The following is a 140,966-nucleotide window of genomic DNA, read 5'->3' as shown; positions in this document are numbered from 1 at the left end:
AACTTTCGTGCATAGTAAGACACGAAAAAATTTGTTTACATGCGAGAGTGGGAAAAATAATTCATCACTGCATAATATGGAACAACGTGGACATGGTGCATATCTATGTTTCTATACTCGAAGTCACAAGCTGTGACGCTGTCATTTGTAACTACATTGGAATACATTAATCAGGATATAGGGCTCACAGCGGGTGTGACCGGTCGACAGGGGATGCTTACTCCTCCTAGGCACCTGCTCCCACCTCTGGTGTGTCCAAGGGTCCGTGTTTGCCCAACTATCTATTCTGTGTTGATTTTAGGAGTTATGAGATTGATCACTGTTCGTTATCTTCACCTTTCATTGAACTACATTGAATGACTGTAACTTATCTGAAGTTCTTTATAATGTATATAAAATTCTTTTATCAGTATGGATACAATATGAAAAGATACATATGTGCAATAGTTATCGACGCGTTAAGTTGGACAAGCTGCTTTTTTTGGATTATTTACATGCACATCACGCATCACTTCTTATAAACATTATATTGCAATTAAAACATTGATCAATATATAAATGTAAAAATGTAACAATAACAATTAATTTTCGCCTAATTGTTGACTTGAAACATTTGACTCTGAAAGACAATAACATCTTTAGATTTCAGGAAACCATATGAATTTATCAAACATATGTATTCAAATTCAAGGTTTGTCGTGAAGAAAGTGATAATATTTTTGTAAAGTTTTCACTGCAGATAAAGGTGTCAGACAATGATATTGCTTGAATCCATTGTTGTTTAAATTGTACACTAAGGATTTACAATGTATTATTGAACACTACTAAATTGAATTCTTTATTGTATACAGATGATTTAATCACATTAAAATATCTACAATTTAGTCCAACTATATCTAAAACTAAAATTAATGGTGTTCAACAAAATCAGAAGGAAAACATATTCTAGATTAGCGAGAAATCGTACATAAATACACATATATGTATATTTGTGTTCTATTTTCATACAAGGGCAGTTTGAAACATGCCGCTAAGAGGCTCCATGGAGATAAAACCTACCTGAGCTCACTTTTATCTAAGTCTCACTTTTTGCTGTTGGTCTTTTTTATATATAAAAGTGAGACAGGTGTCAAAAGTAAACTCTTCTACAAGCTACTGTCCCGGAGCCCGATGTCTTTAAAAGCACTTAAACATTGTTCAGTTTGAAAACAAAAACAATTCTAGTCTACATTTTGATAATTCTAACTTAAAATTAAATCTCTTATAAAATATGGATCCCAAATGTGAATAGGTGATTTTCGTCAAAAAAGGGGAGGGACAAAGTAAATTATTTTTAAAGCTGTATGGTCCGATCTATTATTTTTTTCAAAGTGTACAGAATTACTTAAATGCAGCTTAATCAGTTTTCAAAGTGATTAACCTTCTCTTAATTACATGCTTGGAAACATTTGCAAGTAAAAGAAAACAGTATAAAGCTTATTTAAAAAGTAGATATAGTTGAAACCCATAAATACATTTGCCGCTCGTTAAGCCTTGTTAAGCATCTATGAATATAAGGAAGAACCCAGCATGATGTATAGAACTATGCAACTGTCTAGGTTTGAAAGAGCGTAAAACAACGAATTACTAGGAGGTATTTGATATTTTTATTTCTCTTAAACTTCTGACACGGTACTGTAGGAACAAAACACGAGGCTCCACACTGATTTAAGACCACCGTGAACTGGACACGTGACTGTCACTTGATTTATCTTCTGAGAATGCATTAGAAATAGCGAAGTTACAGTTGTTTGTAAACATCGATTTCTGGTTAAAACAGGTGAAATAGTGTATGACATACCGTACAACCGTAAATACGTACGTGCGATAATTTAATTGTTTTTTCAAGGTGGACAAAATTTATCGAAAGTCGGACCATACAACTTTAATGGTTTAAAAGTATTTACCTAGAGCACACAAAAAAATTCCTCTTTTGTGAATTGGGAAGATTCCATCTTATTGATTTTATGACTTACTTAGCGGTGAAATATTTTTAGACTAAGTCAACTTTCAACTCTCTGCTAGTTTTTGACTCAATATTAGATACGTTCTCACATTGTTACAAAAGATTTACAATACAAAACATTAAACGTTCAACCTCAATAGATAAGTAGTAAACAATTTAACAAAACTTATTAGTACATAAAAGTTTATTAATTGAAAAAGGGAGATTTTGTGAACTCACATTGAATTTTTTTATTACTATTTTGTTAAGAAAAATTATAGAACTAACTTGTTCTTAAGCAAGCTCGGAATTGTATCCTCCATTTTGATGGACTTAAATGCTCTTTGTGTTAATATTATGCATTCATTCAACTTTGTAAAGATGTACCCACTAATAATTATATCGGACTTTTTGTATGAAAGATATTGAATTTTTTTTATATTTCTGAAAAAAGGTCTTTATTTCTTCTTTTTATTATACTAGAATTTTTACATTGTTTTAGGGAAACTTTACAAAGCACATGTTTCTTTATTATCTAAAATATAATGATATACGAGTACTGATAGATGGTTAATGTCTCGAGTATCAACAATTTAATTGATGCGCGCTACAATTCACTTGAAATTATTGCTCTCTTAAATTATATTAATGTTAGCATCGATTCCATTAATGCGCGCAATAATTGAATTATTGCTCTACTCAGTTGAATTGTAACACGCATCCATTCAATTAACGTGCGCAAAAATTGAATTATTGCTCTTTTCAATTGAATTAATGATATCGTTAATCCAATTGATGCGCGCAGTAATTCTTTTAGGGAGAGCAACTATATAATTAGAAATATCTTCAATTCAACATACCCACAATTGAATTCATGATCTTTTTAATTGAATTGTTGCTCTCTTTAAAAGAATTTATGCTCGCATTCCTTGTACAAAAGCGTTCTAAATGATTAAAGTTATCTTCAATTGAATTAAAGAGATCATCAAATCATTTGTACCGAGCTCCAAATTATGTTTTCCGAGCAATAATTCCACCACATTAATGCGAGCATCAATTGAATTGATGAGAACAATAATTGAATTGATGAGAGCAATAATTGAATTGATGAGCGCATCAAATCAATAATTGAACTCATTAATTGAATTAATATGTATATGCATTAAATTAATTATTGATCTCATCAATTGAATTAATGCACGCATCAAAGCAATTAATGTTCTCATCAATTGAATTGATGCGCGCATTAATTCAATATTGTGCGCAATAATTGATTTGATGATAACTTCAAATAATTAGAAATATATTCAGTTCTTTGAATTTATATCAATTTTGCGCTCCGTAGAATGTTTCTACCACACAGACTAAATATTTCTGGTGAATGCTATAAATTGACTGTTAAAAAATTGAGATTAAAGCCGGTTCACATTGGGTTAAGTTAATTAAGTTAACTTGAACTAGATTAACTTGATTCACAATATCTGAGTCACATCGAGTTCGTACTGAAACAATTTAACCCTCAAGGGCTTAAAAGAAAAAAGTAGGTTACTAGTATCTTGAGTTGGCAGACATACACTGCTGAGAGGATCCGTAAATATTTCAGGTTTATCCTAACCGTGCTTAAAGAACCTTACAGATGTTAATATCCACTTCGCGTTCACATTGCACCTCATCCGTTCACATTGCACCTGATCCGTTCACATTGCACCTGATCCGAGTTATATCACCCCAATGCACACCCGAAACGGTTTAACTTAACCCATTATGGTAGCGACTTAACAACCCAGTGTGCGCATGTTGAAAGTTCACACATTTACTTCAGTTAATCTGAACTAACTTTGTAATATGAACCGGACCTAGAAATGAAAAACATATTGATATTCTATATGTTTGCTGATAATTGACTGTACAGGCACTTTGTCATTGATAATCGATGTTACACTTGCTATAAAAGTCAAATTCGACGTTACACCTGTTGTACTAGTCAGGGGCGCGTTTTACAAAAGAACTTACGACTTACGGCCAACTTTACATACTGGAATTTTCCAGTTTATTGTAAGTTCATTCACTCCAAATGCAAATATCTTTTTTACAATGTTGAAAATTAAGCCTAAAAAGGTTTTACTTCATTCACTCAAAGTAATAACAGTGTAATACAACTTAAGACTTGCGACTTTGCCGTAAGTTGTTTTGTAAAACGGGCCCCTGAATCGACTTTGCACATGCTGTAACAGTCCGAAATACATGTACCTAATACTAATAATCAATCTCACACATTACGTAAAAGACACTTCCATCGTTCTCGTCATCCCAACCATTCGATGAAATTCTGATTTTGAACTGGTTCAGCCACATATTGTCTGGTTGCTTTGGTGCCCATGGTCTGTAGCCGATCCTATATCCCGCCGCCCAGTAATATTCTCTGTGAGGCCAGAAAGTGTATTCTGCATAGCCAGATATCCAGTAAGAATGAACTGAAATTTCAAAACAAAAGCCCACTACTTCGATAGTCAGACTTAGAATTCCCCTTGTTTTTCACATAGAGATGATTTTCAAAGGGTCGTTCAGATTTTTCTGCGAGTAAAGAAACACTACCTCCTAATTATCAAAACAGCACAACTAGAAAATTTCATCCATGGTCAGTTTATAATAGATTTTTCTTTTGTTATTGTTTTTGGGTTTTGGTTGTTGTTTTTTTTTTTTTTTTTTTTTTTTTTTGTTTTTTTTAATTTTGGTCTGCTTTTTTGGGGGGGCGGGGGGCAGATGAGAAGGTTTTTTCGCTAGATTTTTATGGGAACATTCTAAATATAGAGTGGTCATAAAGCTATAAGGCTGATAAGTTCTAGCCAATCAGATTCTGGTTAGTTCCGATCATTTAGGGTTACTCATGATTACTCCTTCAAGTCCTCCATGACGTCATTTTCTACATCTTCTGATGAAGAATGCATATCAAAATTAATCAAGGTAAAGTGTTACTATTTATGTAAATATCTTATTAGATATTAAAAAGTATTTTGAATTGGTCACCATTTCTATAAAACAATTTCAAGGATTGAATAATTTAACGTGGGTTGAAACCAAAACTATGCCTCAGAACCAAATTATAGATAATTATTTTGTCGGCTAGAAGTTTACAATACCCGAAACCTAAAGCGACATGACCACGGGAATACAACTGGCTCTACCACATTTATTGCAGAGATCAGAGAAATGTCGCGTCCATTATTCTGCAACATACTGATTACGTCATCGAAAGATTATCATAACAGTAATACGTATTTTAACTTCTATAAGAAAGACAAATTAGGTTTAAAATATAGTACTTATCTATTGAAATCATACCAATGTTACGTTTTCGACCCGATTAGACGTTGTGCATTGCCTTCAAACGGCTGTTGAATGCCTACTTTATGACTGTTACATGTACTCGATCATATCTATTGTTTTAAACTTCATGCTTTGCTAATCAAAACAATCAAATCGATGGCCGATACTTTTACTTCATTATCATAACTAGAGGCCTCTAAGCCACAACGCTCACCTGGGTAACCTTGGCACTGTTGTTCTACATCAGAAGACTTTACCTTTTTAATCCCATGACAAATTTGACCCCATATCATGACCCCATCCTATCCCCATGGGGTTGTGACCTCGACACAACATGAAGATGTCTCAATATCAGTCTTACAGGGTATTCCTCTTCTGGCGAAGATTTTGTTTCAAAAGATCTATTTCCCATATGTAAAATTTAATCTTCTATTTTAGCCCCATCTTACCCCCAAGGTCCATAAAAAAAACAGAATTAAGAAAATTTCCATAGTGATATGATTTACTGGGACCCTCTTTAAAATATTACTTTTTTTTAATTTTCCAATATTCGCATGTAAAACTCAGATTCCCTATTTAAGTCAACACTAGTCAAAGATGAATCAACACTACATTGGATTGCTTACATAGTGATACATGTATACATATAATCAGTGGTTTTTGATCAGAAATCCTATGTAAAACTTTCATCCCCTATTGAGGCCCCATCTTTAATCTTCCTCTCCCTGGGCCATGATTTGGAGAAAATTGAATCTGCATTACTTGAAGATATTTGCAAATCATAAATATGCTGGTCTTGAGAAGAAGAGTTTTATTCTATTTTATTATTTTTCCTCTATGGTGATATTAAGAAGAAGAGTTTTATTCTATTTTATTATTTTTCCTCTATGGTGGCCCTGGTGATATTGAGAAGAAGATTTTTAAAAGATGTATCCTGTAAATTCCCATAAAAAAAACTTTGTTTCCCTATTGTGGCCCCACTACCCCCCCCCCCCCCCCCCCCGTGCCATGATTTGAATAAATTTGACTCTACACTACCTGGGGATACTTGCGTATTGACACTAATCATGGCCCTGTTGTTCTTAAGAAAATTTTAAAAGATGTTTCCTATATATCATAATGTAATTTTTCCGTATATTCCCATAAAAATATTTGTTTCCCTATCGTGGTCCCACACAAAGAATCTACACTACCTAAGGATGCATGCTTATTGGTATGACTAACCATGGTCATAGTGTTCTTGAGAAGATTCTTTGAGATTAAAAAATGAAACCAATTTTCATCAAAGGAAGAATAGTCTACCTTCATATTACTTTGAATTGACGTTACAATGTTTACTTAACATATTTCTCGATATATACAGCTTTTATTTAAAACTATAAATCATATTCATGTAAAACAAGCATTCTGAGAGTATTGCATGACAATACATAGTCCCCTACCGATTGCAAAAATTACTGTACCACAACATTATTCAAAGTTCATTATGTAGGTTATGGTAAAAGGGAAAATTGGAGAACCAGGATAGGAAATCAACCACTATTCTCGAGTAGAGACTAGATCAGAGGGGGGGGGGGAGAAAAATTTATAATTGGGTTTAATTAGGTCTTTAACCATGTCAATAAACTGTGACATGTAGGTGATCATGAATAATTTAGCTACATTGTTGTATTACTATGCTAGAAGTTTTAATGAGTGTAGTACTCTTATCTACAAAGATAAGAAACTTGGATGTAAACTAACAATTCATGCTATTTTTCTAAATCCAAGGGACATTACTTAATGAAAAAATCAACGGACAAAGACGGAATTCGAACTTGATCGGTAACTTGTTATGGCAAAGCAATGTACCAAATATCAAACAAATATCTGCAAGCGCAACCAAAGTCCGGAAAACTGATATTGATGCTATTTTCCTAAGTCCAAGGGCCATAACTTAATGAAAAATCAACGGACTGGGACGAAATTCGAGCTTAATTGGTAACTTGCTCTGGCAAAACAATGCACCAAATATCAAATAAATATTTGCAAGCACAACCAAACAAAGTCCGGAAAACTTATATTCGTGCTATTTTCCTACGTCCAAGGGCCATAACTAAGTGAAAAATCAACGGACCGGGACCAAATTCGAACTTCATCAGTAACTTGTTATGGCAAAGTAAAGTACCAAATATAGAATAAATATCTGCAAGAACAGAGAGAAAAGGTGCGGAAAACTGGACTGACGGACAGATGGACGGACGGAGCGCAAACCTAAAGTTCCCTTCGTCTTCGTCGGTAGGGGACTAAAAACAGCGTAGTAAAGACCGTAGTAACATTTTCTGTAAAAGGTCATCTAGAAGATGATGTACGCTTACGCAATGACATGTTCCGGTGAAATGGAAGCTGTAAATTAACAGCGAAATTCAAATTTGTATGTTAGTTCTCCCTTTAAGTTAATGAAATTACTGGTGATTGAACGCTAAACTGTGTGTAAGTTTTATTTGGCTACATTGCAAGTATATAAGATGCATTTCATTTCCAAAACAATATCCCTCGACCTCGGAAATTACCGTGCAACATCCATGAAAATCCGTACTTAATTTATTTTTTTTTTTATAAATACCTACCGAGATAAGGTTTTAAGGCAGACCATTCTGTAGAAGTCTCAATACGGGGCATGTACATTCCCCTGGCACTGCACATATCCTGCGATAAAAATGGAAAAATTACTGAAAATCAACTCCGAAATCAATGATAAAAATCAAAATGCAATGTATTGTCTCTTTTTGGGATCTTGTTTGTAAATTAGTTATGAATCAAAAAATAGTAAACCATTCAAATTACAACATTATTGTTTGTTAAGATTTTCTGTAGATCCTTACGGATGCCTGTTGATGGTTCCTTTGCACATTGGACAAGTAATAACACCAGCTGCCTATCCGACTGTTACCACTGACTATGCATTTGTCTGAAAGTAAGCGATAACCTCACTAGCATTAAGTAAGCGATAACCTCACTAGCATTAGTCAAGTTGGGGTGCGCTTTTAATGGTCCTGGTCATGAACCATGCCGGCATGAAGCGTCGTATTTCATACCCTCGTGTATTTTCAAACATGAAATTATTTCTTAAACATTCTGCAGGTGATATGCACGGATATGCCCACGACCTAAGTTGACATCTGAGTAAGATTCCTATGTTTCTCATATAAATCTTAGTGTATATCCCCCTATCTAGGCAATATTACTAACGAAAGGTAATCAATGCTTTTCAATAAAACAATTGTATTGCATCAAAAATATAATCTAGTTTGTATCAAAGACATATACATGCCTGTAATACTGTAAATTCCTAAATATACGCGAGAAAAATATTATCGCGCAATTTTGCGAGAAGCATCACTCGCGAATTACAGTTACTCACTTTTATTTTTACATTGCTAAATCATATGTAGAGACAACACTCGCGAATTTATGATCTCGCGATTTGACAGATACGAGTCTGCTCGCGATATTAAAGGGACTGGTTCACGTTTTTTCGAAATAAATGTTTTTAATTTATGATGTTAAGAATTAAGATTATAGCTCATTTAATGTTGACAGCCAAAATTTGGACCGTCTGAATGCAAGGATAAGAGCAATGTTTTAGCTTTGATTCTGTGTTATGTAAACAAAGACTCGAGTCTTTTTATGTAAACAAACAAACACTGAAACGTTTATTTTTGTAATTTAAGGCATCTTCATTTTGTACCGTCACAAAATTTTACTTTTAAATGACACATTTCACCTAAAGTATACTTGATATGTGATATATATGATATACTTGGATCAATATCCATTTATTTTGAAAACCCCGTAAACAATAACACACCTCAATCTTTGTTTTCAAAACAAATAAAAAACTCCCCATAATGAGCTTCTGTCATGATGAATAACCTTAATTTTTGGTGAAACCTTCTTAACATATTAGACTGTAGATTTTGATCATTTAAAGTGAAATACAAAATTTGGAGGAAAATCGTGAATCCGTCCCTTTAAGTACTCGCGTAAAATAAGGAATGTACAGCATATGTCTCTGATCGTGTTTAAGCAATACAATATGTTGATAGTGCACTACGTAATAAATATAAAGAATTAATTGCTGCTGTACCTAAGCATTGATAGACCACATCCGACCATCTCCCATCATCTTGACACGTGGTGTATGGTTCCCAGAACGGCACGTATCTTTGAGCGCACGGGCCATAGTTGTGTGTGTGTCCCACGGAAAAAGGGCCCAGCGGAATAGTCCCTTCGATGTTTGGAACGCCTGGGGGAGGTCCACATGTCTTTACTAGAATGTGAAAGTTGTCGTTCTTGATGGGTTGTTTTATCATTACAGGAATATGGACTATATCAATATGTCCTCATTTAATATTTTGATCCAAGCGGCATATTAGAATTCACCAAGTATCGACATCTTTAGAATTTTGTACCACTTGTGTATCATCTGCAAATCTTTTACAACTGGTAAACATTTTTTTTTCATGAATTTCTCATTATTTTAAAATCAGTATCAGATTTACTCAAAATATACAACTCTCTGCTTAACCATGTTCATTTTCGCCAGAAATATGAATATTTAATTGGCTGACATTTTGCACGTGGTGTATATTGTATGTATCCACGACATTCTATACTCCTGACAATGACACATATTTAGTACTGAGACACAACCTTTCTATACTCCTGACAATGACACATATTTAGTACTGAGACACAACCTTTCTATACTCCTGACAATGACACATATTTAGTACTGAGACACAACCTTTCTATACTCCTGACAATGACACATATTTAGTACTGAGACACAACCTTTCTATACTCCTGACAATGACACATATTTAGTACTGAGACACAACCTTTCTATACTCCTGACAATGACACATATTTAGTACTGAGACACAACCTTTCTATACTCCTGACAATGACACATATTTAGTACTGAGACACAACCTTTCTATACTCCTGACAATGACACATATTTAGTACTGAGACACAACCTTTCTATGCTCCTGACAATGACACATATTTAGTACTGAGACACAACCTTTCTATGCTCCTGACAATGACACATATTTAGTACTGAGACACAACCTTTCTATACTCCTGACAATGACACATATTTAGTACTGAGACACAACTTTTCTTTACCCCTGACAATGACATACCTAGTACGTGGACACAACCTGTATTTTCTATGTAGATCGAGGAGTTGTCACAGCTGTGGTTAAAGCAATCATTGGCCACCATCTGCAAGATCAGTTTTCATGGAATTTAAGTATAACCTTATGAATATCAAATCTAATCAAAAGTATTAAATCTTATAATCCATCACATTTATTATATGTTTTTCCTTTATCAACCCTAACATGCAAGTTGATCCTTGGTGAATACACCAAAAATTGTCTGGCCCTTGTAATTAGTTTGTTATTTAGTAGGGTTTTATCCATATTGATGTAATTTTACGTCCTAGAGAGAAAATGTCCTTCCTTGCATTCTACCGGGGTGACACCAGGGATAGACGTCACACATCCTGGGATAGACGTCACACATCAGGGGGTAGACGTCACACAACCGGGGGTAGACGTCACACAACCGGGGGTAGACGTCACAGATCTGAAGTGGGGTACTGAGGATTCCAATAACAAGAAAATGTAACAGGACAATAAAAATAAAATCTACCCTTCCTACAGAAAGTACCGGTAATGTATTACAGCATTTTAATTAAGGGCTCGAAATTAACATATGTCCGTCCGTCCGTGACTGGTTAAAAGTTTGACGGACTAACTGACATTTGTTTTAATCAGTCCGATGGAACTGGTCAATTTTCTAAAACGTCATTTTGGAAGACATACTTATGGAATCTTAAACACATATCTGGCATTCCTCTGTAGATATCAAATGAGCCCGATTAGTGAATATAAATCTCACATAAGTGTTGCAATATTGTCTGAGGCATATCAAGTTGAATTCTATTTATAACTATTCTAGTTATTTCATTTTAATAACATGAACGAAATATATTTAATTATTTCAAGTTTGCAAGTTGCGATGTCGTTACTACTGGAAGTAGACCCAATCAAGAGACCAGTAACAGCAGCATGGTTAGGCCTACAGGAAACCAGCAGACAAGCATCCTTGCAGAACATCGGCAGATACTCAGCAGCTGCAGCATGCACCGTCGCTTGGCCGTACACTGACACGTGTAATAAACATTTATCATCATTAGGTATAGGGTATATGATATTGAGCTCTAATATTTCTTCGTTTATAAATGATATTGTCCGCAGACTCCTCTCCCCCTCCCCAACACACACATTTTTTGCTGAAAGTTTACATTTATATCAGTTTTACCAAATTAAGATATGGGTTTCTTGGTGGAGTTTTTCGTCAAGGGTTTACGCTCTTTTGACTAGTAAAAATCAAACCAGAGATCTAATTTTAGAATTTAGATTGTATTGGGATAAAACAAGGAAGTTGGAAAATTGAAAAACAACAACTAAACACATATTCATATTGTTATTCTGTTTAGTTTAAGGTAGAACAGTTTTGCAGCTTCTGATCTGTTGGCGTTCTGAGAGGCCGACATGATTGGCGATTTCGCAGAATTACGTTTCAAAATATGTACACAATAAATGATTACGTTTATTATCTGTTGATTTTGTTTTTAGCTGGTTTGTTTTGTATTTCAGTATGTTTTTCAAAATTAATTGTTCTTTTTGCATTAACGTCTTTTTTACCCTTTCCGCCGCCAATACTTGGGAATATTGATACTTTTAACTAATACTCAGGTGACCGATAAAGCCTGTAAACCTCTTGTTGATATAATATATTATGATCACCACATATGATTCAGAGTCTGTTGATTTTAAGCTGGTTGGTGTTGTATTTCAGTATGTTTGTGAAATTAATTGTTCGTTTTTACATTAACGTCTTTTTTTACCCTTTCCGCCGCCCATACCCAAGGGCTTTGGAATATAGAAAAAGTCCTGTTCTGCATACTAATATTCAGCAACAGTATAAAACAAGATGTATTCTTAAAACTTAAATGCCCCCTAAACTGATGAAAGACTTTATTAACATAATATATGTAACATTAACACAATATGACTAATTTGGACCCGTGCTAAACTAAAAACCCTAGGGATGTGAAATCGCGATTTTGGTATATCATTTTCTGCTTTTCCTAAATAGGCATTTAGTTTTTATACTGCATCACCAAACTTAAAAGAAGTCTTTCAAATTATAAAGACAATGATCACTGTCTGTAATAAGTTTGGTTCCATCCCGGAACCAAAACCTTTACTCCGTGGGATCATGAAATTTACAATTATGGTCAAGGACTACCTACTCCTTCTAAATATCCATTTAGTTTCCATTCAATATCAACCTAAACTTCAAATACATGGACATGTCTTCAAGGATTCCATAATCCAGAACTTTGCTCTGCTTACCTTTGGGAAGTTGATCTTGTCTATGTGATAAGTGCTCTCTGCCGACACAAGAAGACCAGGCGCCTCAGCTGCTGATCGTACGTTTAATTTACACCTCTTTTGTCCTCGGTTCAAATCCACTGAGCGACACAATGAATATCTGCAACAGAACTCCATACACAACCATTTGTCGGATATTGACAAATCTTTAAAAGAATGACCTTTCCCCAAGGAGGATTTTGAATTGCCGTACATTTTGAAGTTTGGAATTTCATTTGAACAATGACAGGAACAGGGGCACACTAATTTCATTACTATGTAGAAAAGGTAGATTTTCCTAGTGCACATAGCCATTCAGATTTTGTAGGAATTTGCTATATGTTTGGTGGAAGTTTAGCAAGTTTTGGTTTTTTAAATATTGAATACATGTCACTTGAAATGAGAACCTGGGACCTGTTCGTAAACAAAAGAATAATAACAAGTAATTGAAAGTTGAAGTTCATCTGTGTCTAAATCTGCGTCCAGTATGCCTTGTATTCATGAATAAGTAACATTTCAATTTTGTATTTCCATCCTTATACAACGCTCCAATGATGTTTTTCGAAGTTTAATTGTATGAGAGAAGGATAAATGGTTCCCAGTCTCTTGAGATAACAATGCAGCGTTGATTGAGTTTTTCCTTCAGCACATCATCACTAATGACACGTGTTTGGTAGACTTGGTAGAGAGAATGTACGTTGTAGTCCGCCTAAGAATCATGTCATGTTAAAGTAATATTAACCCCCATTTTTGGTGTCGAAATTTTTTGTTGCAAAATTGTGATCCACTATTTCAATGACAGAAAAAAATAAGCTTTATAAACCTTTGTTATTAATTTTTGTGTTAATAAGCCTATCCAGAGGCTCTGAATGAAACAAAATTACATTATTGTCTTCCCATACAAAAATTATGTCTATAATACCCGTAATATTTTACATTCAATAGAACCGAAATCTTTATTTTGATAAAATCTTAAACTTAATTTTGATTTTATCAATGACTGTATGGTTAAAGTTACATACAAAACTATCGTAATTGCACATTTTTTAACAAAATAAAATTTTCAGATTGAGAGCTATTATAACTTCAAAAATAAGTAAATTATCCAAGAAAACATACAATTGATATTATTATCTAATCTACTATATAAATTGATATTACATATTTTTTTTCTATTTTCCAATTTAATCACGAAATGAGCAGGGTGAAACAGTTCATCATGTGACCTACTATTACCTGATCACATGGCGAAGTGTTTCCCGGTCACATGAGAAACTATTGCCCGATTAGCAGATTAGGTAATAAAACAATTATTATGCCTATAGGTAAACGGTTAAAACTATTGCCCCTCGGTAGTGGCGAAGACCCGGGAAACTGTTGTCCTCGTCCTACGGCCTCCCAGGTCTTCGCCACTCCCTCGGGACAATAGTTTTGACTGTTTCCCAAGTAGGTATGAAATAATTGTATAATTTAACATATTGTAAAGTAATAAAGGTGCACATCGAAACATCATCAATAAATCTGAAAGATTCTGATAATTATAAGCAGGTTTAGGGGTAAAATTTTGAGGACTTGGGGTCAATGATGTTTTAACTTGTAACCGGAAAGGAGAAAATGCAACAGACAAGATCAGGGTTCGAACCTGGGCCCTCTAAATCTCTAATCAGGTGCTCTACCAACTGAACAATCTGGGCACTGGCGATCTAACTCGGCTGACCGTTACATACCTCCTTCCTTAAATTGTCTTCGACCTCGAAGACACACAATCCAGATATTTTTGCCCCTGACAAAACTTTCATCTGCAAGTCTAGAGGTGATCAACGGCACCAAATGTAATCGGAACGAAGAAAATGCAACGGACCAGACCGGGATTCAAACCCGGTTCCCCTGAATCTTCAGACAGGTGCTCTACCAACTAAGTTACCTGGTTAATTAACATTAATTGTTAGAACTGACTGAAGCTGAAAGTAAATTTCCAGATATGAATTATAAAGGACTGCTCCGAGATTCGGTGAAGGCGTCAGTCCAAATATTCAGCCGAGCCTAATCTCAACCGAGATTAAGCCTATGCTCGGCGCTTACGACCTTTGAGCAGGGAGGAATCTTTAACGTGCCACGCCTGCTGTGACACATAGTCTCAGTTTCTACGGTCTCATCCGAAGGACCGCCCCATTTAGTCGCCTCTTACGACAAGCGAGGGGTATTGGGGACCTATTCTAACCCAGATCCCCACAGGATTGTATCGCAGATTGTGACAATAAATACTGAAAATAAAAAGCGAAAACTGACATCCGCTACATTAAAATTTCAAATAGGAGAGTTTAGAGTTTCTGCCGGAACACCGTTCTGAATTTACACACTGCAGTCACGTGATTTTGAGGTTTGGTATCTGTACGGTTACTCGTACAAGTTTTGGACTTCTGCGAGAAGGGCTGACTTTCACAGTCAACAGCTGACTTTGAGACGAGCATAATATACGGAAACCCTTTCGTGACATATCCCATGTACATGTGATGAACCGATACAACATTGAGTTGTAACTACGCAACTGATGCATAATGCACACACGAACGAGAATGGGAAACGATGTGACTTCAACAAATTCGCTTAAGTTTATTATCTTTTACATTTATTCATTGAATGAAATTGATAGTTTTAGAATTTGTGATATTTATACGAGATGTTGCATATGAAATGAACAAATGACAAAAGAGAACACAAAATAATCTAAAGTATCTATACTCACTTCTTAAACACGTCGTATTTCTACATATATATATGTTTATTGATATTGTTTGGTTGAATCCACGGGATGGATGCATATATCTACAATCGTATTTGTTTCCACTGTTCTTTTTTTTTTTTTTTTTTTTTTTTTAGTCGACTCGCGTAGCGAGTTAATCCTTGGCATCGGACCTGTCGTGCGAATTTACCTCTTCACTACAATCCTCATACGCAACTGAATGTAGTTTGAATGCCAGCGTATGTTAATTGATTTGTAGAATTATAACTCTCTTTATTGCTTAAGACATATGAATGAAATCATTGCCGTGCACATAAAATTCTTAATATCGGGTTTTATTGGAACTTAGTGCTTTTTTTTAGATAGATAGATAGATAAATACCATTGTTACTAAAAAGAAGATTTATACGTCTTAAAAAGTAGATAAATGGCAGTACACTACATAGAATCAAGACGCACTTTCGATACATTCAAAGGTATCAACGTGACAAAATCCTAAGAAGATGGGTGAACTTGACGAACAATAAGCCTATTCATGACTGGAGTCCCTCAAGGGTCCTTATTAGGTCCTCTTTTATTTTTGATATATGTCAATGATATTGCTGAAAATATGTCAAGTTTATGTAGGCTTTACGCTGATGATAATTCTTTGCAGAACTGTTCTACCAATATCTATGATATCCAATGCGTGCTGAATAATGATTTACTTCGGCTTGAACGATGGTCTAAACAATGGCTGTTAAATTTTAATCCTTCGAAAACAAAAGCCGTCTTCTTTTGTACAAAGAAAAATACATGTTTCCCTTGTCTACATTTTCAAAATTGCAATTTAGATTTTGTATCAACACATTAACACCTAGGTATCACTTTCTCACATGATCTCACAAGGTCAGCTTACATTGATTCGCTGTTAGCCAATGCTTATAAAATAAAACTTGGACTACTTAAAAAATTACAGTTCAAGGTCAGTTCGAAAACTTTAGCTATTTTATATACTATTTTCATTAGACCTCCTCTAGAATATGCATCTGAAGTATGGGGTGGGTGTTCAAATCAAGATTCTGAAAAACTACGGTTAGCAGCAGCAAGATTAGTTACTGGACTAACATCATTGGCATCACGGGAATCTCTATATTTCGAAACTGAGTGGGAACCACTTATTGTTAGAAGATTGACAAAATTAAGAATAACTATGTACAAAATTTATCACAATATGGTACCCGAGTACTTGAAAGAAATTTTACCAAATATTCGTTCACATGAATCAAATTACGTTACAAGACAATCGCAAAATTATGGCATTCCTAAATGCAGATTAAACATCTATAAATCTTCTTTTGTATCAAGAGGGGTACATGAATGGAATTCCTTGCCCCTAGGAACAAGGCAATCTACAACACTAAGCTTTATTAAAAAAAATTACGCCTCCAAAAATCGCACCTTCCATCCTTTTTTTCTTTCGGAGAACGCTATTGGAACGTAATTCATACGAGACTAAGACACAACTGTGTATTGAATATAGATTTATTTAGATGTAACATCATTGACAGTCCTTTGTGTACTTGTGGTAAAGTAGAAGATGCTTACCATTTCTATTTCTCATGTGCAAAATACACCGCCCAAAGAAATTACCTATTTAATGCTATTTTTAGAATGAATAATTTGCATATGGTAGACATGCATGTATTATTATGGGGAGATAACGCAATCAGTACCACAGAAAATGAAGAATTATTTTCCTGGTCGTTTTTAGTTGATGGAATTTACATTGCGATTACTTTGTACGTACTACATGCATATATTAATCAATTGTACATACATGTATATATTAATCAATTGTACTTATATATCTACAGATATAATTATTGATATAATTGCTTTATGAAAGCTAATCATTTTTTACCTTTGATATACCTTTGTGTTTCATTTCTTGAACATTATCATATATGTAATCAATTGTCATATAGGAGAGGGCGTTCTAAGTTTTAAGAACTTGTGCTCAAAATCCGTTTGTAATAACATCCAGACAATAAAATATGTTCAAATCATTCATGACGGGGGTGGGGGGTGGGGGGGGGGGCACCGGTCACGAATCGGGAGTTTAAAATCCGCATTGATGGTACCCGTAGTTACAATAGATACAGTACCGTATTAAAACGCTGTCCAAAATATTTAGAATTCAAAACAAATATATAAATCATACTTCAAAGAATGATATTTAATCAAAATCATCATCAGAATTTGTTTCACAGGCAGCATCATGTATATCAGACATTAAGCGATTTTTAACACACACATAATTACACTAATGCCTGGAGTACCTAAGATACCAAATGACATTACATATATGCTCGCAACATCCAACAGTATGTTCTCCGCATGCCCATTGACATATTAACTGATGTGAATGAGAAACCTCACATGTTTTGTAGTGTAAATCAATTGTGGAATAGCGTTTTCTGTATGGTGCAGTATTAATTAATGCTTTGATTTGGATTCAGGTTTCCCCCAACAAATGTTTTTGAACAGCATTTACAACCTACTGGTACAAATATGTCGAATATGATAAAGGCATCAGTTCTCGCCTCTTTTGGTACAACTCTGAGACCGGTTTTACAGTTACAGAACGTACATCTGCTGTTAGATTTCCCAGCAAATACAAATGGGACAGAAACAGACACTTGATTTGCATTTGTTTTTGTACTTAACTGTAGTTCACTGTGCCTTTTAGACAGTCTGCACCAGTTGGTTGCATATTTGGCTTTTGTCATGATCTCTTCAAGTAACTTCTTTAGCATTGTTGAAACTGTTCTCTTTAACTTTCCTTTAACGTGTCGTTTACATATTAATTGTAACTACGGGTACCATCAATGCGGATTTTATTAAACAACATCCATACTTCAAAGGAAGTCCCATTTTGTCGTATTATCAAGCAAATCTCTATGTCCGCGACGGGTGACTTTAGATAGCTTGAAATTCGATAACTTTTCATGGGATGGATAGCCGAAGTGGTATAGCGGCAGTTTACATTTATGCACCAGCTGCATGTTGGAATCTATAACTTGTGATCGTCATTAAGACTGCATAAAGTTAGCAGAAAATGCCAGAGACAAATAATAATAAGAAAATAAGTAGAAAAAAAATGGTATTCGAACCACATATATGCAATCTGGGCTTGTCCAAAACTTTTGTGAAACTGCCGCTATACCACCTCGGCTATCCATCCCATGAAAAGTTTCCGAATTTCAAGCTATCTAAAGTCACCCGTCGTGGACATAGAAATTTTCTTGATAATACGACAATAGTTATACACAAGAAGTTTTTTTTATAGAGTGGGTAAAGTCTCCATACTTCTATTTACAAAACTTATTACACTTGAACATGCACTAACATATTTTACTTCGTTCACAATGGAGACTTGGCCCCCTCCATATCAAAATCTGCTTGGAAAAGTAAAATTTACTGTTATTTTGTGCGTTTTTTGCGTATAGGTGTTTTTAAGTAGAATCTTTGAAATGGGCACATCAAAAAAGCAATTTTGGAAACTATGGATTGATTGTTTTAACTAGAATGCAAATCTTTCTTTTTCTGGAGAGTTTCAATTTTAACTTTGATATCTGTCTGTATCTGTCCCTCTGTGGGTTTTCGGCTCGATAAAGTAACCCATCTTCTTTAGCCTGTAAAAGAGGCCATGCAAGGGTTTTTTCAGTGATGTATTTTTATCATTTCTATTGAAAAGTATACACTGTAAGAATGCTTGTTTTCTTAGGTAGTAAAAAATCTCTATAAACACATTCTAAAGCTTCATTTCTGTAATATTCGAAGTGTGAATAATAAAATACCTTAATTCAATTATGAATTACATCCTTGAAATCCCCCTCAACCAAAATGCGCTTGTCAGCAAATTGTCAGCCCATTGTTACACAGCACGAGGCCGGGTATATATAAAAGGAGCGAGCGAGTGAGTGCGAGTACTTGAAGACAACAGGTGATTGAGATCGTATCAAAGAAGCTAAGCATGGAGTTCTTGAAAGTCCTCGTGGTTTTGTTAGTGGTATTTCACGGTAAGATATTTTGTAATTATATTTCCACAATTATATTTCCAGTAAGTGAAATGTATTCGAGTATCTTCGAGCTTTATATTTAGGGAAAATAAACCATTCGAACACGCACGAAATGTTGTGAACGTATTACCAGTATAGGGAAATTCAATCAGTAGAAGGAAGATTTTTGTGTTCAAATAAATTATTCTATTTTCAGATTCACTCTCGAAGCCTATTGGTTCTGAAGATGAGCTACGTGAGATTGTCGGGCAACTAGAGGGACTCGTATCAAGCTTACGACGGTATGTAGTTTATGGGGGTAAGCCCGAGTACTCGATGAATAGTATCGAACCATGGAGCGAGTCTACGCCAGAATCTCCAATCCCCGGTGCCAGAATGTTGGGAAAGCTACTAAGGCCATACTTCGGTAGTTTCCCAGATGGACCATACACATGTAAGGGCAAACTCTTTAATCCAAAATAAACATGCAAGACTTGAATGATAATTTATTCTTTATTGCATCCTTTTAATTCTTAGCGGAAATGACTTTAACACAACATAATATTGTGACAAAGTTGAGCGCATGGTACAGAACTGACCAAGTGATGTTCAGAGAACGGGCTTTTGTCATTATTGCGGGAGAGCTCTTGAATGCCCATTTCCAGTGCGCAACTACAAAACTCAACCAAGTAGTTTTCTGTAAGTATGGTATAAGTTACCTATTACTGATGCAAGTATTCCCTAAAATTAATTTACTGCATGAAAGTCACGTGGCGTACAGGTGAGAGAACGTGTATCTTACCTGCTCTATATGTCTTAGACGACTTCTAAATGATTTTTTAGCATTTCAATGAAAGATAAAAAAAAAAAAAATTACTGCATAATGCTCGTATAAAATTACGTTTTTCTGAATTGAAATCGCGCCAGTCTCATGGGACCAAAACATTGCCAACATTTCATTACACATTTTTCAGATATTCAAAAGTTGAATTGCTATCACGTGTGGAAATGCTTTACCTTTTCTTTTCAATTTTACCAAATCTAAAAGGAAAAATCATATGGAATAACGATAAAAAAAATTTAGAATCCCTACATGTACATAAAAACAATATAAAAACGGGGTATCGGTCGAAATTTTGGGATTAGTCGTGAGGTGAAATGTTTCGGGAATTTTAGATATACACTGTACATGTAAAACATAAAACTTCCCACCGATCCTAATTTTGAAGATAGTTATCGGAAACAAATTTTTTAAAGCCTAAATCATATTGCAATACTTTTCCATTCTAATGCTAAGTATCGGTCAAATCTACCTGAACATTGTATACATTTTTTATCTAGATGTTTTCAAGCACAAATTGCGTGAAATGACCAACAATGACCAGAACATGAACATTCGCGTGAGGGACATTCTACAGAGATGGGTAATGGATACGGCCACGGTGGATAATGTCGCCCAGGAAATTGTTTTGACAGCGCAGAGACATACCTACGGGGAGATCATTGATCATATTGTTTATTTCCAACTGGAAGGTACAGTGTATTTCTAAATCTTCGCAAATCTTGATATATATGAATATAAATATTGTACATGTATATTCAAATTAATATTTGAATGTAGTGTTATGTAAACCGGTCTCGTTACTAACAATGTTTCAGATATCGTGGAATTCCTTGGGAAAATGAAAATGTTCATGTGGAAGGCTGACCAGAATAAATGGTCTCCAGTCATTTTCGATGAGAAACTAAATCAACTTTTGACAGACAATGACTTTGTCTTTAAATGTCCGAGCATGAACGATCTACGGCGGTTCCACCAAGAAATTGCTAGCCGCTTTCATGAAAGGTATGCATGAATTTACACGCCCCTTTTTGGAATCGACTCCCCAACTATTACCAAATTTGTGATTCACGAGAAAATGGCTTTCTAATTATGTATACAATTGTCATGGAAAATACATTCAGGATGTACTCTACAGTCATAATGGCAGACTTCCTTTCAAAACATACGCGTAGATCAAAATATAAATATCAGCAATAGTTGTCTATACATTTTAATCACCTAGCTGAGTAGCTCACTAGGTTAACGCGATGACTACGAAAAATGTCAATGTATAATTTTTTTTATATCGCTCTGTAGATTTAGCATATTTAGACGAAGACAAATATTTCTAAAAGAAAACAAAGGTTGATATATCTCGCTATGCAAATACATTTTAAGACATTATATTTCATAAAATCATTATCAACATTGTGTTGCTGAAAACAATTTATATTCTACTATAAAATATTCTTGTACAAAAATCCTAGTCAAAGAAACAGATATTTGATTGTTTTAAATAATTTGTGTTTATTTACTATTATAAAGTATATATAGATATTGTATGAAGATTATCAATAAAAGAAAAAAACACGTTGACTACTGAACTGTAGATCGCGGGTTCGAATCCAGCAGGGGTTTTATATTTGCTTAATATTGCTTTCTACCAAAACTTACATTTTTTTTTTTTTTTACTAAAGTCAATTTGAAAGTTTTTAAGTTTCAAAAATAGTTGTACATATCCTTCTCTTTTCATCCATATCAAATTCTCTGGTGTGTCATACCTCAAATCTTCCAACAGGACTCGTGTTATCAAACCCTTAACGGAGATGGAGGCCTGGCTGAGGAAAACCCTACCTACCTACATGACTACAGACGCCACCCCCGCCATTACTGCCATCATTCAACTGTGCACGGACTACGTCAAATCGGCCATGTTCCGCTTCAAGGAGGTGGAGAACCACGTGACCACCGGAAAACCGGTTGACATCACAAACTTCATGTCTAGATATCTTGGTATGTATTTTGAAGGAACTTGTACAGGTAAATTTCTAACCATGGACCCAATAATGGGGAAATGCAAGTGATTGAAACAATAACTTTAAAAAATATGGTCCCAGCCAATTTTATAAAATTTCAACTACAATGTATATCTGTCGTCATTTGTTTCAATAAATGACATAATCACTTAACAATATTTCATCATAATAATAAGTCAGGTGTAAACCATTTGTATGTGCATATTTGTGCACTTATTGTTAATGAAAACTATTCCTGTGAAATATTTTACTTCGTAGCACACTGAGCATAATACTGACATATATTTGGAGTGAACTGGATTTTATTTCTCGTTAGACATTACTATAGTACTAATTTTAATGATTTTATGATTGCAGCACCACATCAACTCAAATATATGCAGTCCATCTTTGAATTCCTTAATACTGGAAATACAAACAATGGCATCAAAATGGAAGAATTTGGAAATCTCCGGCAATCCAACAGATGCACAGAATTAAACGGAAAATGTGAATAGACTCTGGGACATCGACAAGTGATGAAATACACAAACCGTGTGAAAAATAATGAACTATTTTGTAGTGCTTTCAAAAACTTGATTTCAAAAATAAAGTTTAAAAATGCCAAACGTGTTATTAAGTTTTAAGACGAATGCAGCATTGTCATTTCAACTACGGAGTGCGGGTGAAGAGGTAAATTTTTACTCCCAAAGAATGACCGTGAAAAAAATAAACATGGAATAAATTTGGTAAGAGGAGCAGCAGGAACGATAACTCTGGGTAAATGACCTAAAAACCTGTATCAATTCCTTTAAAATAAATCAATCTGCTAACAAAGGGAAGGGGTTCATTTTTCTACAGGGGTCATTATTTTTCAGGTATGACACGCAAAATGACCAGTTGCTTTATCTTGTCAACAAAATGTAGCAAAGATGTTAAGGAGGTATTATACATAGTCATAAAGGCTTACTTTTAAAACGCGTATGCAAATGTAGGCAATATTTCTAATAGTACCCAAATGTAGCTGGACTCGACCAATGCACATCTGCGATAGTAAATAGGAATGAGAATAAAATCACGTTTTAATGCATCATGCATTGCTCAAAATTACATTCTTTCAGAGTGGTGGGGCAAAATGTCCCCTTTCTGGTTCAACGTGCCCGAGTATATGAAATCGAGGATATCAAATGTGATTATCCAGTCAAACAACTTTTAGACTTCATCTCCCACAAAATTTATAAAGAGGAACATTTTAACAGATGGGATGCCCCTCATTGATTTTGGGAAAAACTGTTTCTACCGCAGTATTCTTTCAACCTTTTGACTTGCTCTGTGAAATGCAGTATCGCATGACTTCTGCACTTTTAATATTACATACACATACGCATAGGCGCCCTCGGGTGATAACCTTACTAAGACCTGATACTTTCTGATGTATCCCTGCTAAACAGTCCATAATTGTATATTAACAAATAACGTTTTCAATTTTCATAAATTTTTCTAAGAACATTTATATCTGAATCATTTAGACATGTTTTATGTAAGGGTTAATGTACGAGTATCGCTCCATTCCTTAAAAGTAATGGACCGAGGCCCCGAAGGGGCCGAGGTCCATTGCTTTTAAGGAATGGAGTGATACGAGTACATTGACCCACTTAAAATCCACTGTAAACATTAATAAAAACTAAATTTTAATTTAATTTTAATCATGTCTTACGTGTTTCATTCTTTTGTTGCATGCATTTATATCTACTTGTATAAAGGTTGACCTACTTTCCGAACTCTCCATTCCTGAAAAATAATGGAGTGTTCGAACAAAAGAATGACGTCATGGGTGGATTTTAATAGATATTCATATCGTGCACCAAATCTCAGCGAAATTTGGACTCCAGAATCCATTTTTTTATCATTCCGGGAAAAATCACAAAAAATGATATAAAATAATTGAGAGCTTGTTTCATTCTTTCGATGGTGAAATCATACTTCATAAGAGGTGTTTTAACGAGACATTAAATAAAATTTTAGTGTAATGAGCTACCTTAACCGGTGCAAAATAATTGTACTAAGATTTTAGATCCATACATATTAAACGTTATGCCCACATGTTTGTGCACATGCACAGTAAGAAATTATGTGCTGGTGTAAATTCATTCTTTGTAACCCTATGATTGTTGTACGTTATAATATATGTGTAAATCAGATCATTTTCTGTGTGTAATGTGAACCGTTGATACTGTGACACGCGTCGATTAGTCTTTTTATATAAAAACAAATTCGAGATGCACATGCGTTGTTAATTTTGGCGCGTGCGCAATAGCCTAATCCTAAAGATGGGGAAAGCTTTCGGTTTTCGGTAAAAGTCGTGGATTTCCGTTGTCTTTCCATATATGGTCATATCGAAATTCGTCAAACATGTAAACTTGATATTTGTTGATTTGTAACGTGTAAGATGCGATGTTGTAAGATACAACTATGTAAATACTAAGTCTACAAACAGAAATACTGTAGGGATGACCGCGTATAACTTGAGAAACAATGATGCATTTTATAAAGAGAAATGTCAGATAAGAAATCAAACGATTACATAAATGAAGAGTACAACACTGAGGTTTACATTTCTGAGAACCATAACTTACACCCCCTTAGTTGCACATATACATAGTTGAGCTGCAAAATGAGCACGGTTGCAAGCTTGGATTTTTTAACACGATTACCCTCCATATAGGTCTATGTGAATAATATTTCCCAAGGTATAATTTTCTAACATCAGACAGGTGGGTTTTTTTTCATTCTAAAATATAATGAAACTCATCTACAATTTGGTTATTATTACATAGTGAACAAAGTCTCTCACAGAGTGGTATTCCATGCCATCAAGTGAAGTGACGCGTTGTGATTGGAACCACAGTACATATGTAATCAAACTCTCTGGTAATGCTGCGACAGACCCATTTTTCCGGATGAGAGATGAGGTTTATTTTTTTATGTTGGTGTGGGGGTGGGTAGGTTGAATGTCTAGTCAGTATATAGAAACTTGCATGCATTATACATGTAAGCATGCATTTCACGAGACTTGCTTCACATACTACAAATGAGAAAAAACACTTCGATTTCAATCTCATGTGCGTCAAAAACTTCATGAATTAGTAATAATTTTATTGTGTGTCGCCACCCTTGTGCAACGTTTGGATAGTATTCAAAACATTGTACTTTTCACCAGTCGTTTATTGACTCCGGATATATCTCCTTGGGAATTTTCACAAAAGGTTCCCTATCTTATATTTATAGCCGCTTTATAATAGGACAGCGTTAATTGATATTTTTCGGACCGAAGTTTTTAGCATATAATCAATTTAATATCCCCAGGGGATATTGTTGGATAGGGTGCATCCAAGGGTCAACCTCCCCTTCTCTCCTTGACCCCCACCCCCTTACCCCCTCACCTTTTCTCTCTTTCCCAACCTCTTCACCTTCTCTCCCTTCTCTTGCCCCTTTCCCCCTCCACTCTTTCAGTCGACCCTTTTTTCCTTCTAACGTCCCTTTTTTGCCTCCCTTTTAACCGTCCGATCCTAAAAGGATTAAATTCCAGGCGCGGTTTTAGGATTTACACTTAGACAGCGTCAGTCCCGACTTGAGTAACTGTGGAGCTCCATTGAGCAGGAGGCGAGTCCAAAAGAATTTCGGATTCGGAGATCCATGTGGTGAAGTTAACAGATGATTCTCATATCTTCAAGTAATCATAAAATTCACTTCATTTGGAGGTCTTTAATTGACTATATGTACCAAATAGTCATTCACCAGGGGATGCCATGGTAACCCATAGCTCGGAAATATCTACACGCACACGTGCAGAATTAATCCAATGACTTTCAACAGATTTTTCATGACTACTACATTATCGTTTGAGTCTTCCATGATATTACATAACGAAAACAGTAACAGCCTTTACATTGTGTATCAAGATAAATGGTAAGATCAACCAAGTGTATCATTTCTTAGGGTTGAAACGATTCACCGAAATATCGGTACTGTTCAATATAAACCCTCGATTCAATTCATTGCCTCGATTTTCGGTTCGATAAGTTTATTAAAAACTGGTTCAGTAAAATACATCAGGCTTGGCCTGTAATGATTATTTTTACCTGCATGAGGGACAAAATAGCGTCAAATAACGTTCAAATTGTCGTTTACCAAAATAATAATAAACTTTATCAGTTTAAACAACAGAGCCAACATGCATGTTATCATTTGGCAATTTGGAAACATTCACACCTATGATAGACTTTCATACCAAAGATAGAAGTAAAGAGTAAGAAGATAGAGGGGAAAATTACTCTGGCTGCTGAATAAATATATAAAGATAAGGGGGGAATTGCCAATATAGGCTATGTTGTTTTGTTTACCCTGTGCACAATCTAAAAGTCTTAAACTTTTGGTATCAAAATGTATCTAAATGTATACATTTAGATACATATACATTCAGTAGAAATATATATTCATGCACAAATTATGCTGATGTAATGTAGCATATATTCCTTATATTCTTATACACAAAGTAATATAAAATCATTCATTCAGTTTTTTAAACAATTTCCATTTTTCCTCAAATTGTTCTATGCAAGGTGAAGATAACGAACAGTGATCAATCTCATAACTCCTACAAGCAATACAAAATAGATAGTTGGGCAAACACGGACCCCTGGACACACCAGAGGTGGGATCAGGTGCCTAGGAGGAGTAAGCATCCCCTGTTGACCGGTCACACCCGCCGTGAGCCCCATAGGTTTTAATGCTATTAATTTGGGAAAAATTCTGTGATTTCAAGTTTACTAAAAGTTCTTTAGAATTTTTTTAGAATCCACATTTGATTAACACCACTTCTAGCATATGTAGTGGCACAGTAAGTTTGAAGTTTCTCCTTCACAGCTGTTAACATTTTCGTGAGGAGCAAAGATAGGGGCTTGGTAGAGCACTTACTGGATCCAGCAATGTATCCAGTATGCAATTCTTTCTAGGAGCTATGTATCTTTCAATATGATATACATTTATCCAAATATTTTTAAATTTTACTAGAAGCAGTGGACTTTCTTTACATCGAGAAGAATATATATAATGTTTCAAATGAAAATTTATAATATTAATCAATTCATTCTCTGAACAGCCAAGTAAAAATGCTTTCTTATCTGTGACAATATCAAATGTAAAAGATTTTTTTAAAATCATGTATAAACAATACATAAAAAATCCTGCACTTTTTCACACTCATATAGAATATGTTCTAGTTTTTCTCTAAAACAAAAACTGCACATGTCATGATTGATTATTTTAAAAAAAAATTCAAGAAAGTATTTGAAGTTAATATTCTTTGGTTTATTCTATATTGTAACCACTGTATTTTTCTGTCAATTAAACATTTAAATTAATTTTTTTCCATTCTTGGTCTGTAATTGAAAATTTTCGTTCCATATTTTTGACCTGTTGGTGTTTCACCACTGTAATTGAAAATCTTGTATATTTTCTTATTTCCAGCATTAGCAAAGGCAAATGGTAAAATATGTAATGGCATAATAGGTTCATCTTCTTTGCTCAAATGATTAAGAGCAACATGTTTACAATGTGTCTTAACTGCTTGTAATACACTAAAAATTCTAAAAAGTTTGTATGCACCCCACCATAAATATTTGTAAATTGATCATATGATAAAAATGTTCCATTCTCATTTATCAATGAGTTTACCAAAAAAATTCCATGTTCATACCGTGATTTTAAAAAAATAGGTTTATTATCTATTTGTATATTGTCATTATACCATATTACTTACCACTTTTACATGCAAGGTGAAGAAAACGAACAGTGATCAATCTCATAACTCCTTTTAGCAATACAAAATAGATAGTTGGGCAAACACGGACCCCTGAACACACCAGAGGTGGGATCAGGTGCCTAGGAGGAGTAAGCATCCCCTGTTGACCGGTCGCACCCGCCGTGAGCCCTATATCCTGATCAGGTAAACGGAGTTATCCGCAGTCAAAATCAGTGTGCCAAGAACGGCTTAACAATGGGTATGAAATACGTCAGACAGCATTTGACCCAATGGTAGGTTGTATTGACGAACTACATCGTTATAACGACCATAGAATTTGCGAAATGCTGACTTCAATCGAGACTGTTGAAATCCCTGTACCATCAACTTGTTTGTCAGTAGCTTACCTCGATTTAAAAACTGACTATACACAGAACAAGTTCTTGCATATCGAATCAGTTGAGATATATAAACACCATATGCAGGTGATAATGGAATATTGCTACATAAATATGGAAAGTTGACGATGGAGAAGCTGAAATCATCCCGTTTGTCATACAGTTGAGTTGTCAGTTTGCCGTTAATGTCTATTTTCAATACATATTTCTTTAGTAGCATTGTTTTTATCAAAACATATGCAGAGTTTTTTCCAGGATTTAAAAACATTCATACATAAATGATTGTTAAAGGTTTTAATGTTTTTTAATGCAAAGTTTGGTCCTAATTTAATTATTTTGTAAATATCTATGCTTGGAGCAAGCAATCTTCTGCCACTTTGGTGTACTTGTAGTTTGTATCAGTTTTTTGACCCATGAAATCTTCATACTTGCATCGGGGTTTTCAATATCTACCATTTTTAAACCCCCATCTATATATTCTTGAGTAACTATTTTTTTCTTAATCGTAGCCACAGGGCTTTTCCATACAAAATCAAAAAATAATTTATTTAACTTTTCCATAATGTCTTTCGAAGGGGTTGGTAAAGAAATGAATAAATGTACTATTTTGGAGATTGCTAAGGACTTAACAACCGTTATTGGTCCTATTGGTGTTAAATTTTTCTTCTTTGAATGTGAATCTTGGTAATTAAACTTTTCTTCAATGTTATTATTGGTTTCTTCTGTAAATTGTATCGTATTGAAAGTATTGAATCGTGGCATAAGTATTGTAATATGTATCGTATCGTGAAGGGGGACTATCGTTTCAGCCCTAGCACTGTCATTTCTATAAATAGACCGGAAATTCTTGATTAAGAACTTCTGTCTCAACGGAACTTGCCGTCGTATTTCATGTTCAGTGGCAACAAAAAAATATGGGATTCTTTTGAAATAGTTCATATAGGTTTACTATTGAAAAAAAATATCCTGATAAATCTTCCTTCGTAGTTATGCCAATTCTTGCAGTTGAAATTCCTCGATCTCCCTCAAATAAATTTTCATGAAATTGACACACTCCCAAGTCCAGATCCAGAAAGGGGACCGGTAGTCAGGAAACACTCCCCCCCCCCCCCCATTAATGACAAATACGCATTTTTGACTATTGATATGCAATTTCGATTGTTTTCTGACTATCGGTGTTGTATAGTAGCCTTCCCCCATAGTACAATATAGCTTTTCCTCCGGTAAAAAAAAAATGCCATATAGCAGGCTTTCCCCCTAGGGGAAAAGGCTAATATATAGTAGATTTTCCCCTATAGCAGGGTTGCACCCCTAACATTTTTGGTTTGAATTTAAGAAAACAGATTATGGAAAGTCAGTCGGGCTTTCTACAACAAATAGATGTGTATGTTACCAATAGTTTGAATGTAGATACATGTATTTTTATAGAGACCTATTTTAGAGATATGCTATTCGGTATTACTCCACACACACACAAACGCGCGCGCACACACACAAACACACATATATACTAGTATACATGTATATACTAGTATATCTATATGAATGAAAGGTTTCCGAATGTGACTTAAAACAACAATTTAAGATATAAGATACATAACAGATGAAAATTTGAACTGGAAATGTTGGTAATTATCTCTGAATAAAACACTGAAAGCATAGCTCGATCAAGTGGAGAAGATTTTTGAGTTCAAGATCCTCATTCGGACCTCGATCACTTTGAATGGTGTTTAAGCACAAGCAATGACATATGCGATATCACCGTCTTTGAAAATGTTCTCCTTGCCGAGCGTATGACTAAAACAGCAGTGCCAGAAAATATAGATTTCTATGTTATAGTGAGAGCGTACAATCAAGTAGAACTATACAGTCAACGATGATCGAAAGAAATTCCGGGTAGATACCACATCACCAGTAGAAGGGACTTTCCAATTTTCACATAGATCAGATACACAATATGACAAGTCTGTAGTGAATGCGAGATGGAAGTTTACAGAAAAGGAAAGCTTCATCATATCCAATGAAGTTATTCTGAAGTCGCACAATAATGGAAAAACTATAAAAGACATATACATCCATGGGAATGAAAATAATATAACAATTAAACTGGAAGATAACGATGTTCTCAAAAGTGGCGACTCGTAATTCAGTGCATATATCAAGTTGCAATGCAGCTGGGTTCTGCACACATGAAATATCGAATTCTATTGTCATTGACTTGTATTTATACACACTGAATCTTTTCTCTGATGTTTGTTTTTAAATTGACATTGCTTTCATCATGCAATATACAATGTAAATACATGTTTGCTGCAAACTACCTCGTCCGGTTTTCTAGTACCACTTGTCTGCAAAATCATTACCAAATATGGATTGTCATCAAGGTCGAAGGGCGCATTGGCTGTTCCATTTAATGTAACAAATGGGTCAACCATATGATATTTTAGATTTTAATTCTAGTTTATATTTTTCATGATACATAAAAATATAAATATAAACAATAAAATGTCTTTCTTTGTTGGTTCATCGGGTAATGAAGGTAGCAATCATTGCAGAAAAAAATTGCATACTTAAATCTCCTCCGCAGCTTGGAGAACATATGACAATACTACAGAACTTCTGCTGCTTTTGTATGGTTTTACGGATATCCATACCGGAATAGAGAAGTATGGAATATCTGTCAGCAATTCGTATACTGGTTCGGAGGTAACCGATGGAATAGTTTACACAAATCATGTTGAAAGCGAAACCCAAGTACTATCTTTAAATCTAACACGTGAATTATCAGAAATAGAAGAAATAATTGTGTCGGACTGTGCACTGAACAAAGTGGGCTTAAGGAGTAAAATTTCGAAAACTATTGATTCAATGGTTGCGGATGATATGTCATATCCTAAAGGTTCAACGCTATTTATGTCGTACGCATACCTGTAATAACGACTGCACATGTTCTGTAACAGGACACAGATGTTATTCTGTTTCGATGTCTAATGCGTGTACAAGAGGTGAAAATTAACCGAAATAACTTCTGTCAGCTTTGGATATGTGAAATCTCCGCCAAGCGTGACCTTCTCGTCAGCGGGTTTGCTCAGTGGACAGTGGTGGGATAAGACAAAGATTCAACGTATTGAATGGAACATCGATGTTTATCATGAATATCTAGGAGCCGGTGTGTTTGATAGAAGGATAGAAAATGTTTGGCAAGAGAATGGACATCTAACAAACACAACGTTTTGTACGAAAAGGGGGAAACAATGTTTACATGGGGAATCCTATGTATTATACGTAGGCTACTGACAAACAAGTTGATGGTGCAGAGGTTTCAACAATCTCGTTTAAAGTCAGCATTTCACAAATTATATGGTCATTATAACGATCTAGTTTGCCAATACAACATATCTTTGGGTCAAATGCTGTCTGACGTGTTCATACCGATTGTTAGGCTGTTCTTGGTCCACTGATTTTCACTACGGATAACTCCGTCTACCTGGTCAAGATATAGGGCTCACGGCGGGTGTGACCTGTCGACAGGGGATGCTTACTCCTCCTAGGCACCTGAACCCACCTCTGGTGTGTCCAGGGGTTCATGTTTGCCCAACTCTCTATTGTGTATTGCATATAGGGGTTATGATATTGATCACTGTTCGTTATCTTCACCTTTCATGTTCGAGGTTGGCTATCAGTAAGTATGTAGACCTATATAGACAAACAATCAAGTCACTTACTTATCGACACAACGTCGCCAACTATTCGACAAGGAAAATCTATCCAAGAGACAGTTTTCGGAAAACCTCTAGTATACCGATTCCCAAAATATGGCGCTAGAATAAGTGCCACCAAATGCGGTTTAGTATTAAATGTAGATACAAGAGCTATCGGTGAAATCGTTAAAACGGCAAAAAATCGCAAAATTAAGCCAAAAATTGAATACCTGGTTTTTAAACAGTTTTTTAGATTCGAAATAAAAACGGAATGCAGAAAGACGTACATTTTATGTTCCAAAATAGATAGAATCCGTTGTTTAGGAAATTGTGACGTGTATGTTATCTTACGTAATTCTCCTGAATGTTGTCACTGATGTCATGTGGAAGCAAACTGAACTCATCTGGGATTGTGAAAGAATATTGATTCTTCCTATTTTACGAAAAATATTTTAGTAAGTACAACATTGGGGGAAAACTTTTTTTAAAAAACGTTTTAATTGACATTTTAGCCCACGGACACTTCTGAAATGGGGGCTGCCCCAACACCCTTGCTTAATCTTTTTAAAACCCTATATAATAGGACTCACATGATCAACTTGACTTATCGCCCCGCTTGATTACGCTCAAACGCCGCTGGGCTTTCTAATCAATTTTATTACACGAAATATTGGCGAGTTTCACGTCTCAGCATCCGAGGCGAAAATGATAATGGCGGTGTAGTTACAGTCCGCTTAACAACGGTAAGGGGAATATAACTGCTCATGCACAGTTGCGTGCTATTGGGGACCGGTACGCGAGAAACATCCCCAGTTTTCAAATGCAGTGTATATCGATATTCTTAATTCAACATCCAATTTCCTTGTGTGCTTGGATGCGTGTTTTCAGAAAGTGGAGGACAAATTGAGAAATATGTAATATCTGCAGGCTCATCTCCGTTTGGTATGCCAAATCATTTTTATAATTTGTATCATTTCAAATAAACGTTCTTTTGAATCTATATCACTCTTTTGAAAGGTAAAAATGCATAAGCTTTAGTATTACTTTTTTTTTGGAAGAAAACGACCTGTTTAATGCTCTCAACATAGGACTCTCAACCTCATTTCCCATAGAAAGCAATACACTAGCACCATCTGTCAGATTTTACAATTACTGCTACAAACAGTATTGGAATGAAGTCGTCCTTTGCTTCTGATGGGATTCTTGTTGACTTAGATATATCTTCCAAAACTCCCTTGTTCTCAGTTCCCCCCGTTATGACCTGGACTTCCGGCTTGCTGTGGACACATCGTGTCGCGGACTAGGGTATGTGTTATACATGTATTGAAGATGGGAGTACTAAGATCCATGGGACTGGAGCAATGGCAACGATCATACGGTCCAACTAAACTTGAACTGTTAGGAATGGTAATAGCAGTCTCAGATGGCTCGGTGTAAAACGCTGACTCTGGACACTTCAAAATTGGACCTCCAAAATGGAGAAAGGGTGGAGCCTCTTGTCATAAGAGATTGTCAGTGAGATCTATGAAAGACCCAAATTGTAGTTGTTCAATTTATGGGATTTTTCGTCTTTTCTCAGCACAAAGACGTTAATGTGGAATGACGCACCCAGTGATTTTTGTCTGTAGCAATTCCTCGTATATTTCATTTATAGAATCACAGTTATTTGTCTTCCATTTTTCACAGATGTTTATTCACTTTTTAAAGAAAATTAAATATCATCAATTTTTAATTGCATACTCTAAAATTCATCAATTTGTCTTTTGAGATATTCCTGTTTATCATGTTTGAATTAAAATACAACAAAATAATATTTTTAGCCACCATACTTTTATAATTGTTTCTGGAAAAGGGGATTTTATAGAACCAAACTTTAATTTCTTGAAAACTGGCGATTACGTCTGTACCAACACTTATCAATAGAAAATGCACATGTATATTAATAATATGCAAATTTCAAATTGAAAAAAAAAAATTCTATACACGCATATATAAAAACATAAAAGAATTTGGTTAAGAAATTCCGAATTGAAGAGTTGTCATTCCTAAAATAGCAAGACCCAAGAATCAAATGTGGATTCTGAGAAATTCTAAAGAACTTTTAGTAAATTTGAAATTGCTAGAATTTTCTCAAATCAATAACATCAAAACGTATGACTTTTAAACACTTTACATGACCATTCCTCACAATAAATTAAAGATTAGACTTTTTGACCTCATAGACAGTTGCTTCGTCAACAAAAATGGAAAAAGGAAGTATTCGTATCTACATATAGTAATCAGTCATCCTGAAAATTTGATTGTTAAACACCACTCTGATTCCACACACAAGCACTCTGAAGTTGAAATAAAAAATATGCTAGAGTTCCTCTTTGACAATATCTCAGTAGTCTTTGGTGATCAGGTCTTCCAACAGTCTGTTGGAATTCCCATAGACACGAAATGTGATCCTTTGTTAGCTGACCTGTTTTTATATTCCTATGAAGCAGAGTTTATTTAAAAGCTTCTACATGAGAAGAAAAAATCCTCTAGATGTTGCCTTCAACTCGACATTTAGATATATCGACCACGTTTCATCTATCAACAGTAAGAATTTTCATTCACATGTCCACTGTCATGATCGTGTGCAGAATTGGACAAAACAAGGTGGCAGACGGCAGTTCCAAACAAAGGTAGGCTCTTAAAACTCTTCATTTTACCGACTTATTAGACGACGAATTTATGAATTTTAAACACTGCCTGGCCAGGGAGGCTTCATTAAGTTGATTGGTTGTTGGAATTCTTACTCATATACACGTACAACTGTAAATTCATTGATCGAAGTTGACGATCTTTTCTCGATAGAACTCGAAGCGGGCGACGATGTTTCTAGCCATGTTTTAATGCATTTTAAGAAAGATCATTTCTGCAAAATAGACTCTGCAGATATCTTTTGATGAAAACTTGATAAAGTGTATGCGATTTTTCCATTAAATCGCCTTGGTTACATAAATATCTTGACTTGAACATTTGCTTATGTGAAGGATTGGAATATGTTCGTTCATGGCGGACGAGATCAGTGGACAAACTATGCTTACTCCTATTAGAAACTTGATCACACCTCTGGTGTGTCTAAGGGTTCGTGTTTGCCCTAATTTTAATTTTAATTTCCTAAGAGTTATGGGATTGATCACTTTTCATGTGAAATCCAATGTTTTCTTTTCCTGTGTATTTCTTTTTAAACACAATTTGGGCTCATACTGTCTTTTGATGAGTGTTTAAAAACTATTGGCTATGCTGTTAGATATATGTTTTTTTTATCAGTGATTATCTGATTTTCTACCTTCAAATGTTGATATTACGTACTTGCCAGAACCTTTTCCTTTTATTTTCATTATCTCATTCCAAACGTTATTAATAGGAATATGCGGATTTAGACTGGAAAGAAATTTTTTCCAGGATTTTTGTATATATTTATTTATGTTTCAATAAGCCTTTGCTTGATGCATGCGAAAGTTGCTTTTTTATTTTGAAAAAGGTCGAAATTTAAGGTATACATTAATTTGCTATATGTATATTGTAAAACAAATTTGGTAATTTTTGAATGGGGTCTGTGTGGTTTTCAAATTTTTCAACTGAGATATCTTGCAATCACAGAGTTTCGAGCATGACTAAGGTAGCAGGGGACAGTTTCGCACTATAGGCCCGGTCAACTTTTTAAAAAAAAATGGAAATACCTTAATTTTAGGTGCATGTCAAACGTAGCTGAGTGCTTGATAAAAATTTTGATGTACATCATGTAGGTGTCACCATGATTCCTAGCATATAGATGGGTGCAAATACGAAACTAAGACACGTGGTCAGTTGCCGAAGAAATTCCGGTGAAAATATGCATGGTCCAGCAAAAGGTCTGTAGCTGAGAGGGAAGGTGGATGGCCCCGTATGAAAGGTAGATTTTTGAAAAGGGCAGATAGGGTTCTTGATTGTGCACAGTGTCTAAATCCCCATGCTTGGTACTCTGATGGTGTGGGTGTGGTGCGAATTAGCCCAAATGAGAGAAAATCAAAGCAAAAAAGGGGCACCTGCTCAGAGCATGTTTTGTGCACCAGCACCAGTATTTATAGATTACATGTAATTTAGGGTCATAATTTATTCACTACACCAATATGAAATACAAGTATTGACATAAAAGGGAAATATGATTTTTCATTAGTCTGTCATAATCTGACTTTGATGTATACCCCCTACCCACATGTTTCAGAACCAAAGAAACTGTCCCCTGCCATCTAATCAATGTTGTCGAGTTTCCAGTTTACAACAGAATTGCTCTCTGGAGGATCATTTACAAGCACTTCAACAATAATTGGAAAATGATCGCTTCCGCACAAATAATCATATGCAGACCAGTTTAAATCAAAAGGTAAAGAGGGACCCACTACACTAATATCATTGAGGAATAAGAACTATTGCCTGGATGTAGAAGTGCTTAAGCCATCCTTTAAATTACACAGATTGCGGTAAGATATTACATCTTCGAGTTTTGGGACTAAAGATGGTATCAGGAGCCTAAGAGGAATGAGTATTTTCTGCCACTACCGCCGTTAGCTCTATATCTTAATCCAATAAAAGTTTTATATTTTCAGCCACCTAGTATTAAATTATTAAGGTAACAAAGGGAAAAAAGTACAAAAGGATAACACACATTTTCATTTAATGAATTTTAAATCAATGAAATGTAAAACACTTTCCATATCACTTCTGTACATGCATGATTGATTGACCTGTAAATGTGTTCAACACTTCTGTACATGCATGATTGATTGACCTGTAAATGTGTTCAACACTTCTGTACATGCATGATTGATTGACCTGTAAATGTGTTCAACATAATTCTTTCATCATATTCTCTGCAACCGATACCAGGGTTTTGGAATTTCTTTCTACAAAAGGATCATTTACGAACACAAGAAAATGTGCGTCGTTAATGGATTTTTGCAAGTTATAAAGCGTTTTTCTGCATTTTTTTTTCTTTCCCACCGCCAGATAGCTCAGGAAAATTAGAAACAATGCGTATGATTTATCATACATTGAGAAATCAGAAATTTCAAACTTGTTGACATACATTTCAATAGCTTTTGGGAGGAAACTGGATCCCCTATCTAAATACACAAGTCTGTACTCATAGTTTCTGATTAAATATGTGAAACTACATGACAGTCCCCGCCTAATCATACATGTATGTCTTGACGGATATATGACAGCAAGGAGTTCCTTGAGAACTTTTATAGACTGTTTGAATTTTCCTTCACAATACCATAATGTAGCTAAGTAAAGAATATTCGATGAAGATGAATGTTGCACCAAATTAAAAGCTGCTTCCGCTGTTAGTAAATACTTAGTGAAACCTGTCAGTACAAATTTTTCATATAAGATAAGTCCAACTCTTCTCATAACATCCGAGAACATGTGATTCAGCACCGCACGTTTTATATCGTTGTTTTCATTTTGCAAAAGGTTCATCAATTTCAAAATAGAAAACATACATTGATGATACGTTGTTTGATGTCCCTTCATATTTTTTAATGATCCAGACAGTGTAATGAACCTTTTCAGCTTTCCATGCAGCATACATGTACCTTGCAGCCCTAACATACCCGAGTCTCTGAAACCCAACTGGATAATAATAGACCACAGGTAAGGCGCTCCAGATTGAAGGACATGGAGGATTTTTTTCTCAATTTTGCCCTTTCTCGCCAACAGACCAGCCTTTAGGAAAAGGTTACTTTTGGGCAAAAAATAATTAGGACACATCCCTTTCTTGACAAATAATAAAAGTCGTGTTAAACAAATCCAAAAGCAGTACAAAATATTGCTTGGAATCCAGAAGTCTAGATGAATGTCTTCTAATACATGGAACAGAACTGTTTTCAAATGGTATGAACAAAGTGTGTCGTTAATTTCTTGATCTGCATCAATGCTGTAATGGAGTAGAATTTTCAACAATCCATAGCAGCAAAATTGCACGTGATTGAGTGAATGGACGATACGTTGTTCAAGGACTGCAAAAGACTTAAGCCATTGAAAGCCCTTGGTATCACCTTCAGGAGGACTTTTAGGAGCCACATGCATGACAGTAATATTTTTTTCTAAAACTTCTTCTTTGACATTATTCCAAAACTTTGTCTGAAATTCTTTTAAAAACTCATTGGAAGAAATCGGATCGATGGGCAGAGTATAACACATGTCGAATCCAATCGGACTATCTGATCTAATACATGGTCCATGAATTCTGGTATCGGGGTTTTTATTTGTACGATACTTTAATTTATCCTTTGTAAAGGAAATCCTAGAAAAACACATATCATCAACCTTGTTTATTGTGTACCGTCGCGAATATGGTATTAACTGGCAAAAGCCCGGTTGGCAGTCTGCATCACTTGCTACATGTATGACTTCACTTTTGGTGTTTTTGTGCTCTTTAGATTCGGTAATAACATTACATGTCAACACAGACACCATGCTATCAAGATCTCTCCATGGAAATGCAAATCCTTCACCAGTACTTCCCATAATATAGTCCCTTTCAAGTTGTGAAACCCATTTCACTTCCTCAACAAGTTTATGCACAACTCGTCGGATCTCAACATCATGTTCTGTGCCTATAACGAATTGTAAATAATCCCAAAGTCCCGTTATGTGTTTGATCTGCAAATTGTGATTTTCCGAAATCAATTCTGAAATATACATGTGGAGAAATATGCATGTAATTTCATTAAACAGTAACTAAATCATGCAATATAATGTATGGATATGATATGCATTCTCTTTAAATTAGAAGGTCACTACGGTCAACTGAGTTGTATCACTTTTGTCTATGCCATGGCTGATAACAGTAAGGCTACGTTTGCAAATTAGATGAATGATTCTAGCAATAACATTGAGGATGTAACATTCAATCATTAAAAAAATATGTTCAATTATATTCCTATGTAAAATTTTGATTAACTGTTGTTGTCCCACATTAACCTTCATATTAATGTTTGAACAAACTTGAATCAAAAGTGTACAAAAATTAAACTGTACAAAATGTATTAATTTTATATTGAAAGATTTGCTTTTTATTCCTTTGTGAAACTTTGAACCCCTGTAGCAGCCTCAATCTCATTCCAATAGCTATGGATTGAACACACCTGAATGCGCAAGAAAATGTGAAGATAACACAAATCCCATAAAAATAGAAAATTAAGAATAGGGTAAACATGGACACCTGGACACATTAGAGATGTGATTATGTGCTTAGAAGGAGTATGACTTTCCTATACACCGGTCACACCCACCACAAAGCCTTTGTCGTGATCAGGTAAACGGAGTAATTCATAGTGATAATCAATATGTAAAGATAGGTATGAAACATCTGACTTTGAGCAGAAATTGTCTTCGAATACCGTAATCTTATCTTATATTATCTTAAAATCATACCCTTTGACAATTGCGCTAACTTGAAGATTTCGGGGGACACAGTTTGAATGAATTAAGACCACATTATACACATTAAATTGAGAGTTTAACAGACAATGTAGATGATTTAAAACGATTTTGAAGTCGAATACTACAGCCTCAAATTTATCTAATCATTTTTAATCGCCAAAATTGGCTATCATGTAATAAGAGTTGCTTTCTCTTTTCTATGATACATTCTAAGGGAACCCAGAAGGTTCGGGGGCTGTGAGGGAGAATTCATCATGTCACCAATGCATGAACCTGTCTCTTCCCTATCGTCTCCATCTTGTTTTTGTTGAACACTATGTTTCGTCCTCTTCTTTTTCTTCACTTCCGGTTCCCTATTGTTCCTGTCTCTTCCTCCTTTCGTCTTAGAGCGTGTTGTTCTTCTTTCAGCAACTTTTCCTTCTTCCTGTTTTGGTTTCGGCATTTTATCTGTCACTGAAACAAACAACTACCAGCAACAATTAATATGATATTGGCAGGAAGTGTATCCTATTTCTTAGTATTAATTTTGCCCGTGATAATACAATTTTAAACATCACTCTGATTCCCCGTATAAGTAGTATTATAATGTTAACATTAAAAATATTCACAAGTTCTTCATTGGCAATATTTATTCTGTCTTTTGTGATTAGGTCTTCCAACGGACTGTTGGAATTCCCATGGGCACAGAACTGTGCTCATTTATTAGCTAACCTGTTGTTGTATCATTATGAGGTCAACTTTATTCAAAAGCTTCTACTTGAGAAGAAACAATATCTTACTGTGACATTTAACTCGATATTTTGATATGACAAGACTGATCTCTGTGATTATGGATGTTGCCAATCACAGAGGCTTTAAACCACCACGGGTCATGGATGATATTCCTTCCAAATCATGCCGCCAGTTCCCTAAGCTCAAATTTGCAAACAAAGGAACGTATGCCGTCAACATAAGCAACTTCGTCATAAAAAAGTTCAGTCGTGCATTCCAACTTATTTCAAGTTCAACTCTACACCCAGTATTTCCTACAAATATACTTCTACTATTGCATCCAAACTTTTTAATTATAAACCAACTTTGCAGTGCCTAGATATAGACCATATTTTACTTAATCCACCAACGTGTTCTTGTTCTCCATCTTCTCTCAACTATAGTCCAGCTCGACATGTTATTACTGGTGATGTTGATATACAAATGTAGTTGAAAATAATGACCTCAAATCATTTATTCTAAACGGTCCTTAATACATTGGCGAAAGAACTTCATTTCTATTATGAATTCCGTCGAAGATTATGCCAGACGAGGCTAAACATGAAAAAGAACTTGATACATTGTCAGAATGGATTAAAAGTATAGGAGGTATATTAAAAAATAAAAACAAAAGTATGTACCATCTATCCTTCTTTGTTTAGTAAACCAGAAGTAATAAAAGAATTAGATATGTTAAATGAGGAATATGTTTTGGTTCCAACTGACAGCTGACAAAGCTTGTAACAACATTGTCTTTGTTTGTAAGGCTCATTATTACAACTGTATTTTAAACAAACTTGGCATTACTTTCACTTTTGGTAATTGTACCTATACTCCAACTGCCCTCTCAAAAGACGAAATTCTTCAAATCCATGCTTCAGTTTTAAACACATTTAATATTCCAATCAATGGGTCGGATGAATATGAGTAACCATACCTATACTGGATTCCTAAACTTAATAAAACCCTTACAAACAAAGATACATTGCTGAATCCAGTAAATGTTCTACCAAGCCCCTATCTTTGCTCCTCACTAAAATATTAACAGCTGTGAAGGAGAAACTTCAAACGTACTGTGCGACTACATATGCCAGAAATGGTGTAAATCAAATGTGGATTCTAAAAAAAATTAAAGATCTTTTAGTAAATGTTAAATCGCTAAACCTTTATCAAATCAACAACATCAAAACGTATGACTAATCAACATTTTACATGACCATTCCTCACAATAAATTAGACTTTTAGAACTTTTAGTAAGCTTGAAATCACAAAACGTTTCTCAAATCACCAACACCAACACGTATGACTTTTCAACTCTTTACACGATCATTCCTCACGATAAATTAAAGACCAAACTTTTTGACTTCATAGACAGTTGCTTCTTCAACAAAAATGGAAAACGTAAATATTACTTTGTTAAACGCCACCCTGATTCCACGCATAAATACTCTGAGGTTGAAATACAAAATATTCTGAAATTCCTCATTAACAAATATCTTCGTGGTTTTTGGTGATCAGGTCTTCCAACAGTCTGTTTGAATTTCCATGGGCACGAATTGTGCTCCTTTGTTAGCTGACCTGTTTTTATATTCCTATGAAGCAGAATTTATTGTTTAAAAACTTCTACATGAGAAGAATTTCTTGCTGTGGCCTTCCATTGGACATTTAGATATATCGACGATGTATTATCTATTAACAATAATAATATACAAGAGATTGTTCTGTGTATAGCCAGTTTTTAAATTGGAGCAGGCTAGTGAGAAACAAGTTGATGATGCAGTTATTGTACAGTCTCGTTTAAATTCAGCATTTCACAAATTCTATGATCGTTATAACGATCTAGTTTGCCAATACAACCTATCATTGGGTCAAATGCTGTCTGACGTGTTTCATGCCGATTGTTAGGCTGTTCGTGGCACAATGATTTTGACTACGGATAACTCCATTTACCTGATCAAGATATAGGGCTCACGTCGGGTGTGACCGGTCTACAGGAGATGCGTATTCCTCCTAGGAACCTGATCCCACCTCTGGTATATCCAATGGTCTGTTATTTGCCCAGTTCTCTATTTTCTATTGCTTGTGGGAGTCATGAGATTGTTCACTGTTCGTTATCTTCACTTTTCATATCAACGACATTTCATCTACATGTATTAACAATATTATGTCCAATCGATAGTCAAGAAGGGGGGAGGGGGTATGACACACGATATTTGATTTATTTATTTTAAGTTATCTCATAAAGTTCATGGGCTATATTATAAAAAATTCGTTTATAAGATATAGCTTATGAATCATAAAAGATTTCGTTTAATACGTATATCTGAAATCTTTTTATAAAATATCTTATAGAAATAAATATATATGATATAAATATATATATATATATATATATATATATATATATATATATATATATTTTTTACTAGATCTGTCATAAACTGTATAAGCTATCGTGTTTAATATACAAGATATCTTTTAAACTTGATAAGATATCTTATATAAGATATTTTTCATATTTTATGAGATATCTTATAAACTGTAAATTATATGACATATCTTATAAAATTTATTAGATATCTTATAAACTTTCTTTTATAACGTATCTTATGAAGTTTAGAACATATCTTATAAAAGTTATAAGATAACATGTCTTATAAAAGTTCTAAGATATACTATAAAGTTCATGAGATATCTTATAACCTGTAAATTATGAGATTTCTTATAAAATTTAATATATATCTTATAAACTTTCTTTTTATAAGGTATTTTATAAACGTTATAAGATATCTTATAACAGTATACTATATAAGATTTTGTATAAAGTTTACAATATATTATCGAAAACGTTAATAAGATGTGCTATAAAGCGTGTCCTTTATGAGATATATTTTATACACTATAAGATATCTCATATATTTAATGAGATATCTTATAAAGAAAAAAGTTATAAGATAACTATGCAGTGCCACATTAACATAAGCTCAAATAATTGAAGATATCATCAATTTATTTGATGCGTACAACAATTACCGATCTCTGAATTATTGCGAACATTATTGTAATGGAGGAGAGTATCAATTATTCTGCTGAATTGATATGTGCTAAAATTCAATTGTTAATCCCATGAAATGAATTGACTATACAAACAATTGAATTTATACACCCATTAATTCAATTGTTGAGAGCAAGATAATTGATTTGATGCGAGTGTTAATTCAATAGATGAGAGCAATAATATTGAATTGATGATATCTTCAAATAATGAAAGACATATATAATTATTTGAGTTCATGTTAATTTGGCACTCCATAGATATATCTCGTATCTTTTATAAAAAAAATCTTATGAAGGATATAAGATATCTCATCAACTTTTTAAGATATCTTTTAACTTCATGAGATATCTTATAAAAGTTATGAAGGGGAGAGGAGGACTTACTATGTTTATTTAACAACAAAACGATATACCCTGCATTTCTGCACAAACAAAGGGACTTAAAGCAATTAGTATATCATTATAATATGGGAAATGAAAATTCGTTATTTTTTATTCAGAAGATGAAAATGTGAACTGTTTACAGCGACGACGACGACAGACAACGGACACATTTTGATCAGAAAAGCTCACTTGAGCCTGTGGCTCAAGTGAGCTAAAAATTCAGATTTATAGTAGATATGTAAGGAAGTTGTAGTCTCCAACAAATAATATGACAAATAAATACATCACTAATCTATTTGCATTGTAGGTTCATTAACATCAATTGCAGATTTCCTGGACGCACCCATGATTCTTACATTTCAACAATTCCAGTCTGCCTGAAATCTTGAAGATCTTAGCAAGAGGAGGGTGGTTACTGGGAGAGTCAGGTTACCCTCTTAATGATAACATGATGACTCCATTTAGCAACCCATTTAACATCCACACCTGCTGAGGAGCGTTACAATGTGGCACACAGCAAAACCAGAAATGTGGTGGAACGAGCCTATGGGGTGCTGAAGTCAAGGTTCAGGTAAATAAGGAATTACAACTGCATGTATCCTTAAAAGACACTATTAATACCGGTAAGTAAAAATAAAGTAAAATTAAAGTTTTGTTATAGATGTTTGAAAATCAGTGGAGGTTATCTTCCCTTTAAACCGAAGAGGTGATCCTTAATAATTGAGACATGCATGATAAAGCAATCAATGAAAAGATCCCTTTGCGACAAGGTGGAGTTGTGGCCAACCAGCAGAACAATGCTGTGTATCATGGAGCAGCTGCACAGACTGTACGGAATTTAAGACAACAGGTGGCCTCTAGACTTTAATTAGGCATAAAAAATAATGATATCAACCATGTATACATGTGTACGATTTACTTTTTCCCCTAGACCCAGCACTGATGAACATTATAAGTAAACACATTTCAGAAGTGACAATTTCTCTCATCTAATAAAAAGATAAAATAACTATCAGAGAGCTACGGCAACAAAATGTGTTAAGCTGTTAACAACATTTAATAATAGGAGAGACAGAAAGAGGAGAGAGAGAGAGAGAGAGAGAGAGAGAGAGAGAGAGAGAGAGAGAAAGAGAGAGAGAGATAGAAAGAGAGAGTCTGGTGAACGGTGAATCCGTCTTTCTAGGGTCATCGCAATTCTCTCCAGTGTCATTACTTTTCTCTCTTTCTGTTCCAATATCTTTCTTTTCAATTCCATCCGGTCTTCCATTTCTTAAATTGAAATTCAAAATTTTACTCCTTCCATATAATTGATTGTTAAAATAGTTTTTTAGAGAATAAGTATAAAATATAACAAACTAGATAGGAAATTAGTGTAACATGTTTAAAATATGCTAAAAATCATACCTGAATTCACCTTGTTTTGGAGGTAGCAAGGTAAATGTACCAGTAATTTGTTCATATTTTCTATGGTGGTATGAAACACCCGAATAACATTGAACATATCAAAAGTGTTTGATAGTAAAAACACTAAAAAAATGATCACACTTCTCAAATGTTCATGGTAATATACAGATGTGAACTGTACATGTTTGTTTTTATGGAATGATATATATTCCTAGGAAACGTTCTAATGCTTTAATCATTACCATAGTTCATAGACTTTTTCCTTCCTACTGGTTCTCGAATCTTCCTCTTCAAGAGACCTCCTGCGATGCTGTTATTATAAAGAAAATTCTTGAGAATGATCTACAATACATGTATTTTGCAGAGCTAGGGTACCATATTAACCTTGCTACAAACAGACTTTTTTTAACAAGTAAATTGTACCTTATTATTTAATAAATAATTTCCAATGACCTATCTGGCTGGATTTCATTATCATTTATCCCAATATCAATATACATGCAAGAATTAAGAATGCAATTTAAATAAGAGATGTTTGTAAAACATATATGCCCCCCCCCCATGGTGCAAAATTGAAAAGGGTTAGAAATTTAAATAAGAGATGTTTGTAAAACATATATGCACCCCCCATGGTTCAAAATTGAAAAGGGTTAGACAAATACATCCTTTGATTGATACTAGTATCACCAATTCAAAATATTGAGTAGACAATATCTTCCTATGTCCAGAGTGGATTCACCATGTGACCTAAAAATCAATACGGTAATCTACTCCTTATGCTGTACCAGTGTACTCTTGACCTTTGACCATGTGACCTCAAAATTAATAGGAGTCATCTTCGTTTGAAGAAATGAAGCATTGTACAAAGTTTCAAGTCTACCTGATAAGCCATATAGGAGAAGTGTTCACAGGAGAATTATTTTAAAGCCCTTCACTCCTCTTAGATCCGCTATTACTTTTAGGAAAATAATTAGATCCTCCTGCCAGACAATATGCACATTTTGCGACAGACAGACGGACGGAAAGTAAATAGAAAAGATCTGTATGTTACCAGTACTTACAATCAACTGCCAGGGCTTAAATAAAACTTCAGAACAGGGTCCATCCCCTATTTTGGAAGCTTCTCATGTTTCACTTTCCAAATGTACCCCCCTCCCAAAAAAACAACCACAAACATGAAGTTAAAAAAATAGAGAAAAGAAATTTATTGCACCCGCAGGATTTGAACCCGGTATCTCGGACGTGAGAAATTAGTGCGCTAACCATTGCGCTAACATGCTTATGTAAACAATGATGTATATTTCATAGTAATACAATACTATTTCTGATTTCAATTTGTTTCCTCGCTTTCTTTCAATAAGTTTGAAAGTTTAATTTACATCGTACCTGTTCACTGAAAAGGTGAAGATAAAGAACAGTGATACTTTACACACAACACTAAATTTACATATTTAACATGTATAATTTTTAATAGGACCTACATGTATGGTTATTTGCAAGCATCATAGGTTATTATATCGCTTGGGTTCAAATTTACATCAGTGGTTTCATTCACTTTTTGAGAAAATACTTCCCTAACATTTGACATTCTTAACTGCTTCATGAATCCTTGAAACTTAATATTATAGTCTAAGTGATGTAACTAATATTATCATTAAAATGTATTCTATCTGGGGGGATACTTACTTTTCCGTCACGTCCTCCCAAGCCCGTGTTTTTATTTCTGATGTAAGAGTGGGGGAGAACTTTCCTCTGATAATTTGTATCGCATTGGTGTAGGCCTCAATTAATACGTCCATCTCGGCATCGGACCAGTTAGGCTTCCTTGGATATTTGTCATTCATTTTCGACGAACAGACGAGAGCAAGCAAAAGAAAAGTAAGCAATACGCATGCGTAGGTTTCGTTACTATGAAAACATCTCTACCTTCTTTTGAAGAGTTCCAGTCGTAAGTAATGAGAAAACCTACGTAAATATCTACGTTTACGGATACAGATACGATCCTTTGTAAAACACAATCTACATACACGTAAAATCAATCGCAAAACCTACGTTTACGCGTACGTCTACGTTTGGTAGGAATTGGTTGAATTAATTTTTGGTACTTCACCTATAGGGCCAAACAGTCTCGTACAGTGTCAATTCAGGTGGAGAACTGCCGGAGACAAGCACATATTTCTCAGCATGAAATGTTTGCGTGTTATCAACTTGGTTTACGGCGAACGTGTAAGATGTCCAGGACCCTATCTACACCCGGGTTGGCGAAAAAACGGGGAAACGATGCAGGTACTAATGTAAACAATCGATATCAAAATACTTATTTACACGTTTTCTCTTTATTTCACGGATAAATATTTCGTAAACATACATTTACATTTGCAGAGATGACTGAAAACAACAGAAGCAATAGCTGTTTAAGGACGGTGTGAAGGATAAAGATTCCCACCCCTCTTCACCATATAATATCTTCGCCTTTCATAAAGAGGCGGATTGTTAGCCTATCCCTTTCCAGTTGTCTTCCGCCACAAAGTACTGGCATATATAGATGAAAACTCCAGATTTGACACCCAAAATGACTGAGTATTTTGGCTAATACTTCATAACTTGACTTTTACATCCCCAAATTGAAAATCCTGGATCCTCCACTGATATGGGGAAGACAGATGGGATCTATGAAATACAGCATACGGTATTATTGATAATATAAACCGGTCTCTTAGACCCTCATCAAAATATTGTTTATTATGTTAAAGAACTGAGAGAAAATATAGAAAACACAGTGAAGACCAATGTTCATCTTCATCAACATATTGTGGACGGGATCGGTTTTATAAAAATGTACAGAATTAGAGAATAGTGTGATTTTACATAAACTCATGATCAACTTGGTTTTCATCGTCATCATGCATAGATTAGACTCTGAGAAATACAACATCTGGCTACTGCAAATTCATTTGGTCTGTAAAATGTATGCATATGCATTCATAAATATTCATTTTCACATTTTCAATTCTGAATCTTGTACAAAATTTGTTTCATACCAGAATCTCAAGCATCCTTATCATGACATAACTGAATCTAAAACACAGGTCAGAATTATGATTATGAAGAATACCTTTTGACAGAGTGGTGTCACATGTGGGTTTCGGATATTGTGAAATTAGGACAACATTTTCAATGTATAGCAAAAAACTAAAATTGCTACATTAATTCACATGTAAGTATTTTTAAGAGCCCTCCTTACGAAACTAAATTTGATGAATGTTGATCCAAATAATTCTATAAAGCAATATAATCATTAATACATGTACATGTAGCTCTGTGATTAACTTTTATTTATCATTAATATTTAGATACCATCAAGGTATATCCCATGTAGAAAACACCTTTTCATGCATTGATTTATGATTCTGACCCATATCAGAATCAGTATCAGAATTTAGATTTCTATCAGACATCAATCTTTTAATCTCAAACTTTATTTGTTGTTCAGATACACAAAAGTATGCTTGAATTTAACTATGGAAGGGATATGCAATTATTCATTTCCATATATTTATCTGAATTCTGCAGTTTCATTTACACAATGCATCTATTATTTCCTTGTACACTATACGTCTTTATTTACAGTAACATTTTTTTATTTCAGTTTATTTCAAGATAATGGGCCTACTGCTTGATGGTTTATTGGATTGTGAAAAGTGACACTGGATTACCTACTTGCCAGACCAATTTATTACAGGGCAGGTTATGAAAGCTGCTTTGTTCTTCAAAATCTGTCGATTGTAACACTACAAAATATTTTCTGTGTGGAAAGACTTTCTTGTTGGTAAAATATTGAAGTATTATCGTATCTTATGATACACAAATGCAGATTAAGTATCAAAAATAAAATAAAAGTCTTCAACACCATGTAAGTTCTTTTCATACAATTTATGTAGATGCTGATGTACATCAGTCAAGCCTATATCTAATTGATTTTTCCTCAGGAGTGGTAGTATTTGATCATTTATATTGTACAATATATTCTTGGCAATGACATGATATTACAGGTCTATCAATAACTAGTGACTGTCCTCTGGTTATGAAGTAAATAGTCATTGCTTGAAATCAGGTCCTTCACAATAGACACACCAAGTATATGGGTACAGGTAGTCAGGAACCAGTTTCCAATGCATTGCTGTTGAAGATTGAAACAGAATAATCTTATAAAATGCTGACATAAAAAAGAAGCACTCAATTATAAGAAACCAAATCTTATGATATATATTGACGTTTATTAAAATATATTATATTTCTTTCGAAAGTCACATGCACTACATTGTAATCAAAATGTTAATGGAAGTACATCTAGTTTAATATGGCAAAACATTCAAACATGGCTATGTTCATTACTGGTAATTCATTTTTTTTTTATCATGAACTAGTCTATTTGGTAACCTTTAGTTATTAGTTTGACACAAAGTTACAAATATTCATGATTATAGTGTCACAGATGATAACATTGATACAATGTGTTCCATATCCCCTATAGAGAACTAATTATTAATAGATTGATCAACTTTATGTAAAATACCTAGATATCGAACTGTAGTTAAAGTTCTAGTACAGTACTGTTCTTCATCTCATGTACATGAACTTCACAATTAAAACAAGAACGATACCTTCTTACATGTAAAGCATAGCAGTAACCTATCAAAATGTGCGAACCTGTCATTGACAATTCAGTTATCTGTACAGTGCAAGGAATAGAGCCCATCTTTTTTTATTTGTCGAGCCTGAGGTGGGACAGACTTCCGATCTTGCATCGATGATTGTCCGACATCTGTTTTCAAGACATTCCTACATCTAATAATTGAAATTAATACATTTTGAAAAGCAGAATTTAAAAAACGCTATATAATCATGTGGGTTTTTTGTTTTTTTGGTTTTTTTTTAACTTTTCAATAATGATAATGATTTTATTGCTTAATATGAATATAACATTTGCACACTCTCACTAAAATAAATCACTAGTTTGTCTTTCATTTAAATAAACTTTTATAAACAAAGATCTAACAAATGTACTGGGATCAAGACAGTTTTATAATAGTACAAATACATATACATTTTCCCCTTTAATCATTTGATTTAAAGAGCTTTCTTCAATTATATTTTACTGATATTTGCTATCATTTATCTATTCTTTGTGTAAATACAAAAACCATGGAGAATAATGCCAGCTGGGCAGTGATTTGTTCTTTCTCATGCCCATTCACAAAGATTTATGGATTGTGCTCTGTTTTCCATGATTATTTATGTTACCAAGTTTGATCTAAACATATAAATTAAGTTAGTTCGAGTCATCCACCTTTATAGTTGTTTTCTTTAGGAGAAACTGAATACTGATATGCATACTCAGGGGTTGACAATAACTGTAACCTGCTAGTCGTGGATAGTTTTCATTCGTGTTGAAATTGGGGTTATCAGACGAAGGGGGGGGGGGGGGGTGGTGGTGGTGTATGGTTTTTCTTCCCTTTAAAACTTCATCACGTAGATTTTAGAATAATTGGAAATCAAAAATTAGTTTCTTGTTAATTATAATCTATATTCTACCTCTCAAAGGACTAAAATTTAACATACCGTAACAGCTGACTCTGTAGCTTCAGTCACGCATGGAACCTTGAGCTTCGTGTTTTACCACAGATATAGTACATTTCTTTTACGTAGGTAATCTTAACAACAGATCTTAATGAACAGTTATTCAAGATGTGATACTAAAATGTTTGTTCTCACTATGTAATATCCCCAGTGTAAGATAGAAAACGTCACCACACTAGGTATCGTGTGACACTCGACATGTTTGTTTATCTCCAGAAATGAAATATCGCCGAACACTGTACAGCCGTATAGCTGGCTGTGGTTTTTCACTGATAGCTTGTGACGTCTCCATATGAGTGAACAATTCTTGAGCGAGACGTTAAACAATATAGAACCAACCTATAGCTGGTGATGTTTCATCATAAGTAAAGAAAGTTCTCGACGGGACGTAAAACAAAAAAACTATATTTAGAAATTTGATTGAACGTTGACGATAAATTAACATCTTTTTTAAAAAAAAAAACGGGAAGACTTCAGCTTCTCCGTCATCAACTTCCTATATTCATGCAGCAAAATTACATTATCACTTGCATATGGTGTTCATGTTTCTCAAATAACTAAATACACGAGAGCTAAGCAGGCTATGAATAATTAAATTGATGTTTCAGGTGTTTTATCACCCTCATTTAAAGTCAGCATTTTGGATTTTCTCAGAAAATGACCATTATAATAATGATCTGATTTGCAATGAAAAGATGAAGACAACGATCAGTAATCAATCTCATATATAACTCCTATAACGAATAGAAAAATTAAGAGTTGGACAAACACAGACCCCTGGTGGGATGAGGTGCCTAGAGGGAGTAAGCATCCCCGGTCGACCGGTTACACTCGCCGTAAGACCTATACCTTGGTCAGATCAACAAAATAATCCGTAATCAAGCTCAGTGTGTAAAGAACGGCCTAACAATCGGTATGACACACGTCAGACAGCATTTGACCCAATGACAGGTTGTATTGGCAAACTAGATCGTGCGAAATTTGACTTTAAACGAAACTGTTGAAACCCTGTAACATCAATTTGCTTGTCAGTAGCCTGCCTCGATTTAAAAACTGACCATACACAGGAGAAACCTTCGCGTATCGAATCAGTCAAGACATAAACACCAATACAGGTGATAATGGAATGTTCCTACAAAAATATGGGAAGTTGTCGATGGAGAAGCAGAAGTCATCCCGTTTGTCATACTGTTGAGTTGTGAGTTAAAACACACATGCACACATAAACTGATCTTAGTATTCAAACATTTATCTTGAATTTGATAAAATATTTATGTTACTCCCTTCTTCTGTATCAATTCTAAATACAATCTGAAACACCTGTAGCATTTGATGATGAAGGTTGATAAAGAGATAACTATGACATCTGTAACATCATAGTTCCCATGAAAACCATATACTTCCCTGCTGAGTTACAGCTACATTTATTGTCAACTACAACATATGTAAAGTAAAACAAAAAGATGTTGATGGGTTCATTGACATTAGTTTTTAGACTTACAGATACATGGAATGCTATCTCATCACGACTACCGGAATACTTAGCAGATATAAAATCTTGGATGAACGTCAACCTGCTGAAATTAAACGAAGAAAAAACTGAATTCATAGTGTTTGCTTCGAAACATTCAAATGTCTCACCATCTTTTCAACTGTCTTTTGGAAATACCATTATTTCCAACTCGGACTGTGTTCGAAACCTTGGTGTTTTCTTTGACAGTGTACTTTCTTTTAAAAATCATATTAGTTCCATCTCTCGTTCTTGTTATTATTATCTATAGAATATTGCACGGTTTCGTTCTTTCATCAATGATGACGCCTCTAAGACACTTGTACAGTGTATGTTCTCTTGTGTTATCACGCTTAGACTATGGAAATGCACTATTTGAAGGGCTATCCCAAACAGATCTGAGCAGGCTACGGACAATCCAAAACTCAGCAGCTCGACTTGGTGCCCGGGTCAGGAAGCCTGACCATATATCACTGGTGCTTGTGTCTTTGCAGTTGATTCCCGTGTTGAATACAAGATTTTACTACACACATACAAGGCACTAAACAGATTGGCACCGGCCTATATCAGTGACCTCATCACTGTGTACGAACCAAAACGATCTATGCGTTTATGCAATTCACGATTGCTAGAAAAACACCGCGTTCGTACAAAGACCTATGGAGATCGAAGGTTTGATGTAACAGCTGCCACACTATGGACCAGTTTACCGATAGACATCCGTTCGTGTGGCACTGTCAATAGTTTTAAGACAAACCTCAAAACATATCTTTTTAGGAAATCTGATAACCACATTTTGTAGTATATTCTTTTTTAAAGTAAAGGCTGGTTTGTCGCATGAACTCGTAATGTTTAAATTGTTTTATTTTATTTTGATGTTATATTTTATGCTCTGATTAATCTTATCATGTTTTACATTTTACATTGCTAAAGCGCTTAGAGTAATTACAAATTATATAATGCGCTATATAAATGCCGCACATTATTATTATTATTATTATTCATTTTCAATTCCCCCTACAACCGACGTACCTTATCTAACGTGCATTTGTTTTGCCTGTCAAATGATTATATACCATTTCTCAATGGTATTATAAAACTATCCAATTGTAATACATATCATTATGCACGAAAGTAGTTTTAATATTATATTGTATGGAGAGATTCAAAATGGACTCATTTGCATAAATAATGACATCGTATGCAAACTGTGCGAAAATACAAGTGTACCTGCTGTAATCATTAATACAAATTTATGATATATATTCTAATTATATATTCTATATATATCGTATCTATTTTGAAATGTGTTGAGAGCAACATTAATTAGAAATTAATAAGAATGAGGGCAACCGCAGTAATTCCCTGATAGCTGTAAATATGATGTTAAATTATATCATGAATGGTAAAGATAACGAACAATGTTTAGTTCGAGTATGTGCTTGCTCCTAGCACTGTTCATGTAAAGGACTGTTTTATCTTTCTACTCATACCATTAAAAGTACAGCTGATAACCTGCATGTACCTGAATGTTTGCTTATCGGGCCTCTTGATGTTATCAAAAATAAAAAGGCACCTGATAATAAGTTGACGTCATGGGAAATTACCACTGATGTTGGAAATGTATAATGGTAGCTCGATCGCAGTAAACATTTGTTCGGTGTTTAACCATAGCAAACATTGTCATACTTGTGAATTTGAAGTGTAATTTTACATTTTTAAAAATCAAACAACACGCCGCTATGGAAGCCCTTATCCTAGTTGCGATAATTGTGTTGGTATACACATGTACATGTACATAATGATGAATTAAATGACACACATGTGCATTCAATTGTGTATGTATTTCTATAAATGAATTCAAACTAGTTCTAATTGCAACGGGGACCGTTACAGATGTTCCCCAAACCTCCCCCAATTAAAAAGTGATGTCCTTGTGATTCTATACCAAAAAATCATTTTATTTTAGCCTTTAATTACATGTAGTACTTTCAATATGGTCATTTCAGTACCGGGAAATGAAAGAAAGCGTTGCACGTGCATACACGCGTACGCGTGTATAATTCCGAATTTTTGTTGATGTCGTTCAACAGGCATTTGTATCATATGCCCACAGTATGAATTTCATAACGTTTCCACCAAATATAAGGAAGTAATAGCGATTTTAAAATCGTCCAATCAGAATTCAGCACACGTGCATGCATGTGCTGAGCAGTAATTCTAACCACAGCAATTTGTAAAGAGTACCAAGACTCACCGAAACCCCTAATATCAATATAATGTGACGAAAAACAAAAACGTTATTGTCCTTTAAAAATTGAACATTTGAAAAACGATGCATGCGCATGATCGTGTGCGTTTGCATTTTTTGTTACACCAATATATAGATACACATATTGTTTACGTATGCTGTGAATGTCATCTCATTCGCTTCATACATAAGATAGTTACAAACGTTTTAGTATTATCCAATCAAAATGAAGCACATGTGTATGTGCGTGGAAATTGGTAATTTTGACCATGCAAATCACTTAAGGGTCTCAATATCTATCTATCATATGAATATCAAGCCATTTCAATGAAGAACAAAAAAAGTTAGACTAATTCCAAAGTTAGTGTACAGATTTTGTAATGCACGTGAATGCGTATGCGTGCGCGTGCAGACAAAATAACTATTATCTTTAATATCTACAAATGATATACTATCATCCTATTTAGGTTTCATATCGATCCCCTTAATAATCTGATTTTCCATATTTTGTACCAAAATTGCAGTGCACGTGCGGGCACGTGCATGCGCGTGTAGACAAAATGACTATCGTTATCCACATCTACAAACGCTATACTATCATCCTGGAAAGTTTCATATCGACCCCTTTTGTACTTTCTGAGAACACTACCGGACAAAAAAGTACCGGAGAAAAAGAATAATAACTAGACACTCATTACTAGTAATGAGTAGGTCTTCCGTTAGACCACTTCCGGTAAAGAGCTTTCTGTTCCTACGAAAACCATTCAAATATATCAGAAAATAAGCCTTAACAATGAATAAGAAATGTATTATCGAACTCTTTACTCATTTCTCGTAACTTCAGGTGATGACCGGAAGTACTATTCATATGCGTTTTCCTATAAATGACAGCGACTCTTTACTGTCTATATTCCCTGAGAATTTCACGTCTCTATCTGAAAGAGTTCTCAACAAATTGAAGTAGACTAAAGAAAGAAAAAGTAGTAGGTTACTACCGACCGGAAGTCAATTTTGAAAAACAAAATGATCAAAACTTTAGAAGTTGATACTTTTATTAAGACATGTGAAAATCATACGAAAGACTTCAAATATAAGCGAGATTTATGGGGACAAAGAGACGAAAAGTAAAAAGATATTTTATCAAGAAACCGGAAGTAGTTGTTTTGACTACCGACAGAGTCAATATTCTTTTGACACTTTGAAAGAGAGTTAATAAACTAGTATAAGTTTCAATTTAAAGGAAAAAGTTTGAAATTTGCGATTCTTTCCATCACTTCCAGTGACGACAAGAAGTGACGGTCGACATGTTCAACCCCCTGCTGCACGCTTACAAACGGAGATTGATCATCCCTGAATATTTGATGAACCTATATTTTACCTTTTCCAAGAAAAATGCTGGAGAAAATTCCTTTTGAGAAACAGAAAATCGCCCATATTTTCCGACCGGAAGTGAATTTTGTAAAAACAAAAAGAGTTATAGGAAGGTCCTTTCATAAGACATTATTCCTGAAAATTTCAAGAAAATCTATCCGCCATCTCTAAGAAATCACTCGAAGAAATTGGAAAATCGACATTTTTCAAATACTTCCGGTATAGACCGGAAGTGACGGACGAAAAAATTGAATGTATGTGTACAATGAACTAATGTTAGTTGATCAACTCTACAAGTTTCAAGCGTCTATCTATATTCATTATTGAGAAACTGAAAAAACAAGGTTTGAATATGTCCACCCCATATCTCACGACCGGAAGTGAATTTTACAAAAATATTTCAATTTAGACTAGACATTTATAATGTCTATAACATATGTAAAATTCAAATCATTAACTTGTTTTATGACCGAGATTTATGGCACTGAAAAATGAGAGAATGAATAGTTTTTCTTTCATATAACCGGAAGTTGGAGATTCAACTTCCGGTGGGGTCAATAGTTTTTGAGAATTAGAACGAGACCTAATAAACCGATATAGGTTTCAATTTGAAAGAAAAAAGTTTGAAATTTATGATTTATTAATCACTTCCGGTGACGACCGGAAGTGACGGTCGACATTCTTACCCCCCTACTGCATCCCTACAAAGTGAGATTTATTCACTCTGAAATTTTGGTGACTCTATCTTTTACCGTTTCTGAGAAAAACGATTGACAACGAAAACAGCTCATAAGCCGTATTTGCCGACCGGAAGTGAATTTAACAAAAATATTTGACGTTACTCTAGACATTTATAGTGACTATAATATATGTAAAACTCAACTCATTAACTAGTTTCATGACCGATATTTATGGCACTGAAAAATAAGAGAATGAATAGGCTTTCTTTGATAAAACCGGAAGTTGAAGATTCAACTTTCGGTGAGGTCAACATTTTTTGTGAATTAGAATGAGGTATAGTAAACCGAAATAGGTTTCAATTTGTAAGAAAAAAGTTTGAAATTCATGTTTCCTTTAATCACTTCCGGTGACGACCGGAAGTGACGGCCGACATTCTTAACCCCCTACTGCACGCCTACAAAGTGACATCTATTAACTCTGAAAATTTGGTGACTCTATCTTTTACCGTTTCTGAGAAAAACGCTGGACAAAATATCTTGTAAAAAAACGAAAATTGGACATATCTTGCGACCGGAAGTGAATTTTGAAAAAATGAAAAAATTACCTCGAGGTATCATCGTTCTCTATAACCTGTGAAAGTTTCAGGAAAATCCATCCAACGGTCTCGGAGACGAAAGGAAAAAAAAAATAATAATAATAAACAGTAGAATCACTATAAGGTCTTCCGTTGGTAACGGAAGACCTTAATAATAAACAGTAGAATCACTAGAAGGTCTTCCGTTGGAGACGGAAGACCTTAATAATAACTAGACACTCATTACTAGTAATGAGTAGGTCTTCCGTTTGAACACTTCCGATACATAGCTTTCTGTTCTTACGAGAATCATTCCAATATATCAGAGAATATGTCTTTTCAAGACATGAGAGGTGTGTTAATGAAGTTTTCACCCATTTCTCGTAACTTCCGGTGACGGCCGGAAGTAATATTCAGATGTGTTTTCCCATAAACTACAGCGACTCTCTATTGTCTATATTCCCCGAAAGTTTCACGTCTCTATTTGAAAGAGTTCTCAAGAAAAAGAAGCAGACTAAAGAAAAAGTAATGGCTTACTACCGACCGGAAGTGACTTTTGAAAAATAAAATTATCTTAACTCTAGATGTTGATACTGTTCTTAAGATATTTGAAAATCATATCAAAGACTTGAAATATAAACGAGATTTATTTGGGGGCACAAAGATGAAATGTATAAGAGTATTTTATCGAGAAACCGGAAGTAGCCGTTTTGACTACCGACGGGGTCAATATTCTTTGAATACTTTGAAAGAGACTTAATAAACTAGTGTAGGTTTCAATTCAAAAGAAAAAGTTTGAAATTAGTGATTCTTTCAATCACTTCCGGTTACGACCGGAAGTGATAACGAAAAACAAATTAATGTGCATGCACTATACAATCGAGATATCTATAATACCTGAAAGTTTCATTTGTCCCTCTTTAGTCGTTTTTGAGATTACCCCGGACATATCTTACGAACGGAAGTAGATTTTGTAAAAATGAAAAATCTTGTCTAAGGGTACTACAATTCTCTATCATCTTCATAATTGGCAAGAAAATTCATTGAGCCATCTCTGAGAAATGGTGTTGAAAAATTTGAATATAGTAAATTTTTCAACCACTTCCTGTTGAAACCGGAAGTGACGTACACCCATATACAAAATATGTTTAAGATGGACTATTGCTAATCTATAGCCCCTGCAAGTTTCAAGTGTATATCTATCCTCGTTTCGGAGATATCAGGGAAACAAAGTCTGAATTTTTCCACACCATATCTAACGACCGGAAGTGAATTTTACAAAAATATTTAACGTTACTCTAAACATTTATAGTGACTATAATATATGTAAAACTCATCTCATTAACTTGTTTCATGACCGAGATTTATGGCACTGAAAAATGAGAGATATAACCGGAAGTTGGAGATTCAACTTCCGGTGGCGTCAACATTATTTGAGAATTAGAAAGAGACCTAGTAAACCGATATTTGAAAGAAAAAAGTTTGAAATTTATGATCCATTTAATCACTTCCGGTGACGACCGGAAGTGACGGCGACAAAAAAATATTACGTGCATGCACCATAGAAAGAAGAGATCTATCAACCCTGAAAGTTTCATTCGATTATCTTTAGTCGTTTTCAAGTTTACACCCGGACAAAGTTACTTTCAAAAACCGGAAAATCGGACGTATCTCACGAACGGAAGTGAATTTTGAAAAAAAAAAAAAAAAAAAAAAAAAAGGTACCATCGTTCTCCATAATCTGTGAAAGTTTCATAAAAATCCACCCAACCGTCTCGGAGACGAAAGGGGAAAAAATAATGATAAACTACAACCACTAGAAGGTCTTCCGTTGGTAACGGAAGACCTTAATAACGAGCTATAACTGTGTTGGGATGCCAACACAAATGTCTCCGATCACCTCCTCATGTCAGAAATGCTTTTTGATGCCAGATATGCACTCAGGATCCTCAAAAAACCCTAGAAACTAAATTTGATTAAAATCCGACGGACTTGATTTTTGGCCGCCATTTTCTTCAATAGCGGCCATTTTGAAACATTTGAAAATAGATTGGAAGGGAATACTGATGCTAGAAATGAACTGTGGACCCTCCATTTACCTCAGAATCCAAATGTTGTAACGATTTCAACACTTTCAAATATTTCAGCATAAGTCGGCCATTTTGAAAATGGGGGCCTAAAAAAAATTGATGGTGGAAATGGACTTAGGGTCACTAAATTACCCTAGAAATTGAATTTGTTTGAAATCCGACAACCTTGAGTTTTTGACGTTTTTTGGCCGCCATCTTGAAACGGCGGCCATTTTGAAAATTTGAAAAGTTGATTACACCCCTCCTAGTGACCCCCTATCAGCTCACAAAGTTTGAAGTGGATCTGTCGAAGCACTTTCACAAAATCGCGCGGACAAATTTTCCGCTAAAGAAGAGGAATAATAAGAATAAGAAGAAAATAATAACGAAACTGTGTTGGGATGCCAACACAAATGTCTCCGAACACCTCCCCATGTCAGAAATGGTTCTTGATGCCAGATATGCACTCAGAATCCTCAAAGAACTCTAGAAACTAAATTTGGTTGAAATCTGACGGACTTTATTTTTGGCCGCCATTTTCTTCAATGGCGGCCATTTTGAAAGATTTGAAAATTGATTGGAAGGAAATACTGATGCTAGAAATGAATTGTGGACCCTCAATTGACCCCAGAACCAAAATGTTGTAGAGATTTTAACACTTTCAAATATTTCGGTATATGGCGGCCATTTTGAAAATGGGGGCTCAAAAAAAAATTTTGATGGTGGAAATGGACTTGGGGTAATCAAATTACCCTTGAAATAGAATTTGGTTGAAATCCGACAACCTTTATTTGTTGACGTTTTTTGGCCGCCATCTTGAAACGGTGGCCATTTTGAAAATTTGAAAAGTTGATTGCACCCCTCCTAATGACCCCCTATCAGCTCACAAAGTTTGAAGTGGATCTGTCGAAGCACTTTCATATAATCGAGCGGACAAATTTCTCACTAAAGAAGAGGAAAAATAAGAAGAAAACTAGAAACTCATTACTAGAAATGAGTAGGTCTTCCGTTATACTACTTCCTGTCGAGATTGGAAGTTTAAAAGCCATTCATTACAATTGAATTTTATTTTCTTCACACATTATTCGTTGATATTAAGGTTATCAGTGTTGGAAACAAACTGCAGTTTAGATTGCTTTAGTCAAATTCGGTTCCAATTTGTGAAATGCATTGGAATTTTCAAAAATATATTCCACAAAATGTACCGTTGCGCCTTACAAAAAAAACACGTTATGATTCCTGTTGTCTATATTCACTTTCAATCATGACCGGAAGAGCTCCAATCGAATAAATATTTTATTCTACATCTTAATAATTCTCAACTAATCATACTTTTAGCTTTCGACAGAAATACACATGTTTGAGACAACTTCCGGTTTTTCGGTCGGCACTTCCGTTGGACATATTTTACATCAACAAAACCTAATCATCATCAATAATAGCCTCAATATCTGTCCAAAAACAAAACTTCAAAAAATTATATTTTTTATATCGCTTCCTGTCACGACCGGAAGTGACAGTTACGTACGATTCTCACATGATGCAAACACACTGATGACTGACTATCAGTCTTGAAAATTTGAGACTTCAGTCGTTCACATTTGCAGAATATTAGCTTGAACAAATTCTCATTTTGAAGACTGCAAATCTCGCGACCGGAAATAGATTTCACCAAAATACTTTACGTTATTCTAGACATTTGCAATGTTTTGCAAGGTCAATAACATACAAGAAAAGCATTTGTAATACTCCTTATACAAGCGAGATTTAAGACAAAGTCAAAAACTCAATTTTTCCACTTTTTCTCACAAAACCGGAAGTTGCCGTTTTTGCTTCCGGTAGGGTCAACATATTTCAAAAGAATGAAGCAATAAGCTAATGTTCGTTCTGCGTTAAAAGAAAAAATCTGAAATTTTCGATTTCTTTGATCACTTCCGGTGAGGTCCGGAAGTGACGGTTGACGAAGTTAACCATATTTGACAAACCTACTTGTCATGATCTATCATTCCTGAAAGTGTAGTGCCTTAATCTTTAACTGTTGCTGAGCAATTTCGTAAACAAAATCTCATTTTGAGGACAGGAAATCGCGCGACCAGAAGTAGATTTTACAAAGATATTTGACGTTACTTTAGATATTGTCGGTGTAGGTAACATATTTGAAAATTATTTCAAATACTTCATTCACAAGCGAGATTTATGGGAAATAAAAACGTTCAATTTATTTCGATTTTCTCTTATAACCGGAAGTTGTCGTTTTTGTTTCCTGTGGGGCTTACATATTTTGAAACTGCAAAAGAGATGCAATAAAGTGATGCAAGTTTTTATTAAAAAAGGAAAAGTTGAATTTTTCGATTTTTTTATCACTTCCGGTGACGACAGGAAGTGACGGAGGACGTGCTTAACCCAATTTGGCTCGCCTACTCCTTAAGGTCTATCACTCCTGTAAGTTTGGTATCTTAATCTTTTACCGTTTCTGAGATCTCGCGCAGACAAAATATTTTTGAAAAAAACGGAAATCGGACATATCTGACGAACAGAAGTGAATTTCAAAAAAATGAAGAAAAAAAACATCTGAAGGTATTTATATTCTTTACCATCCCTGAAAATTTCAAGAAAATCCATCCAGCCATCTCTGAGAAATCTTCAGTGAAAAAAAAAGAATAATAATAAACAGTAGAATCACTATAAGGTCTTCCGTCTGGAACGGAAGACCTTAATAATAATAACGAGCTATAACTGTGTTGGGATGCCAACACAAATGTCTTCGAACACCTCCCCATGTCAGAAATGCTTTTTGATGCCAGATATGCACTCAGAATCCTCCATCAACCTTAGAAACTAAATTTGGTTGAAATCCGACGGATTTGATTTTTGGACGCCATTTTCTTCAATGGTGGCCATTTTGAAAGATTTGAAAATTGATGGGAAGGAAATACTGATGCTAGAAATGAACTGTGGATGCTCAATTGACCTCAGAACCCAAATGTTGTACAGATTTTAACACTTTCAAATATTTCGGTATATGGCGGCCATTTTGAAAATGGCGGCTCAAAAAACAAATTGATGGTGTAAATAGACTTGGGGTCACTAAATTACCCTAGAAATAGAATTTGGTTGAAATCCGACAACCTTGACTTTTTGACGTTTTTGGTCGCCATTTTGAAACGGCGGCCATTTTGAAAATTTGGAAAGTTAATTACACCCCTCCTCCTGACCCCCTATCAGTTCACAAAGTTTGAAGTGGATCTGTCGAAGCACTTTCATACAATCGAGCGGACGAATTTCTCAGGAAAGAAGAGAAATAATAATAAGAAGAAAATAAGAATAATAAGAAACGGAGGAAAAACAATATGTCTCCGACACTTTGTGTTCGGAGACATAATAATAATAAGAACTAGATGTGATCTCGTTGCGAGCAACGAGTGGGTCTTCCGTCCAATTTTAGATATGATGAAATAAGAATTTGACTGAGATTTTCGTTCATAAATAATGATACAAATATATTGTCTAGACGTACAATTTAGCTTCAGTAATGTTTTACAAATATTGATCATTTAAGTGCTATAAATTGAAGAATCTCCTCCGCTCTCGGCCACTAGTTAAAGGGGTCAGCCTTTTTTTCGACAAAAAAGTTAATGTTATTTACTGCGATACAAATTCGACTGATCAGGCGAGTTATTTCGCCTGGAGGCCTATCTTTTTTTATATCATTCTAGATATGTCTCGCAAAACTGAAAAAATTTTGTTCTACATGTCCTATTAAAATTTTCTTGAGAAAAAAATTATTGATTGCGACATTTATCAGACTGTTAAGGTTAGTCATAAGGCCCGTGGGCCTTTTTCTTGATATCGTTTGAAAGATCTTGCAAAACGGAACAACTTTTGTTCTACATTTCTTATCAAAAGTTTTTCGAGAAAAAAAGTTATTGATTGTGACACTAATCAAACTGTTCAGGCGAGCCATGAGGCCCGTTCGCCTTTTTCATGATGTTGTTCGAAAGATCTTGCAAAACTAAACATTTTTTGTTCTAGATGTCTTATTAAAAGTTTCTTGACAAAAATGTTATAGCTTGCAACAATAACCCAACTGTTCAGGTGAGCCATGCAAACCGCAGGCCTATTTATTAACATCGTTAGTTAACGCTTGCGAAACTGAACAACATTTGTTCTACATGTCTTATCAAAAGTTTCTCAAGAAAAAAGTTATTGATTGTGACACTAATCAAACTGTTCAGGCAAGCCATGAGGCCCGTTCGCCTTTTTCATGATGTTGTTCGAAAGATCTTGCAAAACTGAACAACTTTTGCTCTAGATGTCTTATTAAAAGTTTCTTGACAAAAATGTTATAGATTGCAACAATAACCCAACTGTTCAGGTGAGCCATGAGACCCGCAGGCCTATTTCTTAACATCGTTAGTTAACGCGTGCGAAACTGAACAACTTTTGTTCTACACGTCTTGTCAAAAGTTTCTCGAGAAAAGAGTTAGTAATGTTATTAATTGCGATACAAATTCGACTGTTCAGGCGAGCCATGACGCCCTGAGGCCTATTTTTTTTTATATCATTAGGTAGATCTTGCAAAACTGAACAACTTTTATTCTACATGTCTTATCAAAATCTTCGTGAGAAAAAAGTTAATCATTGTAACAGAAATTCAATGGTTCAGGCCAGCCATGAGGCCTATGGGCCCATTTCTTGATATGACACGAAAGATCTCAATAAACTGTACAAGTTTTGTTATATATGTCTAAACAAAATATTTACGAGTAAAAAGTTATGATTTAAAACGTGGAAAGAAATGGACACTTTTTAAAACTCCATTTTCGACCCCTACCGAGCTTCCATACTAGGCACTTCCGGAAATTTTTTAAAACCGATATGCACAACTACAACATGTCGTCTAACATCACTGAAAATTTCAGCACTCTAGCTTTTATCGTTTTTGAGATTTTGGCTGGACAAAATGGTCATCTGAAAATCAATAAAAGGGGGATAACTTCCAACCGGAAGTGAATTTTCAAAAATCCAAAAAAAGATATAAACTTCACATAGCAATGCATCAACCCTTAAAATTTGAAGTAAATCGGTGAAGCCATCTCTGAGAAATCCTCTGCACAAAATCGGTAAGGAAAAAAAAAAAGAATAAAAATAATAAGAAGAAGAAGAAGAAGAAAAGTGAAAAATCAACAATAGAATAATAGAAGGTTCTTCCGCTGAAGACGGAAGACCCTAATAATAAGAAACGGAGCAAAATCAATATGTCTCCGACACTTTGTGTTCGGAGACATAATAATAAGAAACGGAGTAAAAACAATATGCTTCGACACTTTGTGTTCGGAGACATAATAAGAAACGGAGGAAAAACAAAATGTCTCCGACACTTTGTGTTCGGAGACATAATAACATTAAGAACTAGATGCGATCTCGTTGCGAGCAACGAATGGGTCTTCCATCCAATTTTAGATGTGATGAGATAAGATTTTGACTGAGATTTTCGTTCATATATAATGATACAAATATATTGTGTAGACGTACAATTTAGCTTCGGTAGTGTTTTACAAATATTGATCATTTAAGTGTTATAAATTAAAGACTCTCTGCCCCTCTCGGCCACTAATTAAAAGGGTCAGGCTTTTTTCGAGAAAAAAGTTAATGTTATTTACTGCGATACAAATTCGACTGATCAGGCGAGTCATGTCGCCCGGATGCCTAAATATAATATCATTCTAGACATATCTCGCAAAACTGAACAAATTTTATTCGACATGTCCTATGGAAATTTTCTTGAGAAAAAAGTTATTGATTACGACATTTATCAGACTGTTAAGGCGAGTCATAAGGCCTGTGGGCCTTTTTCTTGATGTAAAACTTATACAATACCAATTTTGATGCACCAGATGCGCATTTCGACAAATAATGTCTCTTCAGTGATGCTCAACCGAAATGTTTGAAATCCGAAATAACTATGAAGTTTTAGATCTAAATATAGCCAAAAAACAGCGTGCCAAACAAGTGGAGCCAAATTCGTCCAAGGATAAGAGCTATGCATGAGGGAGATAATCATTAATTTTGAGATGAATTTCTAAATTTTATAACATCAATTAAATATACATCCGTATTTTCAAGCTAGTAACGAAGTACTTAGCTACTGGGCTGTAGAGACCCTCTGGGACTAACAGTCCACCAGCAGAGGCCTCGACCCAGGGGTCATAATGTAAAACTTATACGGTACCAATTTTGATGCACCAGATGCGCATTTCGACAAATAATGTCTCTTCAGTCATGCTCAACCGAAATGTTTGAAATCCGAAATAGTTTGAAAGATCTTGCGAAATTTGACAACTTTTGTTCTACATGTTTTATCAAAAGATTCTTGAGAAAAATGTTAGTAATTGTGACACTAATCAAACTGTTCAGGCGAGCCATGAGGCCCGTTCGCCCTTTTCATGATGTTGTTCGAAAAATCTTGCAAAACTGAACAACTTTTGTTCTAGATGTCTTATTAAAAGTTTCTTGACAAAAATGTTATAGATTGCAACAATAACCCAACTGTTCAGGTGAGCCATGAGACCCACAGGCCTATTTCTTAACGTCATTAGTTAACGCTTGCGAAACTGAACAACTTTTGTTCTACATGTCTTGTTAAAAGTTTCTCGAGAAAAAAATTATTAATGTTATTAATTGTGATACAAATTCGACTGTTCATGCTAGCCACGACACCCGGAGGCCTATTTTTTTATATAATTAGATAGATCTTGAAATACTGAATAACTTTTATTCTACATTGTAACAGAAATTCAAGGGGTCGGGCGAGCCATGAGGCCCATGGGCTCATTTCTTGATATGGCACGAAAGATCTCAATAAACTGTACAACTTTTGTTATATATGTCTAAACAAAATATTTACGAGTAAAAAGTTTTGATTTAAAACGTGGAAAAAAATTGGGCACTTTTTTAAACTCCATTATCGACCCCTACCGAGCTTCAATACTAGGCACTTCCGGACATTTTGAAAACCCAGGTGCACAACTACAACATGTCGTCTAACATCACTGAAAATTTCAGCACTCTAGCTTTTGTCGTTTTTGAGTTTTTGTCTGGACAAAATGGCCATCTGAAAATCGATAAAAGGGGAATAACTTCCAACCGGAAGTGATTTTTCAAAAATTGAAACGGCGGTACAAACTTCAAATGGCAACGTATCAACCCTAAAAATTTGAAGCAAATCGATCCAGCCATCTCCGAGAAATCTTCTGCACAAAATCGGTAAGGAGGGGAAAAAAAGGATAATAATAATAACTAGAAATGATCTGGTTGCGAGCAACGAATAGGTCTTCCATCCAATTCCTGACGAGATATGATCTTGAATTCAATTAGTGAAGAACGACTATACATGAAAGAAATAAACACTGAATCATGTAAGACATGATTTATCAATTATAAACAATTTCGGTTTTGTTTCATTCACTTTCGAGTATCTCGGGTGTCCATAAAACGACTAAAAATTCCACATTGACCACGTAAGAACCCACTCTAAAAATTTCCATGAAAAATACTGAGTTTTCGGACAACTTCCGGTTTCGAACAACCAACTTCCGGTGGAAATGGTACGACTTTTTACACTCTATGAAATAATGTCATGACATTAGAATTTAGAAAAATGAAAAATTACATATTTTTAAGGTACTTCCGGTGGATGACGAAAGTGACGGCAACAAAATTGAATGTCACATATACACGTCATAATCTAACATTCCTCAAAGTTTCAAGACTCAATCTTTGACTATTTATGAGAAACGCCTGGAGAAAAAACCCCTGGCAATCGAAGACATTTAACGAACGGAAGTGAATTGCAAAAAAAACAATAAATCTCTATACTCTAAAGTTGGATAATGTCAATTATACATGTGAAAATCATATCACACACTTGATTTATAAGCGAGAGATATGATAGCAAAGAGGTAACCATTTTTCGAAGTTTTTCTCTAAAAACCGGAAGTTGCTGGTTAAACTTCCGGTAAGTCTAACATTTTCTGAAACGCCGAAAGAGACCTAATTAATCTGTGCAAGTTTTGTTTCAAAAGTATAAATTTGAAATTTGACGTTTCTTTTGTTCACTTCCAGTGACGGCCGGAAGTGACGGATCGTAATGATAAACATTATTACAGAGCTAGAAGTCACCATCTATCATCGCTGAAAGTCTCAAGACTCAATCTTTAACCGTTTATGAGAAAACGCCCGGACAAAATCTCCTTTGAAAAACGGAAATTCGGCCGTAACTTGCTACCGGAAGTGAATTTTCAAAAATTGAAATGGCGGTATAAACTTCATATGGCAACGCATCAACCCTGAAAATTTGGAGCAAATCGATCAAACCATCTCCGAGAATTCCTCTGCACAAAATCGGTAAGGAAAAAAAAAAGAATAATAATAATAAGACTAGAAATGATCTCGTTGCTAGCAACGAATAGCTCTTCCGTCGAATTTCTGACGAGATGGGATCTTAACTGGAAGAATTCAATTAGTGAAGAACGACTATACATGAAATAAATAAACACGTACATGTAAGACATGATTTATCAATTATATAACAATTTCGGTTTTGTTTTATTCACTTTCTAGTATATCAGGAGTCCATAAAACGATTAAAAATCCCTAAATGGACAGCGTAGGAACCCACACTAAAACTTTCCATGAAAAATACTGAGTTTTCGAACCACTTCCGGTTTCTAACCACCAACTTCCGGTGGAATGATATGACTTGTTACACTCTATCAAATAATGTTATGAACATTAGAATTTAAAAAAGATGAAAAATTACATATTTTTATGGTACTTCCGGTGGATGACGGAAGTGACGGCAACAAAATTGAAACACGTATGTCACATTTACAAGACACCACTTAACATTTCTGAAAGTTTCAAGACTCAATCTTTGATTATTTATGAGAAAACGCCATCAGAAAAAAAAAACAGAAATCGTAGATATTTAACGAACGGAAGTGAATTAAAAAAAAAAAACAATTAACTATACTCTAAAGATGGAGGATGTCATTTGCATACATGTATGTGAAAATCATATGAAACACTTGATTTATAAGTGAGAGATATGATAGCAAAGAAAGAACAATTTTTGAAAGTTTTTCTTTAAAAACCGGAAGTTGTTGTTTAAACTTCCGTTAAGTGTTACATTTTCTGAAACTCCAAAATACACTTACTTATTCCATGCACATTTAGTTTCAAAAGCATAAAGTTGATTTTAAACGTTTCTTTTGTTCACTTCCGGTGACGGCCGGAAGTGTCGGAGGACAATGATGAACCTTATTACAAAGTTAAAGGTCACTATATATCATCCCTGAAAGTTTCAAGACTCATTCGTTAAGAGTCTATGAGCAAATGCCCGGACAAAATGTCATTTGAAAAACAGAAATTCGGCCGTAACTTGCGACCGGAAGTGAATTTTGAAATAATGTTCTCTTGAGATGGATAATGTCAATAATATCTGTAAATATCGTATTAAAAGATTAATAAATAAGCGAGATATACGAGGACAAAGAAAGACGAATTTTTCGAACTTTTTCTCTAAAAACCGGAAGTTGCTGGTTAAACTTCCGGTAAGTCTAACATTTTCTGAAACGCCGAAAGAGACCTAATTAATCTATGCAAGTTTTGTTTAAAAAGCATTAGTTTGAAATATTACGTTTCTTTTGTTCACTTCCGGTGACGGCTGGAAGTGACGGATGGCAATGATAATATCCTATTTCACAGCTACAAGTCATAATCTATCATCCCTGAAAGTTTGAAGACTCAATCATTAACCGTTTATCAGTAAACACCCGGACAAAATATCATTTGAAAAACAGAAATTCGGCCGTAACTTGTGACCGGAAGTGAATTTTGATATAGTGTTACAGGGTTCTCTTAAGATGCATAATGTCAATAATATCTGTAAATATCGTATGAAAAGTTTGATAAATAAACGAGATATACGAGGACAAAGAAAGACCATTTTTTCGAAGTTTTTCTCTAAAAACCGGAAGCTGCTGGTTAAACTTCCGGTAAGTCTAACATTTTCTGAAACACCGAAAGATATCTAATTAATCTATGCAAGTTTTGTTTCAAAAGCATTAGTTTGAAATTTGACGTTTCTTTTTTCACTTCCGGTGACGGCCAGAAGTGACGGATGGCAATGATAATACCCTATTGCACATCTACTAGTCACCATCTATCATCCCTGAAAGTTTGAAGACTCAATCTTTAACCGTTTATCAGAAAACGCCCGGACAAAATATCATTTGAAAAACAGAAATTCGGCCGTAACTTGCGACCGGAAGTGATTTTGGCAAAACCAAAAATAGACCGTTCTAGACAATCCTATTTTACATCTTTCCTGAAAGTTTCATGAAAATCTATTCAACCGTTTTTGAGAAATCGCGTGCACAAGATCGGTAAGAAAAAGAACAATAATAATAATAACTAGAAGAGATCTCGTTGCGCACAACGAGTAGGTCTTCCGTCAAAATTCAGAAAAGCTGAGACATGACGGTAAAGCAAAATTCATGCACTAAGATTTCTAGTTACAGCATTTGACGAGAAAATTCTAGTAAGATGACTAGTATTCTGGCCAACAAAATCACAAATTACACAATATACGCCTTTAATTCTGGCAATAAGGAAATGAAGATGTAGATGAACACGTCCGCTTCTATGACTTATTACAAAATATTAATAGTTTCTGAGATATTCTCTGAAACCTTTGGACCCTTCTGGGCCCCTAATTTAAAGGACCAGCCCCTTTTGCTTGATATCGTAAGAAAGGCCTTGTCATTTTAAACATTTTTTGTTCAACAAGTATTTAGAAATTCTTTACCGTTCTCGAGTTATCTCTACAAGAAATTTTTAGGGGCCGATCTGTAGCTCCCTAACGGGGCCACATACGGAAAAAACGAAATGTACATATTGTTTAGATCATCATTCTGAACAACTTTTGTTCAATAATGCTTTTCCAAAAATATGTCATTTTAAAGATATGAGGCGTCAAATATTTACGATTTTGGCCCTAAAATCTCTAATTACGTAACATATGACCTACTTTTTGATTTGATAAGATCAAGCTCGTTGAGATGAACATTTCCGCTTCTACAACTTATTATAAAATATTAATAGTTTCTGAGATATTCTCAAAAACATTTGGACCCTTCTGAACCCCTAATTTAAAGGGCCAGCCCGTTTTGCTTGATATCGTAAGAAAGGCCTTGTCATTTTAAACATTTTTTGCTCAACAAGTATTTAGAAATTCTTGACCGTTCTCGAGTTATCTCTACAAGAAATATTTAGGGGCCAAACTGTAGCTCCCTAACGGGGCCACATAGGGAAAAAACGAAATGTACATATTGTTTAGATTATCATTCTGAACAACTTTTGTTCAATAATGCTTTTCAAAATAGTTGTCGTTTTCAAGATATGAGGCGTCAATTATTTATGATTTTGGCCCTTAAAATCCCTTATTACGTAACATATGACCTACTTTTTGATTTGATAAGAACAAGCTCGTTTAGATGAACATTTCCGCTTCAATGACTTATTACAAAATATTAATAGTTTCTGAGATATTCTCATAAACCTTTGGACCCTTCTGGGCCCCTAATTTAAAGGGTCAGCCCCTTTTGCTTGATATCGTAAGAAAGGTCATGACATTTCAAACATTTTTTGTTCAACAAGTATTTAGAAATTCTTTACCGTTCTCGAGTTATTTCTAGAAGTAATTTTTAGGGGCCAAACTGTAGCTCCCTAACGGGGCCACATAGGGTAAAAACGAAATATGCATATTGTTTAGATCATCATTCTGAACAACTTTTGTTCTTTATTGCTTTTCAAAATATTTGTCGTTTTCGAGATACAAGGGGTAAAAAATTTATGGTTTTGGCCCTTAAAATCCCTTATTACGTAACATATGACCTAAATTTTTATCTGAATAGATTTGGATAGTTGAGATGAACATTTTTTGTTCTTTGACTTATACCAAAATATTAACGATTTTTGAGATATTTGATCTAGACTTTGAGCCCTTCTAGATCCCTAATTTAAGGGGCTAGCCCCTAAATCTTGATATTTTCGAAAAGATCTCGTAAATGTGCACAACTTTTGTTCTACATGTCTTAACAAAATATTTGCAAGAAAAAAGATATTGGAGATCAAAGGTCAAAAATCGCCGAAATCGGCGAAAAATTTTGGCATCCATTTTTTCAGGTCCAGGCGAGCGTTTAGGCAAATCGCCTCCGCTAATATCGAATCCCCCACAAATCTTCTAAAATGTTTACTCTATCTTGTGTAGAAATTTCAAGACTCTAGCTTCAAAACTAACGGAGGAGATGTGTGGACAACAAGGCCCTTCAAAAAGTCACTAAAAGAGAGATAACTCCTGACCGGAAGTGACGTCAAGCACGAAATTTTGCAAGCAAAGTCTCGTCACCAAAAGACATTTTTCCTGAAAATTTCGTGAAAATCGATCAAGAAATGGCTGAGAAAAACGCGTGTACTACCAAGGAAAATAATAATAATAATAATGAAGAAGAAGAACGCGAACAATAATAGTAAGGTCTTCCGCAGGAGACGGAAGACCTTAACTAGATGCGATCTCGTTGCGAGCAACGAGTGGGTCTTCCGTCCAATTTTAGATGTGATGAGATAAGAATTTGACTGAGATTTTCGTTCATAAATAATGATACAAATATATTGTCTAAACGTACAATTTAGCTTCAGTAATGTTTTACAAATATTAATCATTTAAGTGTTATAAATTAAAGACTCTCTGCCCCTCTCGGCCACTAATTAAAGAGGTCAGCCTTTTTTCGAGAAAAAAGTTAATAATGTTATTTACTGCGATACAAATTCGACTGATCAGGCGAGTCATGTCGGCCGGAGGCCTATTTTTTTTTTTTAAATATATATATCATTCTAGATATATCTCGCAAAACTGAACAAATTTTGCTCTACATTTCCTATCAAAATTTTCTTGAGAAAAAAGTTATTGATTGCGACATTTATCTGATTGTTAAGGCGAGTCATAAGGCCCGTGGGCCTTTTTCTTGATGTCTCATTAAAAGAGTCTTGACTAAAATGTTATAGATTGCAACAATAACCCAAATGTTCAGGTGAGCCATGAGATCCGCAGGCCTCTTTTTTAACATCGTTAGTTAACGCTTGCGAAACTGAACAACTTTTGTTCTACATGTCTTGTCAAAAGTTTGTCGAGTTTAAAGTTATTAATGTTATTAATTGTGATACAAATTCCACTGTTCAGGCGAGCCATGACGCACGGAGGACTTTTTTATATCATTAGATAGAACTTGTAAATCTGAACAACTTTTATTCTACATGTTTTATCAAAGTTTCGTGAGGAAAAAGTTAATCATTGTAACAGAAATTCAATGGTTCAGGCGAGCCATGAGGCCCATTGGCCCATTTCTAGATACGACACGAAAGACCTCAATAAACTGTACAACTTTTGTTATATATCTCTAAACAAAATATTTACGAGTATAAAGTTATGCGACATTTATCAGACTGTTAAGGCGAGTCATAAGGCCCGTGGACCTTTTTCTTGATATCGTTTGAAAGATCTTGCAAAACTGAACAACTTTTGTTCCACATGTCTTATCAAAAGATTCTCGAGAAAAAAGTTAGTAATTGTGACACTAACAAACTGTTCAGGCGAGCCATGAGGTCCGTTGGCCTTTTTCATGATGTTGTTGGAAAGATCTTGCAGAACTGAACAACTTTTGTTCTAGATGTCTTATTAAAAGTTTCTTGACAAAAATGTTATAGATTGCAACAATAACCCAAATGTTCAGGTGAGCCATGAGACCCGAAGGCCTATTTCTTAACATCGTTAGTTAACGTTTACGAAACTCAACAACTTTTGTTCTACATGTTTTATCAAAAGTTTCTCTAGAAAAAAGTTATTGATTGTGACACTAATCAAACTCTTCAGGCGAGCTATGAGGCCCGTTGGCCTTTTTCATAATGTTGTTCGAAAGATCTTGCAAATCTGAACAACTTTTGTTATAGATGTCTTATTAAAAGTTTCTTGACAAAAATGTTATAGATTGCAACAATAACCCAACTGTTCAGGTGAGCCATGAGACCCGCAGGCCTATTTCTTAACATCGTTAGTTAACGCTTGCGAAACTGAACAACTTTTGTTCTACATGTCTTGTCAAAAGTTTCTCGAGGAAAAAGTTATTAATGTTATTAATTGCGATACAAATTCCACTGTTCAGGCGAGCCATGACGCCCGGAGGCCTATTTTTAGATATCATTAGATAGAACTTGCAAAACTGAACAACTTTTATTCTACATGTTTTATCAAAAGTTTCGTCAGAAAAAAGTTAATCATTGTAACAGAAATTCAATGGTTCAGGCGAGCCATGAGGCCCATGGGCCCATTTCTTGATATGGCACGAAAGATCTCAATAAACTGTACAAGTTTTGTTATATATGTCTAAACAAAATATTTACGAGTAAAAAGTTATGATTCAAAACGTGGAAAAAAATTGGACACTTTTTAAAACTCCATTTTCGACCCCTACCGAGCTTCCATACTAGGCACTTCCGGAAATTTTTAAAACCCAGGTGCACAACTACAACATGTCGTCTAACATCACTGAAAATTTCAGCATTCTAGCTTTTATCGTTTTTGAGTTTTTGTCTGGACAAAATGGTCATCTGAAAATCGATAAAAGGGGGATAACTTCCAACCGGAAGTGGTTTTTCAAAAATTGAAATGGCGGTACAAACTTCAAATGGCAACGCATCAATCCTGAAAATTTCAAGCAAATCGATCCAGCCATCTCCGAGAAATCTTCTGCACAAAAATCGGTAAGGAGAAAAAATAAAGAATAAGAATAATAATAAGAAAAGTGAAAAATCAACAATAGAATAATAGAAGGGTCTTCCGCTGAAGACGGAAGACCCTAATAATAAGAAAAGTGAAAAATCAACAATAGAATAATAGAAGGGTCTTCCGCTGAAGACGGAAGACCCTAATAAGAAGAAAAGTGAAAAATCAACAATAGAATAATAGAAGGGTCTTCCGCTGAAGACGGAAGACCCTAATAATAAGAATAATAAGAAACGGAGCAAAAACAATATGTCTCCGACACTTTGTGTTCGCAGACATAATAAGAAACGGTGCAAAAACAATATGTCTCCGACACTTTGTGTTTGGAGACATAATAATAGAGGAAAAGAAACATAAGAATCACTATAAGGTCTTCCGTTGAGACGGAAGACCTTAAAAAGTGAAAAAGAAACAATAGAATAATAGAAGGTTTTTCCGCTGAAGACGGAAGACCCTAATAAGAAAAGTGAAAAAGAAACAATAGAATAATAGAAGGGTCTTCCGCTGAAGACGGGAGACCCTAATAATAAGAAGAAGAAAAGTGAAAAATCAACAATAGAATAATAGAAGATCCTTCCGCTGAAGACGGAAGACCCTAATAAAAAAAGTGAAAAAGAAACAATAGAATAATAGAAGGGTCTTCCGTTGGAGACGGAAGACCCTAATAAAAACAAGAGGCCCATGGGCCACATCACTCACCTGAGTAACCTTGGTCCATATCAGAAGACTTTCCATATATATTTGCATGTAAAACCTTAGTCCCTATTATGGCCCAAACTACCCCTGGAGGCCATGGTTTTTCAAACTTGAATCTACACTATGTCAGAAAGCTTTCATGTAAATGTGAACTTCTTTGGCCTAATAGTTCTTGAGAAGAAGATTTTTAAAGATTTTCCCTAAATATTTGTATGTAAAACTTTGATCCCCTATTGTGGCCCCATCCTACCCCCGGGGGGCATGATTTTAACAAACCTGAATCTGCACTATATCAGAAAGCTTTCATATAAATCTCAGCTTTTCTGGCTCAGTGGTTCTGGGAAGAAGAATTTTAAAGATTTTTCTTATATATTTGTATGTAAAACTTTGACCCCCTATTGTGGCCCCATCCGACCCCCGGGGGCCATGATCTTAACAATTTATAATCTGCACTATATCAGGAAGCTTTCATATAAATCTCAGCTTTTCTGGCTCAGTGGTTTTTGAGAAGAAGATTTTTAAAGATTTTCCCTATATATTTGTATGTAAAACTTTGATCCCCTATTGTGGCCCCATCCGACCCCCGGGGGCCATGCTTTTAACAATTTAGAATCTGCATTATATAAGGAAGCTTTCATATAAATCTCAGCTTTTCTGGCTCAGTGGTTCTTGAGAAGAGGATTTTTAAAGATTTTCCCTATATATTTGTATGTAAAACTTTGATCCCCTATTGTGGCCCCATCCGACCCCAGGGGGCCATGATTTTAACAATTTAGAATCTGCATTATATAAGGAAGCTTTCATATAAATCTCAGCTTTTCTGGCTCAGTGGTTCTTGAGAAGAAGATTTTTAAAGATTTTCCCTATATACTTGTATGTAAAACTTTCATCCCCTATTGTGGCCCCATCCGACCCCCGGGGGCCATGATTTTAACAATTTAGAATCTACACTACCTAATAAAGCTTATCTATAAATTTCATCTTTTCTGGCCCAGTGGTTCTTGAGAAGAAAATTTTTTAATGACCCTACCCTATTTTTACCTTTTCTTGATTATCTCCCCTTGGAAGGTGGCCTGGTCCTTTATTTTAACAATTTAGCATTCCCTTTACCTAAGAATGTTTTGTGCCAACTTTGGTTGAAATTGGCCCAGTGGTTGTTGAGAAGAAGTTGAAAATGTGAAAAGTTTACAGACGGACAGACGGACGGACGGACGCCGGAATACGGGTGATCAGAAAAGCTCACTTGAGCTTTCAGCTCAGGTGAGCTAAAAAGTCAAAAAGAAACAATAGAATAATAGAAGGGTCTTCCGTTGGAGACGGAAGACCCTAATAAGAAGAAAATAAGAATAAGAATAATAAGAAACGGAGCAAAAACAATATATCTCCGACACTTTGTGTTCGGAGACATAATAATAAGAAACGGAGTAAAAACAATATGTTCCCAAACTTTGTTTGGGGAACATAATTATATTGATTGAATGTTTTGGAGCCTTGAACACCCCGTTCTGTTTACATCAGCACTTCTCAGTAAATTATCCGGAAAAAATCTAATTAGGTTGATCAAACGTAAATCGTCTAAACGATACAAAAATTCAATATCTACTTGCTCATGTTATTCTAGATTTCCACATGTAAGTTGTACAGCATTCACAATACGAAAAAAGTATGGTATGCATGGGTAGTTTAAAGATCTCTCTACAAACAAATCACGTGATGTGCACACCTGGATATCAATATTATCCTTAAATGGACTGGTTCACGATTTTTTAAGAAAATATTTCTTTATTTTTGATGTGAAACATTAAAAATATAACTCATTCAATGTTGACAACAAATTTTTACCTTCTGAATGCAAGAATAAAAGCAATATTTTAGCCTTAAATCTGTGTTATGAAAACAAAGACTCGAGTCTTTTTATGTATACAAACAAACCCGTAAAATATTAATTTTGTAATATAAAGCATCTCAATTTTGCACAGTCACAAATTTTAACTTTTAGATGATATATTTTACTCGACGGATGCTTGAAATGTGAAAGTTATAATAAACTTGGAATCCATTCTTTTGAAAATTTCGTTAACAATAACATATCGCAATCTTTGTTTACAAAACAAATAAATGAACTCTCTAACATGAGCTTCTGTGATAATGTATAACCTTAATTTTTATGTGAAATCTTTTCAACAAATTTGACAGTAAATTCTCATCAATAAAAGTGAAAAACAAAATTTTGGGGAAAATCGTGAATCAGTCCCTTTAAAACATATTGTTGGAATAAATTACGAACTTGTTTTGATATGTGAAAAATATGCTTTTTTATGAAAGGAATATCTAGATATTCACACAAGCTCTGATTGGAACAAATATCCTATATCAAAAATAATTACACAACCAAAGGCTTGTTCTAAAGTCTCAAGTTAGTAAAGTTTAACAGTGGGTCTCCGACCACGGGTATTTCATCTATGAAAATCACCTTCATAGATCGAAAATTCTACTTGTAAAGTATCCAGTTGCTCTGCATCCAATTGCAATGGTTTAAATTTCAAGCTTTGATTTGCATGTATACAGAATTTACATTGCTTTAATTTCATCGGGGCATTCTGACAGTCTTTTGCATAAAATCGTATTGTTGCTTGGTATAAAGCTGTGGCCACAATACTTTTTCCAACGCCTACTCCACCAACTAGGAAACAATCAAATGGCATGGCACCATTATCATTTTGTTCATGACTTGGTAGAAAAAGATCCTCTTTTTTTCATTTAAGCTCGAGCTCCTTGCTAAAAGTGAATTCATTCAGATTCATACAATTTACAAGTGTTTCACAACAGCAATTATGTTTACACGTTTAGTCTACACTGCTACCTTTGTAGAGTATTATCAGACTGAATATTGGTGACGTTCTCGAGCAATGTCAGACAAAACATCATAAGATTTCAAAAGAAAAGTTCGGTCTTCACATAGTAAAGTATTGATTAAGACAAACGATCTAGTGCATGCGCGCAATGACAATTGTAAAACCAAATACATTGTCTCTTGTGCTCTTATTTCAACATGTGGATGGAATCTTTTTCCTATATGCCTCATGATCGCGTGTTGTTGCAAACTTTTGTTTCCTTGAAGGGTTTCTTTGCATTCTTCTTACATTATGTTTGACATTCCCTTCTGCGACTTTGATATGTAAGAAACAAGCAGCAGAAGCATAAGTGTCACAAATGAACTGAACATCAGTATTTGCTTCCTATTTCAGAATGAAATCAATATATGACTTCACCCTTATTTCTGACACATTCCTTTTACGAAATATCTTTGGGGTTCTCAGAGGTGATCTTATGCTGCAATATACATTTCGGTGGTCGTGTGAAATGCCTTCAATAAGACGGGAAATGTTATTTCTTCATTTGATTTTAATTTGTTATTCAAATATGAACAAATACGCATATAGTCCTTTGCAATATCTGGGAATTTTTCCTTCTCAGACTCTCCAATATTCCAATATTTGAGTACTTGACATAGGAGGCAAGGGAAAATTAACGCGACATATTGTTTGTCCTTTTCCTTACAAGTCCTGGCATGTCTACGAGTTTTATAGTTTATAAGCTCTGGTATGTCATTTAAAGAATAAAAAGCTTTCTTTGTTGTTTCATCGGGTAATCAAGATAGCAAGCATTGCAGAAAAAATCATAACCCGAGTAAGCGGTTTATGCATTTTTTTTTCTGCAATAATTGCTACCTTCATCACCTGATGAAACATCAAAGAAAGACATTTCATTGTCTAGTTTTATATTTTTTTTAAATATAAACTAGATTTAAATATTTTAAAGATATTACATGGTTAACCCGTACGTAACAGAACAGCCAATGCACCATTTGACCTTGATGACACTCCATATTTGGTAATTGTTACACAGACAGATGGTACTAAAAAACCGGATCGAACTAGTTTGTAACAAATGTGTATTCATTGTCGCAGATGTAAGTAATGGCAATTTCAAAAGAAATATAAGAGAAAGAATTCAGTGAATGTAAATAGAATGTTTTGACAAGTACAATGCTTATATACAAATTAAGCTATATTTTTATCAAACTTGTGAACACCTTCAATCCAGACAAATATATGAATGTGTGGCGATCCTCCCTGTTGGAAATCTACTCGGTAAAAGTTGTCTATAGCTGTAACATATTTCCAAGTGGAGCCAAGGGTGACTTTAATACATCTGATATAGATACATGCACTCTGTGATCAATCTAATTAAAATTAGATCCTTTGATCCGCTCATCTACTATCGCTACTTAGGATCTAATTTTAATTAGATTGACTCTGTGATTAAAGTACAATGTATCTTGTGCAAGAGGAGGAGTCTATTTGAATGACCTCACATATTTCAATCCGTAAGAGGTTTTGGATGTTTTCATTTGTATAATCTAATTTACTTATTTTTTTAAAATTTTAATAGGTCAGTCCACCTACTCTGAGCAGCTGACAGTGAACAAAACTAAGTGGGTATGCCAAGCTGCCTGATCATAGCAAACATATTTTTCTTAGCATTTCCCCCAATAAGCTGGTGAGCCACGCGGTTTTCTTTAAATCCTAAGAGATAAATTCAGTCTTACATTATCATAAATGTTAAATACGTCTCCAACAGTAACCAGTAAACAGTGACTATTCTCCCTTCAGACTGAGACTTTAGCATTGAATTTGTTTCACTTTGATTTTCTTTGAAAACAATATTTTGAATTGAACATGCTGTCCGCCTATCAAAACTACGCAATGTCCACTTACAAATGGTGCTATAATAAACAGAGGTTTCACGATCTTTATTTTCAGGGCACATTTGATTGCAATGAATTATAGGGAATTATTTCTGCATATTTGTTTTGGTACAATCCAGGGGTGTCTGTCCCTCTACAGGTGAAAATGATATGGTTATCACATAATGATCTCACTTCAACTGAATGAAATAATGTATCATTATTTCCAGTTAGCCTACTTTTAAAGTTGGGAACCTCTGGAGGATTAGGAGGAAATTCCATCCCATTTACAACAGCCAAAGCTGGGATCTTGCATATCTTTATATTATTTTAACATGTATCACATACCCTTTCAATATCATCAATACTTATGAATCCCATCAAACACGTTTTTGCAAACAAGTCTGAGTACAACTAGAGCTCATAGATATTGGAGCCTGAGACACTTTTTGTGAAACCTTTTATATCTCCAAAGCAATTTATTCCCATCACTACATGTACTTTTGGAAGTGAGGTGAACATCAGGTGCAGTAATCAGTGGATTTGTTCCTGTAAAGTTACAAGTTCTTTCTAGATAGTCATGAAAAGCAGTGTGCTCTGAAATCAGGATATTCGTGTCTTCTGTTACAGAACTACAATAATTTTGGGTTCTCAATTTGTGATGTAATACTATCAACATTTCTCTTCTTCTTTTTTCAACCACTTTTACACATTGTAATTGCAAATCCAATTCACCATTTAAAATCATAGCTCCCCCTATTCGCATTTTTGTCATAAATGTAGTTCACAATGCACTTCTTTCAGAAGAATTGTTCAACTCAAAGACACATATATTTTTAAAAAAATGAACAAGGTTCCTCCAATGAATAGGAAACTGATAACACAGATGTACTATTTGGAAAACACAAACAATTGATTCCTCTACTATGCGAGTCAAATACATGGTATGCTCCAGTTCATTAATTGCTGCAGAATGAAAAGTGAACAGCAAAGGACCTTCCTGACGAGCTATATAGGAAACTGAATTTAAGCTTGGTAGTCCCAATCCATCTGCGCAACCTTCCTTACACATAGTTCCTACATATGATTTTGTTCACGAATAGTGAAACAACTACCATAGTGCACAATATTGGTAAATCCGAATAATGTAAAAGCTCATGATACTCTCCTTGACTGCAAAGTTTCTGGTAAAGCATATCACCTGACACTAATATTGAAGTCATATCTTACCTGACAATTTCTTAAAATCTTTTTAAATATTATTTCATTATGAATGTAATGCAATTTATTACACACTGCCTTCCTCTCAAACATTTTGAAAAACGTTCATGACCTTGAGAAAATATGCCCAGACAATTTTTCTTTCATTTACAGCTGTAATTGTTGCACTTGACATTTTACAGAATAATTGAGGCAACATTTACTTCCGTTTAGAATATTGATATGCTTGTCCAGTGCAAAGAGGTCTGTCAATGAATGCTATGTGACAGAGGATTTTTCTGACTTGTAAGTAATTTGCACTGACCAGTACCACTTGCAATTATTCTAACAATTAATAAACCAATTTGGTCTTGGATTTCTCAAAAAAATCTCAAATCTTAAACTCAGTTTCAACTTAACTCTGAGTTTTTATCTCAGATGAGACTTTGCTCAAATTACATTTCTCAAAACGATCTTAGTTAAATTTCAGCTGAGTTAATCTTATTACTCAGCTGAGTTTATTCCTCACGACACTAAGCGGCCCGTCTGTCAAAAAACGTAACTTCCGCACAGCTGTATCTTTCGTAAACAAATCGTCTGCGTGTCTTCTGCCGCGTATAACGTCAAGATGGAGGACTTTCCTAAAGCACGGAAACCAAATTGGACCGAGAGAGAGCGTTTGGCCTTAGTGGAGGCGGTCCGATGCAGAGAGGACCGCCTTTTCGGTAAAATGAAGGGGGCAGGGGGTGTGAAGAACTCACGTGTGAAGGAATCGGCGTGGGAGGAAGTCGCCCAATTCGTCAATGCGTAAGTACTGTATAGACCAAATATTTTTTTCAGATCAACAAATTCTGTGTAAGTCTATCTAATTATCCATAAATGCGCACGTTCCCTTTTATTGAAAAGAAGTTCATCCCCTGAACATTGCACAAACGCATGTTTTTAAAAAAATAATTAATTTAATCGGATGAAATTAATCTTAATTAAAATTGAAAATTTCTTAACTATGTTTGACATCCATATATTTATTATTAAAGTCGAGTGTTTGTTGATACATTTTATTGAGACGAATTGTATTCAATGGTACCGATCTGCTCATTTTGTTTACCGGAAGCGGGACCATCGTATCATACGAGTTTAGGATTACCCCGAATGCCGAATCTACACCTTGCTTCGATTGCAACGGGAGTATATTTCCATTGCCCCTATATAAACTCGATTTCTATTCATAAGAAATATTATCATCTCACTATGATTAAGACGAACATGTTTTACACATACACTTTATTACTTGCTATATGTACCAGTGCAGTGCGGTTCCGAATTTGAACAGTTCGAGTTTTGATTAACTGAGGAAGTAGTCGTAATATACCACAGACGCTTGTGTTATAAACTTTTGAATCAATGGCTAACTGTTTTAATGATTTCTTTTGTAATGTAGGACATGAAATAGGAAAGCATTGTTATTCTTCTTTACCGGATGTGGAACATCTAAAACCGCCAGGTTCATTTAAAATTCCAGAAATTACAATTGAATTTATTGCAAATGAAATATCAAAATGGCATTCTCGAAACCACAGGTATTGATGGTATGTCTGTAAAACTCTTAAAGTTGTCATTTAATCATATTGGTGATATCTTACAATTTATTTTTAGCAAATCCATATCCTCATGCACATTTGTGGAAAGAGCTAGGGTAGTCCCATTGTACAAAGCAGGTGGTGAGCATTTGGTAAATAATTACAGACCAGTTTCTATTTTACCAGTTGTCAGTAAGATTATTGAACGACATGTCTTCAATTCCTTTTAGGGATATTTATCCATAAACAAATTACAGATAGTCAATCTGGATTTATACCAAGTCATTCATGTGAGACAGCGTTGAATGGTCTCAATGATAAATGGTTCAAAAACATGGACAATGGAAAGCTTACAGTGATTCTGTTTATTTACTTGCGCAAGGCCTTTGATATAGTCAACCATGAAGTATTTTTGCATAAACATGTCTTTTAGAATTTGTCACAATACACAATACTATTAAATGGTTTCAATCATACCTTACAAGTCGTAAGCAATGTGTCAGTTGGAGAGGTGTGTTATCTAGAGAAAAAAGTATATCCTTAGGAGTTCCTCAGGGGTCAATTTTGGATCATTACTTTTTATTTTGTACATTCACGATTATCCAAAATGTCTTAAACACTCTTCAGTTACACTGTATGCAGACGACACTTCACAGGACGTGAGTGAGATGTTGATGCAATTGAATAAAAATTATAAGAGGACCTTAAGTTGGGTGCAGAATAGATGCTTAAAAATAAACTCAGCATGAATCTTCAAAAATCACAATGTATGCTTATTGGCACGTCTCATAGGTTACGGAAATGTCGGATGTTAAATATAGATTTTAATGGTGTACAGATTGAATTTGTGAAAGAGGCTAAACTATTAGGTGTTTATATAGTTAATACTTCATCATGGGGTGCACATGTGGAGTTTATTTCAAAGAAAATTGTAAGAAAACCTGCTGTACTTAAGAGAGTGTGTTATTTTATACCACCAAATGCACTTATTAAGGTTTCTAATAGTATTGTTTTTCCACATTTTACTTAACGCTGTACTATCTGGTGTAACGTAAAAAATCAACTATGTTTAGAAAAAAATTCAAGCTGCAAAGGAGGCCAGCAACAATACTTTTAAATATTCGAGATACCAGAACCTCTACTGGGTTTTTATTTTCCTGTTTGAACTGGATGCCAATTAAGGATCATTTTATGCTTAGAAAGGTTGTCTTTCTGTTCAAAGTTTTAAACAATCAAATGCCAAATTACCTAAACGTGTTTAAATATACAAGAGATGTGATTTGCCGCCAAACCAGGTCGAATGATTATATGTCTAATTTATTATATCTACCAACAGCTAAAACTGAAAATTTTAAACGTTCATACAGTTACTCTTCTGCATTCCTTTGGAATAAACTGTCTCAAATGTTAGAAGCTCTGGTTCGGTTGGCATTTTTAAAGCTGTTTATTTGATGGAATATTTTCATAGAAGTAGCACTTAAACATCGTGCTTTCCTCTCTTTGTGTCAAATGTAGTTGTGATATGGCACTGTGTGTGTGTGTGTCTTATGCTATTTTTTCTTCTTTCCTTTTATGTCATGTATTCATATTTAGGTAATAATTTTATCACTAATTAGGTGTGTCTTATGCATATTTCCCCCCTTTTCCTTTTATATCGTATTCATGTTTATATACTAATTTTAGATGTTAATTCTATGTTTGTGTATATGTTTTAATGCAGGACCACAATGGAAAGTAGCTATATGCTAATTTGTGTTATCCTGGAGAAATAAAGGCTATCATTATTATTACTACACTCGGCCCGGAAAAGACATGGTAATGTATAACTTGACGCTGAGGACACCAATCTAATTAAATTCAGACTTCTTAGATCCGCGCTGTGAAGTTATGCAGACGTGAGGTGATAATTGTATATATTGGATGAATAGAGACTTTTGATCTACCTTATGTTTTTTTTAAGATAACGATTAAAAAAAAGAATGCATTGCTAATTGCCGCCAGATCAGACTGGCTTCGTCGTTGGTGTATAAATACTGTCCACAACAATAGTCGCCTGAAAGAATATAGTTTGGGTTCATTAAGTTATTAGTCCATATATCAATGGTTATTATTTGTAAAGTGAAATTCGATGAATTGATGCATTTTTTATTTCTTCAAACAATATTTTGTTATTTATCGAAATTAAATGAATTTACCATTCCATTACATGGTTTGTAAACAATATATATATATATATATATATATATATAATTATATATATATATATATATAAAGCACTAAATAATCACAACTAGGTACTGAAAATTTTCGCCCCAGCCCGGGGTCGAACCAGCGACCTGCGGCACCCACCACCTAGCAAGACTGTCAAACCAGTGCGTAAGTCCACTCGGCCACAACGACTTCCACTCGGCCACAACGAAATTTTCAGTACCTAGTTGTGATTATTTAGTGCTTTATATATAAATTAATTGATTATCACATGTATCGTTTAGATCCTAGGGGTAAACGTAAGGTTGGGTGTTATAATTGTTTGTTTGTGCTTTATATATATATATATATATATATATATATATATATATATATATATAGTGGGATAAGTCTCCGATATAATCTTCTAGAGTGCTCGACGTGGCCTCACGGAGCTACATAAATTGATGATCAAATGGAGTTCAATCACATAACATTTCTCTACAGGCTGTTTCGTAAGGGGATGGTTTCTCCTCGCTCGTCGGGAGAAAAATGACACCTAACGAAAAACATCCGCATATAAATTTGCTGAGCTCGGTGGTATTCTTTTTCGTGGGATTACGGAATGAATGAGTGTGGTTGGCGTATCTTAATTTGAATTCGGTGTCTGCTAGTCCCACGTAGCTCAACAAATTTATATGGACATTGAAAGACAAAAATATTGACTACAAAATCAAGTGGGAAATTTTAGGAAAAACATCATCATGCTCAAACATTTCAAAAAAGTGCAACCTTTGTATTCTAGAGAAATTCTTTATAATATGTCATCCCGAAAAATCTTCATTGAATAAGCGTTCAGAACTTGTCAGCACTTGCCGCCATTCCCATAACTTTCTATTTACTCAGTCCTGTGTATAATCATGCTTAGCAACTATCCAGTATGTTTCTGGATGTTTTTCGTTAGATGTCATTTTTCTCCCGACGAGTGAGGAGAAACCATCCCCTTACGAAACAGCCTGTAGAGAAATAAATGTTATGTGATTGAACTTCATTTGATCATATATATATATATATATATATATATATATATATATGATAGGGACGGACTTTTTGGCTGGAATGACTAGGGGTCGGATCGACTGGGGCTGTATCGACTGGGAATGGATTGACTTGGGGCCGGATTAACAAACATCTGTTCTAGTAAGTCTGATGATTTGCTTGCCTACAGCCTAGTCTGGTCCCCCTTCCCACAATTCCGTTCGCGCACTCTCTACATTGAGGTCAGGCACCGGTTGATTTGGTGTATGACATTGCGCAATTCTAAAATGGCGGACAAAGTAAGTTTTCATCTCTAGAAAGAATACATAAACCCTCTCATTTTACTTTAGAACAACTTATTTCACTATTTCGTTTTGTTGACTTAAGTTCCTTTCTTTTTATTTCCCGTTTCTTTTTACTTATTTAGACGAAAATAGCTTCGAAATCACCAGACTGAAAATTGTTTACATTTTGAACACGTGGAGGTAGTCAAAATTGACTTCCAATATTTACATTGTCTTGTACCGACATCGAAATTTTATTATCGCATCCCGTGTATATATGACTGATCTGTGTATTGGTATGCAATTTTGCATATGTCGCTCCCCATTTAATGTAGCAGAACGACCAAAGTTTTCGATCGCGATTCCACGTGGTTTGACCCACTGTTGCACATACTTTACGTAAGGAAAGTGTTTATACTTAAACTATATCTTATTCTAGGCAGTGTCATCTCAACCAAATACAGTTAAAGGGTTTAGTTTTGCATTGTTTATCCCCGAACCCTCCCAATATTGCATCCATTTCTGTATTGTTTGCATGCTCAATGTTGGTGTGTATAGCCTGCATGGGGGAGGTTAAAATTATTTCCAACCCCCTGTTAATCTCATAATTGCATGTTACCAACACCCTACCCAGTATGTCAACTATAATGGATGTATCTAATATTTCTATTTCATGGAGACTTGTGGGTTCAAATCCCACCACTACTGATGTTTAAAGTAAGTCAAAAGTGGTGCTAATTTGGTAGGTCACCATGATCTAATACCTGTACTATCCTTGCATGCATGGTCATCTTTTTACCCAAGCTATCTTTTGATATGTACAGTTAATACATTCATTCATTTGCATGTTGTCCATTTTACAATTCTTCTACCATGATGATTGATCTAATACCTGTACTATCCAGCATATCTACTCTAATGCATGTATCTAATATTTCTATTTCATGGAGACTTGTGGGTTCAAATCCCACCACTACTGATGTTTAGTAAGTCAAAAGTAGTGCTAATTTGGTAGGTCACCATGATCTAATACCTGTACTATCCAGCATGTCTAATATTATAATGCATGTACAAATGTATCTAAAATGTCTTCTTCGTAGAGACTTGCTGCTTCCATAATTTTTGTCTTTTGCCAACCTATACTTACATGTATTAGTCTGTTTAGTTGCCTCTATCATTTGGGTACAAATAATTATTTAGTGTACATTCTGTTTATTGTATGAGTCAGAAATATTTTAAAAATTTTTTATCTCATAAATATAATTTATTTCTTTATTGTTCTCTACATCTTTCAAGTTTGATTTTTTTTTTATCATTCTTTACTTTTGAATCTTGGTTAAATTCATCTTTATCCGATTTACATTCAACTTTCCTATCCCTGCCAAAGGTGTCATTAAAATTCATTTTCATCTCTATCTTTAGGCTGGTATTTGCAACATTGAGGAGAATATTAAATTCAAAAGAGGACTGCAGCTGTTGAATTTACATTGTGGTTCAGAAATAAACTTTCTGAAACCAAAGCAAGTTATAACAATCAAAAGTGCTCTAAAAAATGACTGTATATCAATATTGCCCACTGGCTATGGAAAGTCTTTAATATTTGAAATTCTTCCTTTTGTTGACTTTTCATTATATGATAGACAGTGTTTGGTTGTATTAGTATGTCCATTGAATGTCATCATAGAGCAGGAAATTGCAAAACTGGGTTCTAAATCAATAAGAGCATCAGATCTAGTAAATGATGACGAGAGTGACAATTTAACCAAGTTGAAGTCTATTTTGTATGTTGTTGGACATCCAGAGGATATCACTAAGCCAAGTATTCTAGAAAAGATGTCAACACTTCACAGACGAACATATATTGTAGTGGACGAAGCCCACCTGGTTCCACAGTGGGGGGAGGAATTTAGACCCATGTTTAAAAATATTTGCAACGTAAGATCCATAGACTCAAACCTCATCTCTGTCCTAGCATTAACAGCCACTGCTTCTGTAAAACTTCAAAAAACAATTGTTTCACAGCTTACTATGAGAAAGCCTGTATTTCTTAGATCATTACCTATTCTTAATGGCAACATAAAGATAATTATTCGAGAACGCCCTCCATCAACTGGGGGCAATAACAAAGTAGAGTTTGCATATGACTACATTTACAAACCGGTTTTTCTTGATCTTCTAATGAATGCAGATTCTTTCCCTCTTACAATAATATATTCCAAGTTAAAATGGTGTGCCTACAGTTATGACCTTGCAAAACGCATATTGAAAGATGACATGTATCTGGGTACTCCTTGTCCAGAAAACAGCCGTGTTGTACAGTACCACTCAACACAACCTGAAAATGTATGTTCTACTTGATGTTTTAAAAATTCAGTATCAATTAATGCTTTGTTTATATCTGTAACATAATGTAAAAGAAAAACCAAATTTCTATATCATCCAGTAATTCTTGTGTTTAGAGGTAGACTATAGAATATATTAATACTGTAGTCGCATCTGTAACCTTAGTGACACTTTACTGTCTCAATTTTTAGTCTCACTACCAGGAACCTTCACTGTACATGTACCTGGATATTTTAATGCGAGTTTGAATCACGCTACTGACTCTAAAACATTACTTTTTGCAAAATAAAATTTAGTTCAATATTACAAACTTATACCCTCTTTTCCATTATTTTTGTGCCTTGTTTGTTTAAGAAATAAAAATAAAAAGTCTACCTCTATATACATAACTTATAACGAACATAGTAGTGGTATTTAATTATGATCAATACTTATTAAGGTAAATTCACAAATCATTGAGGAGTTAAAGAACAATGACAGAGTGAAAGTTGTCTTGGCCACCATTGCGCTTGGAATGGGAGCTGACCTGCAAAATGTGAAACGCATTATTCATGCTGGACCGCCAACCAGTCCAGAAGGTAAACTATTTACTCAAAAATCTCAAACAAACAATTTGTGATACATACAATTCTTCTAAAAGGAACACTTGTACCCTTCTTGACATTCATTTTTTCAGCTGAACATGCAATAATTTTACCCAGATGTGTATTTATGATCCCTTTAGCATCTGCTGGTTGACAGACCAAATGTTGTCTAATCAATATCTCTAGATAGCTTGAGAGACATTAAACTTGTTACACTGGTATATCCTAAAAAGTAGATGACCCCTATTGATATTGAGGTCACAAGGTCAAAGTACTCCTGACATAAGAAATATTGTCTGCTTAATATCTTATGAATCCTTATTGTGACATACATGATTCAACTTGGTACACTGGTACCTCCTAAAAATTAGATGACCCTTGTTGTTTTTCAGATCACAATATTGAAGGTCTTCAATCAAATTACTGGTAGACTTTTAAATTTAATGTTGATAATTTTCAATATTGCTACATGGGAGGGAGAGCATACATGTTTCTAAAACATATCTTGTTTTTCAATATGTTCTTTTGAATAATGACAAATTTAGAAAGAATAAGTTTATTTCATTGATCACCTTTATTTTTGTACAGTGTATGTACAAGAGGTTGGACGTGCTGGAAGAGATGGTCAAGCAGCAGAAGCTGTTTTATACTTCAATAACTCTGATCTTGCAGAGAAACCTGTCGAAAAAGGCATGATCGAGTTTGTTCGGTTAAAGTCATGCAGGAGACAGTACCTATCTACATACTTTGATGCACCCATTGAAAGTGTCAATAACTGTTGTGATGTGTGTAGCAATGACAGATCAAATATCCGTGGTTTTAAGGTTCCCTCACTGGAACAAAGACATCATGTGAGACTCTCTCTTCAAACATATGTAAATGATGACTCTTCAGGAGAGTTAGCATTTCTTTTGTCTGAGGAAAAGCTTCAGACAATTGTTCATTGTTTTGAGTACATCAGAGATGAGACATCTCTTTCATCATTGTTAAATGCAAATGTACCCGAGGCGGTTTCTAATTCTCTTTTTTCTATCTTATCATTGTTTCAAAATTCTTAAACTTATTCTGTTCGACATTGATGGATTGATATATTGTGACTTTTAATACCAATGTCAGTTCTACTTTTTTGTAATTCCACGGACTTAATAATAATTTCAGGTTTTGATAATACATGTATACTTACTTAATAGTGCACTTGCAACATCAGTCTCATCAACTGATTAGCAAATTCCGGAATTCATGCATTTTAAAAAGTTTCAATATGCGTAAATTTTGCTTTCATCACAAGTACTTGATTGGTGTACAATAAGCAGTGTGAAAGGTGCTAAAATATGATTACTGCTAAATAAAATATGATTACAATTTGAATGTGCAATTGTCAAGAAAGTACTTACTAAGTAGCCTACTTCCCAGAGTCATAGTCCAGGATGCTCTGATGATGTTGCACCCAAGCCTTGTATTTTTCAGCATCAACAGAAAAGAGAAGAGGACTAGTTAGTCCTTTGAAAAATTCAAAAGATCTTCCAGGTGTATGTTTAAATGGATGAACTTCACAAATATCTTGCATCATTTTCAATTCATCATCTTTGGCACTTTTCAATTTGTGTCGATGAGAACGTAAAATGACACTTGTGTCCGTGTCATATTGATGAGAGATGGCATCCATTCCAGCTAATGCTTTTGACCTTTTCATGATGATTTCGGGTGTTTTGTTGGAGCCCAGGCTTTTAAGCATAGATTTGGTCTTTTGGACCATATGCTCCATATATAGGTCTGCAGGGATGGATGAGTCTAGTCTCCCCTGTGTATTCACAAACAGACCGTGAATGGACTGATATGAGGTCTGTAGGCTATATGATGACTGGTGAAAGCACAGAAAACGCAAAATTTCCAATGCATACTTTGAATTGTTGTTTACTGTTTTGAACATCATCATCATGCATTTCAGAACTGTCATCAACCTGGCTCTATCAGGAGTTTTACAAACTTCCTGAAATTCTAGAAACATTAGTCCCAATTCCATTACCAAAACTCCATAGTTGTACACATCATCCCCATTATTCTGACTCCTTACAGTTTGTTGATTTGATAATGGGATATGGATTGGAATCTGTGTCCCATCTGGTAACTTCAAATTTAAAGTTTTCTTTGTACAGTTTATTTGCTGATGTTTTTGGAATATGTATTCATCCAGGAAATTTGCAAGGACATCATCCTGCCATTTTTTAAGTTCTGAGGGGTCTGATGGAGGTTTATGTTTTGTTAATGGTGAGTCCATGTCTTGCATACCAAAATATTCCATGAGAGCAGCAGCAATATACGATTTTACAAAGCTGACAATAAAGTCCTTGTCATCATCATAATGATTTTGGACGTCTTCATGTACAGATGACCTATTTATCTTGATTTTCTCTCCATTTAATGTTCCTTTTTCAAATACCTTTTTGTTAAAAAGTATTTTGAACATCAAGTCCAGAAAGTTCATGGAGGTATGAAAAAGCTCAAATGATATCGGGTAGAGATTCTTGAATCTTTCTTTGGCTGTATATGCACCACTTCGAAGAGTTTTGGCACCTGAAAATCTCTCGCGTGTTAATTGATCACCCCCAATTTGTATGGAATTGAAGCTGATTTCTGATTTTTCATTTATTTCTGTAACAAACTCCTGATAAGAGTCCAACATTTTGACCACATCTGTGTAGTATTGCTCATTTAGAGGTTGACCACATCTGTGTAGTATTGCTCATTTAGAGGTTGACCACATCTGTGTAGTATTGCTCATTTAGAGGTTGACCACATCTGTGTAGTATTGCTCATTTAGAGGTTGACCACATCTGTGTAGTATTGCTCATTTAGAGGTTGAACAGGGAGGAGAATTGACCCATTTTTCTTTTGAATGATGTCAGGGTATTCAGGTCTGAAATCAGTAGCAGTGAGAAAAGACAATGCTGGAATAAGTTCTTGGGCTACTTTAGCTATGTGACAGGAATAATTTGTCTTCAAAGCAGCAATATCAAAATCAGATGGTAATATATGTGTCATGTTAAGCTCTCTTACTGGTCCTTGAGAGGCATCTGAGTATTGTTCAAATTCACAATTTTGAATTACAGCACATGATGCAAACCAGTGATATTGTTGATTGTTCTTGTCATTGCTGCGCTGAAACTTTTTCCCAACTTGAAAATTTACATTATCACCTATGAGACGATACCTTTTCCCATCTTTTAGCTCACCAAGAATGTTATCATAACAGCAATCACCAACTTCCTCTATGACCCTGAGTAATGTTGAGTATGAGCTTGTTATGCCAATGGGTTCCAATCGATCAAATACCTATTCAAAGAAAAGATTTTTTTTTCATATCAAACCTGCATAGATAAACATTGTACATATGTATAATAATTCTTACATGTTTCACTGCATGAATAATTTGTTTGTTTATTCATTGTATATAATCTTTTTGTTTATTTAATTGTATACATAATCACAGAGGGTATATATATATTCAAAGTCCAAAAGGACTTTTCATAAATTATGTTCATAAATATATGTCACTGCATTTTCAAAGTTTTACTTGATTTGCTCCAGGCTGACACCAACACATGTAACTACTTGAAAAATAAAACAAAAAACAAATGAAATCAAATGATAGTCATTATATAACTGTCATGATAACTGAGAAATGGAAAAAGTTGAAAGAGAAAAAAATAGAGAAAATTAAGGTAAGAAATACAGATAAGGAGTTCATAATTCATGGAGACTTCGCCAAGTAATATACACTGCTTTTGACCAGTGGTGGGATTCGAACCCACAAGTCTCCATGAGACTGAGTGAAGATTTATTGAGTATAGAGTAAGTTCATGTGGAGTTTGAGTTAAACAAGTTCGGATAGACACATTTTACCATTTAACCTTTTATATTTAATGAAACCAGCTGCATACTGTACACTTACCATACTTGTATATTCACAAATGATCAAAACTAAGCATTATGATAGTCATTTGTAACAAATATTACTTGAACATTTTACCTTTTCATGTGTCTGTTCATCTTTTAAAACAACAGCCAACATTCTCTGGACTAAACTCAGCTTGTGGTAACGTTCCTGCATCAATATGCCGTATATCAACCCCAGTTTTGGCACCAAGTTTTCTGGAAGACACTCTGTTGTCACCTTGTTTCTGGACATTACAGCAAGCAACATATTTGTTAGAGAAGGCTGACTATTGACCATTTCACTGACAACATCTGCCCACTTAAATGACTGTAGATCTTCAAAAGTTTTTCTGAACAAAACTGACTTATTATTTGTCATCTGAGCTGCATCCGAATCAATGCCATCTTTGAAGATTTTTTCAATCACATTTCTTGTTTGTTTGATTTCCATTATTTTATTTGCAATGTCATTGGCATTACCATGCAAAATTGTATCTAGAAGATCAGCTCTGTCTTGACAGCTAATACTGTGATCCATTTGATCAATGGGATAAGTTGTATTCCTTAAAATAATAATGTGCATTTGATTAACACTGTGTCTCAGTGGTTACAAATTATATTCAAAACCAATTGTACCTTCATCCTTCTTACCCACAAAACGTCCTTTGAACCAGAGGCATAATATACCTTAATCAGTATCAAGATTCAAAAAAATACAACTAATAACTTTCGAGAAATGTGTGATAATATTATGTTAGTAAATACTCTAGTACAAGGATATACGCAAAAGCATTACCTTTACATGCTGCTTGTATAATAAACAAGAGGCCCACAGAAGTTTTTCAAATAATAAAGACAATAATCACTATAATAATTTTGGCTCCATCCTGGAACCAAAACCTTACCCACTAGGATCATAAAATTTACAATTTTGGTAAAGGACTACTTACTCCCTCTAAACATCTATTTAGTTTCAATTTAGCATCAATAGCATTAAAGAAGATAATATTTGATATATACACTATTATATACCAAGTTTGGCCCCACTCAGAGTTAGAACCTCTACCCTGGGGATGATAAAATTTACATTTTTGATAGAGGCCTTCCAGTTCTACATCACTATGCATTCAGTTTTTTAGCAAGTGAGGTTCTAGAGAGGATTTTTGAAAATTGTCAATTTTGGGCAGTTTTGCTATCATTGCAATTTCTAAAGATATCAAAGAAACTGTAAATGATAGATATTGAATTTTCATACATCAAAACTGGAATTTCAGGAAGTGTAAAGGTAGATTTGGTGTGCCTGCAAATTGTTGGTGTCTGGATGTAGACAGACTTTACAGACGGTGGATCTTCTGTCACTTCCATGAATAAGGACTTGTTCCTCTGGAATTGTTGTCTACATGAATCTCCTTTGAATTAAATAAATTTGATAACAAAACATTGAAAAATAACATTGCATTACTCTCTAATTGTCAACAGTAAATCTCCTCAAATACAAATTGTGAAGAATGTTTTGAGTGAAGCCACACAAACATACAAGATGTGTGTGTGAAAGATTAATGCACCCATATGGTAAACAATTTGAAAAGGCCAAGGTTAATTTTTTTCAAAAGTAGGTCAAACCTCAAGGTTAAGGCCATGATGTAAAAAAAAAATTGCAACCCAAAGAAAGATCTAGTCAAAAGAAATAAAAATCCCCTCACTAATTGTTCAAAAGTGATGCCCAGAGTTTTTAAAAGGTTTTGTATGTGTATATGTATGTATGCATATATATGTGAATGTATGTTTATATTGTTTATATATATATATATATATAATTATTTTGTGTTCCACTTCCATTCTGACCTTGATATATATAGTCTGTGCCTGCTGCCCAATCCTATTCATTTTTAATAAAATATTGTTTAAATAAATGGTTTTGTGAACAGGCAGACAAACCAAAAGCAATATACGGCAAATTTTTCTCTAACTATATCCTTTGTTACTGTGACAAAAATTTCAAACGTCTTATTCATCATGTACTTGACACTTGTACATTATTTTTAAAACAACAGACTATTTAGTACATATGTTATGTACCTGTTCTTGAACAACCATGAACTTCTGAAAGATGACTGGCACAGTTCTGCCAAAACTCCTCAGAGTTTATAAGAGGTACTCCACCATTGATGGAAACATAATTCCTCAATGAAGCCCTTTCTTCTTTGGTCCATTGTTGTTTTCGTACATTTTCTTTGCCAAACTATAATATAGCAGTATTCATTATAAAGTGCATTATTTATCAAATTCATTTAATATTGTATGATCAGATCAAAGATATGAATTTACATTATATGTATCTATTATCTAATTGTAAAATTCACATATAGTGATTGAGATAACATTCTTATTCCTCAAATACCTTCTGTGGCTGCTGTGGAGTTGCTCCAGTAGGGGTACCACGTGACCTTTTTACAGACCGACGTGTCCTTACAGGAGACTTACTCATTGAATAATTATGGAAGGAAATGAAGGATGGATACCCCTAGAAAATCAGTTCAGCATATAAATTCAAGAGCTTTTAAATTGCTTTACTGTATGCATAACAATGACATATGAACCAAATTGAAATAGTACTGAGGTAAACTCTGAATATAACACAAAAGTTGACAACTGATTCAAAACTAAATTCAAATAATACACAAAAGCACCAGTCTTGTTTCTGAACTTGCATATTTTGATAAAAAATGATCTATGTACATGTATTTGATGCCATCCTAAAATTTTATGCTGGTGAAAAAGAAATGGTGACTGTTAAAATTCACTACCTTTGGTAGTAGCATTGTAAAATGAACAACATCCATATGAATGAATGTATTCAACTGTACATATCAAAAGATAGCTTGGGTAAAAAGATGACCATGCATGCAAGGATAGTACAGGTATTAGATCATGGTGACCTACCAAATTAGCACCACTTTTGACTTACTTTAAACATCAGTAGTGGTGGGATTTGAACCCACAAGTCTCCATGAAATAGAAATATTAGATACATGCATTATAGTTGACATACTGGGTAGGGTGTTGGTAACATGCAATTATGAGATTAACAGGGGGTTGGAAATAATTTTAACCTCCCCCATGCAGGCTATACACACCAACATTGAGCATGCAAACAATACAGAAATGGATGCAATATTGGGAGGGTTCGGGGATAAACAATGCAAAACTAAACCCTTTAACTGTATTTGGTTGAGATGACACTGCCTAGAATAAGATATAGTTTAAGTATAAACACTTTCCTTACGTAAAGTATGTGCAACAGTGGGTCAAACCACGTGGAATCGCGATCGAAAACTTTGGTCGTTCTGCTACATTAAATGGGGAGCGACATATGCAAAATTGCATACCAATACACAGATCAGTCATATATACACGGGATGCGATAATAAAATTTCGATGTCGGTACAAGACAATGTAAATATTGGAAGTCAATTTTGACTACCTCCACGTGTTCAAAATGTAAACAATTTTCAGTCTGGTGATTTCGAAGCTATTTTCGTCTAAATAAGTAAAAAGAAACGGGAAATAAAAAGAAAAGAACTTAAGTCAACAAAACGAAATAGTGAAATAAGTTGTTCTAAAGTAAAATGTGAGGGTTTATGTATTCTTTCTAGAGATGAAAACTTACTTTGTCCGCCATTTTAGAATTGCGCAATGTCATACACCAAATCAACCGGTGCCTGACCTCAATGTAGAGAGTGCGCGAACGGAATTGTGGAAAGGGGGACCAGACTAGCCTACAGCCAGGATTTTGCTTTCAGCGCTGTGAGGTCACATTCCTGTCTCTGCTCGTCTTGTGAAGGTGAGAAATCTTGCTTTTTATATCTAATGTGGTAATGGTTCTGTTTCTGTAAGTTACAAATTACAAGTACTCGTAGAGGTGAGGATTTTTGAACGATAAAGGGAAAATATAATGATTTCAAAGTTAGTATTTTATGAAAAACGAAACAATATTCTTCGTTTTCCGAGAAATTATATTCATCCGAGTAGGCGCTGTTATCTCTGAAATATCTATATGCTTTTCTAAATAGTTACCGAAATCACTATATATGTCATAACACAGACATTTCTTGTTATGTGAGGTTCCAATTTTGAAATGGCCGGTGAAAGAGTGAGGTATTCGGATGAAGATTTAGAATTAGAAGCGAAACTTCTAAAAGATGCCGTGGAACGAGAACATCACGTCCCTCAAAATATCGCCATTATTGGTCAGCATGGGTGTGGCAAGTCGTCATTCATAAATAATGTCATGACAATCTTGCGTAGTGACGGTGAATACCACGAGCGTGCGCTTGTTGGAAATTTCGAACTGGAGGGACAGCATGTCACTCGTCGATTAACCAGGTAAATTGATATGACATATAACATTCGTTCATGAAGCATTATATTTAATTGCTTTTGTACTTATTCTCTTTGCAAAGATCAAACAGTATGTTGGTAAAGTTCTTTTTTGAAGAGATGGGAGATATGAAAATCTCGCCATGTAAAGAAGGAAAAAAATCTATAGAAGATCACACTGCACTATATTCAATTCGATTCTTCAAAAACAATTTTTATGGAAAAATAAAAACAATATAAAAGACCAGTCAGGTATCTGTCAAGTGTTACATTGTAAAGGTTATCATCTTAGCAGTGCTTCAAATATTCCATATTTTCTCGTCAATTTACCCTGACTTAGAGTAAAATAACCTTGGGTAGGGCTTATAACACATATCAATTTTTCAAATCATGAGTATTAATAAATAGTTGTCAAATATGATCCTCAAATCTAATTCCCACCAAAACTTTCGTAATCCAAATTAATAGTCGATTAAGATAACTATCAGTGATCAATCTCATAACTCCTATAAGCAATACAAAATAGAGAGTTGGGCAAACACGGACCCCTGGATATACATGTACCAGAAGTGGGAGCAGGTGCCTAAGAGGAGTAAGTATCCCCTGTCGACCTGTCACATCCGCTGTGAGCCCTATATCTTGATCAGGTAAACGGAGTAATCCGTAGTCAAATTCAGTGTGCCAAGAACGGCATATCAATCGGTATTAAAAACGTCAGACAGCATTTGGCCCAATGATAAATTGTATTGGTAAACTAGATCTAACTTATATCGACCATAGAATTTGCAAAGTGTTGACTTTAAACGAGACTGTTAAAACCCCTGAACATCAACGTGTTTGTCAGTAGCCTGTCTTGATTATTGAATATCATTCTTTCAAGTCTAACATACGTCATGTCATAAGGACTACCGGACACTGTGAATCTTCGATAACTACGTCCTGGTTATCGGCCATGATCCAGGTTGGCGAGATATCAAAAGAAAGCAAACGGAAAAAGTCTGAATGCAAAAGCTGTTCTTCAACTCTCAAGTAATCAATAAACCTACCGATTTCACCAAGATGAATACGGGCTAAACCTATACCAGATTACGAGCTTTATCTACTCGTTTGATCATGTCTCTAGCAATACAACCTTATTTTCCATTTTATTTCTAGTTTAAATCCCTGATTACTAGCTTCACATGCTAATTCGAATGTGAATTAGTCTAGATTTCCAACCTTTTACATGCACATTTCGTACAAGAATTATTCACGACTTGACTCTCTTGTGTTCAGATGTATATTCATGAAACTAAAAGATTTGGCTGATGATCATATCATATTGCATAGTTCATCTATAGAACAGCATTTCTGTATTCTCTGTATATCATTTTTTTATATTTTCAAGGGCAATTGTGTGTTACATATATTAGGTTATAAGGAGAAGAACTCGTAAGTTGTGCGAACTTGCTTTTGATCCTTTTGTATATATTATATACAGTAAAATACGTTCAAATCAAATGTTGGTGCCATTTGTAAACTTATGACTAAAAATTATGATTGACACCCTCAGTTTACCTCTATTCTCTTATTTTGATGGTGAGTTTAATATTTTTAATTTTCAATTACGTAATATCATAAAAATTTGGTGTCGTTTGTAAATTCATATTCATACGATTATGATTGGCGATTTCAGTTGATCTTTTCTACCTCATCTCAATGGTTATTTTAATGCTTTGAATTTGAAAGAAAACTTAATTACAAATAAAAAATATAAATATATAAAATAAATAAATTATGTGATTTAATCAAAATTTTGAAGCCAGAGAGTATGATTGACAGCCTCAGTATACATTTTTCCATTATCTAGATGGTGATTTCAACTGTTATTTTGAGGGGCTTTTTGTTTTAGAAATGATTATGTAATATCGTTGAAGTGTTACACGGGTGTCAAGATTAAAAATCAGAATTTTAGAAATGCTATCATGGTTGTTATAACGATCTAGTTTGTCAATACAACTTGTCAATGGGTCAAATGCTGTCTGACGTTATTCATACCAATTGTTAGGCCGTTCTTTACACACGGAGTTTGAATACAAATTACTCCATTTATCTTATCTAGGTATAGGGCTCACGGCGGGTGTGACCGGCCGACAGGGGATGCTTACTCCACCTAGGCACCTGATTCCACCTCTGGTATATCCATGGTTTCGTGTATGCCTGTATTCCTTGAGATTGATCACTGTTCTTTATCTATAGTAGTATAGCCGACATATGGGGGGGGGGGTAAACAATGGGGGCTATTGTGTGAGAGAACAATGGGAAGGAAAATGGGGGGATTATCCTGATAATCCCCTTCTATTGAAAAGCGAGGGGGAGAACAATGGAGCAAGGTCATTTGAATTCAGCACATTTGGTCATCTTGTATACTATAGGCATAATTAATGTACTAAGAGGACCGTATTTTGGAATTTCCTTCAAAATTAACCTTTTTTATTACTTGTATTTTTGTAATAAAGTCCCCTTCATGAATCAATTTCCTGAAGAACTTGATTCCAGACCTCCCAAGTTTTCGAGAAATCGGTTGATTGATCAATCATGGTTTTACACTGTTTTTTGGCAATATGTTAGCCATTTTACGGCGGGAAAACGGGGTTTCCGAGATCCGGTATCCGAATTCTTCGTCGCCGTATTCCTGGGTACCGATAACTTTTTTATTTGCACTTAACAACCCCGGACCATCCCCCGGGCCGAGCTCTACTCGTCGAGACCTTCATTTTGACATGTTATATGATGCCCTTCGGACTTTTTCATTTTGCACTTAATTATCCCAGACTACGAGGTGGAAATGAAAAAACTGTAAATGATAATAGAAAAATGAAATACATCACAAAATGTTTCTCATTTTTTCTTTAATGTTGAGTTAATGTAGCATATATGTATACAGTAAACGTTTACATCGAACGGAAAATTATAAACCATGTATAAGTGAAATTCGAAACATTCATGCAATATATTTGGAAGCGGATTTAAATTCCCCTTTGATAAAATGTACACATGAACACTACCATCGCTGTGTACAGGAGACTGCTGCTGTTGGAAAGGTCATTTCAATGTCAAGATTCGTTTATTTTGGCTAATACCCAGGGGTCCATGAACAAACTAGTATACTACTACATATTTCTATCTGCTCTTTGAATGTCGATGTGTACATCTCTCTGTATGTTACATGTGATATTTAAATCTATACACCGCTACCCATAATCCCACTCATTAAAGTTTTACACAAGAGTAAAGAATTTTACTACGATATGTATGATCCGACAATGTAGAGGATCACTGCTGCGTAAAGCTTTTATGAAAGTTCCAGATCGTGACTCACGTCTTTGTTGTATTATGTGCTAATCATCTCTGAAAACCTGGACGGGGAACGGAAACATGCAATTTGCAATAAGGGTGACGGTCAGGAAGATGTCTCCTCCAGGTCACATAGCATCCATGACCTTGCTCTATTGTTCTCCCCTCCCTTCGCTTTTCAATAGAAGGGGATTATCCGGATAATCCCCCATTGTCCTTCCCATTGTTCTCTCACACAATAGCCCCCATTGTTTTCATCTAGGTACCTGCCGAACTAATAATTTTGTATTCCCAATAGGAGTTTTGAGATTAATCATCTTCATCTTTTCATTCAGATTGTGATTTTAACGGTTTAGATTTATATTTAATTATTGGGATAAAATTTAGAAATTTATTTCAAAATTAAGGATTATCTCCCTCATGCATAGCTCTTATCCTTAGACGAATTTGACTCCACTTTTGGCACTCTGTTTGTTCCCTAAAATAGCTCTAGCAAGTTTATCGTTATTTCGGATTTCAAACATTTCGGTTTATCATCACTGAAGAGACATTATTTGTCGAAATACGCATCTGGTGCATCACAATTGGTAACGTATAAGTTTTACATTTTAAAAAATATCATTGAATGTTTGGTACAATTTGTTAAGTCGGGTCCAAAGATTGTGATTGGCAGTCTCAGTTGACATCTTTTCGTTCAATAAAATTTCCTTTGGAACGATTAGAATTCTTTAAAGTGTAATATCATTGACATGTTGGTGCAAATTGATAATTATTGGTTGGTTGATATGTTTTCTCTCATTTAGATGATGATTTTAATTATGTTAACTTTTGAAAAATTTCATTTACGTAATCATTGAAATTTTGGTGCCATTTGTGAATTTATGGCCATTTCACCGGTTAATGTTTGTTCAATTTAAATGCGTAATATCATTTAAAATTTGGTAACAAGTGTAAATTCACGTCCAATGATTAGGAATCGCATTGAAAATTCGATTCACGTCCAAAGATGACAACAATAACCAACTCTCCCTTCTCTTTCTGAATTAACTCGATTTACAGAATTTGCCTCAAATCCATTTTCGTTCATATTGACCATGGATAGCTCAAAAGTGTTGTTCAGTTCTTAAATAACTGCGTATTCAGTTTGTCAGCAAACAAATACACTTTTAGAGGACCTCGTTGTCGGTTTATCTGTGTATATATCTCCGGGTTCAGTCTCTGGTTGTATGATAGCTAACACATTATTGCTCTCCCACTCTACTATCTGACTGAAGACTCCAGGAAGGCGTTCTGCTGTCAGAGTTATTTTCTTCTAGACAATATTCCCGGAAATCGTTTGATATGTTCCCCTCCATTTTATTCACATAAATTACTACAGTTACTCAGGTGAATGTATACATTTTCTTTGCTCTTTGTCATTGACTTGATAGCAATGCTTTCAGCTTTCAGTTCTAAAGCATTTATGTAAAGTTTATTTCTCTATCGGGCTCCATGGACTCCATTTTTACTTGTGAAAATGAGCAAATGAACCAACATCCCTTTGTGGATGCATCTGTCTTTATCACTTGATATGGATCTCGGGTTATTATTTGTTTCTCATCCCAGACCTCCAACTGCTGGATCCACCGCGAAATTTCTTATTTGCATTTCGGAAACAATGTGATTTTGTTCTTGTAACTGTTTTCTTTGACAAAACACTTTGTTTTGTACATTTGTAATTCTCTGACATGAAGTGGGGCTGGAATTACTATATCCAATGGCATTCAATGATCCATCTAAACTTGTCGGTTCTGGTATTGTAATGTGGTCGGATTCTATTGCGTTTTGACATTTCATTTTTATGTTCCGTCTTTTATTTTCGGTAGGTAAACACTCATTTGTACTGAATCCAATTCCATACCCAGGAATCATATCGTTTGTTCGGGCTCCATCGCTGATTTCTTCCAGTTTATCATCTACCCCAGGTTGTGAATACCAAATAAAGGAATTTCTGTCCTTCATCAACCCTTCTTTGGTTTCATTCAGAAGAAAAATATCGTCCAGGTAGATTACCAGTTGAATTCCTATTCTGCGTAGGAATGCTACGATAGGTGTCATAATTTTCGTTAACAGGTGCTAATCCGAAAGGTAGACTTGTATACTGTAGGAGTTGACCCCCACCTGAATCTTCGATATTTCCTGCGATCTTGATGTATTGGAATGCAAAAGTATGCGTCCTTCGGATCAATTTTGCACATGAAGTCTTTCTTAATGATCATGTTCTTGACCACTTGAAAACATTCCATTTTGAAATCTTCATAAATCATAAATTCGGTTTTATTTTAGGTTGAATATGGGATGTGACACCCCATATTTTGGAGGGGCGTACAAAGTGCTTATGAATTAGTCTTGAACTGTGTTATTGGGGTCTACAATCTCACCGATCTTTTTTGTAACATCTCCAGAATTTCGGTATCTAAAATCTGAACTTCTTTCTCCGAGTAATTCATTACTGAGAAATATGTTTGACTGGGTGTTTTTAAGAAAACTATTTTGTACCCCTTTAATTCTTTTAATCAATTTCCCAATCTGAAACAGAATCTTTTAACCTTCCCCGTAACGGAATATGACTTTGTACAATTTCTGTCAATTTCTACTTTTCTACACCTGAATGCAGATTGTGATTATCCCTTAGAACTTTTGACATCTGTTCTACTACTATCGGTATGTTTACCTGTGACATAATCTATTTGTTTGTAATGGCGCCTCTGTCGGTGTCTCGTGAGTAGCTCTACCCCCTTGACTTTCTCTATTCACCACAGAGGGTCTCTGACAAAAAGGCTGGTCGATAACGTCTTGAGTTCTTGTTCATAGACCTGGCGATGTCCATTGATATATCTCCTGCGCGCGTTCTTGCTTTTGACGTCCTGTATACATGGTAATGTAAAAGTCGTTTCCAAACAGATCAGCGTCGTCCTGAAGGTTCGCCTCGTTATCTCGTAACATGCTGTTTGCTTTTTTAGTACTATTGATATTTTTGTGCTAGAAAATTCAGTCTTGGTTCATAAAGGCACGCAACATTTCATTTGACCAATTATTTGTATAGTATTCTCAAGTAGGTTCACGACTTCCTTTATTTCCATACTAGATGTATTGCCCTCATTAGGTTTGTCCATATTCTGGACAAAGGGTTCCATGCACTGAGAAACACGTTTCTAAACAAATTTCAATGAAGAGTCGTGCATTTTCAGTACCTTCATTGACTTTTTATCCGCCACTGTGTCCTCAAGATAGGCGTCTACATCGGAGGATTGAAAAATCGTCTCCAAAATGCGACAGCTCTTCTCTGACAACTGAATCTTGAGAAACTTCGCATACTTTGCCTAACCTATACCCAGTGTGTATTTCGTCTCATCACTGAGCGAGTCAAAACGCTTAGCGTCTAATGCGTCGTCCGAATCGGCCTGGGACTCGTCTCGGGTGCATGACAGTGTCGACTCATCAATAAAATCGTCAATTTCGCCATCCCCTCTTAAGAACTATCATCATCATAAGGACCGGACGATGCTTTCTCATCTTTATAACGATCTTTCTCAATAGCCCTCTTTCGCTTAGTTACTATAAACAAACTATGACTTCTTTGGGTCGACATCTTGGCAATACAATTTACCACTATCTTCTCTAGCAAAATTGCCATACATAGCTATGTACACAACATAAAGGTAGGAAACATTCCCAACTAAAATACCAAATCCGCGAGGATGTTTGCAGATTTGAATATAAGCTAAATATTTGTCGTCTGCTATCAACAAAGTCAAGCGGAAGGAGGAATATCTCGTGATATCTCCTAGATTACCTGGGATTACCGAACACCAGAGAAAATACATTGTTTTATCACATGTCTACCCCTTTATCCAGTGGATATCACCATTACATGAATTTTAATTATTACACTATGCTTTCCTACGCCGTTTGTGACGTCGCAAACAAACGTCAGTTTTTCATAGCTTGTTTACAAAATGTCAGGATGCAAAATTCCCACCAATGCAGTAACGTAAATGAATAACCGTATGGAGGTGTTAACATGTGATAAAAAGCATCTCCCATGTAGTTGGATTTGATTTATTTTCAACTCGTGTGTTTTCTATCCCCTCGGCATGGCTCGGGGATAGAACACAATTAGTTGAATACAAATCATATCAAACCACAAATTATGGGAGATCCTGTATATACCATATTTTAATTTTATGAAATGATTTTTATAGTTTAGTTTGTATTAAAAGTTACAATTACGTAATATTATTAAAATTTTGGTGCCATTTGTAACTTCACGGCCAACAATTATGATTTGCAGCCTCAATCAATACCTTTTCCTTCATTTACATTGTAACTGGTCATTTTAACTATTTATTTTTTTTAAATCAAAGTGCATAATATCATTGAAGTTTCTGTCGAAATAATTTGTCCATATCTGCTTCTTACTTAGATATTTTATTGAAAATAAATATTAACGGCAAACTAACAACTCAACTTCATGACAAATGTACCAATATTCCACTATCACCTGCAAATAGTGCTTATATCCCTCAAATGATTCGACACACAATAGCTTGTTCTGCGTACGATCACTTTTCTAATCGATGCAGGCTACTGACTAACAAGTTAATGTTGCAGGAGTTTCAAACTTTTCGTTTTAGAGTCAACATTTCGTTAATTGTATGGCTGTTGTAACAATCTAGTTTGGCAACACAACCTGTCATCGGGTCAAATCCTATCTGGTGTGTTTCATACCAACTGTTATGTCCCTCCTAAGCACCTGATCCAACCTATGGAATATATCCAGGGTTCTGTGTTTGCACAACTCTCTATTTTGTATTGCTTATTTGAGTTATAAGATAGATCACTGTTTGTTATCTTCGCCTTTTCATAAGGTAGAGTTTGAATTTTTCATTATCATAAGATTAAATACACATATATACATGTTTTCTCAAGAATGTTTTATGCATCCTTTAATGAAATTGTGGAAACTTCTTATTTTGTAAATATATTTACAGATATACAAAAGAAAAATATTTGGACTCTAGCATTGCGATGAAATATAACTATCCAGCCTTGTTGGATATGACAGGATTTCAGAATTCCAACGACGAGAAAATAAAGGAAGTGTTGAAGTCCATATTTCAAGGCTGCATTAAACAAGGAGCTATATTGAATTTTGAAACAAGAAATCAACAGTAAGTAAACAAGAATGTTTAGAAATACAATATTATTTATACTAATCATTGAAGTAATACCTATATATATCTACAATATATATCTACATGAGAAGAAAAAAATATCTAGTTGTGGCGTTCAATGCGACATTTTCATATATCGACGACTCTTTTATCTATTAACAATAATAATTTTCATTCATATATCGATTTAATATATCTCTGTGAACTCAAAATAAAAGACACCACAGAGTCGTCCACTTCTGCTTCATACTTAGATATTTTATTGAAAATAGATATTAACGGCAAACTAACAACTCAATTTCATAAAGTTGACGACGGCGAAGCTGAAATCCTCCCGATTTTAGCTTCTCTGTCGTCAACTTCCCATATTTATGTAGTAATATTTCATGTTAACCTGCATATTGTGTTTATATCTCTCAACTGATTGGATACGCAAGATCTTGTTCTGCGTATGATTAGTTTTTAAATCAAGGCAGGCTACTGACAAACAAATTGACGGTGCAGGGATCTCAACAGTCTCGTTTAAAGTCAGCATATTGCAAATTCTATGGTCGTTTTAACAAACTAGTTTGTCAATACAACCTATCATTGGGTAAAATGCTGACTGACTTGTTTCATGCCGATTATTAGGCCATTCTAGACACACTGAATTTGACTACTACGGATAACTCCGTTAAGCTGATCAAGATATAGGACTCATGGCGGGTGTATCCGGTCGACAGAGGATGCTTACTCCTCCTAGGCACCTGATCCCATCTCTGATATATCCACTAGGGGTCCGTGTGTGCGATACTCTCTATTTTGTATTACTTATAGGAGTAATGAGAGTGATCACTTTTAGGTATTTTCGCCATTCATTCATATATATTCTATAACCAAAGAAATAATACTTCTGCTACGCGAAAATCATGGCATCAATTGACTTCAGAATATACAGAAAGTTTTTGGCTAAACATAATATAATTTCTTAAACGCGTTTTTAAACGCCTTTCATTTGCTCTTTCATAGATATTTACCAGAAAATTTCCAACAACTGTTGTCCGGAGATGAAGATAATATGAAAATAGACAAGATAATATTTGTCGCATCTGCAACATCGAGAGAATTTCCAACAGAGCTTATCAAAGCCGTCTTATCACAAGCTTCAGGAGGAGAAAGGGGTATTATGCCATTTTGTAGTTCATTATTGTAATTTATCTGAGTACCTAAATTTTAAGTGGTGAAAATTAAACATTTGAGATACATTTACTACTAATTCGGTGTCAGGTTTGCCAATGTAAAAATATCAAAACACCCCCACTGCATCACACCAAGAAAGACGCTTTGGTTGATCATATACCACAGACCTCTGCTAAGGCTCCATTTAATACTTTGTTTGCTCAAGTTCTTAATACTAACAAAATTTCATCCACAGAACGCTCTCAAAATTCATTGCCTTCCGTCAATCCTCAATAAAATAAAATCAAAGTGATAATTCAAGTGGCCTTCTCCACGTAGAATTAAACGCACAAATATGACCGATAACATATCCTCTCTACACAGCTATCATATGTGTATATAGCGGTTTTTAGTGTCCATCATTCAATAAGATATGTATTCAAAATCTATTTTTAGAAATATTTATAGTATTTTGTAAGATTACAATTCCTCATCAGTATTATTTATCAAATATTTTATTTCTATGTCACGCATTGTATTTGAAGTACTAAGGTTTGGCGATGAAATCAATGGAAACGACGTAGGGTGTTTGTAATCTGTTCATAAGAGATCTTAAATGTTTATTGATATCAAAATTGATGGGAAATGGTCAATGTATTTATCTCAAATGATTTTTATCGAAGATATGCCTGTATTTGGAGTTCTGACGCATGCCGATAAGATTGGAGAAAACGACGCAGAGTTTGCTGAATTTGAGAAAAAGTTCAAAAGATGTCTAGGATTGTCTCACCTGCGATATCTGCTCTGTACCAATTATTGCGAAGATGTTCCCATGACAAATAAGCATGATCCCGACATTGAAGTTCCCATGATCAGGTTCATGAGACAGGTTAGACTAATTGTCGAAAGTTCATCCTCATTCACGCTTGGTGCAGGGAAGCTTGTATGTGCATCATTTCAATCACATGAGCATATATCAAAGCATCGTCGCAAGTCACAGTTGAAACGTACGCTCTTCTTCCCTTGCTCTCTGCATGACAATTTCTTCGTTTCTCATAAATATGCATGATGTGATCCGGCCAATCGCTGAACTTCCGAGCAAGATTTATTCGGATATCTAAACTGTTTATAGAATGCGGTTATATTACTCTGACCAATCAGAACGCTTGTTCTTCCACTAACAAACGTAAAATCATTGTGTACACGTGTGTTTAACATTGGCAGTTATGAAGGTGAATTCATGAGGATCATAATGATGTTTTTATATCACTAAAACAGCTAGGCGATGAGAAGTGCAAACAAATTCATTGCCACATTCATTATAGCTGTTTTACTACTATTGATAACGGACTACGTCATTCTCGTCATGCATATTTATGAGAAACGAAGGAATTGTCACGCACAGAGCCACAGGTTAAAGACAGGAGGAGCGTACGTTTCAGCTGTGACTTGCGACGATGGTAACAAAGTAGCAGGACTCTAACTTTCAGGGGCAAATTGGGATATAAATGAATAAAATGAGACGGCAGTGAAAGTATACATCAATACAAAACATCAATCATGCACAAAAAACTGATTTGAAAATCGATTTTTATCAGAGTAGGATCTGTAACTCACTGATACATCCCAATTTATTTCCCCAGAGTTCCACAGCTAGTATGGAAGATACGTTATTACATAATGTTGTTTTGCCAAAACTAGAATGTTGTAATTAAATGCGATATTGTGGCGCACAAACAAGCTCCTGCTGGTACAATGGTTTGGCATGGAGACGTACTGTACACTCCAAGTCCTGACTTTTCCGTCCTTTCTTCATATTAAACTTTATGTTATTTGCATAATAAGAATACATAAAAGGTGAAGATAACGAACAGTGATCAATCTCATAACTCCTACAAGCAATACAAAATAGATAGTCTGGCAAACACGGACCCCTGGACACACCAGAGGTGGGATCAGGTGCCTAGAAGGAGTAAGCATCCCCTGTCGACCGGTCACACCCGCCGTGAGCCCTATATCCTGATCAGGTACACGAAGTTATCCGTAGTCAAAATCAGTTTGCCAAGAGCAGCTTAACAGTCGGTATGAAACACGTCAGACAGCATTTGACCCAATGATAGGTTGTATTGACGAACTAGATCGTTATAACGACCATATAATCTGCGATATGCTGTTTTCAATCGAGAGTGTTGAAACCCCTGTACCATCAACTTGTTTGTCAGTAGCTTACATGTACCAAAACTTAAGTGTGAATCTCACATTAAGGTTCAAGATATTGCCATCCAAGATTGTGGCTTCAGATTTTGCGCTTTCTTGAGATAGTAGTTTTGTTATGTGATAAGTACTATGTAAAACATTCATATGTATAGTTCTATATAGTAAGACCTTTGAATTCATTAGATTTCAATCTTAACATTTGATTTTAGGTGATCGATCCCGCTCGAGAAGTTTATCAAGACAGGATTTGCGAAACAACAGAGAGACTGAAGAACATGAAGCTGAAGACAGTACTCATTTACATGCTACAGGGTTTGTTGAGTCTGATATGTCTCTGGTTGATCATGCTTCCACCCTATGGAATTCAGAGTTCATGCGACAGCTACAAAAATTCACAGATTAACGGGTGCAAATTATCTAGCATTGATTTACTGTGTCAACTGAGCTCCGACGGAAGAATCATGGAAAAACCTTTCGTTGTTGTCCTTTTCTTAATCTTTGTGTTTATTCGCTTTGGTATACGTTTAATTGTTGAATTTTACATCACTACTTATCCTGAACACGGTTTTCATCTTAATCAAAGTGTTCAAAAAATCTACAGAAATTTTTTTGAATCATAAAGAATGTAAGCAAAGCTATTATAGGACTGGTGATATTTGTGTGAATCAAAATGGTCCAGAACATTTTCATTCATACGTTGATGGATCGACCAGCAGGAGAGCATTTAAGAACATCTTGAAATATGCTAAGTCTTACTGAAACTTCTAAGAAAGTAATGTGTAAAGTAGTTTAATTTACCGATTGTGTAAAATCTACCGATATACATGTATTATTAAAACTTTGTGAAATAAAATTATTCGGAAATAAAATGTTTTTGGGTAAGTTGCTTTGTTTATATTTTATATATTCACAAATATTTGTTTGGTTTTGATAAGTAAACAATCAAGGAAAAAATAAAATACTCCGGAAATTTCGAACAAGACTTTGGATTAGATACTTTCGAGTTACAAAACAAATGCTGTACCAATCAGCTACCGGCGACCGGTTTTATAAAGAATAGACGGTCTGTCAGTTTATATATTTATTGAAGAGAAATTTGAAGCAAAATGATGGACTGATCACACTGACCAATATAGTGAGGGGTCAATATCATTCCAATGTCTACAATAACATCATACCTCAGTTTTTCTTATCCAAGAGATCTCGTTTCCCGCCTATCATACAGAGGGTTAAATGACGGAAGATTAATTATTTTTATGACAGATGTTTGTCACGGCCTGAACTCGAACATACCTCCTACCGCTCACGAAGCGAGCACTGAAAATTAAAATTATGGGTTATTTAACATTTAAAAACTTCAACCGAGTTCCTGTGTCATGGTAGACATTCAGATGACGGCGAAACCCAGTGGTTAAAGGTCGTACGTCTGAATTTTGGAACTTCACCTAAAGCTCGTAACGTCTCAGTATGACTGACATGTTCAAATGGATTTAAAACTCTAAGCAATCTATCATTCAATTATAGAATGATATCAGTTAAAGTAGGCTGTTATTGCCGTAATCAAAACTAAAAGAAAACATAGAAACATTATGTTCGAATGTCTTCCCGTGTCAATATAAACCAGGTCTTCTGATGCGCTCAGTTAGTTAATTCGTATAGAGGGTCACATTCTGGCGACCAATGGTTATGCCCTTCATCCACCACTCAATATTCAAGTGACATACATAATATAATCACAAGAACGAAAAAATAATTGTAGTTTTGAAATAGCTGTTGAACTTTATAAAAAAGGGATTTCTCAAGTCAAAGATTTTATTTTCATCTTGTACATGAAAGGTGAAGATAACAAACAGTAATCAACATCATAACTCCTATAAGCAATACAAAATAGATAGTTGGGCAAACACTGACCCCTGGACACACCAGAGGTGGGATCATGTCCCTAGGAGGAGTAAGCATCCCCTGTCGACCGGTCACACCCGCCGTTACCTTGCGAGAATATAACAGTAGCTTCTACACATACGTTCATGATACAAAATACACATCATCACAAATGAAAGATAAAGATGAAGCTGTGAAAAATATCATAACTCCTGTTAGGTCTCAACAGCTCACCAGTGCGACAGTGAAAAAACTGAATAAACTCAAACTGCTGTAGAACATTTGTTACCAAAGCAATGGATGTTTGTCATTCTGCCGAACCACTTAATCTACAGGGCCTAGTTGCACAAAGATTAGTTAAGTTTACATGACAGCTAAAGGACACATCGCAGGTTTCTAAACTTTTTATTTTTTTCAGCAAAAGTAACTCTTTCCATGCCCAAAACTACTTTAAATGTGTTTTAAATATAATATTTTGCATAGTTTTTGAGTTTGAAAGCGATGAAATTCAAATCGTGCGATATGCATTTTTACTTCGATATTTTACGCGCCATTATGTGTGACGTCATATGTTAGCTCGAGCGATAAGTTTTGAAATAAGTTGTTAGCCATCTCATGCAAGGTGAAGATAACGAACAATGATCAATCTCATAACTCCTATCAGCAATACAAAATAGATAGTTGGGCAAACACGGACCCCTGGACACACCAGAGGTGGGATCAAGTGCCATAAATAGATTAGATTTAATCGACAAAAAATCCAATCATCATGTTGACGGCTTGTAAATAACATTGCATTAGAGTTTTTGTACTATTTAAGGGTGTACATGTACTAGCTGTAGGAGTTTATTTTTTCAATTTTTCGAAGGAAGGTGTGAGGAGAAAAGACGAGGATAATTTTTTGTTGGCGCAAGTACTTTGCCATAAAAAAAACCAATCACCTTTATCCATGATTTTGTTTCAAAAATCAGTTGGACAGAGACACAGATAAACAGCGAGAACATGGTTCAATCGAAGCTAAGCACTACAGCATATGCATTCTGTTCTGGTTTTCAAATTCAATACACACTCTCACCAACTGACCTTCACCTTGTAGCAACATATAGCTTGTGCTCCCCCAGTTTCTACCAACTATTATAGTAGATTTACAAAAAATTTAAACATCAAAAATACTTGAAATTGCAATTATAAATATTAAAATATTGTATTTCCCAACTTTGAATTGAATTATTAATGCTTTCATTTTTTATGAACTCGTAACATATCAATTAAAGAATCAGTCATAAATTAAGCCGTGCTCCCACTTCCAAACGACGAGATCACAATCAAAAAATGATAATGACACATGTAATGCAATGAAACTTCTCCAAACCGGTCCTCTCTCAATATCGGTCGGTTTTTAAAGTCCCGGCAGAAATCTTAATATTCCCTTACAAAGAAATTCTAACAAAATCGGCCACCCTTGAAAACCGGACATCGGCCACTTTTTATAGAACATTTGTTAATAAACATGATCAACAATTAAGTGTTGTGTGTTTTAAGAGAAATTATCTTAGAGATTATCACCATACTTTTTAAACTTCATTTTCTTACTATTTTTTTTTTTTACATTCATAATTATTTCTTAAGTTTATATGTATTCGACTTCTTTTAATCTGTGTTTATTTTACTACTATCTGTCTGTATGTATGTTATATGCAGGACCATATTGAAAACTAGCGTTATCGCTAAATATGTAATCCTGGATAAATAAAGGCTTTATTATTATTATTATGAGCAAATTTCCTTCACAATACCGGTCACATTTTTAAAGGGACATGGACATGATTTGAGCTGGAAATTTTCAATATCTATTTTGCTATTTTTAATGTTGAGAATGCTTAGCTAAGATATTTCTAATAGTCAGCAAAGATTTTAATGTCGGTTGTCGAGGTACCTGGGAGATTCAGAGCTCTAAATTTGTTATGTAAACAAGGCTCGTGCCATATATTTTTACATAGATTAAACATACTAGTAAAAGTTTCGTTTAAAGCAGATTTTTTTCAATTCAAAAGTTAATTCTGAACACAATTAAACAGTTTCTAGTGTTTGTCACATCTCATTTTGTTTTAAACATGCTATTTTCTATCAGGTATTCTATATGTAAACAAAAACACTGCACGAGCCTTGTTTACATAACAAAGAGTGGTGAGTGTTATATCTTAACTAATATTCAAATTTTGGTTCATTATTAGGAACACTTTAGTTAAGCATTGTAAATAATAAAAATGGAAAAATAAACGTTGAAAATGTCCATCTCACATCGTGACCATGCCCCTTTAATAACTGTACTTTTCACAAACGTCAAAACAATTTGATAAAGTCATAAGCGATGGACATAAACAGAGTTCTTATGGGTAAGAGGAATGCCAATAATGTATTCTGTAGTATATTTTCAATTTGAATTTAGATGATTTCAGAGAGAATATTTCTGATACAAGCAGATTAATTTGATCTGATCACCACTACGGTGTGTATTAATTGCAGTGATCTTACGGCTTGGTTGGTCATTTATAATAGTCATTGAACACTGTATTATATGGTTCGTGGTATGAAGAAGACATATGTAATGAAAATTGAAATAAAATGTCTCTAAATGCAAGTTCTTGGTAAAGCGAACGAAAGACAAAATGCATATAAAGTTTTATTCCTGAGAATGGGAAATCGAGAGAAACCTTCCACAAAACTTGCCGTGTAAATAGCAGTAATTTTTGGATATCAAGAGTAAGTTGTCCAAAGACAAAAGTCGTGAATATATGTATGTGTGCGTGCGTGTGTGTGTGTCAAAAGGTGAAAATAACGAACCAATCTCATAACTCCTATAAGGAATACAAAATAGCAAATATATAATTAAAGGAATTTTCGTCGAGCTCTAGAACTTTGCTTTGAAGTATTTAAAATATAATTATACAAGGGTATCCAAAAGAAAAACCTACCTAGTGGTCCAAAGTTGGTTTTGGTCTTTTTAAAAAACTGATCGATAATATTCGTTTTAGTTTATGACTTTAGGCCAGACATCTGCAATAAGTTATTTTTCAAGCATTGGTATGCTTTAATTACATCACTTTTTGTGCAAATCGAAGAACTTCTTAAGCTTGATCATTCATTTTGCTCAATGATTCTTTTTAATTAATAACATTTTCTTTTTTCAGTTATAATTTCAACTTTTACGCACACATATCAACATTTTACAGAAATAGAGAAGATGATCGGACACAGGTAAGTAAGTCGGGTCCAAATATTCTCCAAACAAGTAGATTCAAAACAGCACTATACAACATATAATTTTATGCATCGATGTTAAATGGTTACAGCATCGCGCTCAAAATCACACGAGCTCTCACCTCTTGTCGACGCGGGTTCGAATCCCGCTTGCGCCAGTAACTGAGAACGTTTCCAAGTATACTTGCGGAAGGTCGGTGGTCTCCTCCCATGTCTGGGTTCTCTTTTCCACCAAATAAAAACTGGGTGCCACCAGATAACGAAAATTGTGAGTGTGGCGGAATACATCAATCAATCAATCAATGAAAAGTGAAGATAACAAACAGTGATCAATCTCACAACTCCTATAAGCAATACAAAATAGATAGTTGGGCAAATACGGACCCCTGAACACACCAGAGGTGGGATCAAATGCCTAGGAGGAGTAAGCATTCCCTGTCGATGTCAGATCATACCGATTGTCAGACAGTTTTGGCACACTGACTTTGACTACAGATTACTCCGTTTACCTTATAAAGATATAGGGCTCACGGCGGATGGGACCGGTTGACAGGGGATGCTTACTCCTCCTAAGCACCTGATCCCACCTCTAGTGTGTCCAGGGACCCGTGTTTGCCCAACTCTCTTTTATGTATTACTTATAGGAGTTATGAGATTGATCACTGTTCGTTATCTTCACCTTTCCATTACAGACAGATAAGTGATATTTCAAATACATCAGGTGCAAGAGTATCTACTTCAATACAGTCGTTGTCTGCTCACAAATACATATCTTCACAGTGACGAAAGTTTCTCTGTGTCTGTTTGCACGTTCTAAATAAGTATGAAACGGTAACGATGATAAACAGTGATCAATCTCATAATTCATATAAAGAACACAAACTTTAGAGTAAGGAAACACGGATCACCTGGATATACCAGAGATGGGATCTGGTTGGGGGTATGTAATCAACATAATAAGAAAAAACCTTTTTTCCATTATCCCTTGTCATCTCTCGAACAAAATCATCCTACGGGCTGATGACCCATAGTACTGTTCGTTTTTCTTTTCATGGTATACCCACTCCACAAAATTAAAAAATTGACACATCCTTTCGTTAAAAACTGATCTTATTATTTATTATAATTTATTTATTATTATTCTTTCCTAAACGTAAACCTTTACTGTTGAAAGTAAACACTTAGTCACGGCTGTAAGGAAAGAGGTAGCTTCACAGTATAAAGCTGTTTAACACCCCCTACAAATCCAGACCTTGACCTTTCACTTGATTTTATAGAGATCCATTAACTACGGTGTCGTTGTAAAAGCTTGGAACAAACTAAAGTTATGATCTGGAAACCATTTTATATAATTTCTTACCTTGCTCTTTGCTCTTCGATCTTTTACCTCAAAATATGTAAGGGTCTTTTCCAAGCCATCAGGAGTTATTGTGGACAAATTCAGCTTAAGGAATATAAGACATAATCTGGACATGAAAATATGACAGACTGACAGAGGGACAGACAGATTAAAATTAATGTTCCCCTATTTTCGCTAAACCCCGGGACAAATAAAAGAAGACACTTGTTGGCGCCCAAAGATTAGTAGAAAACGCAGTCCTTACCGCTGAGTTATGGCAACGTAAAATGTGGCGACTCTTAATAGTCTCATAAGGCACTTCAGGTCTTCTGTAGACAAGCAAATCTAGTTACTCAAAAAATGTCCATCTTGTTTACCATACCATGGGAAGTAAACTTAAGGTGGCATTAATTTATAAATATTATACAAGAAATCCCTGTGAAGATAAATTCATGCACATATATACGTATAGAGAAATATAACAAGAAGCAACAACAGTCGGTGTTAGAGGACATTTATTCGTCCACTTTTGTTTAAGGCAATATTCCATCGTTACATATAAATGTTGAAAAAAGTAGAGTAGCGCAATAAGTAATATATGGGTTTACACCTTGAACATGTACATGGACCAATAGCAGAAAACAACGAGAGACGGTGCTGTAGGACATACAAAACCTACTCTTGCTTAGTGCAGTTATAACATACATAGACATGTTTATATACTAGTATTTAAAATAGTTCATTTAAGTTTACAGTGTACATATACCAACAGCAAAGCATACCAACATGGTACATACCAACACTGTACATGTTAACACTGTACATTTCATATATACCTACAAGACTGACTCAAAACTTAATCCATCTATTACATGTACTAGTCCCAATGACACAGAATTCATTAATATTTCCAATGACAAAGAGGAATGATTCTGTTCTTTTCCCAGATCTGCATAAATTCCATGTTCGACTCCAGGATCAGCTATGTTTGTGTAGAATGTGAAAGTTCTAAGGGTAGCAAACTCAATGAGAAGGTCTGATGTATCTGTGACCTTTGACCTCATTACCAAATTTACATGTCTTTCTTAAATGGTTAACTACTTTTACAGAAAATATTAAAAGTCTTTTGTTGAAGTTTTTCCAAGATATCCAAACAACGTAAGTGATGACGGAGAAACAAACATGCAGGTGCTCATAATCTTTAGGTGTCTTCTTTTAATAAACAAGATACTTTCTGTAAAATATAAAAGCTCTCTGCTGGAAACTCTATAAGGTATTGTGTCATAATGAATATTATTATGTATTAAACTTGGATTGATTTTCTATTTATAAAGACATTTGACCTCATGACTCCATGATGAAAAGTGACGATAACGAACAGTAACAAATCTCATCAATACTATATACTGGTACATAATACAAAATCAAGAGTAAAGCAAACACGGACCCCTGAACACACCAGAGTTGGGGTTAGGTGCCTAAAAGGAGTAAGCATTCCCTGTTGACTGGTCACATCCACCGTGAGCCCTCTATCTTGATCAGATAAACGGAGTAATTCGTAGTCAAAATCAGTTTGTAAAGATCGGTCTAACCATTGGTATATCACGCGTTAGACGGTATTCGTCGTAACGGCGCATTTTCAATATACGACCGACTTCCATGCTTTTCGTAAAGAACTCATAAGTTTGAATGTTTGATGTACTGTAACACCCCCAGTTGGGCTATATACAGGTAGAGTAAAACAGGATCTGTGAAAGAAATTTGACGAATTCGAAAGTATTGAAAGATATGCGTATTTACGAATTCGTGTCTGCCTTAAACAAAGGTCAACTGTACAGTACTTTGTGTCTAGATATCCAACAGGGTCAAATGCTATAATAGGATCAAAATCATTTCCTCAAAAATGCACAACAAGGGATACATGATAATATCGCCCAAGTACATTCAACATGGGTCGTCTAACAAACCCGCGAAATCTGACTACTGATCACACCACATGTACGGTCATACACAGCTCATTCATGGATTAAGCGTGCAGGTAATTGACTGACTCCTGTTCAGAGATGTGTACAAACATGTTTGGCACAATCATGTGACACAGTTGGAGAAAGACGAAGAGAGTCTCGTCAAGAAAATAAATATGATAATTTAAGTTTTAACGAATTTATCAGTCAAGTTTAGCTTTTTTATTTGAGTTTGTAGCTTGTATATCACAAAACTCTTTCATTACAGTTTCATCCTCGCAATTGTGACTGTTCCATTCGCTGAGTATATGTTGAGAGAGCACAACAACGCATGTGATGAAACAAAAACCATTTACACCAGCAATTATAATTGTTCCTGCGATAGAATACCTACATCTCTACTAAATAATCTTGCAAAGACAAACTTTGCATGTCAAACACTCACAGGCATGAATGACAAAGTCGGTCAATTAAATGCACAACTCACCGACCTATCACACAACGTATCCCACATAGTTTCAGAGCACGAAAAGGAGAGAAAGAAAAGAGAGCACGCAGACAAAGTTATAAACGAGTTGATGAGTTTAACACAACAGTTTCACAATGAAACCAGTGGTCATGTGAAAAATCTTGGAAAGGAAATAAAAGAGAACTTAAATACCACACAACAGCACTTTTCATTTGTGGTGGAAAAGGTGCGGACCGAAATGATGATTGAAACTGACACCACGAAGAGGATCGTCAAGGATGGTAAAATGCTCTTAACATAAATGTGTATTAAATGTGTTTGCAAATAGTTTTCTTATTGCAGGTTTTGAAGACTGCACCTTATTAAATTTGATAAAAAGTTTCAACAGATTTCCGGATTCTTGCTGGCTCTGTGGTGATGGTACTGATGGCGTGTGTAGGGTTTTGTTTTTGCTTTTGCAAAGAGAAGCCGAAGAGTATGGTACGTATTGAAATACAAATTAGATATAATTCGAATGCTATAAAATGATATATTACTGCCGTAAATCAAATGTGGCCTCTAAAAAATTCTTAAGAACTTTTACTAAATCTAAAATCGCAACCTTTTCCCAGATTAACAGCACCACAACGTATGAAAAACGTAAGACTAGGCTTCTTAACATCATATTCAGCTGCTTTTTCAATTAAAATGGAACACGGAAATGTTCATACTTATCAAAAATTACTTTGTTAAACACCATTCTGATTCTACACACAAATAGTCTGACGTTCATGGTGGAGTTTTTCATTGACACTATTCTACATAGTCTTTGAAGAACATGTCTTCTAACAGTCTTTTGGAATTCCCACAAATTGTGTTCCAATATAAAGTTACCTTTATATTATAGAGGCAGAATTTACTAGTATTCAAAATCTTCGTACTTTGGCTTTCAACTCAACATTTAGATATTTAGACGACGTTTTATCTATAAACAATGTTTATTTTCATTCATGTTGATTCGATATATCTCAATGAACTCGAAATAAAAGACAGCACAGGGTCCTTCATATCTGTTTCATATTTGGATATTTCATTAATTAAATATAGATGTTAACGGCAAACTGCAAGCTGAACTTTATAACAAATGGGATGACTTCGCCATCTTCAATTTCCCTTATCTATGTTCCAATATTCCATTATCACCTGCATATGGTGTTTATGTCTCTCAACTGATTCGATACATAAGAGCATGTTCTACGTATAGCGAATTTTTAAATCGGGGCAAGCTAGTGACAAATAAGTTAATGTTACAGGGGTTTCAACAATTGCGTTTAAGTAAGTATTTCATAAATTCTATGGTCTATGGTCATAACGGCTATCGAATTTGCCAATACAACCTGTCGTTAGGTTTGATGGTGTGCAGCGTGTTTCATACTAATAGTTGGGCCGTTCTTTACACACTAAGTTAGACTACGGATTATTCCGTTTACCTGGTCAAAATTTAGAGCTCACGGCGGACTTGATCAGTCAACAGGGCATGTTTACTCCTCCTAGACACCTGTTCCTACATCTGGTGAGTCAAGTGCTTCGTGTTTGCTCTATTCTTAATTCTGTATTCGTTATGGGATTTATGAGATTGGTCACTGTACCTTATCTTCACTTTTCATGTAATTCAAGTAAATTAGTGGAATAGATAATATTCTATTATATTAACTCGTTAAATTTATGATTTTTGATATTGTAGTAAGTACATTTAATTCATTGTTAGAGCATTAATAAATTTGTAATTGCTAACAATTGCAGAATGGCCTACATATTTGTAGTTATTTCCCTTATACAGAAAGTTGGGGACGTGTTTGTTGGTACTGTTCTATTGTTTTAACAAAATTTACCATACCAAATTCTTTATTGTGCTGAATTTTGATAGGGTGCATTATACATTGTATTTATGGCAAAAACAACGTTTAATTTCTTCAATTTATGGAGAATACTTTTTACAATGACACAAATTTCCTAAAACTGTAGGATTTGGGAAAGGGGTGTTACATTCATATTTCATTAGGTATTTTCATGTCCACGTTATGACAATTAAGACCTAGAATTTCAGAGGTAATATGTAGTAGAAAAGCATATGCATCAGACAGCTGGAAATATTGATTGATTGAATAACCGAGGCCCCGTGTCAGAGCAGGTATGGCATGATACAGATCGCTCCCTACTCAAAGGCCGTAAGTGCCAAACACAGGCATAAATTTTGCAGCCCTTCACCTGCAGTGTTAACGTCTCCACATGAGTGAAAGATTCTCGAGAGGTATGTTAAAGAATATACAGTCAATCAATCAATCTTCTCTACTCTCAGATATGTATGTAAAAATCTAAATACATGGTTATGATGTGCAAGAAGATCTCTACCTAAATTATGAAAATCATGGTCCCTGGGCTAGGGGTTTAAGCCCTAGGGTGGTGCTAATATGGCTCTTTAGTGAAAATGTATTAGTCGCCTCTTACGACAAGCAAGGGTTACTGAGAACCTATTATAACCCGGATCCCCACGGGACAGAGTAAAGAAGAGTTTTTTTTTAAAGATTTGATATATCTTAACCATGTGGCCATATTGGCCCGATCATAGATATTGAACCAATGACCAAGGGGCTATGTATTTCTCAATTTTGTTGAAGGGCTTCATTGACATCGTAACCATGCATTTGGTTTTTCTTCTACATGTGTAGCATCCCAATTACAATGATGTATATAGTGTCATATCATTAATGTTTCACGTTTGCACGATGCCATGGACATAGAAAGCAATAGAGCAGAGCGATAAACATCATACATACACAAAATCTGTATGCCTCCTACATACCGGTATTCTACTTCATTTGTCAACTATAGTCCAGCTGGGATGGTATTACTGAAGTCCCTTATTTCAGCTGGCGACAGAACTTCTTTTCTGCTATAGCTTCGATCAACAATGGGCTAAATATGAGAAAAAAGAATCCATACTTTTCAGAAAGTATAAAATGTATTAGAGGAATATTAGAATTTCGTACTAGACACGTTAAAGCAATACAATGATACATATAATCTACATATTTCATTTGGATTGATTGGTTTACGTCCCGTTGAGAATTTTTCACTCATATTCAGACGTCATCAGCTGTAGGTGAAGTACCACAAATTTCGATCCGTGCTTAGTGTTGACCCACGGTCGTTGTAGTGAGGGGTATTTAGTGTACCAATGCCAACCGAGACACGGAAATTCCGATGTTAAGGCCATGTCCGAAAGACCCGTGATTCTCACTTCCAAATGCCAAGCGTTTGGCGAAGGGGCAACCATTACCTATGTTTACATTATTTTTGATACGGCTATGACACGGGCGGAGCTCGAACTCATGACCTCCTGGTTACGAAGCGAACGCTCTACCACTGAGCTACCGCGACCGGTATCATTTCAATGTTAATAATCCAGAATGAAAGAATCCAATAGGTTACCTGTGGAATGTGTACTGGATCTAACTGACAACCCTGAGGACCTATTCTAACCCGGATCCTCAAATATGAAGGAAAAGTCATAAAAGCTTTGTTCAGGTGAAACCGCGCGATTGTGTTTGTTTGCTACTAAAGATAGAACTTGCATATATTTGTAGCTACGAGCGCCTGTGGATGAAAGTGAGCATAACCGTCCAAAGTTAGAAAACACTGTTGCCGTTGTCAGTTTTGCACAAACCAATGCAGACCTCCATCTAACGGTAGCCAAAACTGTAACGGAGGAGTTTAAGTTTGATCGCGTCATTCTTGGTGGAGTACAAAATATATCAAGCGTTAAACTAACTTCAAAGGTTATTCATGAAATGACTGTCAAGATAAGATCTGATGATAATGCATTGAAATTGAATCTAATTACATGACATAGTTTGCTGATTTTATACCAATCTTCATTGTTATGGTTTTAACAACTTGTCTTATTAGGTTGCCTTTGTCTTCGTCGATAAAAATGAAAGGAATATCATTCTGGAAACAGAAGACGACATCACACGGACTAGATCCGAATTTGTTCAAAACATCATCAAGGGAGGTGAGTGTAATTCATTAATTTAATATTGTTTGAAACATCTTGTATGAACATTGTGTGTACGAATATACCCAGTATATACCTTGTCTAACTGAAGGAAGACCACGTAATATTTGATGATACGGTATTAGACACACATGTTAAAACAACCTCTGTACAAGAATATATTGTTTATCTAATTTCATATGCATTCATTTTGTCTTAAGTAGTGTGCATTCAAACTTTTGATTCTTCCATAGATTTTTTTTTATTTCTTACTACCAATATACATATTACAGGTGTTTTCATTTTAGGTAACACACAAGTAATCGTCATTTACTGTCAGGACGAAGCTTCTCAAGACCAAAGAAGACTGTGTAACGGTGACCTTGGCAACGTAAAAAACCACAAAACGCTCAGGCACCTAAAGCGACAGAACTGTGTACTCAGCATCAATACAAACTTTTCTGCATATCAAAGGGACTATCTAAAAATGTTTCTCAACGAAAACTTGAGCGAATAACTACCACTCTATAGTACTGTGATGTCTACCCTTTCCCTTATAATACGAATTTGATTCAGTTGAATAAATATATGATAATGTTACAATCATTATGTCATTCAAAGAAAATAGGTATAGATTGAGATATAGGGATGTTGCTAAAACGCGGAACATTAAACGGAGCGGATATTGTATGTATTAAAAAGACTTGAATTATTATGATTTAACCCCTTTCATAGAAGTGAGAATTACGGGTCTCTCGGCAGGCGTTGGCAGGTCAAAGAACCCTCAAATGTTACGGCCTTGAGAGCTAAGCACATGTTTAAAGTGTTATTTCACTTAGTTTGTGACGTTTCAGTTTGAGTGAAAATTTCTCGAGGGGACATAGAAGAAACAAATAAACAATCGTAACTACATAATTGTTTTTAATTGATGTATGCTGACTCACCGGTCGTAGGGTGACTACCCACTAATCCGAAGCAGAGATGGATCAAGCCATTTGGAAAAAAGAGGGAGAGTTCAGAAATGAACTAGATCATATCCAATGAATCGATAAAAATAAATACGTGTATCATTCAATGTTGTTCATTTTTTCATTCATCATATAACACAGACTTTTTTAGCAACTTTCACCCGTAAAATTCAACAATCATTTTGAATATCGCTTCAACGAAAGCCCATTGAGCTCATTTTCGTAGATGGATAAAAAAAATCGCGTTTTGCGTTATAACGCGTAACTTTTGCATTATAACGCGAAACGTTCACGAATTAACGCGAAACTTTCTTATAATGTAAAACTTTTGCGTTATATCGCGTAACTTTTACGTTATAAAGCGTAGATTTTGCTCATGAATACGAATTTACGGATTGAATGCGCTATATAATATTTAAAAAGTGGCATTGATCTAATTTGTTCATTACAATGAAGAAAAATAACGATAGACTTGTCCCGTTGTACTTTGTAATTTTGTATATACATATCTCTTGATACAATTTCAATGCTTTAAGAAGATCATCTTATTGACCTTTAATTCTGTTTTACATATTTTGTGTTATTGGTAGTCACATAGGAAAGGTCTTTCTAGACAATAAAATAAGGTAATTAAAATCAAACCAAAAGCATATCAAATGACAAAATTATAAAAGACTCTGTTACAAAGGTTACTGTAAGAATACTATAGGTTTTTCCAAAAGATGACAGCCAAATGACATAACCTTTGAAAGTGTGGATTCATCTATTATTGGAAGAACTTGGGTCACCAAGTGATTCCTAAAGCCATTCTGAAGGGTTTTCAGGTTACAAAATGAACATGAATCAAAATCAAAAGTAGATAAAGCATTGTTTACTCAATAGCATAACATTAATTCAAAGTTTTAGTGGTTGATAGTCCAATAGTTCTTTGAATTCTGTGACATTTTTGGGCTTGATTTCAATGGACGAAATTCTATACCCCCGTTTTAAAAGATGTTGTTGAAATATGCGTGTATGAAATGTAAACGTGTTAGCGTGTATATGAAGTTCTTTACTTTAAGATTACTTTTAAATGCATAAACATTTCTTCCTTCATTGTACTAATCACGGGTTCCTGTTTTACATAACTGTATTGATATAGAAAATTATGCGTTATATCGCGAAAAATACGCGTTTATTCGCGAAATTTTCGCGTTATAGAAATTTACAATTTCTGGTTCCCTTCTCCTACAGATGCTACAGATCTCTAAACTCTAACTTGTTAATACCTTGCTACCTGAGAAGCCATTGAATTACGCAATTGTTCTCCGATTCAGTTAAAGTCCTCAAGTAGCAAGGTATTAACAAATTAGAGATTAGAGAGAATTAGAAGTGAGTTTGAAATATTCAAGAATAGTCGCTTTTTCAATTTTGTAAAAGAATATTACCAAATCAAAATCCATAATTCAGAGAGAAGCATACCTGAATGCAAGTGCAGAACTGTAGTTTTAACACTTAAATGATTTCATCTCACAATTTTGAAAATGTTTATATGAAACTTAAAAGTAACAAGAGGTCCATGATTGTATCTCCTAGTATATTTTGTGCCAAGTTTGGTAGAAATTGATCCAGTGGTTCTGGAGAAGAAGTTGAAAATGTGGAAAGGTTACAGACAGACAGACGACGGACAACAGGTGATCAGAAAAGTTTACTTGAGCTTTCAGCTCAGGTGAGCTAAACACGTTTTAGGAGTGCATGGTAAAATTGAAACTTTTCTAGAATATTCTTCGTATGGGAATAAAATATGATGTCCATCTGTCAGATTCAAAATAAATTCATCTATGGAGAAAATTGTAAACGAATATGTATAAATCAAAGTACTGACAGTACAGCTGGGAGTTGCACCGCCTGGAATAGTTACGATTATATCCATAGCATGTTCACATATATTAATCCACCAATGACCCACGAGCAGCTGGGGGAAAAGCTTCCTCTCAAGACCTCGAATTCAATGGAAAAATCCCACTTTCCCCCAATGAGGTGTTAAGAATCATGTCTAGCTAGAGAGAGAGATTTGATTCCTTAGTGGTGGCAATTTGGAATCAGGGGTAGGCAATCAACAGAGTTGTAGAATTTAAGTTTCACTCCAGTGTCTGTATGAAAACTGTTTGTGTTCATCCTCGGGCGATAAATAATTATCTGTTTAACTGACAAATTCTTATCTGTTTAACTAACAAATTCTTAGTTTCCTAAATAGGTGCTGTTTTACAAGCACGAAATATTCTGATTTTACATTCTAAATATATGATTGTTTTACATAACATTCGACTGAATGAAATGATGTTTGTTGAATAATGAATATTTACAAAAATCCTAATCAAGAGAATTCGGAAATTAACTCTCCATTTAGGATATGAAAGAAATGAATAGCCAGAAAAGGATTAATTTCAGAATGGAAAGAATATGTATGGGAATGGTCCGCCGTAAACGGGACCGGAATGAAAAGATGGGATGGGGGAGATTCAACTATATAATGTTTTCCTCGGGGGGTCATCTGGCTATAAGAGAGAGGAAGTCGTAATATATAGCCACATTTCCGTAGGGGGGTCTACTATATAGCCATTTTCCGGGGGGGATATCTTGGAGGAAAGGCTACTATACAACACAGGCCCCCTTTCTGGATCCGGTCTTGAGAGTGTGTTTTGAATAATCTCTCTGTAAATCTAAAATTACCTGATGAAGGTAACTGGAAATCAGATACTCAAGCAATGATAAATACACTAAATGTGCCAGTTTCATGCTAGACTCCAAGCATAGCTTCAACAGACCAGTCCGGGTAGCGCAGAGGTACCGCTCTCGCTTCTCATCGCTGCAACTCGAGTTCGATCCCCGTGATCGACAGTGGTTGTATGTGAGAGGGTATGGCGGTCGCCCGCTCGGACACGTGGGTTTCCTCCGGGTACTCCGGTTTCCTCCCACATAAATGACCCCCTAGCGCAGACATCCGTGCATCAAAGGACCCCATTGGAAATAAGCTTTCGAGCTGTCATGGGTTATTCTGGTATCTATATATTTATGCTTGTATGTATGTATCTACCGAATAAACATTTATTTTATTTTACTTGAAAAAATTTGCCAGGGTGAAACTCCCTCTGAAAAAATGTATGGATCCGAGCATACCACCTTAAAAACGTATTACGCATATATCCCATTATATTTTGTATCTCAAAGACTTGTAATTTGATAAGAAAAACGTTTTCTTCTGGTCATCAGATCTGCTTTTGTACAAAATTTATGTTGAAATGATATATAAGTAATCCATTATTACATACAAGCATGTGTATTGCAAAATCTGCAGTAATCATTTAACATTATGAATTCAATCTAAATATTAGTAGACTTTGTCTATCTTGTATTCTACTCTTTTGAATGTCTATAAAGTAAAGTAAATTTTATTTAAAGTCGGCACTATATACATTCAACATATCAAACACAAGCTCTGTAGAGCTTTTTAACCGACTATCACATACATGTATATCAAAGACAAAGACACATACATTGTAGCATACACAGACATATCACAGATTAACAAAAGAATACAAAATAAAAGAAAACATTTCATGCAAGAATATACAGATGCAAGGTGAAGATAACGAACAGTGATCAATATCATAAGATTAAGAGGAAAAAATAAAATACTACAAGCAAGAGTATATGTCTATAAAAATCATCATTAAAATTCAAGCCAATTAGCAATGTGTGTTCCTAATATTGCGAAAAGTGTAAGCTGTTTCAAGTAGAAAGCTGGATAAATAGTATAAGAATTTTGAAAATAATTTAAATATAATTAAAATCAATAATGGTAGTAAAGTAATCGTATAGATATTTAAAAATTCATTGCTGATGAAATTAACTAAACAATAAATAATAAACTAGAAAAGAAAGATTTATTGAGCCATGCAAACACACCACATAAATGCTGCATAGATAAAAAGAGCAGAAGCAACCTTTGACCTCGAAAATCAATAATAGCTACCCAGATCTTGTGCAAGACAGCATACAAACAATCTGACACGCTTTCTGTTTGCGGGAAATGCATATGCTCTACATACTTGTTAAATTGTACTCAATTATGAATACCAACTGCATGCTAAGAATAAGAAACGAAAGTAAAAACTACTCAAATAACCGGCGTTTTCAGAAATAGTTTACTTAACCACTTTTAAAATAACATCATTCTAGTAATGTATGAAAATTTTCTTTTCTGTTTTGCAGCTATTTTCATATTTCATGATTTTTTAATTTAACTTCTCTACTATACACAGTAGTAATTAAGACGTATACTGTGACCACTTGAAGGCATTTAAAATGAAACAAAACAAAAAATGCATACAATGTTATTACACTCTTGTATAACTTGTGAGATTTACAATTGCTAAGAATAAGAAACTTGTGAGATTTACACATACAACCGCTAAGAAAAGTTAAGGGGGACAGACTAGGAACAGTTTATACTAAAGTAATCTCAAAATCTTTTACTGTCGATCAAAATTTCGGTATTGTATGGAATATACTTTCATTATCTTCAGTAGGGAGATTTTCAGAACCGAATAATGATACATGTATATCGACTGAGATATTGAAAGGTCATGTACATTGGTTCGCTCACTGACAAACTTAGTACAATGTACTGACAAACTTAGTACAATGTACTGGCAAACCTAGTACAATGTACTGACAAACTAAGTACAATGTACTGACAAACTTAGTAAAATATACTGACAAACTTAGTACAATATACTGACAAACATAGTACAATGTACTAACAAACTAAGTACAATGTACTGACAAACTTAGTACAATGTACTGACAAACTTAGTACAATGTACTGACAAACTAAGTACAATGTACTGGCAAACTAAGTACAATGTACTGACAAACTTAGTACAATGTACTGACAAACTAAGTACAATGTACTGACAAACTTAGTACAATGTATTGGAAAGTGGTCTGTGCTTCCGATATCTTTAATCTACAAAATGGAGAAATATATTCATTTCTGTACGTTTTACATTTCGTTATTTTTCGTTATTTTCCGTAAATACATTTCGCGGGCTCATGCATGAGCTCTTTTGCGCTTAGAATATATACCACTACTGGTCAGTGTTCGGGCAGTGCAAGGTTCGTTACAAGCAACAAAGGCCGCTTATGTATATCTGTGCCTTAGCTTTCCCTCCCACCCAGCCCATTTTCAGTTTTGAATTCATATGTTTTCATCGGTGATTTTTTTTTTAGCTTTGTCGATTTGATGTTTGCTTATTAAAAGTGATCTTGTAACGAACGCAACCAACCTATTCACTTTTTCTGTTTTGTTTTATTATCAAATAGTCAAGAAAATATTTATTTTGACGAGGGCACTGAGGGAGAAAATAACCAAATTTATGAGGTTTTTTTTTTTTTTTTTAGATAAACAGTCTTTTTAAGAACTGCATTTGAGTCTTGATTTAGAATATAGTACCTGACAAATTCTAGCACCTAAATGAAATATCTCTAGATATTTTAGTTTGGTATCTATTTAAAAAAAGATGTGGTTTTAATTTCCGTAGCTATAGGTTGTTTTGTTTGTGTGTTGGCATCTTCACAAGTCAAGGGTTATTGATTCGTTACAGTGCGAGGTAACCAATCAATAACTCTTGACTTGCGAAGATGGTGCGTTGGTAGTTTATTCCAAAGGTGCATTGTACATGGAAAGAATGAATTGTAATGAAGTTAATTAGACCGTCTAGTGTTGTATGGAGGAAGAAATCTTTCTTTAATAATATCACTTAAAAGTAGTCTGGATATTTTTAAGTGGTAGATTTAAGGAAGTTTTATAATGCTATGTTTTTACACACTAGGTCCGTGACATTTTTTTTAAATGTTATTCTTTTGTATAAAGAAAAAACTCCAGATGCAACTAAATGAATAAATAAATGTTCTATTTTATATCACAGCACATACCCTGCTTATGAGGAGAGAGAGAAGAGAGAGAGAGCGAGAATCAAGTCCAAGTTCATTTATTCACTCAAAACCATTTATAACATATAATAGGGCAATAAATGATATACAAACATATATTTATAACATATGATAGGGCAATAAATAACATGCAAACATACATTTATATAATATGATAGGGCAATAAATAGCATACAAACATACATTTATAACATATGATAGGGCAATAAATAACATGCAAACATACATTTATGACATATAATAGGACAATAAATTATCTACAAACATATATCAATAACATATGATAGGACAATAAATAACATACAAATATACATTTATGGTCAGATATACAAGATATACAAACTCAGAGTATAAAAGACAAAAAAGGTGTAAGCATAAACATCACGGAGGACAGACTAAATCATATACTGTAGATTGGGAAATAATTACGATGGTTTTAATTTCACTATGTTCACGATTTATCTTTTCTTCGCGAAATTAAACCCATAGTGAATAATGAAGTAAAAATATTTGAATGCGGCTATAATTAAAAACAAAGAGAGATAACTTTTATTTTTGTGAACGGGATACTATGATCAGCTTGGGAAAAGTATTGAATAGTTACATCATTTAACATATGAAGGCATACACACAATATGACATTTTAGTATACATGTACTTGTATACTCTTAACTGCTTTTACACTGCAGGTTGCATTGAATAATATACTGGCCTTATCAAAAGCCCTTGTTATTACTTCCTTGTCTTGATCCAGTATATCAATGGCTCTCACAAGCCATTTAGCGTGGGTCGGTTTTATTTCGACAACCGCAAGTCGATTTCAACATCCTCAATGTCGACACCTTTTTCTAGAGAAGTTTTTATTTCATTTGCATAACATGTCTGGAATTCGGATTTAAATGCGTTTTAAATCGTCCGTTAATCTGAATATCAAGAGGCTGCAGGTTGTTCGTACACGCAGTGGGGACGAACACCACTTGAATTCCCTTTTCCTCCAGCATATCTTGGTGATAAACATACACAGGAGTTTTTTCCCCCAGTAAATTAAGAACTGGTTATAAGGTCGGAAGATTTGAAATAGTGTTTGTTAACGTAGTTCATTCGTTTAAGAGAAAATGCACTACACTAATGCATGTATGTAATGAAGTTCATTTGCTCTATTGCCCGTGTTATAAGGTGTACAATCTTCGGTTACCCACGTTTCTCATTCACCCTCAACAGTGTGTGGTTTGTGATGAGGTACATAACCCTTCATTTTGTTACTACTGCCCACCTCAACTGGTATAAGACAGTGAATTTTACGAGAATTTTCCTGTGTTCAGTGGCGATATGCTTTAAGTGTTTATCATATTCAACGTTCGATTTGAAAAACTTGTACATAACACCTATAGATGAAGTATCAATTTCAGCGTACCACTTTTGTATGAATTGGTCCTGTAGTCTTTGTTTCACACCAACAGTGATTCATTTTTTATTGTAATTATATAAAAACTGATCATTCCAAATATCAGACATTTCACCTATACAACCGATCGGTAAGTTTATATTATTATCTGCCTCAGAATAAGTGACTAAATATATATACTAAATGGCTGGGCTTTTTATATCGGGCTCATTAGGGACCGGTCAATATTTATTGGGGAGTTGAAAAACCCCATGTCCTATCCTCTAAGAATACAAAAAAAAGTTGCTGTCCTATATCAGATGTGTAATTAAAAAGTGTGTGTCTTATCTAATAAATATATACATGTATATATGTATGATTAAACAACATTTTACTTCATTTTAAAATTATTTGGAGTTCTTCATAATTATCACTTAAAATTTGTCTCTCTATCGTTGTATCAGCTGAGGGGTTCAAGCTCCTGAGAAACTTTTGTTTACTTTGTCATGGTGGGTCGGTAATTTGTCTAGTTAAGTTACAAATCTCATTATTTTCATCTAATTTTTTTCTTCTATTTCTTAAATTGTTATCTAAAGTGCATTGTACATTTTGCATATTTTTAATTACTGTTTTACTGAATTCTTTTCTCATGTACATTAATGCAAGTATTTTTCACATCTCAGTATTTTCTATGAAAGGTGAAGATAACGAACAGTGGTCATAACTCCTATAATGTAAAACTTATACGGTACCAATTTTGATGCACCAGATGCGCATTTCGACAAATAATGTCTCTTCAGTGATGCGCAACCGAAATGTTTGAAATCCGAAATAACAATGAAGTTTTAGAGCTATTATAGCTATTATATTTATAAGCAATACAAAATTGAGAGTTGGGGAAACACGAACCCCTGGATATACCAGAGGTGGGATCAGGTGTCTAGGAGGAGTAAACATCCTCTATCAACCGGTCATACCCTCCGTGAGCCCAATATCTTGATCAGGTAAACGGAGTTATCCATAGTCAAAATCAGGGTGCCAAGAACCATACAAGAACGGCCTAACAATCGGTATGAAACAAGTCAGACAGCATTTGACCCAATGATAGTTAAATCCCTTCAAGTTATGACCAACACGATATACCATTTTTATTTTCAATGATTGAAATCCATACTCCATGCAAAACTTGCATGTAATTTTTGCAATGTTATTCACAGCTGAATTTCATACTTCTTTTGTGATTTTCGATTACATCTTTTGAAGTTTTCAAAGGTCCAGTATTTTATTGCAAATTCTCTCTAGTATATTCAACTTGGACATGAAATAACGCATGCATACAATTCAGTATTATTGTTTGTAAGATAGTTGATTTAAAGGTTTGAAATACTTTATAATATGTTTTGTTCATTGATACATTTGCAAAAAAATATAGCTGTCCTATCAGTGTTGAAAATAAAAAAAAAAGTTGGAGTCCTATCAGTATGCAAGTCAAAATAAATGTGTCCTATTGCATCTTGCACCGGTCCCAACTCCCCAATAAATATCACCCGGTCCCTAAGTAATTTACACTGACATAATACCATTTTCTTCGACATCATGGCAGATAACGGGAAGATATACCTGTACCATAATGTTTGGGGTGCTACTTTTCAGAAAAAGTATATATTTGTTTTAAAAATTTCATTAAACACTTTCATTAATGTCTAGGCTTTAAAACCCTCATATTTTGCAACCATACTATAAAATTAATTGGCGCGACCATTCCATCGAATAAATCTAGCGACTTTCGACAGGAAGGCCTAATTTTCCTGATTACATTATACATTGCTTTTGAGCTTGGTCACATAATTTTTTTTACCTTTAAAAGGGAGCCAGATCTACATAAAATAACACAAAGGTATTTAATTTCTTTAACATTTTTTAAACCCATAATGTTAATGTAATAAAAATAACTCGACCTTTATACATTTGGCCCTTTGAAAAACAATTATATCAATTTTATCTATATTAAATTTCATTTGAATACCAAACATACAAATTGAAAGTTTGACGAAGTGCTTGACTGCATGTCATTGTGTCATGAAAACCAGTGAATTGAGATAAATGTATATCCGGTCATCAAAATGAAAGACACAAATTTAGCTCCCATCCTGAGGTGAAAATCCACACTGAATGAATATCGCATCACAATATTCTTTAGTATAGATCTACGATAGTTCTATTAAATAAAATCATATAGTTGCTATCTCCTACTCAGGCCGATTCCAGTCAACTCTCGTAATAGACAAACTTCTCCTCACCACCACGCGAAATAGACAAACTTCTCCTCACCACCACGCGAAATAGACAAACTTCTCCTCACCACCACGCGTAATAGACAAACTTCTCCTCACCACCACGATTACCCGTTTCCATTTCTATCAACTCGATATGAATGGTATTTTTGGTGTGAAGATAAATAAAAATGCAAGCAGTTGAATTCTTTGCTTAAGTTTCCTTTATGTTTGAAATCCAGATCAAGCACAGGAAAGAAGCTGCTGCTGAGAGGATCATACAATTTCGGTGGCAGAGACGGCGATCTTGCTGATTTGTCTGCCACCATAACTGCCTCAACAAGAGGTCGTTATCTGGACGAAACAAAACGCCTCCAACGAATGCCAAGGCAGCATTGGCAACGATAAGGTCACGTAGCGAAGGATAGGTGGATCCAAAAGTGCAATGAACCAAGTAGAATGATCGCACACTATACAGAACATACACAGGACCCATAAAGACCCGGATTTCTCGAACATATTTATTGTTCTTAAAAGACGATGGTTTCCGAATGAATTGTGTCAGAGATACTAGGAGTTGAGCAATGATTGCCAGCTCTGGAGAGATGGTGAGCAGATGATAATCATATTCCATGAGGAAAATAAAGACAAGAAGCAAATTCAGTAATCTAAAATTGTCTCTCCATCTATATGTGGCAAAACACACCATTGGGATTCGGACAGTGGCGAGAAAAGTGAACACAGCCTCTCCCAAAAAGAATGTTAGTGGCGGCAAAATTCCCAGAGTAAGGAAACAGAGAAACTGAGGGACGTTTGTCATACTAAAAGACTTACGATAGAAAGTCTGCAGTGCCACCGACAAACAAAAATTCTGTACAACAGTACTAGTGTTTAATATAATTCCAATCATCTTGTATCACAGTGAAATATCGTAAAATTAAGTTGAAACAGTTGTACGGATGGTATTTATTTATTTATTTTAAATCACATGAAATCACACACGTCGTATATTTACGGGAAATGCACATGCTATGTATTCAACATATCTAGACCTTGAAATGCATGTCATTTAAATTGGAATTATATACTGAGAATTAAAAACGAAACCTACCGCTAAAAATATATCAAAATCCCAAGGCATGTGTTTCTTGAAAACTTCTAAATCGATGAACCAATCAAATTGACTGCAAACTTAATTCCCAGGTAATCTATATACATCATTGCTCCAAAATAAGAACCAGTTTTCGTTTCTTTTTCCATTCCTATTTTTATATATCTATTTATATGATCTATTTTGTTGTATATTTCGATACAGGTTTTTGTTGTAGTATTTTAGTCAGATGGAATAAACATCTTGATATCAAGTCAACTCGTACCCTGACCGACTAGTACCCAGGTACCCAGGTCAACTCGAACCAAATAGGTCAACTCGTTACTAAATGGCAAAAGTCAACTCGTAACCAAGAATCTGGTTATGAGTTGACCCAACCCCCTTTAAATTGGTGACAACTCGCATAGATATTAGGAATTATTTGTTTGTTTATTTCTATATAAGGTAATTTCATACTTGCATTATCATCTGATAAGAGTTTAAAATGTGCATTTATTTCAATTTAAAACTAATAAATCATCATATAAAATATATAGGTCATCACACTTTTTAAGATGCGAGACATACATATAAAAAGTCAAATATCAACGTCAGAAAATTACAATATTCTTTCAACAGCATTATCAAAATTTCACAAAAACTGGTTAAAATGAAATCATAGTATTCATAATAATTTCACGAAACTGTTTCTTTACAAAACTATTCTAAATTTCTGTAAAAACAATAAGGACAATCTATCGCATCATGGACTTGTTAAAGGATTCAATGAAAACAGAGTTATTGCCCTTGGATTCAATACATGTATTTCGTAATATAAGTATCATTTATATATATATATCTAACATGGACTTTTGAAATATTTTATGTTTAACCAGATTTTTTACAATAACCATTGGAAAACACTCCAAAAACATTGATGGTAATATCAAAACTAATAGATTTTGTAAAATCTTATGACGTCACAAGAGGGTGGAATTACTTTAAGCAACGGACTAAAATTCAAACGATACAATGAAAGGTGAAGATAACGAACACTGATCAATATCATAACTCCTATAAGCAATACAAAATAGATAATTGGGCAAACACGGACCCCTGGACACACCAGAGGTGGGATCAGTTGCCTAGGAGAAGTAAGCATCCCCTGTCGACCGGTCACACCCGCCGTGAGACCTATATCTTGATCAGGTAAACGGAGTTATCAAAATCAGACAGTATTTGACCCAATGATAGGTTGTATTGGAAAACTAGATCGTTATAACGACCATAGAATTTGCGAAATGCTTACTTTAAACGAGACTGTTGAAACCCCTGCATCATTAACTTGTTTGTCAGTAGCCTGCTTTGATTTAAAAACTGACCATACGCAGAACAAGCTCTTGCGTATCGAATCAGTTGGGAGATATAAACACCATATGCAGGTGATAATGAAATATTCCTATATAAATAATTTGATGATTTATAGCACAGACTGCCCAGTAGGGGCCCTGCTACACTTGGTTTGTTACGGCATGGTGACATTGGTGGTTCACCGGATCCCTTGGGAACGGGAACGAGTCTTCTTGAAGATCCGGGGGTCGTTGGGTCCTCCAGAAGGTGCATGGTGGATTGGTCCATCTTCTCTTCCTCGAGTCGATCGCCCACGGATCTCCACAGTAGAACTGGGGAGGGGCTTCTTGAAGAAAGCTATTGATATTCTTCATCTGCTGTTGATTGATCCTCGGATCTCCCTCAGTAAAATCGGGGAGAATAGTCCTCTTGAAGAGGTCCCGGAGTGGATCCCTCAATTGGATTCAGTACAGAAACCCAACAGCTCTGTCTTCAAGTTGTCTAAATAATTAAGATAGTCGACTCAACTTTAATGGTCGAACTCAGAAAGATAGTTGTGTGTACAGATGTATTTATGGCCGAAAGTGTTTAACGTGGAGTTGTCCATGACTTTATGAGAAAACCACGGAAGACGCGTTTGACCACTGTCCACCACTGTCTTTAAGAGATAGTTGGCCCTAGTACCGATGCGTTATTTGGAAAATATTACTTGATAGTTTAAGTGTATGTGTGTCTGATTTGATTCTGAATCCTATGTTTAACACAGGGTATGCCTGGGCCGAGTTCAAGACCGTAGCGGCTACGTAGGGCTTGGTAACTCTACGATCTTGAACGATATGCTAGGCTAACCCTACGTAGGGATAACAAGCGTTAATTCATACAGTGCGTTCAAGATACCTAGATATCTAGCCTAGCAGCTAAGCTAGCCGTTACAATCTTGGACACAGCCCTGGTTATAATATGAAATAGATCAATAAACAACAATCCCAATTGGGAACTTTAATAATGGGGACTTGTCTATGCAGTGTTTGATTGTTGATTGCAAGTTGTGTTCTTGTAAAGTAAGACATGCACGTTAGAATATACAACAAAACAGAACACATAGTATTTTTTTAAGAATGTATATTAAAAGGAATTAGTTGAAGAGGTGTGTTATTGGGTAAAGGTATAAGCGGAAAATCGAGCTGTAGACCCATGTTTTGTTGCAGTTTTCGGAAATAATAGGCAATAAATGCAGTCATGCCAAACATGGTTTTTTAGTTGAATGATTGTACAAGAGAACGGTAGTAAGTACATTTACATAGCATATTCCCTGGAAGCTCAAAAGGCCGTCATTCTCAGGGGTACCATTCCGTGTCATTTGAAGCTAGGTACCTTGTGTTATTATTAGTATACAGAGGTCGTAAGTGTTTTACAGAAACAAGTGCCTGTGGTAATGGGTGATAGTTTCTGGGATCTGGCAGTGTGAGAAATTGTAGCTTGTGAATGTTAGAGTGATATTTGAGCGGTTTTGTGCATGGGCTGGATTTGATTTTAGTTATGAGTTTGGTGTTGCAGTTGAGCTGCTGTTTTTTTATGCTGGTTATAATGCGATGGATGGAGCTGTAGATTTCTCTGACCCCTAGCAATATGTCATTTCTGACATTGTTATATCCTAATGCTTGTTTGGCAATGTCGACAGTCTCGATTCCTTGAATGCCGACATGTGAAGGTGTCCACTGGAAGTAAATGTGTTGGTTGAAAGGTGAAAATAAATTGTGTGGAGTGGTGCAAGAGGGTGAGGATGGCGTTGATAATATTTTGCCTAGTATATTTTGCCTAGCTACTAGTTTTAAGGTAATTCCACCCCTCTAGAATTACAGGTTCAATCTTATATTTGATTGTTGATTCTTCAAATAATATATTTTAGTAACAAATAAAAATGATGAAATAAGTATGTAGTAATTAATTTTTTATCAATTAGCACAATATACCTGTTATCAACGTCAGAAAATTGCAATTTTCCTTAAACAGCATTATCAAAATTTCTCAAAAACTGGTTGTAACGATATGATAATATTCATAACAATTTCATTAAACTCTTTCTTTAAAAAAAAATATCCAAAAAGTTTGTGAAAAATAAAGGAAATCTACTGCATAATGGACTTGATCAATAATTTAATGAAAACAGAGTTATTGCCCTTGGATTCACTATTTTGAAACATATAATTGATTATTCATTATAACTTTGACTTATGTTGTGGTAAACAACATTTTTTACAATAACTATTGAAACAGACTCCAACAAAATTTATGTTCCTGTCATGCATAAATCTTATCAAATCTTTGTCTTTGCAAAATCTTATGGGTGTAAATACCTTAAATGTTCCTAGTGCACTAAGGGAGTCACTGAGAATTACCATTCTCTGATATCCCTTATCATGAATGTGTTTGAGTGCAGCAATTAAAGCAATCATCTCCGTCGAGTAGACAGAAATATTGTTCGTGCATATATAGCCCTCCTCTTTGGGACCTCTGAGGTGACAGGTAATATATGAATGCATCCGTTTTGCCTTTGATGTGTACTTTGCTTCCATCAGTGTAGATTTTTTGGATCTCATGGTAATGTATGTCTATGCGTTGCAGTGTCATTGCTTTGCTATATAATGGGTTGTGTTTTTTGGTTATTTCACTGTCAATATTGGTGCAAACTGTAGGTGAAGAAGATTCCATGATGTCCATGATGCCATTGGTAGCAATTGTTCGGTAGGTGGCTCGGGTAGCCCATAAGTGTTTTTATATTTCCATATTTGGTAGCCAAATAATCCATTTCTCTCCCCCCACCTTTCACTGGATTTGGTGTCAGTGTATGCGTAAGTATGAGGTGTTTGCAATACTGCATTTGCAGGATTTGTTTAGTTAGGGGTACCGTAAAGGAAGTTGAAGTTTGCATAGGTTGAATTGTAGTTCTGATTCAAAGAGGACTGTGTTCTTTTCTGTGCTGTTGTCTTTGAAGATATGTCTTGCAACCAGAGTTGTAAGCCTGGCAACCACAGTCAAGCGTTGATCTAATGAAAGATTTGTAAACCATTTGTAGAGTTTGTTTATCAGCGCCAAACATTGTGATTGTAACAGAGCGCATAAGGTTAAGAATTTTGAAACATTTACTATTGAGTTTTAAGACGTGAACTTTGAATATCATATGTTCTTTGAAAATGACTCCCAGAAAGATTACTTGTGCTTCTACCTTGATGGGTTGATTTCTTATGTAGAGTTTTAGCTGGGATTTGTAGTAATGTGTGTTTGGTTAGTTTTGTCAAATAGGATTGCGACAGTTTTTGGTTGTGACAGCTTAAAACCCCACTGGATGAACAGTTTGAAATTAAGGCCAATGATATTGGTCTGTATGAGTCAGGAACATGGCGATCCTTGTCTGGTTTAGGTATTGGAATGACTATGGCATTGCTCCAAGATGTTGGAAATTGGGTTTTTGTGAAGAGTTGGTTGTAGAAATGAAGTATAATGTTCGTGAAAATTGGAGGTAGTGTTTTAGCATGAGGTATGTAATTTTGTCCCCTCCTGGTGCAGTATTTTTATTATGTATGAGAGCTTGCTTGAGTTCGTGCAATGTAAATGGTACAGTGAGTGTTCCAGTGTTGGGACCTGTGTCTTTAACTTGGTGTTTGTGTTTGAATTCGTCCCTGACTTGTGCAGGTGCTGGTTGGTGTTGGAATGTTTTAGCAATTAGATTTGCCTTGTATTGTGAGTTGCATGCGTTTTATATTCTTTGGGTGTAATGTTTATATCTCTCAACTGATTCGATACGCAAGAGCTTGTTCTGCGTATGATCAGTTTTTAAATCGAGAGAAGCTACTGACAAACAAGTTGATGGTGCAGGGGTTGCAACAATCTCATTTAAAGTCAGCATTTCGCAAATTCTGTGGTCGTTATACCGATCTGGTTTGCTAGAGCAGCCTGGCATTGGGTAAATGGTGTCTGACGCGTTTTATAACGATTGTTAGGCCGTTCTTGGCGCACTGATTTTGGCTGCGGATGGCTCCGTTTACCTGATCAAGATATAGGGCCCACGGCGGGTGTGACCGATCGACGGGGGATGTTTACTCCTCTTAGGCACCTCCGTGTTTGCCCAACTCTCTAATTTGTCTTCCCGTGGGGATCCGGGTTAGAATAGGTCCTCTGTACCCCTTGCTTGTCGTAAGAGGCGACTAAATGGGGCGGTCCATCGGATGAGACCGCAAAAAACGAGGCCCCGTGTCACAGCAGGTGTGGCACGATAAAGATCCCTTCATGCTCAAAGGCCGTAAGCGCCGAGCATAGGCCTAAATTTTGCAGCCCTTCACCGGCAGTTGTGACGTCTCCATATGAGTGATAGATTCTCGAGAGGGACGTTAAACAATATTTAATCAATCAATCTATCTATTAAGTATTGCCTATAGGAGTTATGAGATTGATCACAAAGAGCCATTGGGTTGTATATATCCTTCCTCTCAGTATTTAAGCTAGGACCTTTTATCTATATGATGCAAAAACAGTATATAATACAGTTTGATGATGGTTGATACTACCGTAAGTAAGGTTCTACAGCTTATGACTTAAGAAAAACACCCAACTTAAGCTTGTGACGGGCGTATTATGTATCGTTTCTGGTTGACTGCTGCAATAATTTATTTTTTTCTTACTTTTGTACTTATCATACTTTTTTTCTTGTGTCAATCTATTGTATTCTGTTGTGTTGTAACATATTTGGCCTTTGTTTGGTTTTACAAGTTTTAGATGGAGTCTTTAAGGTACTTACAGCGTATGGTCAAAAGTTTGGAATTGAGTTGAACTACATGTACAAAAGTTCGCACACCAACAACAAGCACCTCAGCGTGAGTGACCAGCAGCGGGAGCAAAGTAGAAAGAGGAGCTGGACACCAATAGCCAATGTGGCAACAAGCAAGCAAGGAGGTAGGATAACTACAACTCTTTGTGTTCCAAAGATTATTGACTCCAATATATGTCCAGATATGTTATCAACGTATCCCAGGAAAACGACGAGACGTTGTCCAAGACACGATTATTGGTGGGAGAAGATTTTTTTATACAAAATTTTAGGTAAATTAATTGAGACTTAAGAATCGGTGTTCTGACTTAACAAATAACAAATTGATGAATTATAACATTTCAATTAGTTCCAAGTCTCAACCTCTTGTATCATAAACTATAAAGTTGGAATATAAGTATAGAGGTATAGGAATTGACGATATACATGTATTGGATAAAACAGAAACAGTAAAATCATGCAGATTCAGAACTTTTTGATTAAACAATCCTTCCGCCACAAAATGTAGTCCCTGCCAAACCCTTTCAAAATTTGAATTGACACAAACAAATTCAACTGGATAGGGTTAAGGAATAGATGTATAATATGTTTGCAACAATGGAATCAGTACTGAACTAATACCATCCTGCAAAGTTGTGCTCAAAAGCTGAGGTGCTAACTCCCTTTTAAAAGCATGTGTTTTGCAGAGTTAGGGATTGCAAAGCTAACAGCAGATATTCAGAATATTTTCCTAGGGTATTATTTAGAGGATATATTAAATGTATATTTTCAGTGTACTTTTTCCTCCTTGCAAAGTCCTGTTTTAGAAGTGCTGTTGGTGGTACGTTTTAT

The 140,966-nt window shown here is 34.9% G+C and overlaps 5 protein-coding genes and 1 long non-coding RNA gene across 10 annotated transcripts; 4 read left to right on the top strand and 2 right to left on the bottom strand.

The window, feature by feature from the left end:
- The first annotated feature begins 19,446 nt into the window (after positions 1–19,446).
- On the top strand, positions 19,447–23,060 carry LOC125673767 (uncharacterized). The gene is made up of 7 exons (XM_056157897.1): positions 19,447–19,614; positions 19,811–20,047; positions 20,131–20,292; positions 20,935–21,126; positions 21,253–21,439; positions 22,215–22,429; positions 22,810–23,060. Exons 1-7 carry the CDS (start codon positions 19,569–19,571, stop codon positions 22,947–22,949), a joined length of 1,179 nt encoding a protein of 392 aa, XP_056013872.1. The 5' UTR covers positions 19,447–19,568; the 3' UTR covers positions 22,950–23,060.
- A 13,946-nt stretch (positions 23,061–37,006) lies between these two features.
- On the bottom strand, positions 37,007–76,807 carry LOC125673762 (uncharacterized). 5 transcript variants are annotated; one of them, XM_048910557.2, is made up of 5 exons: positions 47,082–47,239; positions 45,638–45,705; positions 45,205–45,260; positions 40,074–40,266; positions 37,007–39,046 (listed from the first exon to the last, which is right to left on the bottom strand). In XM_048910557.2, the coding sequence occupies exons 1-5, from the start codon at positions 47,237–47,239 to the stop codon at positions 37,194–37,196; spliced, it is 2,328 nt and encodes a 775-aa protein (XP_048766514.2). In that variant the 3' UTR covers positions 37,007–37,193. The 5 variants fall into 5 exon arrangements, with proteins under 5 accessions (XP_048766514.2, XP_048766515.2, XP_048766518.2 ...); XM_048910558.2 differs by lacking the exon at positions 47,082–47,239 and having other exon boundaries at positions 37,013–39,046; positions 44,348–45,260; positions 45,638–45,931; XM_048910561.2 differs by lacking the exon at positions 47,082–47,239 and having other exon boundaries at positions 37,013–39,046; positions 40,074–40,253; positions 44,348–45,260; positions 45,638–45,931.
- Positions 47,588–49,307, top strand: LOC125673780 (uncharacterized). Its single transcript, XR_007369762.2, has 3 exons — positions 47,588–47,681; positions 47,778–48,084; positions 49,045–49,307. It is a non-coding gene; the product is annotated as an uncharacterized LOC125673780 (long non-coding RNA).
- A 10,867-nt stretch (positions 76,808–87,674) lies between the features above and the next one.
- On the bottom strand, positions 87,675–93,671 carry LOC125653114 (uncharacterized). The gene is made up of 5 exons (XM_056160907.1): positions 93,643–93,671; positions 93,086–93,554; positions 91,888–92,388; positions 90,450–91,762; positions 87,675–88,463 (listed from the first exon to the last, which is right to left on the bottom strand). The coding sequence occupies exons 1-4, from the start codon at positions 93,669–93,671 to the stop codon at positions 90,458–90,460; spliced, it is 2,304 nt and encodes a 767-aa protein (XP_056016882.1). The 3' UTR covers positions 87,675–88,463; positions 90,450–90,457.
- Positions 87,962–90,411, top strand: LOC125677299 (uncharacterized). Its single transcript, XM_048915308.2, has 3 exons — positions 87,962–88,471; positions 88,911–89,049; positions 89,644–90,411. The coding sequence occupies exons 1-3, from the start codon at positions 87,962–87,964 to the stop codon at positions 90,111–90,113; spliced, it is 1,119 nt and encodes a 372-aa protein (XP_048771265.2). The 3' UTR covers positions 90,114–90,411.
- Positions 93,672–95,840: 2,169 nt separating the features above from the next.
- On the top strand, positions 95,841–123,325 carry LOC125674904 (uncharacterized). The gene is made up of 12 exons (XM_056160906.1): positions 95,841–96,835; positions 97,116–97,377; positions 105,741–105,920; positions 106,932–107,083; positions 107,765–107,970; positions 109,508–109,913; positions 114,371–114,437; positions 118,012–118,493; positions 118,592–118,692; positions 121,839–122,030; positions 122,161–122,266; positions 122,557–123,325. Exons 2-12 carry the CDS (start codon positions 97,130–97,132, stop codon positions 122,763–122,765), a joined length of 2,349 nt encoding a protein of 782 aa, XP_056016881.1. The 5' UTR covers positions 95,841–96,835; positions 97,116–97,129; the 3' UTR covers positions 122,766–123,325.
- Positions 123,326–140,966: the final 17,641 nt, after the last annotated feature.

Source organism: Ostrea edulis, chromosome 3, assembly GCF_947568905.1.
Source record: "Ostrea edulis chromosome 3, xbOstEdul1.1, whole genome shotgun sequence".
Taxonomy (NCBI): Eukaryota; Metazoa; Mollusca; class Bivalvia; order Ostreida; family Ostreidae; genus Ostrea; species Ostrea edulis.
Note: the sequence above shows the minus strand (reverse complement) of the source record. Positions and strands in the feature narration are given on the sequence as shown.

Coding starts and splice junctions, on each gene's coding strand:
- LOC125674904 (XM_056160906.1), top strand. CDS start 97,130: ATGGCCGGTGAAAGAGTGAGGTATTCGGATGAAGATTTAGAATTAGAA. Junction 109,914..114,370: donor CTACAGAAATTTTTTTGAAT/CATAAAGAATGT, acceptor TTCTTTTTTCAG/TTATAATTTCAACTTTTACG. Junction 122,267..122,556: donor TCAAAACATCATCAAGGGAG/GTGAGTGTAATT, acceptor TTTTCATTTTAG/GTAACACACAAGTAATCGTC.
- LOC125677299 (XM_048915308.2), top strand. CDS start 87,962: ATGTCAACACTTCACAGACGAACATATATTGTAGTGGACGAAGCCCAC. Junction 88,472..88,910: donor ACTCAACACAACCTGAAAAT/GTATGTTCTACT, acceptor ATACTTATTAAG/GTAAATTCACAAATCATTGA. Junction 89,050..89,643: donor ACCGCCAACCAGTCCAGAAG/GTAAACTATTTA, acceptor ATTTTTGTACAG/TGTATGTACAAGAGGTTGGA.
- LOC125673762 (XM_048910557.2), bottom strand. CDS start 47,239: ATGAATGACAAATATCCAAGGAAGCCTAACTGGTCCGATGCCGAGATG. Junction 40,267..45,204: donor TGGAACAGAAAGAGAGAAAA/GTAATGACACTG, acceptor TGTTGCTGGTAG/TTGTTTGTTTCAGTGACAGA. Junction 39,047..40,073: donor AGACGATAGGGAAGAGACAG/GTTCATGCATTG, acceptor TGTATATTTCAG/AATTGATTTCGGAAAATCAC.
- LOC125653114 (XM_056160907.1), bottom strand. CDS start 93,671: ATGCCTCTGGTTCAAAGGACGTTTTGTGG. Junction 92,389..93,085: donor ATGAACAGACACATGAAAAG/GTAAAATGTTCA, acceptor TTCTTTGAATAG/GTATTTGATCGATTGGAACC. Junction 91,763..91,887: donor ATGAGCAATACTACACAGAT/GTGGTCAACCTC, acceptor CCTCTAAATGAG/CAATACTACACAGATGTGGT.
- LOC125673767 (XM_056157897.1), top strand. CDS start 19,569: ATGGAGTTCTTGAAAGTCCTCGTGGTTTTGTTAGTGGTATTTCACG. Junction 20,048..20,130: donor CCCAGATGGACCATACACAT/GTAAGGGCAAAC, acceptor TTTAATTCTTAG/CGGAAATGACTTTAACACAA. Junction 22,430..22,809: donor CTTCATGTCTAGATATCTTG/GTATGTATTTTG, acceptor TTATGATTGCAG/CACCACATCAACTCAAATAT.